Source organism: Oncorhynchus mykiss, chromosome 27 (genome assembly GCF_057628025.1).
Source record: "Oncorhynchus mykiss isolate SJ-2025 chromosome 27, ASM5762802v1, whole genome shotgun sequence".
Lineage (NCBI taxonomy): Eukaryota > Metazoa > Chordata > Actinopteri > Salmoniformes > Salmonidae > Oncorhynchus > Oncorhynchus mykiss.
Window position 1 is genome coordinate 8,355,212 of NC_143048.1, and position 144,179 is coordinate 8,499,390.

The 144,179-nt window shown below is 43.0% G+C and overlaps 6 protein-coding genes and 2 long non-coding RNA genes across 18 annotated transcripts in view; 3 read left to right on the plus strand and 5 right to left on the minus strand.

Annotated features, from left to right (window-relative positions):
- Positions 1-34,529, minus strand: part of LOC110507059 (cell adhesion molecule DSCAML1) — a 156,840-nt gene extending 122,311 nt beyond the window's left edge. For all 4 annotated transcript variants that reach the window (XM_036964925.2, XM_036964924.2, XM_036964923.2 and 1 more), the window contains exons 1-3: positions 34,148-34,529; positions 21,488-21,808; positions 6,063-6,209 (exon numbers count right to left, since the gene is read on the minus strand). In XM_036964925.2, coding sequence (XP_036820820.2) covers positions 6,063-6,209; positions 21,488-21,808; positions 34,148-34,460 — 781 coding nt within the window. In that variant the 5' untranslated portion in view covers positions 34,461-34,529. The remainder of the gene's footprint in view (positions 1-6,062; positions 6,210-21,487; positions 21,809-34,147) is intronic.
- A 25,677-nt stretch (positions 34,530-60,206) lies between these two features.
- On the minus strand, positions 60,207-65,079 carry LOC110507442 (FXYD domain-containing ion transport regulator 6-like). The gene is made up of 5 exons (XM_090223449.1): positions 64,955-65,079; positions 62,131-62,168; positions 61,089-61,124; positions 60,495-60,593; positions 60,207-60,277 (listed from the first exon to the last, which is right to left on the minus strand). The coding sequence occupies exons 1-5, from the start codon at positions 65,062-65,064 to the stop codon at positions 60,207-60,209; spliced, it is 354 nt and encodes a 117-aa protein (XP_090079575.1). The 5' UTR covers positions 65,065-65,079.
- A 408-nt stretch (positions 65,080-65,487) lies between these two features.
- On the minus strand, positions 65,488-91,380 carry fxyd6 (FXYD domain containing ion transport regulator 6). Of its 4 annotated transcripts, none has more exons than XM_021587440.3 (8): positions 90,789-91,380; positions 71,072-71,125; positions 67,878-67,898; positions 67,682-67,723; positions 67,485-67,577; positions 67,356-67,398; positions 67,188-67,237; positions 65,488-66,972 (listed from the first exon to the last, which is right to left on the minus strand). In XM_021587440.3, the coding sequence occupies exons 2-8, from the start codon at positions 71,118-71,120 to the stop codon at positions 66,929-66,931; spliced, it is 342 nt and encodes a 113-aa protein (XP_021443115.2). In that variant the 5' UTR covers positions 71,121-71,125; positions 90,789-91,380; the 3' UTR covers positions 65,488-66,928. The 4 variants fall into 4 exon arrangements, with proteins under 4 accessions (XP_021443115.2, XP_021443117.2, XP_021443114.2 ...); XM_021587442.3 differs by having other exon boundaries at positions 67,503-67,577; positions 67,878-67,901; positions 90,789-91,375; XM_021587439.3 differs by having other exon boundaries at positions 67,878-67,901; positions 90,789-91,363.
- A 40-nt stretch (positions 91,381-91,420) lies between these two features.
- On the minus strand, positions 91,421-106,774 carry LOC110507060 (transmembrane protease serine 13). 2 transcript variants are annotated; one of them, XM_036965050.2, is made up of 13 exons: positions 106,108-106,774; positions 102,440-102,614; positions 101,543-101,656; positions 101,022-101,198; positions 100,325-100,451; positions 99,760-99,855; positions 99,398-99,441; positions 99,138-99,300; positions 98,287-98,465; positions 97,983-98,081; positions 97,373-97,515; positions 95,569-95,724; positions 91,421-94,237 (listed from the first exon to the last, which is right to left on the minus strand). In XM_036965050.2, exons 1-13 carry the CDS (start codon positions 106,123-106,125, stop codon positions 94,223-94,225), a joined length of 1,506 nt encoding a protein of 501 aa, XP_036820945.2. In that variant the 5' UTR covers positions 106,126-106,774; the 3' UTR covers positions 91,421-94,222. The 2 variants fall into 2 exon arrangements, with proteins under 2 accessions (XP_036820945.2, XP_090080450.1); XM_090224324.1 differs by lacking the exon at positions 106,108-106,774 and adding an exon at positions 104,575-104,753.
- An 8,307-nt stretch (positions 106,775-115,081) lies between these two features.
- LOC149971217 (uncharacterized) lies at positions 115,082-116,146 on the plus strand. Its single transcript, XR_016492436.1, has 2 exons — positions 115,082-115,437; positions 115,618-116,146. It is a non-coding gene; the product is annotated as an uncharacterized LOC149971217 (long non-coding RNA).
- Positions 116,147-122,253: 6,107 nt separating this feature from the next.
- LOC110507445 (uncharacterized) lies at positions 122,254-127,238 on the plus strand. 2 transcript variants are annotated; one of them, XM_021587444.3, is made up of 7 exons: positions 122,254-122,533; positions 123,441-123,561; positions 123,779-123,954; positions 124,085-124,230; positions 124,356-124,524; positions 124,643-124,755; positions 125,267-127,238. In XM_021587444.3, exons 1-7 carry the CDS (start codon positions 122,473-122,475, stop codon positions 126,224-126,226), a joined length of 1,746 nt encoding a protein of 581 aa, XP_021443119.3. In that variant the 5' UTR covers positions 122,254-122,472; the 3' UTR covers positions 126,227-127,238. The 2 variants fall into 2 exon arrangements, with proteins under 2 accessions (XP_021443119.3, XP_021443120.3); XM_021587445.3 differs by having other exon boundaries at positions 122,257-122,533; positions 124,377-124,524.
- Positions 127,239-130,226: 2,988 nt separating this feature from the next.
- LOC149971218 (uncharacterized) lies at positions 130,227-134,967 on the minus strand. The gene is made up of 4 exons (XR_016492630.1): positions 134,311-134,967; positions 133,410-133,544; positions 133,007-133,034; positions 130,227-132,866 (listed from the first exon to the last, which is right to left on the minus strand). It is a non-coding gene; the product is annotated as an uncharacterized LOC149971218 (long non-coding RNA).
- A 3,983-nt stretch (positions 134,968-138,950) lies between these two features.
- Positions 138,951-144,179, plus strand: part of LOC110507446 (transmembrane protease serine 4) — a 16,598-nt gene continuing 11,369 nt past the window's right edge. Inside the window, exon 1 of one of the 3 annotated variants that reach the window (XM_036964695.2) lies at positions 138,951-139,155. Coding sequence is in view for 1 of the 3 variants with exons in the window: in XM_036964692.2 (XP_036820587.2) it covers positions 141,768-141,773 (6 nt within the window). In the remaining 2 variants the exon portion in view is untranslated. Of the gene's footprint in view, positions 139,156-141,119; positions 141,774-144,137 lie in introns of those variants that run through there. The other 2 variants (XM_036964692.2, XM_036964696.2) reach the window with 2 other exon arrangements.

Consider the following 144,179-nt stretch of genomic DNA (forward strand, 5'->3'; position numbering starts at 1 on the left):
AATGAGAGCATACAAACAACTCCTGAGGAGTTGAGCCAAAACTACTAATATACAATGAGAGCATACAAACAACTCCTGAGGAGTTGAGCCAAAACTACTAATATACAATGAGAGCATACAAACAACCCCTGAGGAGTTGAGCCAAAACTACTAATATACAATGAGAGCATACAAACAACCCCGGAGGAGTTGAGCCAAAACTACTAATATACAATGAGAGCATACAAACAACCCCTGAGGAGTTGAGCCGAAACTACCCATATACAATGAGAGCATACAAACAACCCCGGAGGAGTTGAGCCAAAACTACTAATATACAATGAGAGCATACAAACAACTCCTGAGGAGTTGAGCCGAAACTACTCATATACAATGAGAGCATACAAACAACCCCTGAGGCGTTGAGCCAAAACTACTAATATACAATGAGAGCATACAAACAACCCCGGAGGAGTTGAGCCAAAACTACTAATATACAATGAGAGCATACAAACAACCCCTGAGGAGTTGAGCCGAAACTACCCATATACAATGAGAGCATACAAACAACCCCGGAGGAGTTGAGCCAAAACTACTAATATACAATGAGAGCATACAAACAACTCCTGCGCAACAAAAAAAAGAAAAGCATATGGAAATAAAACATGATCAAATTGCCTGAGGCCATTGATCAAAATTAATTCTGGGAATTATACAACGACAACAAAAAACTCTTAACTTATTGCAAATTAAACACATAAATATCTTATTCACACCCCTGAGTCAAAACTCTGTAGAAGCCGATTGGCGGCGATTACAGTTGTGAGTGTTTATAAGTTAGTCTTTAAGATCATGGCACACCTGGATTGTACAATACTTGCCTATAATTATTTTTTAAATTCTTCAAGCTCTGCCAAGTTGGTTGTTGATCATTGCTAGACAGCCATTTCCAAGTCTTGCCATAGATCTTCAAACTGGTTTCGGTCAAAACTGTAACTAGGCCACTCAGGAACATTAAATGTCATCTTGGTAAGCAACTTCAGTTTAGATTTGGCCTCGTGTTTAAGGTTATTGTCCTGCTGAAAGACTCCCAGTGACTGTTGGAAAGCAGACTGAACCAGGATTTCCGCTATGATTTTGCCTGTGCTTATAGTTGTGTTCTGTTTCTTTTAATCCTAAAAAAACAATGACAAGCATACCCATAACATGATGCAGCCACCACCATGCTTGAAAATATGAAGAGTGGTACTAATTGATGTGTTGTGTTGGACTTACCCCAAACATAACTCTTTGTATTCAGGACAAAAAGTGTATTTCTTTGCCACATTTTTTTTGCAGTATTACTTAAGTGCCTAGTTGCAAACAGGATGTGTGTGTTAAAATATGTCTATTCTGTACAAGCTTCCTTCTTTTCACTTTGTCATGTAGGTTAGTGTTGTGGAGTAACTACAATTCTCAGTTATCTCATATCACAGCCATTGTCTTTGTAACTGTTTTCCCTAAGCGGTTTCCTTCCTTTCGGCAAGTGAATTGGAAGGATGCCTGTATGTTGTTGTAGTGGCTGGGTGTATTGATACACCATCCAAAGTGTAATTAATAACTTCACCATCCTCAAAGGGATATTCAGCGTCTTCTTTTTATTTTTTGTACACTTCTACCAATCAGTGTTCTTCTTTGCGAGGCATTGAACTTGTGGCTGAATCTTAGCTTGAAATTCATTACTCAATTGAGGGACCTTACAGATAATTGTGTATGCGGGGTACAGAGATGGAGTAGTCGTTCAAAAATCTTTTTCATTTAATCACCATTATTGTTGCACACAGAGTGAGTCCACGCAACGTATTATGTGATTTGTGTAGCACCATTTTACTCCTGAACTTTTTTAGGCTTGCCATAACAAAGAGGTTGAATACTTATTCATTTAAAAAATTTCAGCTTCTCAATTTGAATTCATTTGTCAATGTCTGAAATCAAACTTTTTCCGCTTTGAAATGATGGCTTATTGTGTGTGGGCCAGTGACACAAACTCTCGTTTGAATCCATTTTAAATGCAGGCTGTAACACAACAGAATGTGGACATAGTCAAGGGGTGTGAATACTTTCTGAAGGCACTGTAAATGACACACAGACTTGGTAGAGCCTGTTGTATGCTGACAACTTAGTTTTGTTGTCACCCACAGAACAAGGATTACAATAGAGCTTATCCCTTGTAGAGCAGTACCGCCAAAGATCGGCACCAACAGTAAACCTAGAAAATACTTCAATCGTGGTCTTTCAGAAGTAAGTCAGATCCCAGTGAAACAGCTACCAGTTTACCTAAAGTGGAACTACACTAAAGCACAGTACCAGCTATAATTACCGGGGCCTGGAGAGAAGCTCACTAGGGAGCTTGAGCCTGGCTACAAAGGCTCTTAGTGAAAAAAAATAGAAAAGCATTCTATGATATTAAATACAAATTCAGCAAAACAAATACCCTTATAAAAATGTGGTTAAAATGGTCAATTTCATTCTGACCCCGGTAATACTGTATGGTCGCGAAGTATGGGGACCCATCTCTCAACTTCGGCAAATGGGAAAAAGGCCCCATTGAGAAATTTCAGTTCAAGTTTTCTAAAGTATTTCCGGTGTCCACCGAAATACTCAAAAGAGCGCCTGTAGGTCAGAACTGTGACTTTTCCCTCTACACATTCAAGTGCAGAAAAGAGCATTTACATTCTGTCAGAAACATACAGACTGAGAGACTTGAGTCTAGGAATTGACAGAAGAAGACACCTTACATCTTGGCTTCTAAAGAGATCTGAGAATATGTAGGTATTGTGATTTACAGGAAGTACAAACTGAGATTCACTTCCTGTGTTCCTTCCTAAAATATGACAACATAAGGGAAACATATTTCCCAGTTTTTGAAAAATAGATACCACACTTTAGACAGATTCCTGATGTACATAAACTCCCCATTCTGCAACAGTCAACTAAGCTGGCAGCTAAATGTGTCACCATGTGCCACAACCACAGAGAAATGGGACAGACTTTGCGGTTCTAAGTGTTTTGTTTCATTGTGTTATGTTTTTGTTCTTTTTTGATTTGATAAATGATTGGATTCTTTTTTAAATAATTGAACTCAATGTAAATACGTACAACACCTCATGTATACACTCTAAATACACATGAAATGATACATAAAAAAACATGTCATACACTAATCCACACACTCCTACATGTACACACACACCCATACAATACCATGTGCACAAATCAGAATGTGTGTGTGTGTGTGTGTGCTTGCAGATGTATGTGTGCACACACTCACAAACACACACACACACACACACACACACACACACACACACACACACACACACACACACACACACACACACACACACACACACACACACACACACACACAACTGACACCTGCAAGCACGTCTGCATTCCATAGATGATCTCATTGTATCTCATTGTTCCTAATCAATGTTGATGCATGCACGCACTGCATAGTCTCATTGTATTGATATACACTGAGTGCACAAAACAATAGGAACATTTCCATGACATAGACTGACCAAGTGAATTCAGGTGAACGCTATGAACCTTTATTGATGTCCCCTGTTAAATCCACTTCAATAAGAGTAGATGAAGGGGAGGAGACAGGTTAAAGAAGGATTTTTAAGCCTTGAGACAATTGAGACATGGATTGTGTATGTGTGACACACAGAGTGTTGGGCAAGACTAAAGATTTAAGTGCCTTTGAAGGGGGTATGGTAGTACAGTAGGTGCCAGGCGCACCGGTTTGAGTGTGCCAAGAACTGCAACGCTACAGTTTCCCATGTGTGTCAAGAATGGTCCACCACCCAAAGTACTTCCAGCCAACTTGACACAACTGTAAGAAGTATTGGAATCAGCATGGGCCAGCATCCCTGTGGAACGCTTTTGACCACCTTGTAGGGCTTATCTGAATCTGAAAAAGAGAGAGAGAGAGAGAGAGAGAGAGAGAGAGAGAGAGAGAGAGAGAGAGAGAGAGAGAGAGAACAAGACAGAGAGAGAGAGAGAGAGAGCGAGAGAGAGAACCACCATATCCTTTCAGCTTTATCCAATTACCTATAATAGTAGTCGAAGACTTCAGAATGGGGATCTAGTCAGCTATGGAGGGCAGAGGTTCTATTGCCTTCCACTGCCATGTGACTCAGTCAGTTCAGCATTGATGATCTGCCCTCCCCCATGCTCAGTGGGGCAGAGAGTCACCTCGCCCTAATTCCGTGGGTGTGAAGTGAACTGGTGTTATAGTCTATAGCAGTACAACCATCTGCTAAACCAACACCAGCATGTCCCTGTATGTGCACAAAGCCATGGTATGGAGATTTGAATCATTAGAGGACATACAAGGCCTGACAGCTAATACATATGTTAATGAAATACACACACATAGGCAGGCAGGCACACACACATCCATCCATCTCTCCATCCATCACTCACACAGACGACTGGGTCTCACCACTCACACTGAGGGTATCCGTGACAAGGGAGAGGGGAATCCGACAGCAAGCTTTATCGATTCAGCCCCCCCTCCCCCCTCCCTCGGGCCCTGTTCACACACATACAAAACGCAGCTGCACTGGATCAATGAGTGCTCCCGTGTGAAGGACAGAGCCACACGCACACAAACGTAGACACACACACAACAACATTGAGAGAGGTGAAAGGGGAGTATCAGAAGGTGGTGAGAGCTGGAGCGAGGCGAGCGACCTGTGTGTCATCTGACCTGAGCAGTCTTCTCTGACACCCCTTCATTTATTACTGGACCGCAGAGCGACCTTTAGCACTATAGGCATCTACACACAGTGCAACACACACACACACACACACACACACACACACACACACACACACACACATATATCCACATTCTGTAACAGCATGTTAGCAGTTATAACACAGACGCAAATAGAAACCTAGATATTTTAATATTGCAGGAAAATTGACAGCACATCCCTACAAATGTAGGACAAAGATAGTGACATAGGCAGAATATAAAGACAGTTTGTGTGTCATGGCTTGTTTTCTATGGTCTGAATGTGATCAATGGGTAAACAGGTCCACTCCATCAATCCAATGAGTTACAATGAGGCAATTGAATTGCAGCCTCTTCACACACACACACACACACACACGCACACGCACACACACACACGTGGGTGCGCAGGCACACACTCAGACACACACGCTCACACCCACAAGCTCACACCCACGCAAACACACACATTCGTCAGCTCTAATGTCTGATTTATCCCCCTCACACTGCTATTAAAAACGGCAATGAGTGACGAGCCACAGATCACCCCATGAGAGGCCATTTCATGAGACTCCATTTTGAATCATTTGACACTTTGGTCCAGGTAAAATGGGACACGGCACTAAAACCACAAAACAGATTAGTGCTGATAAACAGAACTCCAAGCGACCTCAACAGGGGTCTGAGGGTCTAACCAGCAATATCGGAAAAAAAACAGGGTGTGATATTCATTTAAATCAGGAGCCCAAAATCAACATTCAAAAACCATTATGCTCACACACAACAATCCAGTGGGTGGTACAGTCCAGAGTCTGTTCGCTGTGACTTTTTATGGAATGCGTTTTTATTTCCCTGCGTGAATGTGTTTGCAAATGAATGTTCATCCCACAGTCAATGTACAGAAATAACAGTTGTTTAACACTTTCATCCTTTGGGCCAAAATCTGACATGTTTGTCATGTTCATTCTCATGTAATCAACCAATCAATCAGCCAATCAATTAAGCAATCAGCCAATCAACTAAGCAATCAGCCAATCAACTAAGCATATCAGCCAATCAACTAAGCAATCCCATTCACATGCATTGGTGATTGGTTGTGAAGTTTCTTTTCAAAGTGCGAATGTGTTTGTTGATGGATGTCTATCCCGCGTTGGAAATAACAGTTGTACTTTTTTGGGGCCCAAAAATATTGCCATCTTCATGCTCATATAACCAATCAACCAACCAGCCAACCAGACAGCCCATTTTCTCCATTTCCATTAATTCAGGTCTAAATCTGAGATGCTCCTACCTGGCACCATGGAGACAGTGTCTTTCTCCCAGGACACCACGCTGACGTACTCCTGCACTGCCGAGGGGATGAGGCACTTGAACACGGCCACGTTGCCCCGCATGGACCGCTGGTCTGCCACCCGAACCGTATAGGGCTCCCTGAACACTGGAGACGCGAGACAGAGGAGAGGGGTGGTTAGAGTGGAACAAAGTTGGTTATTCTGATCTAAAGCTAATGCATTAGTCCGGAAAGCTAACACAAGCCTTTCGGTTAAAGTTAAGGTTGCTTATCATACAAGCCACATGCAAGACATGGCCTAGCTTGTGCCCCACATTATTACTCGATGTAAAACAAGGACCTCTTTTACTGATATACAAGAGCTGACATTGTTCCTGGCCTATAATTCACCGAGAGGCGCTAAGAGTAGCCCACATGTAAACTTGGTTGGTGGACTGTTAAACAACATCAAGTCAATGTCGTTTTCGCTTTAATCCTGCAATGGAGAAACTGATTGTAAAAATAAGTGACACCCAGTTGCGTTGAGACGGAGCTGGTGCGAATGGCGATTACCCTTTTAAAGAAAGACCTAGGCAATTCTAAGAGACGGCGCGGGAATGACTGGGTGCGGGCAGTCACGAAAAGGGGTGCCCTTTGCACCTGACGCACAGGAACCTGGACATTGCACAGATATATATATATATATATATATATATACAAATGAGAAATGGCAACACTAAGGGTACATTGTGGATTGGATTGAAATTGGCCTACAGTTTACGGCAACATGACAAGACGATAGCAGAGCTGGTGTGAATGAAATGTAATTGTATATTAATTTCTAGCGTAATAACAGTGTAATCTCAAAAAATGTATTAGCTACTAACACAAGACAAAAGCATGGGCGTTTGGCATTTCCAACATGTCGATGCAAATGGGATTACAATGTCGACAAAAATCAGCTGGAAAACAACGTGGCGAGGGGACTCCGTGGCACCGCAATCTAATCACAGCTAATTCTATGAGGCTTCTCTCATACCAATCAGGGAAATAATTGTTTAACCACGTGAAGTCGACAGCACACACACACACTCACACACGCGTACACACGTACTCACGCACACACACACCTTGACTGCATGTGCTCTTTCTCTACAAGTTCTCTAGCGATACAATTAATGCCTAGCCTGGAGGTGAATTTCCTTGGTCATTAATAATGCTTAATGCCAGCCGCCAGTGTCACCCACTGAAACCAGAGCCAATGTCCTTGTCAGAATACTGAAGTCGTTAACCTTAACGTTGTGGTGTGGGCCTACCCCAAACGTAATGTAACCACAAGACACGCTTCGAGCAACCCTAGCCAAGCCCTATAACTATTTGGCCTTTGCACTCAGTGGCCTAATATATTATGGAGACTAATTTTGTAAGAAATCGAAAAAAGGCCAAACAATTCCAATCAGGTCTTCCTTCCAGTTCTTCATTTAAATGCTCCCTTTTATTATCACAGCCGACCATCTCTGGATCAATGGGCTGAATCGATTAAGTAGCCCCTTTCGCAGCCTAGCCAATACGTTCAATCATTTATTTACCCCTTGACTGACCCTGTGTCTCATCACGCAGAGCTAAATTGCCCCATGACCATTGAACCTCTATGAGACTGTTTGAAGCCACAACAACTGACAGCAAACATCACTGATTCTTTTCACTTACATACTCGATAAAGGCTTAAACCAGAAGTAGACTAACAATTGTGACAGCATTGTAATATTACACGTTCCAGTTTCGAGGCGAGAGGTGCAGAAAATGCCACATTTGTTTCATTAAGCCCTTGCAAGTGCATGCAAATGGTAGCCCAGTGTTAATGCATAAATTGCACTCTCCTCGCATGCACACCGTCATTAGGACGTTACTGATGCCTGACTATATCCACCCCGTTGCCTAGGAACGGGCTAAAACATGGCTCTGGCGCTCTCTCCGCGCACTGGGAGGAGAGGCCTGTATCACCGCTGCCTAAATAATTAACTACAGGGAAATCAAATACACTATTTACTTATTTATGAAGCAGCATAAAGAGAGAAGAAAATAACGAAACGTAGGGACAACTGAATGGATGTACTGTATTGTGCACGTTAATGAATGAACGGGAGTAAACAACACCTTGCTAGCAGGTTCCATCTGTGGCAAAAGATCTACAAAGCCAGAGATACAAAGGAGGGGCGGCCAGGCCGGGGTGCGTACCGGGCAGCAGTGGACCTGCTCTCCCAGTCCATTGTGCTCAGTCTTAACTCTGTGTGTTTGTGTTGGTAGAAAGGGGAGCTGAGGTGAGCTCACGGAACAGCTGATCCCAGTTCACTCTAGATCTACCCTGTTTTGTGTAACCCTATTGCCATGTGATGAAGGGGTAGGACATAGCCATCGGCCTAGCATTGATTACACGATGTCCCCCTGAAATAGTCATGTGACCTTGACAAAGGTCACAGAGACCATCAGAGTGGAATGGCAAAAAAATGTATTTCTGGGACTTGCATATGTTTTTCTTGTTTTTACGGAGTATACCCTCTCTGGTCCAATGTTGAGAGACCGGAAATTGACGCTTACTCAGACTGTCAGGCAAAAATAAATAAAAAGTTATCCAATAGTCTCCCACGCCATCAGTCGTCTGTGCAGTGTGCGTTTGCGTGTGTGTTGTGCGTGCGTGTTGCGTGCATGCATGTGTGTGGGAGAGGACAGCAGGCATTTGACAGGTGTGAGGAGCGCTGAGCAGGCAGCCAGAGCCCAAATGAGATGCGCTCCATCATCACTTGATCTCAATGAGCACACAGGCAGGAAGTCCTCATTACCAGAGCTTGAATAAGAATAGGCTCCAAACTGCAGGCAGGCAGTGGGACCAGACAAGGTCTGCCTGCAAAGCACTCCAACATGATTGACTGCTCTACAGCAGCGGCTATGTCCCAATTCTGTTGACTGACTTTGTTTTTCTCCTTTCTTTTCGGGTCTTTGTCTCTACTGTGGAATGGCTTGCATTATCTTGTCTCTCTCCCCTGATGGCCACTGAGAGGTGGAAGGATAAGCTAGGTCTCAAGTGTGATGCTCACACCGGTAATTCATTCAGACTGTGTTTCGAGAGGTCAGAAACTCTGTCTGGGTCCAATATTTACTTAGTAGAGCATCACATCCAATAGCTAGATTTCCATCCAATTCGTGACAGATTTCCATGTGAATATTCTAAAATCTGCATAAATAAAACATACACCAGAGATGTGTTTAGATCAAATTGACCTGTTGTGGATAAAAGTCTGTGCGTGGTGACATAGTGCACATAAAAATACGTTTTGCGGTTAAATTCCCAGGTACCGAAAAATACAATACAAGTTAAATGGTCCTTTAACAGTCAATCTAATTGACATAATGAAAAAATCCTCATCAAAATCCGACAGTTTAGAGAGCTAAACTCAAAAAAAGAAATGTCCTCTCACTGTCAACTGCGTTTATTTGTGTAAATATTTGTATGAACATAACAAGATTCAACAACTGAGACATAAACTGAACAAGTTCCACAGACGTGACTAACAGAAATTTAAAAATGTGTCCCTGAACAAAGGGGGGTCAAAATCAAAGGTAACCGTCAGTATCTGGTGTGGCCACCAGCTGCATTAAGTACTGCAGTGCATCTCCTCCTCATGGACAACACCGGATTTGCCAGTTCTGCTGTGAGATCTTACCGCACTCTTCCACTAAGGCACCTGCACGTTCGCGGACATTTCTGGGGGGAACGGCCCTAACCGTCACACTCCCATCCAACAGGTCCTAGTGGTGCTCAGTGGGATTGAGATCCGGGATCTTCGCTGGTCATGGGAGAACACTGACATTCCTGTCTTGCAGGAAATCACGCACAAAACAAGCAGTATGGCTGGTGGCATTGTCATGCTGGAGGGTCATGTCAGGATGAGCCTGCAGGAAGGGTACCACATGAGGGAGAAGGATGTCTTCCCTGTAACACATAGCGCCCCAGACCATGACGGACCCTCCACCTCCAAATAGAACCCGCTCCAGAGTACAGGCCTCGGTGTAACGCTCATTCCTTCGATGATAAACGCGAATCCGACCATCACCCCTGGTGAGACAAAACCACGACTTGTCAGTGAAGAGCACTTTTTTTCAGTCCTATCTGGTCCAGCGACTGTGGGTTTGTACCCATAGGCGACATTGTTGCCGGCGATGTCTGGTGAGGACCTGCCTTACAACAGGCTTACAAGCCCTCAGTTCAGCCTCCTTACAGCATGCCTAAGGCACGTTCACGCAGATGAGCAGGGACCCTGGGTATCTTTCTTTTGGTGTTTTTCAGAGTCAGTAGAAAGGCCTCTTTAGTGTCCTAAGTTTTCATAACTGTGACCTTAATTGCCTACCGTCTGTAAGCTGTTAGTGTCTTAAAACCTCTTTGGGATTGGGGGCAGCATTTTCACTTTTGGATAAATAGTGTGCCCAATTTCAACTTCCTGCTACTCATGCCAAGAATATAAGACATGCATATTATAGTATATTATGTGTGATTTAATGAAAGTTTGATGTTTATATAATTTTATTTGCATTTTCCCTGGCTTTTGGCCAAGTGAGACACAACTGTCCTCCTATTTTATTTTTATTTATTTTACCTTTATTTAACCAGGCAAGTCAGTTAAGAACAAATTCTTATTTTCAATGACGGCCTAGGAACAGTGCCTGAACTGCCTGTTCAGGGGGAGAACGACAGATTTGTACCATGTCAGCTCGGGGGTTTGAACTTGCAACCTTCCGGTTACTAGTCCAACGCTCTAACCACTAGGCTACCCTGCCGCCCCTATCCTAAAGAGGAATTATTAACTACCGTTCCACAGGTGCATGTTCATTAATTGTTCATGGTTCATTGAACAAGCATGGGAAACAATGTTTAAAAACTTCTTGGTGACAGGTGGGCAGTATTGAGTAGCTTGGATGAATACGGTGCCCAGAGTAAACTGTCTGCTACTCTGTCCCAGATGCTAAAATATGCATATTATTAGTAGTATTGGATAGAAAACACTCTGAAGTTTCTAAAACTGTTTGAATGATGTCTGTGAGTATAACATAACTAATATGGCAGGCGAAAACCTGAGAAAATCCAAACAGGAAGTGGGAAATCTGAGGCTTGTAGTTTTTTAACTCAGCCCCTATTGTAGATACAGTGGGATATTGGTTATGTTGCACGTCCTAAGGCTTCCACTAGATGTCAACAGTCTTTAAAACGTTGTTTGAGGCTTCTACTGTGAAGTGGGACCGAATGAGAGAGGAATGAGTCAGGTGTCTGGCAGATTGCCACAGGCTCTGTGGTGCGGTCAAGAGAGAGTTAGCTCTCGTTCCATTGCTTTTCTACAGACATAGGAATTCTCCGGTTGGAAAATTATTGAAGATTTATGATAGAAACATCCTAAATATTGATTCTATACTTAGTTTGACAAGTTCCTGCGGGCTGTAACGGAAATTTTTGAACTTTTCGTCCTACGTTCGGCTGGAATTGAACGTGCTTTTAGATTTGTTTACCAAACACACTAACAAAAGAAGCTATTTTGACATAACTGATGGACATTATCGAACAAAACAAACATGTGTTGTGGAACTGCGTGTAACGGTCGTCGTTGCATGAAGGATTGGACCAGAGCGCAGTGTGGTAAGTGTTCATGATTTTTATTAACACTGAACACTAGAACAAAATAACAAAGAGAGAAACGAAACCGAAACAGTCCTGTCAGGTGCAGAACACTAGAACACTAATACCCACAAAACACAGGTGGGAAAAAGCTGCCTAAGTATGATTCTCAATCAGAGACAACGATAGACAGCTGCCTCTGATTGAGAACCACACCCGGCCAAAACAAAGAAATACAAAACATAGAAATAAAGAAACTAGAATGCCCACCCTAGTCACACCCTGGCCTAACCAAAATAGAGAATAAAAACCTTTCTATGGCCAGGGCGTGACACTGCCATTCCTGGGAGTGCATTCTGATGAAGATCATCAAATGTAAGTGAACATTTATAATGCTATTTATGACTAATGTTGACTACCCAACATGGCGGATATCTTTTTGGCTGCTTTGATGTCTTAACGCTGTACTCAGATTATTGCATGGTTTGCTTTTTCCGTAAGGTTTTTTGAAATCTGACACAGTGGTTGCATTAAGGAGAAGTATATCTCTAATTCCATGTATAACACTTGTATTTTCATCAACATTTATGATGAGTATTTCTGTAAATAGATGTGGCTCTCTGCACAATCACGGCATGTTTTAGAACTACTGAACGTAATGCGCCAATGTAAAATGAAATGTTTTGATATAAATATGCACTTTATTGAACAAAACATACATGTATTGTGTAACATGAAGTCCTATGAGTGTCATCTGATGAAGATCATCAAATGTTAGTGATTCATTTTATCTATATTTGTGCTTTTTGTGATTCCTCTCTTTGGCTGCAAAAATGGCTGTGTTTTTCTGTGAGTTGGTGGTGACCTAACATAATCATTGTGGTGCTTTCGCTGTAAAGCATTTTTGAAATCGGACACTGTGGCTGGATTAACGAGCATTTTATCTTTAAAATTGTGTATATTACTTGTATACTTGAGGAATGTTAATTATGAGATTTTTGTTGTTTTGAATTTGGCGCCCTGCACTTTCACTGGCTGTTGGCGAGGTGGGACGCTACCGTCCCACATATCCCAGGGAGGTTTTAAACCCTTTACAATGAAGATATGTGAGGTTATTTGGATTTTTACGAATGATCTTTGAAAGACAGGGTCCTGAAAAAGGGACGTTTCTTTTATTGCTGAGTTTATATCCCCCCACTAGAATCCCCAAACCTGGGTCTCTGTGCTGAACCCCTAAAACAATACAGAAATACACTATGGAAAAATAAGGAGCAGCAAGTCAGAAATGAGCTCAATGTACTGTAATTGAAGAATCCCGACTAGCCACTTCTGGGAAAATTGGAAAACACTTAACAAACAACAACACAAATAATGATCTATCCAAAATGGAGATGTATGGGTAAATCACTTCTCCAATCTTTTTGGCTCTATAACAAAGAACAAACAGTAAAAACATATACAGTGGCTTGCAAAAGCACCCCCTCTGCATTTTTCCTATTTTGTTGCCTTACAACATGGAATTAAAATGCAATTTTTGGGGGGTTTGTATCATTTGATTTACAGAACATGCCACAACATGGGTTCCGCTGGTGTACAGCAATCTTTAAGTCATACCACAGATTCTCAATTGGATTGAGTTCTGGGCTATGACTAGGCCATTCAAAGATGTTTAAATGTTTCCCCTTAAACCACTTGAGTGTTGCTTTAGCAGTATGCTTAGGGTCATTGTCCTCCTGGAAGGTGAACCTCCGTCCCAGCCTCAAATCTCTGGAAGACTGAAATAGGTCTCCCTCAAGATTTTCCCTGTATTTAGTGCCATCCATCATTCCTTCAATTCTGACCAGTTTCCCAGTCCCTACCAATGAAAAACATCCCCACTGCTGCCACCACCATGCTTCATTGTGGGGATGGTGTTCTCGGGGTGATGAGAGGTGTTGGGTTTGAACCAGACATAGCGTTTTCCTTCATGGCCAAAAGTTTTTTTTTTGTCTCATCTGACCAGAGTACCTTCTTCCATATGTTTGGGGAGTCTCCCAAATGACTTTGGCGAACACCAAATGTGTTTGCAAATTTTTTCTTTAAAACCTGTTAGGCCTAGGCAGAATAATGCCCCCTTTGGAGGAATTGCGTGCCCATAGTAAACTGAAAAAAATCTGTCTAAAATTGCTAATATATGCATATAATAATTATTATTGGATAGAAAACACTCTAAAGCTTCTAAAACCGTTGGAATTATGTCTGTAAGTATAGCAGAACTCACAGGGCAGGCATTCTTCCAAACTAGTTTTGGGATCATGAAAGTTGGGGCAACTTTGACGTGATCGCCCCCACCCTTCCCAACCAGCTATGGATCTGGGGACACTTTCTATGTCTTCCACTAGATGTCCTCATTCAGTAGAGCGTTTAATCGTTCAAATCCCGCGAGTTTTGGCACTATGGGAGTGAATTGAGTGAGTGTCGCGAGAAAATACCTGTGCGTTAGGGCGCGAATTGGTCCCATCCATTCCTTTGTTCCAGCTCTCGGGAGGAGAAGTAACAATGACCGGTTGAATTGAGAATTGTTTTGTATGTTTAGGACATCCTAAAGCTTGATTCTGCACTTAGTTTGACCTGTTTAGTCGACATGTAATATGTAATTTTGAAGTTTTGATGCGCAACGTTTCGGGACCAGAGGAAATTTTGGGTGCATTTCAGCTGACATTGCTAGCAGATGCTAATACAAAGACACAAGACTTGAAACCAAACAATGTTTTGGGTAAGTATGAACCCTTCCAGTACATTCTGAACGAAGACCATCAAAGGTAAGGGAATATTTCTGTTGTAAATTTGGGTTTCTGTTGACTCCAACATAGCGGAGAAATATTGCTTATGTCTGAGCGCCGTCTCAGATGATTGAATAGTGAGCAATTTCTGTAACGTTAAAAAGAAATGTGACAAAGCGATTGCATTAAGAAGCAGTGTATCTTTCTAACTATATGTAGAACATGTATATTTAGTCAAAGTTTATGATGTCTATTTATGTTATCGTGCGGCGCTATCTATAAGTAATTTTTTTTATTTCACCTCACCAATTTGGACTATTTTGTGTATGTCCATTAAATTAAATCCAAATAAAAATCAATTTAAAATACAGGTTGTAATGCAACAAAATAAGAAAAAAACAAGGGGTTGAAAACTTTTGCAAGGCACTGTAAATGATCAAATACAAATTTTAGAATCAACTATTAAAGACTACCATATCCCACTGGATTCTCCAATTACCTTGAATGAACTACAGGACAAGATAAAAACCCTGCAACCCAAAAATTCCTGTGGTGTTGATGGTATCCTCAATGAAATTATAAAATATACAGACAACAAATTCCAATTGGCTATACTAAAACTCTTTAACATCATCCTTAGCTCTGGCATCTTCCCCAATATTTGGAACCAAGGATTGATCACCCCAATCCACAAAAGTGGAGACAAATTTGACCCCAATAACTACCGTGGGATATGCGTCAACAGTAACGTTTGAGAAAATCCTCTACATTATCATTAACAGTGGACTCGTACATTTCCTCAGTGAAAATAATGTCCTGAGCAAATGTCAAATTGGCTTTTTAACAAATGACCGTACGACAGACCACGTATTCACCCTGCACACTCTAATTTGCAAACAAACATTGGCAAAGTCTTCTCATGCTTTGTTGATTTCCAAAAAATATTTTGACTCAATTTGGCATTAGGGACTGCTATACAAATGAATGGAAAGTAATGTTGGGGGAAAAACATACGACATTATAAAATCCATGTACACAAACTACAAGTGTGCTGTTAAAATTGGCAAAAAACACAAACTTTTCTTCCCACAGGGCCGTGGGACGAATTCGGGGGGGGGGGGGGGGGCACGAGAACAGTCTGCAGCACTCGGCCTCACCCATCTAGAATCTGAAGTCAAATGTCTACTGTTTACTGATGATCTGGTGCTTCCGTCACCAACCAAGAAGGGCCTACAGCAGCATCTAGATATTCTGCACAGATTCTGCCAGACCTGGGCCCTGACAGTAAATCTCAGTAAGACCAAAATAATGGTGTTTCAAAAAAGGTCCAGTCGCCAGAACCACAAATACAAATTCCATCTAGACACTGTTGCCCTAGAGCAAAGAAAAACTATACATACCTTGGTCTAAACATCAGCGCCACAGGTAACTTCCACAAAGCTGTGAACGATCTGAGAGACAAGGCAAGAAGGGCATTCTAACCCATTGCCCTTTATGGTAATAAGAATTCACAAAATGGGACAAACACCAAATTGAGACTCTGCATGCAGAATTCTGCAAAATATCCTCAATGTACAACATAAAACACGTGTGTGGCCTCCACGTGCCTGTATGACCTCTCTACAATGCCTGGGCATGCTTCTGATGAGGTGGCGGATGGTCTCCTGAGGGATCTCCTCCCAGACCTGGAGTAAAGCATCCGCCAACTCCTGGACAGTCTGTGGTGCATGATGTCCCAAATGTGCTCAATTGGATTCAGGTCTGGGGAACGGACGGGCCAGTCCATAGCATCAATGCCTTCCTCTTGCAGAAACTGCTGACACACTCCAGACACATGAGGTCTAGCATTGTCTTGCATTAGGAGGAACCCAGGGCCAACCGCACCAGCATATGGTCTCACAAGGGGTCTGAGGATCTCATCTCGGTACCTAATGGCAGTCAGGCTACCTCTGGCGAGCACATGGAGGGCTGCGTGGCCCCCCAAAGAAATGCCACTCCACACCATGACTGACCCACCGCCAAACCGATCATGCTGGAGGATGTTGCAAGCAGCAGAACGTTCTCCACGGCGTCTCCAGACTCTGTCACATCTGTCACGTGCTCAGTGTGAACCTGCTTTCATCTGTGAAGAGCACAGGGTGCCAGTGGCGAATTTGTCACTCTTGGTGTTCTCTGGCAAATGCCAAACGTCCTGCACGGTGTTGGGCTGTAAGCACAACCCCCACCTGTGGACGTCGGGCCCCCATACCACCCTAATGGAGTCTGTTTCTGACCATTTGAGCAGACACATGCACATTTGTGGCCTGCTGGAGGTCATTTTGCAGGGCTCTGGCAGTGCTCCTCCTGCTCCTCCTTGCACAAAGGCGGAGGTAGCGGTCCTGCTGCTGGGTTGTTGCCCTCCTACGGCCTCCTCCACGTCTCCTGATGTACTGGCCTGTCTCCTGGTAGCGCCTCCATGCTCTGGACACTACGCTGACAGACACAGCACACCTTCTTGCCACATCTCGCATTGATGTGCCATCCTGGATGAGCTGCACTACCTGAGCCACATGTGTGGGTGGTAGACTCCGTTTCATGCTACCACTAGAGTGAAAGCACCACCAGCATTCAAAAGTGACCAAAACATTAGCCAGTTTGATTTCACAGAAGTGTGATTGACTTGGAGTTACATTGTGTTGTTTAAGTGTTCCCTTTATTTTTTTGAGCAGTGTATATATAGGGGTCTTAAGGCTTAGATTTTTAGAGGTTTAAAAAATCTTAGGGATAGCCCCCTTTTTTTCAATTTTTGACTAAATGACATACCCAAATCTAAGCTGCTTGTAGCTCAGGCCCTGAAGCAAGGATATGCATAGTCTTCGTACCATTTGAAAGGAAACACGTTGAAGTTTGTGGAAATGTGAATTGAATGTAGGAGAATATAACACAATAGATCTGGTAGAAGAAAATAGTTCTAGCCATCTACCACCGTCTTTGAAATGCAAGAGAAAGGTCCCAGTTCTAGCCATTACTCTGGTTGTAATTCCAATCGTGTCCACAAGATGGCAGCAGTGTATGTGCAAAGTTTCAGATAGATAACTTGAAGAATGAGTGAGTCCCAAGGTACAATTGGGCAAATCGTGAAGGAGACATTCACATTCATATTACATTTTTCTGCAAGAATACCGTCAAATCTGTACACTTGGACTTTAATTTAGCTTTCCAAGTATTAGTAGTCATATTATAAGTTCAACCAGTTTTCATAACTTCATAGCTCTGAATATCCTTGTAATTTTTGTCCAAAATGAAAAGGCATGCTGTCATATAGGATTTACTACTCCCCTAATTATATAGTGAAGTCTTGTTACCTTCTAGGATCATTGAGGAATACATATGAACGTGATTTGACTCGTTGAAACAACATTTATGGTGAGATTTTCACAGATTCCTTTCAATGCAAATTGAACGAGTGGAAATACAAAATTGATCGTGCATGCTATATGGACCTTTTTAGGACATGAAAAAAACGATTTACTCTAACAAAACAACACTTCATGTTATCTCTGGGACCCTTTGGATGATAAATCAGAGCAAGATTTCAGAACGTAAGTACACATTTCACCTTCAGAGGTGAATTTATCAAACCTATCGCGGTGAAAAAAAGTGTATCGTTGTTAGTCGCTCTCCTCAAACAATAGCACAGCATTTTTTTCTCAGTAATAGCTACTGCAAATTGGACAGTGAGGTTACATTAACAAGAATTTAAGCTTTCAGCCAATGAAAGACACGTATATGTACCGACATTTGTTGTTTCTCTAAAATCTGCGATCTTGACATAACAATCTGCATGATTAACAACTGTCCCGTTGACGGGACGCCGATCCTTAAGAAGTTGGGTTTCCATCGCATTTTCATCTCTACTGATGGTTTAGGCACGAAACAATATTGCATTATGTAGTAAATGTACCCACTCTGGTAATGGCACTTGAGCTCTAGCCAACAGCTCGCAGATACAGTGCGGGTATAGCCTACATAATCAGATTATTATGGACAAAAGAGCGAGATTATTTGAATTTGTCAAAAGGCAGCCAAGCATCTACTGTATCATCATGTGGCCAGAATAAGGCCCTCGACATTTATTGGAATGGAGCATCAAGCTCATCACCGTGCACTTTCACCACCCTGTGAAGTTCATCATCCTTTATTTCATCTGTATCCTAATGAACTGCATGCTTTCCCGAGTCATAGTGGGAGGACCACATATGTCATTGCGTGACTCCAAGTTTACGTTAATATGATTGTTATTATATCAACATTTCCACATACAAGTGTCTCCACCACCATATCTCCCTATATTCATTTAACCGGCACAAAAATATCCCACCTTGTCTGGCGTACTTTGTTTTTGGTCGACATTTGCTATTACCACCAGACCTGTCGTGACCTTTTTTTACCTGACATGTACTTATCTCGCGTAAAAAGGTCGGATGGAAACCTGGTTAATGACACTTATCAATGCCAACTGTCATATGATGGCTAAGCCTAATGTTCATGTTTTGTCATGTTATTCGGTGTGTCTATTCACTGTTCATGGGGCGAGGAGAGGACAAGGAGGGGCGGAGAGCAGCAGAGGAGCAAATGTGTAACGAGGAAAGAGAGGACGTTTTAAAGCAGAATAGGGATGCGCTACATGACTAGCGATGGATGGGAAGGCCTCCTATGAGAGCCAATGGAAGCATCTATTTAAAAAAAAATGTCTTCCCAATTTCGTGGTATCCAATTGTTTTAGTAGCTCCTATCTTGTCTCATCGCTACAACTCCCATACGGGCTCGGGAGAGACGAAGGTTAAAAGTTATGCGTCCTCCGATACACAACCCAACCAAGCCGCACTGCTTCTTAACACAGCGCCATCCAACCCGGAAGCCAGCCGCACCAATGTGTCGGAGGAAACACCGTGCACCTGGCAGCACTGGTTAGCGCGCACTGCGCCAGGCCCGCCACAGGACTCGCTGGTGCGCGATGAGACAAGGATTTCCCTACTAGCCAAACCCTCCCTAACCCGGGCGACGCTAGGCCAATTGTGCGCCGCCCCACGGACCTCCCGGTCGCGGCTGGTTACGACAGAGCCTGGGTGCGAACCCAGAGTCTCTGGTGGCACAGCTGGCGCTGCAGTACAGCGCCCTTAACCACTGATGGAAGCATCTTCAGTATCATTAGATATGTCTGTCAAATGCCAATGATGAAAATATGTGAGAGACTGGCTTTGACAAGGGATATGGGGTCAGGACTTTGACGATAAGAGAGGGAGGGAGAAACAAGAGAAAGAAAACAAACAGCGATTTTCATGAATGGACAGCGATCCACACAGATACCAGTGCTTTTATTGGCACAGAATCAGCATGCACGGGAGGGGAGGGGGAATTGGAGGGGGGGGTGGAGAGATGAAGGGAGGGAGGGTGTCACACTGTGAGCTGTCAGCTGTCATCAGTCTCCGACGCCACCTGAGACGGGACGCACCACACCCTGCCGCTCACGCCCTGCCCGTCGCCCATGGCAACTGCAGTATGTGAATGTGAATGTGAATGTGAATGTGAATGTGAGTGTGTGTGTCTGTGTGTGTGTGTGTGTGTGTGTGTGTGTCTGTGTGTGTCTGTGTGTGTGTGTGTATTTGTGTGTGTGCGTTCTGTGAAGGTGTGTGGCAGTAGTGGCAGAATACACAGGCGACTCCTGAGTGCTGCAGTTGAGGTGCTGCAGAGTTGGGTGTGGGCGTGACGGTTGGTGGTTGTTCACAGACTCAGCACTTATTTGATTAATTGGGGTAATTATTTTGCAGGGAAGGTTGCCCTACACAGACGCTGGTTGGTAGGTCACTCTACAGCCGATGGGACGAGGGTCCTTCTGGGCAGAAATACCATAAGGGGTGTGGTGTGGGGAGGGAGGGAGGTTTGTCTTCATTTGGCCATGAATTTGGCAAGCAAACTGTTAAAAACTGAATCGCTATTGGATATGTTTGATTTGATCTCATACATCTTTTAATGGCTGTTGTTCTGATTTTCAAGACGCAGATTGTTCATTGAATATGACGCTGAACGTGAGCTAAAACACCGACAATATTTCACCTCGAGTGCAACTCTGTTCAATCCCTCATGTTTAAACTCATTCCCATTCCAGCTACAGTAAAAGCCCTGGCACAGCTACCCAGAAGAGCTAGCTTGACAAAAACGGTGTGTGTGTGTGTGTGTGTGTGTGTGTGTGTGTGTGTGTGTGTAGTTGGGGGACTTTCCAGTCCATGGACAGATGGAGAGACTGGGAGACAGGAGGCCTGCTGGCATAAGCAGGGGACAGGCTGGTGTGTGTGTGGTGTGTGTGTGTGTGTGTGTGTGTGTGTGTGTGTGTGTGTGTGTGTGTGTGTGTGTGTGTGTGTGTGTGTGTGTGTGTGTGTGTGTGTGCGTGCGGGTGCGTATGTGTGAAATCTCCCATTGCAGCGGGGCCAGCCCCACAGACCAGCAGTGACCTTGGCACAGGGCACTGGAGTCACTCTGCCAATTGTCTGTGCCGCTGTGCGTGTGTCTGCCAGTGGCATTTTAAAGAAGCAGGGTCAAGGCTTTGGGACGCTCGCCCCCCCACTGAGTCTTACTGTTATTTAGGGTACCATTATGGACGCCGTTGGGTTTACCGTTTGCTACAGCTGTTTTTGTTGTTAGTGTTATTTGTGTGTCTTTTATTAATAGTGTTTGGGGAGTGGGTTCTCTTAGAATAGTGCTGAGAGTACAGCGTCAACCCATATGAGAAAGCATTTTCTTTTTGTTTCCCAACCTCTTCCCGGGCAGCCTTTCTCTTATGCTCATCCTCCTCTCATTCTTTGTGAAGACGCTGTGTTTCTGTTTGCCCCCAGAACAGTGTTCAGTTGGGTTGTACAGGTGAAGCTGTGTCTCCTTGTCTGGTCCTATCTAAGGCTCCCCTAGAAGTGTGTACTGTATGTCTGTATGTCTGTCTGTCTAAGGCTCCCCTGGAAGAGGCTGCTTCTGTTCAGTCTGAGTCTGACCTGCTTTGATGCGGATGCTGGGGCTGCGGATCTTGCCGGCCTGGTTCTCTGCGGTGCAGAAGTAGTCGTTGTCATGGATGTAGCTGTTGAAGGCGGAGGGCGAGAAAGGGTAGAGCTGGAGGGTGCCGTTGGCGTGCACGTGGCGGATGTGGGGCACATCGTAGATGTCGTCGCCGGTGGCCAGGTACCAGCGCAGGACGGCATGGGGTGCGCCGCCCGCCGGGCAGGGCAGGGACACCCCGACCGAGCTGGAGAAGGTCACCCGCTGCAGGGAGGCGTTTACAAAGTACAGCCGCGTCGAGACCACATCCTCACTGTTCACTGTGATAGGGAGAGAGAGACACGGTCAGGATAATACACACACACAAAGGAAAGCTGTATCTGGGCCACATCCACACACACATACACACACACCCACACAGCCAACGTGTGGGCAGCCACCTGCCAATCTCCAAACTAGGTTATCTTCTAGAGATTTCCATCAGGTCAGCACAGCAGTTCCCAAAAATAGAATCAATTACTATTTCTCCATTAGGCAAATGACCTGACGTAATATATTCATCATTTATTTTCATCTACATGTAACTCCGTTATGATAAGCTGGAGTGAAGCCACACAGTTAGACGCTCTGCTATAGGCTGATGAACACAGTCCACTTGATTTGGCAAGTTGCTCTGTACAATAACTCAAATTAACCTGGGCATCGACTTTGATCAGGGTGACTGACACGTGACTCGCACGCACGTGTTTGTGTTCGTGTGACTCAAGTGTGCCTCTCCGATCCACCTTAAAACGAAACGGGCGACCTGACTGCCAAACAGTAGTGAACAATCCTCTGCAAAGCATTAACATAATATCAGTCGTCTAAGATGAGCCCAAAGAGAGCCCTTCCTTAAACCGGCGTCTGATTTGGAGGTGAAATGGGTCAAAACGAAGAAGCCATGAGGCTGTTAGAACAATACCTAGTCTGCCAGTTCCACCCATCTCACGTCTATATCATCACAGAGAAACCTTCAGCATATCTCCAACCACAACCCTGGAGGGCTGCTTTGCAACCACTATGGCTTTCACAAGCCGCCGCTTCAATTAATCGTCTTAGGGGAGCTACATCCCTAAAACATCCCCCCCTGGCAGTGTCTCCTGGGAAGCAGCTAGACGTCTTTTTAGAGTTTGGGGGGGGGGTTTAGGGATAATTTCTTCTGAGTCAATGATATATAATTAATCCTCTTCCCCAGTTTGTGTCGACAATGGCCGGATTAGCCCCATCTTTTTCACTCTGAATGGCCCGGGACGAATAGCAGTGAATGGAAGTGGCGGCTAGAAGCCTCATCAAGGTAGATTTAGGAGGGGATCTACAGCACAGCAGATAACCTTACAGCTAGGCCTGTGCATTGATGTTGAACCAAATTAGCATTAGGAAAATCATTAAAAGAGCTATGGGGGGGGGGGGGGGGGGGGGAATTCAAGGGGTTTACTTAACATTTTGACACAATACAAATGTTACAGATCACATCAAATTAATTTCACAGATTCATTGGAAAGCGATGAATTGATGTGTAACAGTTAAGCCTAGTATGTTTATGGACCTCTCCTATATACACTACATGACTCAGAGTACAGCAGTGACCTTGGCATAGGGCACAGGGCAACTGTTTGTGCTGCTGTGTGTGTCTGCCAGTGGCTTTTTAAAAGAGCGGGGCCAAGGCTTTGGGACGCTCGCCCACCATTAAGTCTCATTGTTAGTGAAGGGACCAGGATGGATGTTTGGTTTTCCGTTTGTTACAGATGTTTTTGTTGTTATTGTTGTTTGCGTGTCTTCATTGTGTTCGGAGAGTGGTTCTCTTAGAATGGTGCGACGTGGACAGCATCAAATCATGCACTACCTGGCCAAAAGTATGTGGACACGTGCTCATCGAACATCTCATTTCAAAATCATGGGCATTAATATGGAGTTGGTCCACCCTTTCCTGCTATAACAGCCTCCACTCTTCTGGGAAGGCTTTCCACTAGATGTTGAAACATTGCTGCGGGGCATGCTTCCATTCAGCCACAAGAGCATTAGTGAGGTTGGGCACTGATGTTGGGCAGTGATGTTGGGCAATTAGGCCTGGCTCGCAGCCAGCACCCAAATTTATCCCAAATGTGTTCAGTGGGGTTGAGGTCAGGGTTCTGTACAGGCCAGTCAAGTTCTTCCACACCGATCTCGACAAACCATTTCTGTATGGACCTTGCTTTGTGCATGGGGCATTGTCATGCTGAAATAGGACCTTACCCAAACTGTTGCCACAAAGTTGGAAGCAAAGAATAATCTAGAATATCATTGTATACTCTAGTGTTAAGATTTCCCTTCACTGGAGCTAAGGGGCCTATCATGAAAAATGACCCCAGACCATTATTCCTGCTCCACCAAGCTTTACAGTTGGCACTATGCATTGGGGCTGGTAGCGTTCTCCTGCCATCCTCCAAACTCAGATTTGTCCATCAGACTGCCAGATGGTGAAGCATGATTCATCACTCCAGGGAACGTGTTTCCACTGCTCCAGAGTCCAATGGCGGCGAGCTTTCCACCACACCAGCCGACGCTTAGCATTGCACATGGTTATCTTAGGCTTGTGTGCAGCTGCTCGGCCTGGAAACCCATTTCATGAAGCTCCCGATAAACAGTTATTGTTCTGACGTTGCTTCTAGAGGTAGTTTGGAACTCGGCAGTTAGTGTTGCAACTGAGGACAGATGAATTTTATGGCCCTGTTCTGTGAGCTTGTGTGGCCTACCACTTCACGGCTGAGCTGTTGTTGCTCCAAGATGTTTCCACTTCTCAATAACAAATCAAATTCAAATCAAATCAAATGTATTTATATAGCCCTTCTTACATCAGCTGATATCTCAAAGTGCTGTACAGAAACCCAGTCTAAAACCCCAAACAGCAAGCAATGCAGGTGTAGAAGCACGGTGGCTAGGAAAAAACCCTCTAGAAAGGCCAAAACCTAGGATGAAACCTAGAGAGGAACCAGGCAATGAGGGGTGGCCAGACCTCTTCTGGCTGTGCCGGGTGGAGATTATAACAGAACATGGCCAAGATGTTCAAATGTTAATAAATTACCAGCATGGTCAAATAATAATAATCACAGTAGTTGTCGAGGGTGCAGCAAGTCAGCACCTCAGGAGCAAATGTCAGTTGGCTTTTCATAGCTTTTCCTAGCCGATCATTAGGAGTATAATAACAGCACTTACAGTTGTTTGGGGCAGCTCTAGCAGGGTAGAAATTTGATGAACTGACTTGACAGTGCCACGTTGAAAGTCACTGAGCTCTCCAGGAAGGCCATTCTACTGCCAATGTTTGTCTATGGAGATTGCATGGCTGCGTGCTCTATTGTATACACCTATCAGCAACAGGTGTGGCTGAACTAGCCAAATCCACAAATTTGAAGGGGTGGTCGTATACTTTTGCATATATAGTGTAAATATTAACAAACAAAAGCCAAGTGACCTCTGGTACAGCACAAACAGAATGAAAAACTTGACACACGTGATGGGAGGGTATTGAAAGGCTGAGATAGGGATACAGCCCTCACTACAGTGCCTTTGGAAAGTATTCAGACCCATTGACTTTTCCCACATTTTGTTAAATTACTGCCTTGTTCTAAAATTGATGAAATATTTTTTTCCCTCATCAATCTACACACAATACCCCATAATGACAAAGCAAAAACAGGTTTTTAGAAATGTTTGCAAATGTATTAAAATAGAGAACAGAAAAACCAAATTTACATAACTATTCAAACCCTTTGCTATGAGACTCGAAATTGAGCTCAGGTGCATCCTATTCCCATCCTTGAGATGTTTCTACAACTTGATTGGAATCCACTTGTGGTAAATTCAATTGATTGGATATGAATTGGAAAAGCACACACCTGTCTATATAAGGTCCCACAGTTGACAGTGCACGTCAGTTCAAAAACCAAGCCATGAGGTTGAAGGAATTGTCCGCAGAGCTCCGAGACAGGATTGTGTCGAGGCACAGATCTGGGGAAGGGTACCAAAACATTTCTGCAGCATTGATGGTCCCCAAGAACACAATGGCCTCCATCGTTCTTAAATGTGAGAAGTTTGGAACCACCAAGACTCTTCCTAGAGCTGGCCGCCCAGCCAAACTGAGCAATCGGTAGAGAAGGGCCATGGTCAGGGAGGTGACCAAGAACCGGATGGTCACTCTGACAGAGCTCTAGACTTACTCTGTGGAGATAGGAGAAACTTTCAGAAGGACAACCATCTCTGCAGCACTCCAGCAATCAGGGCTTCATGGTAGAGTGGCCCGACGGAAGCCTCTCTTCTGTAAAAGGCAAATGACACCCAGCTTGAAGTTTGTCAGAAGAAACCTAAAGGACTCAGACCATGAGAAACAAGATTCTCTGGTCTGATTAAACCAATATTGAACACTTTGGCCTGAATGCCAAGGATCACGTCTGGAGGAAACCTGGCACCATCCCTATGGTGAAGCATGGTGGTGGCATCATGCTGTGGGGATGTTTTTTAGCGGCAGGGACTTGGAAGGATTGAGGCAAAAATGAACGGAGCAAAGTACAGAGAGATCCTTTACGGAAACCTGCCACAGAGCACTCATGACCTCAGACTGAGGTGGAGGTTCACCTTCCAACAGGACAATCACCCTAAGCACACAGCCAAGACAAAGCTGGAGAGGCTTTTATTACCAAAGAAAGTCTCTGAATGTCCTTGAGTGGCCCAGCCAGAGCCCAGACTTGGACCCGATTGAACATCTCTGGAGAGACCTGAAAGTAGCTGTGCAGCAATGCTCCCCATCCAACCTGACAGAGCTTGAGAGGATCTGCAGAGAAAATGGGAGAAACTCCCCAAATACAGGTGTGCCAAGCTTGTAGCGTCATACCCAAGAAGACTCAAGTCTGTAATCGCTGCAAAGGTGCTTCCACAGAGTACTGAGTGAAGGGTCTGAATGCTTTCGTACATTTTATATTTCCATTTGGAATTGTTTTTAAATAGCAAAAAAAATGAAAAAAATATGTTTGCTTTGTCATTATGGGGTAGTGTGTGTAGATCCATGAGGGGAAAAACATATATATTTTTTTTACATTTTAAAATAAGGCTGTAACCTAACAAAATGTGGGAAAAGTCAAAGGGTCTGAATACTTTCCAAAGACACTGTAGGTAAGGGTGGCTCTCTCTCTCCATTCATTCATCCCTCTCCCCCTTCTCTTCCTCCTCTCATTTTTTGCAACATCTTTGTTCTCTCCCTTCCTCACTCTCAATATCTTTCATCTCTCCTTCTTTTTTCTCTCCCCACCACTCTCAATCCATCCTACCCTGTGTCTCATCCTTTCTCTCTCTCTCTCCCCTATTATAGTCCTCCAGTACATGGCAGGATAGGTTGTGTGATTTGAATTTGCATGCCAGACGCAGAGAGTTAAATCCATATAATCTCTTTTCGCATTTAACACACACACAGTCTCTCCGCCCTGGTAATCGAACTACCATGGAAGGCCTCTTTCCCACTCCCCTGGTGTGTGTATGTGTGTGGGTCAGCTTAAATCAGGGCCAGGGAAGGGTTAAGGGGCACTACTAACAGAGTACAGGGGGGTCACTGTGTGTGTGTGTGTGTGTGTGTGTGTGTGTGTGTGTGTGTGTGTGTGTGTGTGTGTGTGTGTGTGTGTGTGTGTGTGTGTGTGTGTGTGTGTGTGTGTGCTGGGGGGGGGGGCAGTGTTAAGGCTAACTGGTATTTAAGGTCAAGCTTTATGCTGGAAGTGTGTTGGGTCAGTGATGAGGGGTGTGAGGTGTATGAGGAGAGGTGACAGCGTGCGAGTGTGTACATGTGCTTGCGTGCACATAAGTGCATGTGTGTGTGAATGTGTATGTGAGGTCCCTCTCCTATCCAAAATGGAGCAGTTCCTCTGTGTCTAAAAGGTGTAATTTAGGTTGAGTGCAATTTGGCCCATATCATGTGCCATATAAAAACACAAAAAAAAAAACACTGCTCATGTTCTGAGCGATAGACCATTTCAGCACCATGGACAGGGCCACACTGGCTTTTCAGTCTCACATTTACATTTTAGTCATTTAGCAGACACTCCTATCCAGAACAATTAGGGTTATGTGCCTTGCTCAAGGGCACATTGACAGATTTGTCACCTAGCCAGCTCGGGGATTTGAACCAGCGAGCTTTCGGTTACTAGCCCAAAGCTGTTTTACAACAACAAAGAAAAAGCCCAAAATGGTTAAGAAATGAATCCTTGAATCATCATTGAGCATCACTGTAATCTTAATGTTAAAAGCTAACAGAAAGACTTTCCACAAATAAACAACAGTGAACGCCTGCTGTGACATCATAAAAAAATGGTGGCCGCCGAGCAACATCAAAACAAGTAGGAGGCATTCCCAGATAGAACTAATTGGGAAGGAAGCAAACAGGCTACTGTGGATGAAGCGGCTGTTGTGCTGCTGTCCTATTGGCGAATCCAGGTCAGTCAGTTGAGCACAGTACAACACAGAGAGGGCAGTACAGTGGTGGACTGGACTCCCATCATGCAGCACAGATTGTGGCCTCCAGCAGAAAGGCCCAAATAAGACGGTCATAATATAATCCCACAGTTGGGGTCTGGCAGAGAGAGAGCCAGGGGGTGTCTCACCAGACTGACAGGGTCTGTCAGCACAACTGCAAAGAGAAGAGAGAGACCAAAGAAAGAAAAGACACCACCCCACCCTAAAAGTGGATATAGAAGCCCCGTACCCAATCCCAAATCAAGCCCCTGAAAGATGGATGAATGTAAACAAGATGGCAGAAAATCCATCATACCTTCCAGAGGGCTACGTGAGATGATACAATGTTGCCTTCACCAGGAGGAAGTCAAGACATGCCTAGGGGGAGAGGTAGAGGCTAGGGCTTGATTTGGGATTTGAGGATTGGAGCAAGGGGCCAGTCTGTACCCCATCCAACAGGGAGTAATGGTGGAAATAAGGAGAGGGAGAGAGGACTGAAATAACCCGAATTCTCCCTTTCTTTGTTCTGAGACGTCCAACGCGACGTCTAACTCACAGTTCTCCATGCCCTCAGGCTGCCCGCCCTTTTCCCTGGCATGGGCAGAAAGGGAGCAGAGGAGGAGAGGAGCGAGAGAGGGAGCTAGGCACACTCATCCATTTCAGAGGCATATTTTCCTTCCTTCTTCAAGCCTGAATGCATTGATTACAACAGGAGAAGGTCATTGTCATTTGGGTGAGTTCCCTAAAACATCACTCCTGTTGGGCGAAGCCTCTTCACTCCGTCTCCTGCTCTTATTCTGTTGCTGTGACAGATTTGACTCAAGCCTCTCCTCCCTCCACACACAGACACATTTGCACATTTCCTATGCCCCCCCCCCCCCCCCCCTTTTGCGGGCAGTATGAAAATGGCGTATGAATATGTATGCCACAGAGGCAGGGATATTGCCTATGGTGAACCGCTATGCATAATGCAGCTCTTTCTGTCTCATCCACACACACACGCACACACACGTCTCTGAGATTGATACCATCCCATGCACACAGGTCAATAAATCTCTCTCACACACACAATAACGTACACACGCGTATACACGTAGACATTCTCAGAGGCAAGCGAGAATACGCCCAACGTTCCTGTTAAGGGTCTGGTGAATCATACAGAATACAATACTCGATATGTTCAGGCAACATAACTCTAATGTCATTGCGGTCAGTTACAACACCGCAATAACGTAGTAATGATGTTGTACAACCCAGTATGGGAGAGCAAGAAGAAGTTATATTATTGTGAATGTTATTTGATATCCATTTTACACACAAAGACACTGAAAAGGATAATGCATTGGCATCACACTGAAATTACCTTGCCGTACTCATGCACGTGCGCACGCACGCACGCACACCCACCCCTTCTCCATATTATGCAGTGTCAGTGGAATATTAGGAACCATTTCAGCATTTGAGGATCCACACTCTCCCTCTTCAAAGGAATGACTTTCACAGTTGTGGAGGGAGTGTCAGATTTTGGGGTGTGATTCATCCTCTACCCTTCAGCCTCTATCCTTCCTTCTCTGTCAGAGATAAGCAGAGTGATAGTAAGCAAGGTGGCTAGAGAAAAGAGGGATGCAAAGGAGGGAAAAGAAAAGTTGGCCACGTCACTTTAAAGCAGATTATCCTCCACATGACCCAACTCCTCTCCTCTCAACCCATCTACCCCCTCTACCCCTTCTCCTCTCGACCCTCTCTCCTATTCTCCCCCCTTCTCCTCTCCTTTCATCTCCTCTCCTGGTGCAACAGATCTTATGAAAGTGGAGACAGGAGAGAATACCTGTTGAGTTATCAAACTCAATTGGACAATCAGAGTCATCAAACTCAATTGGACAGTCAAGTGTAAATAGGTCAAATCGTTTTTTACTTCATAAAATGAGCGTTCGTTTGTGTTCATATTTGTGTGTGTGTGTTTTTTTTTTAAAGGCATTGGTGAGTTACCCATTGTAGGAGCAGAGGAGAGAGGCAGCATTTTCTATCTGTGTCATTTTTTTCAGTTTTCCCCCATATGGTTAAGTTAGCCCAGGCCTACATTATGCATGAATGTGAGGAATAGGCTCCGTGGCTTTTCTGTTCACCGGCCAAGTCACCAGCACAAACACTCAAAGGTAAAAACAGCTGTTGCTTGCCAGAGCAAGAGGAGGGGATGCGAGTTAACACGAGTGTGGTATCATTGTGGCCGTGCTTCTCATAGACAAACAACAAGTTCATAGGTAAGGTGTTATTTAGGAGAATAGATGTGTATAACCGCAGAGATCGACTACTGTTGCTCAATTATATTCAGCGAGAGAGAGACCTTAAATTGTAATGTAATTGAGAGAGAGGGGGGTGTTCAGACGACTCGTTGCGGGATAACTCATGGCTAAGGAGAGGCCAGGTAAGGTCGAGTCCACATCATTGGATTCAACATGAGAAACTTCATTGAAAAACGTATATTCAATTACATAAGTTGGCGTCAGATAATAATACCGTGAGGAAATGGGCACACGTGGCGACGTAGTAGCCTAGCCTATCACCAGGACGCAGACGCAACACCCCTCGACGCAGTGCAGTGGTCTACATTAAATTCGAGGCAGTCTATTTCTGAATCTGGCTCATAAGACAATTACTACGCGCCCATGCTGCCGTCTCACCTCTCAGTTTGTGTGTATTTTATTTGATTCCAAAATGACACTGCCGCCGGAGCGGGCCTTGGTGGTAAATCAGACGAGTGCCATACGTTATGTGGAGAGCAGAGAGCAACACGCCGTTGATGGCAGATGATGGCAAGAAACGGCTATCCCATCAAACATAACACAAATGAGGAGGGAGAAGTGCAGTCCTCTAGTCAATGGACTGGTTTACTTTTGCAAATCAGTTGAAAATCCGGCTTTGGTTTCAGTTTAAACCAAAGCCTACTAATTACGCAGCTGGGAAGGGATGGTCATTTGGGTAAAACAATTTTTCAAATTGCATCCGGTAAGGGGACTGAGTAGAGGGAAAGAGGTGTGTGAGAGGGACATTACAGAGATTAGAAAATGGCCTCAAAATGCAGCATAAAGAATGCAATTATTTAAACACACAAATTAATAAACACTGATAAAACGAATAATAATAATTATCATTATTCAGATTTTTTTTTTTACAATAATAATATCCACAATAATAATATAGAAGGTGTTTAATTTAGGCAAATCTTCAGAAAATCTGGCGCAGGCAAGATAATATCGCAGCCACCACATACATCACATCGTCTATTTGACTAGTGCTTATCCTTAAAATAAAGATTGCTGCCCCCCCCCCCCCCCCTCCCATAAGGTAAGGGTAACGAAATATGCATGCGTAAAACCCTACTGTTTAGATTTGTTTGACTAATCTATTTATATCCTACATTCATCCTATATCAATTGTAATTGTACAGTCATTCAATATTCGGTTTAAAATCGACTGGAGGCCTGTCAGCCTGAACTGGAGGAAAGCGGAATCAGCAATGAATTGATAAAATAACTAGAGTATCTCTCCCTCATTATTTTACAAACCGTAGTCTTGATCAGAATATTGGGTGATTTGAATTTGTGTAGTCATAATAATGATAAAACTGTAGGCTTTAATTATCGCAAATAATTGTTTAACGTTAATACATTGCAACAAATATGTACAATAATTGCCATCACCAATAGGCCTGATTGTTCCAGATGAATAGATGGCACGGATAGCATCTTTCCCTGCTGATTTCTTTTGTGTCTCAACACATTTCCATAAAATGACAAGCGACCCTCCAGATCATGACAAAGAAGAACGAGCGCAACCCCCCCCCCCCCCCACCCCTTCCAACCAGCGGTTGATGTGTGCTGGTATGGCCGAGACGCATCAATTAAGGGACATCTGGTTATTCATATTGCACTACAATGACTAATTAGCCTACTGGAAACCAACTACAACGAAAACGTATATGTCTGAGAACACCAAATCATGCAAGAATGTTAGGAAGCGATATCCATCAAATTTAACACAGGGTGTTGTGTGCTGTTCCACGAAAGTGAGAACCATCATGGAGGCGCGGCCGACTCAGGAAAATACGCAGTCCTAATGCATATGCATGTGAGATTATTGGTTAAAATGTCTCTCTGATCAAATCTTATCTTTAAAATCAAAACACAAATACGAGTTACGTTAAATCGCATAGTCAGTCAATACAAAATTGATTGTTGACAAAAAATAAATGAATAAAGGAAAAAACGATGCTAAATGGAAGTTGGTTATCTACATCTCTTGCCTCCACTCTTTCCGCTCCACTTTCCGCTCCCTCCCTCCTTTCACCACACACACACACACACACACACACACACACACACAGTACATCTTGTTCAGTCACGGGACAAGGCGATGTGCAGTACATCATCTTAAAAGACCCTGTAATCCAATTAAACACAACAAAAACACCACAAAAAGCCCTAGTCACAACAGCAGCACCACGCACACACACACACCACACCATCCCCGACTGTTGGCCTGCAAGGCTATAGGCCATGTATTTCTGATGTCTAAAAGAACATCCACTCATGGACACACAAAAAAATGAACAGAATAGCGTTAGGGCCTATCTGCATGTGGTCCTAGACCTAATTACGTTTTTTGTTTGTTTGTTTTTTTTACAATTATTTATGTATTTATTTATTTGAACATATCTTGGGGTTTATGACTGAATTGTATCGACTAGATTAAGTTCAAGTTGTTGAAATGGTTGACAAGCGTTCAATCTGAAGCAAGTATTTAATCAAAACCATATTCAACCTTCCTCTCGATCTGCAGTATTTTTCCATCCAATCAGTATGTAGAATCTGGGGCCATAGAAAAATGGAGGATGCATAGTTACACTACTGATAATAACATCCGAGTGTGTCTGCATGCGCTGACCCGTGTCATTCTAGAAAGTGAAGCAAATTGCCAACAGTGGAGACATTATCTGCCTAAAATCCCAGCGTTCAATATCCCCAGCATCAGTTTACACATCTCCTATCCATTTTTTTGTTGCCCTTATTGTGCGCTCATTTACAGACACATTAAAAGGTACGCTCATTTACAGACACACTAAAAGGTACGCTCATTTACAGACACACTGAAAGGTACGCTCATTTACAGACACACTAAAAGGTACGCTCATTTACAGACACACCAAAAGGTAAAGTCTTTCACAGACACTAAAAGGTACGCTCATTTACAGACACACTAAATGTTACGCTCATTTACAGACACACTAAATGTTACGCTCATTTACAGACACACTAAAAGGTGCGCTCATTTACAGACACACTATAAGGTGCGCTCATTTACAGACACACTAAAAGGTGCGCTCATTTACAGACACACTATAAGGTGCGCTCATTTACAGACACACTCAAGTGTACGATCGTTTACAGACACGCACTAATTTGGTACGCCAAAGAAGCCATATTAACAAATCACACATAAGCCTGACACATTCTGTTATTTGTTATGGGGCAGAGGAAAGAGAGCAAACACATGTACACTCGACAGCCCTTCTACTTTTCTGGTAAAAGTCCTACAGCTCAGAGACGCAGTTGGAGTATGTAGCAGCATGCAGCTCGCAATCTTTGCGCCTGCATGTCTTCCTCTCCATTGTTGTGTCTCCATATTCATGACAACTCGAGATGTGCATAAATGCAAATGGTGTTACCTCCCCTATCGTAACTGCCACAGACGGCGTATAGGGGGATATGGACCACACTGCTAATCTGTCTGTTACTTCTCGAAATAAAGTCAACATATTTACGCAGCTGCATAATGTCTCCTTGGTTTTATCAATACATCTGAAAGGAGGGATGGTGGCTGAAAAGTGCTTCCAATTGTCATCCTCCGTCCTAAGTGGGCTTAAAGAAATGAAGGCCATCCAAATCAAGCTTTTTTATTCAAGTGAAGATAGGCCATTGACTTGAACTGACATTTTTTTTTTTAAATGGGAATTTAAAGTTGTGACTTTTGTAAATTAGCGCATTCCAACCCGACCTCATGTATTGAAGCACAACTAAACACACATAGACTATATGCACCACAACTTCAACGTTGCATTGGAGAGAGAAAAAGTTTGCGTGTCTTTCACGTACCTTCTTGGAAAGAGTACAGCAGGAATAAAGTTACCAGCCACATGCCATAAATACCAGGTATATTTCTCAGGAATGTTGTGCAATCCCGACGAGTGCACGGCGCAGTGTTCGGCCAGACGAGGCTCGGTGCTGGAGTGGTGACGATGCTCACCGGCGATCTCTCCAGCCCTAGTCCCAGACTCGCCAGCGCCGTGGAACGGCCACTGATCTGGTCCCGCCTCCCGCACCCTCCCCTAGCCGGGACTGTCATCCGAGAGGGCCCCTCCCCTGCTATTCTAATGATGCGCGGTGATGGAGAAGTGAGGCAGTGCATCTACTGTACGATGATCACAAGCACGGAGAGCCCGGGAGAGGGGCTTGGCGTGGCAGAGAGCTATGGAATATGGAGCGCTTCTTTTGCGCGGGTGGGGGGTGGTTTGTGTATGATTCTGCAGCGGTGGGTGTTTGTTTATGGGGGCTCAGGTGTGTGGTTCTTGAGGTGTGATAGAATAGGTTTGCTATTTATCTGTAAAGGTCCATGGACGCGCGCACCTGTGGACTTTTGGGGTCTTCACTTCACATCCGTCTTCACTTTGCGCACAACGGAGTTCACTCATTCAGTGACTGTGTCAGCTTGGCAGAATGGATATAGATACATTTACGTTTGGTAGGCTACTTTAAGGATAAAGGTGTTATTATTTTTGCGTGCTATTTTTTGTTGCTTGGGTAGCCTAATATATGCAGAATTGAGAGACTCAAGAAACATTTTTTTTTGTCAGATCGATATGAAGCGCAAACAATGAATCTCTCTCTCTCTCTCTCTCTCTATTTCACTCTCGCTCGATCTGGCACAGACGCGGAGCCACACACGGCTCAGCGCGTCCTTAGAGACTGTGGGCAACATTCTGCCGCACTCTCACCAAACACACAATTCAGTCCCATTTAAAATCCAATTTTACCTAACCCCTAAACCTAACCCTAATCCGTACTCTTACCCTTACCATAACCTTAACCCTAACCTTAATCCAAAAACCTAACCTTAACCCTATACCTAACCCTAGCTCCTAACCTTAACCCTTAACGTAATTCTAACCCTAAAACTAATTCTAACCTAAACCATAAATCCCTTAGAAATAGCATTTGACCTCGTGGAACTAACAAAACAGCCCCAGTTGGTCAAATATGTGTTAATTTACTATTCTTGTGGGGCCTCCTGGTCCCCACAAGAATAGTTAAACATGTCCACACACACACACACACACACACACACACACACACACACACACACACACACACACACACACACACACACACACACACACACACACACACACGTATTACATATATTCTGTTATTGTTTTATTACCACAGTCTACACATTTTCAACAAAAAGTAAGGTATAATAATGAATAATGAAATCAGACAAGCTGTTTCATAGTTTTTGTCAAAGTATAACTTTTAAAAAATGACATTGATTTACTGTAATTTCATTTGTAAGATGATGATGAATAGCTTCATAAAGAATGATTGTTGCAGTCGTGGAATGTCATTTTTTGAGCCAGTTACAACAATACATAGGATCTGTCCAAAATGGCACTCCATTCCCTATACAGTGCCCTACTTTCGGCCAGGGCCCCTATTAGGGACACTGGTCAAAAGAAGTGCACTACAAATGGAATAGGGTGCCATTTGGGAGGCCGTTCTAGAGAGAAACCCAGCTATACCTCAGTGGTTCCACTGTAGCCTTCTGCATTGGTCCCCTCAGTTCCTCCGCAGTGGGCACTATCCACGCCACTTCACATCTCGCCTGTAATTATCGAATAGCTACACGAACTGTAATGTTATTGATTATAGGGTATACGAGGCACAGTCACCAGAAACAAATTAATCCTGATATCTGTCAACCCTCATCCTCCTTCCCCACATACTGAAGCCTAAAATACAGAACAAACCAAATTAACCAAGCTCCAAAACACAGGACCACGCCTAGGGACTGTATATGAAAGGACAGGCTAGAAATCTTCAGACTACAATGTCACCTACACTGCCTTCGGAAAGTATTCACACCCCTTGACTTTTCCCACATTTGTTACGTTACAGCTTCATTCTAAAATTGATTAAACATTTAACGTTTCTCAGCGATCTACACACAATACATTTTTGGAGATGTATTAAATATAAAAATAAGATTGAACTAATTTGGAAAGGCACACACCTGTCTATATAATGTCCCACAGTTGACAGTGCATATCAGAGCAAAAACCAAGCCATGAGATCGAAGGAATAGTCCGTAGAGCTCCGAGACAGGATTGTGTTGAGGCACAGATCTGGGGAAGGGTACCCAAAAATATCTGTAGCATTGAAGGTCCCCAAGAGCACAGTGGCCTCCATCATTCTTAAATGGAAGAAGTTTGGAACCGCCAAGACTGGCTGCCCGGCCAGTCCGGCCAAACTGTGCAATCGGTGGAGAAGGGCCTTGATCAGGGAGGTGACCAAGAACCCAATGGTCACTTTGACAGAACTCTAGAGTTCCTCTGTGGAGATGGGATAACCTTCCAGAAGGACAACCATTTCTGCAGTGCTCCACCAATCAGGCCTTTACGATAAGGTGTCCAGACAGAAGCCACTCCTCAGTAAAAGGCACATGACACCATAGTGCTTTCAAAGCTCATCACTAAGCTAAGGACCCTGAGACTAAACACCTCCCTCTGCAACTGGATCCTGGACTTCCTGACGGGCCACCCCCAGGTGGTAAGGGTAGGTAACACTATCACGCTGATCCTCAATACGAAGGCCCCTCAGGGGTGTGTGCTCAGTCCCCTCCTGTACTCCATGTTCACTTATGACTGAATGGCCAGGTACAACTTCAACAACATCATTATGTTTTCAGGGGACACAACAGTGGTAGGCCTGATCACCGACAAAGATGAGACAACCTACAGTATAAGGAGGAGGTCAGAGACCTGGCCGTGTGGTGCCAGGATAGCAACCTCTCCCTCAACGTGATCAAGACAAAGGAGATGATTGTGGACTACAGGAAAAGGAGGACCAAACACGTCCCCATTCTCATCGACGGGGCTGTAGTGGAGCAGGTTGTGAGCTTCAAGTTCCTTTGTGTCAACATCACATCATGGTCCAAACACACCAAGACAGTTGTGAAGAGGGCACGGCAAAGCCTATTCCCCCGCAGGAGACTGGAAAGATTTGGCATGGTCCTTAGATCCTCAATACGTTCTACAAGCTGCACCATCGAGAGCATCCTGCCTGACTGGTTGCGTCATTGCCTGGTATGGCAACTGATCAGCCTCCAACTGCAAGGCACTACAGAGGGTATTGCGTACGATTCAGTACATCACTGGGACCAAGCTTCCTGCCATCCAGGACCTCTATACCAGGCAGTGTCAGAGGAAGGCCCTAAAATTGTCAAAGACTCCATGCCACCCTAGTTATAGACAAAAGGCTTCTTAACAGCTTCTACCACCAAGTCATAAGACTCCTGGACAGCTGCTGCTACTCTGTTTATTATCTATGCATAGTCACTTTAACACTACCTACATGTACACTACCGGTCAAAAGTTTTAGAACACCTACTCATTCAAGGGTTTTTCCTTTATTTTTACTATGTTTTACATTGTAGGATAATAGTGAACTATGAAATAACACATATGGAATCATGTAGTAAACAAAAAAGTGTTAAACAAATCAAAATATATTTTCTATTTGAGAATCTTCAAATAATCACCATTTGCCTTGATGACAGCTTTGCACACTCTTGGCGTTCTCTCAACCAGCTTAATGAGGTAGTGACCTGTAATGCATTTCAATTAACAGGTGTGCCTTGTTGAATGTTAATTTGTGGAATGTCTTTCCTTCTTAATGCGTTTGAGCCAATCAGTTGTGTTGTGATTAGGTAGGGGGTATACAGAAGATAGTCCTATTTGGAGAAAGACCAAGTCCATGTAATGCAAAGAACAGCTTAAATAAGCAAAGAGAAATGACAGTCCATCATTACTTTAAGACAGGAATGTCAGACAATATGGAAAATTCTTCAAGTGCAGTTGCAAAAACCATCAAGTGCTATGAATAAACTGGCTCTCATCAGGACCACCACAGGAATGGAAGACTCAGAGTTACCTCTGCTGCAGAGGATAAGTTCATTACAGTTACCGGCCTCGGAAATTGCAGCTAAAATATATGCTTCACAAAGTTCAAGTAACAGTCACATCTCAACATCAACTGTTTACAGGAGACTGTATGAATGAGGCCTTCCTAGTCAAATTGCTGCAAAGAAACCACTACGAAAGGACACCAATAAAAAGAAGAGACTTGCTTGGGCCTAGAAACACGAGCAAATGTGAGATTTTTGGTTCCAACCGCCGTGTCTGTGTGAGACGCGGTGTGGGTGAAGTGATGGTCTCCACATGTGTATTTCCCTCCGTAAACTTACTTAACACTTATCTTCCTTAAAATCTGTTGTTCGTTAAGGGCTTGTAAGGTCTCCACCTATTTTATTCCGGCTAATGTGACAAATAACATTTTATTTGATTTGTTGTGAAAGCCTTCTTGGAGTTTGCCAAAAGGCACCTAAAGAGTCTCAGACCATGAGAAACAAGATTTTCTCACCTGATGAAACCAAGATTGACATCTTTGGCCTGAATGCCAAGCGTCACGTCAGGAGGAAACCTGATACCATCCCTACGGTGAAGCATGGTGGTGGCAGCATCATGCTGTGGGGATGTTTTTCAGCGGCAGGGACTAGGAGGCTAGTCAGGATTGAGGGAAAGATGAACGGAGCAAAGTAGTGAACCTGACTTGAACCTGGTCGAACATCACTGGAGAGACCTGAAAATAGCTGTGCAGCAACACTCCCTACCCAAACTGACAGAGCTTGAGAGGATCTACATAGAAGAATGGCAGAAACTAACCAAATACAGGTGTGCCAAGCTTGTAGCGTCATACCCAAGAAGACTCGAGGCTGTAATAGCTGCTAAAGGTGCTTCAACAAAGTACTGAGTAAAGGGTCTGAATACTTATGTAAATGTGATGTTTCAGTTTTTTTTATATATATACATTTGCTAAAATGTCTAAAAAACATTTTTTTATTTTTCATTATGGGGTATTGTGTGTAGATTGACGAGGGGAAGAAAATATGTATACATTTTAGAATAAGGCTGTAACGTAACAAAATGTGGAAAAAGTCAAGGGGTCTGAAAACTTTCCGAATGCACTGTAAGTGTCATCTTGAAAATATTTTCTGTCTTCAGGTCAGCATAGATCAGACCCAGAGACTTCAGCATCATCACTATTTGAGACAAGGATTTGCAGCCATGGAGGTGAAGGCTTTTGCAGTGGCCATCGCCACAACAGTCACAGAAGAGTAACCAGGCTCTTAGTCAATCTACATGTAAGCTTGACTCAGTGGGAGAAATAGGAAAGGATAGTTGTTAGATTGAACTAAATGTGAGCTTACACTAGCTGTGGTCTGTCGCTTCCACAGAACATCTCCTGTAGCGTAGCAAACGAGCAACTGTGCCTCCTCTCTCCATTATGTAACAAGTGGAGAGAGAGAGAGAGACGCTGTTCACCACCTAACTACTCCCACATACAGATTAGTGAGAGCGCGTGCGCGCGCGCGCACACACACACACACACACACACACACACACACACACACACACACACACACACACACACACACAAGCACACTCTGTGTCCATGGTCAACTAAATACTACAAAATAAAATGCATGAGTGGGATTGGAGAAATGTAACCCAGTGGAAATGTACTGTTTGGGTTTCAAATCATCTGACTTGTACAGGAGACTGGTCTGTCTCCTTCCCTCACCTCTCAACCGGCCTATTACAACTTCACTGACTCACTTCTAGAACCAGTTGTATCTACCCATCAACCCACAGTAGTCATGGACTTCACAATAACCAGATCCAGCTCCATTCACAGAAATAGCCAACCTGCTGTGGGCAGTGAGTGACATATAGGCTATGTTACCACACGGAAAGGCTGCAATCCTCTCTACTTAGGTCTGATCTGACCCTTTCTGACAGCACAAAGCAGGTTATAGTGTACTTCAAGTGGTGATCATCATGTGATGTGACAATCCAGTAAAATGGCAAGCTCCCAGCCAGCAATGGATATCGCTTTGGACAAGAGTCAAGCCGTCCACGGCGCACCACATGATTCATCTGCATCCCCTCTTTCTCCCTCTTCATTTGTTGCCTGGAGATACACAGGCTGAGTGAGGAAAAGAGAGAGGGAGGCAGAGAGAAAGAGGGTAAAAGGAAAACAAGGATAGAGAGAGCAGCTGAGACAGAGTAAAAAAAAAATGTTTATTGAACCTTTATTTAACCAGGCAAGTCAGTTAAGAACAAATTCTTATTTACAATGACGGCCTCCACCATGGCCAAACCCGGACGACGCTGGGCCAATTGTGCGCTCCCCTATGGGACTCCTAATCACGGGCCGGTTGTGATACAGCCTGGATTTGAACCAGGGTGTCTGTAGTGACACCTACTGGAGCTGAGATGCAGTGCCTTAGACTGCTGCGCCACTCGTGAGCCCAAGTAAGCGAGCAGCTATGGAGAAGCTGGTGGAAAGATAGAAAGAAAGAGAGAAATGTCTGAAAGAGAGGAAAAAAGAGAGCTTGTGAGAGGAAGAGAGGCTGGGAGTGAAAGAGAGGCTGGGAGAGAAAGAGAGAATGTGAGGGAAAGAGAGGCTGTGAAAGAAAGAGAGGCTGTGAGAGAAAGAGAGGATGTGAGAGAAAGAGAGAATGTGAGAGAAAGAGAGGATGTGAGAGAAAGAGAGGATGTGAGAGAAAGAGAGAATGTGAGGGAAAGAGAGGCTGTGAGAGAAAGAGAGCATGTGAGGGAAAGAGAGGCTGTGAGAGAAAGAGAGGCTGTGAGAGAAGGAGAAGCTGAGAGCGAGAGCGAGAGAGAGAGAGAGAGTGATGAGGCAGGTGGGTTAATGTGAATGTTAATGCTAATGCTAATGCTAAAACTCAGCCAATCAGAGGGCCCCTCAGGCTATGACTACATGCTAGGATCATATTAGTGCTAATGTATCTGGAATTAATGCACAGCCCCAGCCCCCGTGGAGTACGCAAGGTCACCGCTGGTGGGGGGAAAGGGGGATAGGTGGAGGGGAACACACCACATCACTGGTCCACTGGGTCAGTTAGGCCTGAGGGTTGGGATGGGGGAAGGTAACGACATGGGCACTGGATAATCAAATGTTGTGGAGGGACCACTTTCATTAACACGAATGTCCATTTGGACTCTACAATGATACAATAACAAAAATGTTGACTATTGTGAACAGGTAGTAGGAATGCCTAGTGCACTTCCCCATCTCTACCACCTCCCGGCTCCAGCCAGGCTCCAGCTCAGCTCCCCCCAGTCAGTGTTTCTGCCAGACTGCCTGCCGCAGATCTCTCCATGCTCCAGTGAGTGGAACGCCTTGCCGCTGCGTCGTGTGCTGGATTAGATTCATCTGCATTAGGCTAATATGAATCTCAGAACTGTGCCTCTTTTGCCGCAACACGTTCAAGGAAGGCACCATGTGCGTATGCATTTAACCAAGTTTTTTTTTTAGATATAAAAGAGCGTGTATGTTCGCACTCTGCGTGTGTATGCAGGAGCACAGAGGAGTGGAGAATATTTCTAGTGCCTCTCAGTCCCTACAGCCCAATGTGAGGGGTGTGGTGGTGGGGTTGCTTAAGCGAGAAGTCAGGGGGTGTTAATATATTCAAATGAGCCAGGGAGGATAAAAAGAGGAGGGGTATTGAGGAAGAGGGGGGGGCTACCTCGTCCTGTACGATGCGCATCTCTCTCTTAATTTCTCTCTCGCTCTCTCTTCTCCCTCCCTTGTTTTTCTGCATGTATATATACATTAGAGAATCTCTGCATGAGACAGAGGGAAAGAGGGAAGGAGGGAAGGGAGATGGGGGGTAGGGGGGGTTGAGATGATGAGATTAAAAAAGGAAGCAGGAAAAAGAGATGGCGACTGACGCAAATGATTAGCAGTCCCTGAGGCTAACAACAGCTCACAGACAAAAACACAATGTTCAGGTACTGTCCAAACCACATGCAATATGGCCGCCATTTAAGCCAATCTCTGTAGGTCCAATATAGATCCAGTCCAGTGCATCAGACTGCAATGAATGACATCCTAGAAATACACTTCACAACATATCTATTAGAATCCTCAAATGTGTATAAGATATGGGAATTCTACATATACTCTCTGATAAAGATAGAGAAAATATGGACAGGAAGATGGGCACTGGAGATATGTGCCTCTATAACGGCCCAGTTAGAGATATGGATCAGAGATATCTGGTGACACCTAGTGGTGATATATCTTACTGGCGACAGTGGATCTGACCCAAGCAAATTGTGATGGTCATCATTGGTCACATCTGGACATGGACACAGCCTCATCTTCATGCCAGGTCACAAAACACAATGACCCAGTTCAATATCGGCCCATAACCCCATCCCCGAAGACCTACCAGTTCTAAATTGTGGAGCTCCGCCCCAACAGAGGCACCTTCGCCTTTCTCTGACAGCCATCAAAGAAGCTGATAAAACGCCCCTTCTGAATGCTCCCATCTCGGACAACAGCCTCTTTGGAGTCGCTGTCGTGGAGGCCAAGGAGTGCTTCAATAAGTCGGGGGGGAAGAGAGCTATTAAAGCACCCTTCCTCTTAGAAGAGCAGCATTCTGGCACTGAGACTCAGGCCCCCCCATGCTTCCACTTCTTCTCGGGGCTACTCGGAGCGTCGGGAGGCCGTCGTGCCCGCCGACAGGTGACCACCAGAGACACACCTCCGCTCCTGCACCGGAGCCACCCAAGGGGCGGCGGTCAGTGGTGGAGGGGGCCATGGAGGACTACAGACATGTCCTACTGAATGCTCATTGGCTATGCGCTTCCCGCTCTCAGAGCATTATTGGGAATGGCGTCAAAGCTGTACTCTGTCCACCTGGTTAGACCAGACGTTGAGACGGGGTTACGCCATTCAATTTTACTGACCCCCTCCACCCTTTATGGGGATTGTGGAGAAGGTTGAAGCTCTAAACAAAGAGACTGCAGAATTGCTCGTGAAGTAGGCTTTACTCGCCTTACTTTCTCGTACCAAAGAAGACGGGGGCGTGAGGCCGATTCTGGATTTGCGGACTTTAAACAAGTCTGTAGCCAAACGGACTTTTCGCATGCAGACAAAATGTCTGTTGGAATGTATCCATATGAATGACTTATGCACGAGCATCGACCTGAGGGACCCGTACTTTCATGTGCAGGTGCTTCCGTGTCACAGGAAGTTTCTACGTTTCGATTTTCAAGGAATGGGGTACGAGTACACAAGAATGCCATTTGTGTATGCCTTAGCTCCTCGAACCTTTCACAAATGTGCGGAGGCTGCGTTGAAGCCGCTGCGTCAGCAGGGAGTCAGGATTCTGGCTTGGATACTTGGATGACCTGCTGGTTCTCGCTTCGTCAGCAGAACTGGTGATCAAATCAAATCAAATCAAATCAAATCAAATTTTATTTGTCACATACACATGGTTAGCAGATGTTAATGCGAGTGTAGCGAAATGCTTGTGCTTCTAGTTCCGACAATGCAGTAATAACAAGTAATCTAACTAACAATTCCAAAACTACTGTCTTGTACACAGTGTAAGGGGATAAAGAATATGTACATAAGGATATATGAATGAGTGATGGTACAGAGCAGCATAGGCAAGATACAGTAGATGGTATCGGGTACAGTATGTACAAATGAGATGAGTATGTAAACAAAGTGGCATAGTATAGTATAAAGTGGCTAGTGATACATGTATTACATAAGGATACCGTCGATGATATAGAGTACAGTATATACGTATGCATATGAGATGAATAATGTAGGGTAAGTAAAATTTATATAAGGTAGCATTGTTTAAAGTGGCTAGTGATATATTTACATCATTTCCCATCAATTCCCATTATTAAAGTGGCTGGAGTTGAGTCAGTGTCAGTGTGTTGGCAGCAGCCACTCAGTGTTAGTGGTGGCTGTTTAACAGTCTGATGGCCTTGAGATAGAAGCTGTTTTTCAGTCTCTCGGTCCCAGCTTTGATGCACCTGTACTGACCTCGCCTTCTGGATGATAGCGGGGTGAACAGGCAGTGGCTCGGGTGGTTGATGTCCTTGATGATCTTTATGGCCTTCCTGTGACATCGGGTGGTGTAGGTGTCCTGGAGGGCAGGTAGTTTGCCCCCGGTGATGCGTTGTGCAGACCTCACTACCCTCTGGAGAGCCTTACGGTTGAGGGCGGTGCAGTTGCCATACCAGGCGGTGATACAGCCCGCCAGGATGCTCTCGATTGTGCATCTGTAGAAGTTTGTGAGTGCTTTTGGTGACAAGCCAAATTTCTTCAGCCTCCTGAGGTTGAAGAGGCGCTGCTGCGCCTTCTTCACGACGCTGTCCGTGTGAGTGGACCAATTCAGTTTGTCTGTGATGTGTATGCCGAGGAACTTAAAACTTGCTACCCTCTCCACTACTGTTCCATCGATGTGGATAGGGGGGTGTTCCCTCTGCTGTTTCCTGAAGTCCACAATCATCTCCTTAGTTTTGTTGACGTTGAGTGTGAGGTTGTTTTCCTGACACCACACTCCGAGGGCCCTCACCTCCTCCCTGTAGGCCGTCTCATCGTTGTTGGTAATCAAGCCTACCACTGTTGTGTCGTCCGCAAACTTGATGATTGAGTTGGAGGCGTGCGTGGCCACGCAGTCGTGGGTGAACAGGGAGTACAGGAGAGGGCTCAGAACGCAACCTTGTGGGGCCCCAGTGTTGAGGATCAGCGGGGAGGAGATGTTGTTGCCTACCCTCACCACCTGGGGGCGGCCCGTCAGGAAGTCCAGTACCCAGTTGCACAGGGCGGGGTCGAGACCCAGGGTCTCGAGCTTGATGACGAGCTTGGAGGGTACTATGGTGTTGATCACACACATGGCCCGACTGGTGATTCACCTCACGCGTCTTGGGTTTGCAGTGAAATGGAAAAAGAGCACGCCTTGGCCGAGTCAGCGGATTGTCTACCTGGGTCTACAGCTAGACACCGCGACTATGACAACCTGGCTTTTGGAGCCACAGAAGTCTGCGATCTTATCGACCCTCAACTGGTTACATCCAATGTGCATGGTAATGATGCACTCTGTCATGTCTCTTCTGGGTCTCATGTCAGAGGCCCACACAATGGTCCCTCTGGTGTTTCTGTGTAGAACGGAATCATTGGAAAGACCCACATGTTCTGACGTGCTGTGTTCCCATGGGCAGAATGTCCTCGCACATCCCAGTCTTTACTGATCCATCTCTGATGGGATGGGGTGGGTAGTGTCAAGCTCTGGCAGTGGGGGGGTGTGTGGTCTACAACAGAATGTCACCTCAAGCTCTTGGAGCTGGAAACGGTGTTACTGCACTTCACACCCATGCTCCAAGGACGCAATTTGTTGGTGTTGCCAGACAACCGGACCACAGTGGCTTACGTAAACCGCCAAGGGGGGTGAGATTTCCTGCTTTTCACACCCTGGCGTTGTGTGAACCACCGTTGGAGCCTTTGTTTCAGGTTTCTTTGAGGATCTTATTTTTAAAGACAGCATTGTTACTTGTCGTGACCTCTGCCAAGGGCGGTGTTGCAGTCCTAATCCGGCGCTCATGCTTAAGATTAGTAAGAGCTCATACAGATCTCGGTTCCTTGAGGTGTGGGCCTTCTCTCCTCCTCATCCTTGGGAGAGAGAGAGGAACGGCACCATTGTCTGTGTCCTGTCCGCGCTTTGGCGCGTTACGTGGAACATATGACAATGGTTAGGTCATCACCCAAAATGTTTGTGTGCTATGGTGCTGCAGCCATCGGTTGGCCACTCTTAAATCAGCCATTGTCTGACTGTCTCTGCAATGGCATTGCTTTGGCCTATAAGACTAAGGGGTGATTAACCACACTTTATGAAATGTTACAGCATATACACTATACAGTGGGGCAAAAAAGTATTTAGTCAGCCACCAATTGTGCAAGTTCTCCCACTTAAAAAGATGAGAGAGGCCTGTAATTTTCATCATAGGTACACTTCAACTATGACAGACTAAATTAGAAACAAACATCCAGAAATTCACATTGTAGGATTTTTTATGAATTTATTTGCAAATTATGTTGGAAAATAAGTATTTGGTCAATAACAAAAGTTTATCTCAAAACTTTGTTATATACCCTTTGTTGGCAATGACAGAGGTCAAACGTTTTCTGTAAGTCTTCACAAGATTTTCACACACTGTTGCTGGTATTTTGGCCCATTCCTCCATGCAGATCTCCTCTAGAACAGTGATGTTTTGGGGCTGTTGGTGGGCAACGAACTTTCAACTCCCTCCAAAGATTTTCTATGGGGTTGAGATCTGGAGACTGGCTAGGCCACTCCAGGACCTTGAAATGCTTCTTACGAAGCCACTCCTTCGTTGCCCGGGCGGTGTGTTTGGGATCATTGTCATGCTGAAGGACCCAGCCACGTTTCATCTTCAATGCCCTTGCTGATGGAAGGAGGTTTTCACTCAAAATCTCACGATACATGGCCCCATTCATTCTTTCCTTTACACGGATCAGTCGTCCTGGTCACTTTGCAGAAAAACAGCCCCAAAGCATGATGTTTCCACCCCCATGCTTCACAGTAGGTATGGTGTTCTTTGGATGCAACTCAGCATTCTTTGTCCTCCAAACACTACGAGTTGAGTTTTACCAAAAAAGTTATATTTGTTTTCATCTGACCATTTGACATTCTCCCAATCTTCTTCTGGATCATCCAAATGCTCTCTAGCAAACTTCAGACGGGCCTGGACATGTACTGGCTTAAGCAGGGGGACACGTCTGGCACTGCAGGATTTGAGTCCCTGGCGGCGTAGTGTGTTACTGATGGTAGGCTTTGCTACTTTGGTCCCAGCTCTCTGCAGGTCATTCACTAGGTCCCCCCGTGTGGTTCTGGGATTTTTGCTCACCATTCTTGTGATCATTTTGACACCACAGGGTGAGATCTTGCGTGGAGCCCCAGATCGAGGGAGATTATCAGTGGTCTTGTATGTCTTCCATTTCCTAATAATTGCTCCCACAGTTGATTTCTTCAAACCAAGCTGCTTACCTATTGCAGATTAAGTCTTCCCTCATTCGCATCAAACACCTTTGGGATGAATTGGAACGCCGACTGCGAGCCAGGTCTAATCGCCCAACATCAGTGCCTGACCTCACTAATGCTCTTGTGGCTGAATGGAAGCAAGTCCCCGCAGCAATGTTCCAACATCTCATGGAAAGCCTTCCTAGAAGAGTGGAGGCTGTTATATAGTAGCAGAAAAAGGGGGACCAACTCCATATGCCAATGATTTTGGAATGAGACACATACTGTACTTTTGGCCGTGTAGTGTATGTCCCCTACACTTCAGGACACATGTGTAGTCGTGATTACTGTCTGAGTTCAGTTCAGTACATGATTTCTCTTGCCCAACAGTCTTTGAACAGGTGTTGAGTTGACTGAGGACACAGTAGTTAGTCCTTTGGTCTACACTCTGTCATACTTGGTCACAGACACAGCTGGGCCGGATCTTTTTTTTCATTTTCTCGCCCTAAAACCAATAGGAGCGAAGCCCCCCTATGGGTCTCCTCTCTACAATATAGAACGATAGTTGCTGGGTATGTAACTCCAGTTCTATCATTGGAGTGGAGCCCCATAGGAAATTGGCAATTGGCTGCCAAGGCAGTGGGGTAAACCAAAAGGAGCGCCCCTATGGGGCTCCACTCCACTCATAGAACTGGAGTTACATACCCAGCAACTGTCGTTCTATGTCATCAGATCTGAAAGGACTGGACGGGGAAACACTATGTGATGACCCGAACTAACTAGCCTTTCACAAGGGTATTTGGGTCCTGCCATATTGCTTACACCTATAGGTATGATGTCCTTTCAGATCTTTCAGATCTGTTCATATCAGGACAGAATGAGTGAGGGAAAGGGGTTTGGGCCTAAAGGCCCTGAATGGAACCTGTGTGGTTAACTTTGTGGGCTACTGTGTCAGTTTTCCTACCCCTCTCTTTATCCATGTGTGTGTGTGTGTGTGTGTGTGTGTGTGTGTGTGTGTGTGTGTGTGTGTGTGTGTGTGTGTGTGTGTGTGTGTGTGTGTGTGTGTGTGTGTGTGTGTGTGTGTATGTGTGTGTGTGTGTGAGAGAGAGAAAGAGAGCGTGAGAGGGCACGCAGAGCATTGCTGAGCGAAGACTTTCCATCTTGACCCCCATGCTCAGATCTTATCACTTTCCCACGCTTCACACTCCCCCTGCCACACCAACACTCACACACGGTAAATAAGGAGCTTCATCACCTTGACAGGTTAAACCAGCATTGCCCTGAGCATTTAACTGGCATTAAATAGTGGAAACAACACACTCCTTATCTCCGCATGTTTCCGATTCTAACAAGCTCTCACAAGCCTCACTGCAAATTTCTAAGTTGCTCCAAATGTTTTTATTGCTATTTTTTTCATTATTATTATTATTATTATTATTCCTCGTGCAGCTCTGTATTGTTCAATTTCTCCAAGAGTCTAATTTTGAAGTTAAGTGTTAGGTTAAGGCACTCATTCAAAATGGTAAAGGTAATGGTTAAGGTTTGGGATAGGGTTACAACATTAAGTGTAGGCACTCATTCCGAATGGTTAAGTTATGGTTTGGGATGAGTTAAAAATATATGTATATTTTTTTTAAATGGTTCCCACGACTAGGGGTCGTGAAACATGAAACTTTCTAATCCAGAGTCATGGTATTAACAGTGTCATGAGAACAGGCCCATTCACCACCCCCATCCACAATGACCTAGCAGAACCCAAGCCTATCAACTCAGCAAAAAAAGAAACGTCCCTTTTTCAGGACCATGTCTTTCAAAGATAATTCAGAAAAATCCAAATATCTTCACAGATCTTCATTGTTAAGGATTTAAATTTTGTTTCCCATGCTTGCTCAATGAACCATAAACAATTGATGAACATGCACCTGGGGAACAGTCATTAAGACACTAACAGCTTACAGACGGTAGGCAATTAAGGTCACAGTTATGAAAACTTAGGACACTAAAGAGGCCTTTCTACTGACTCTGAAAAACACCAAAAGAAACATGCCCAGGGTCCCTGCTCATCTGCGTGATCATGCCTTAGGCATGGGGCAAGGAGGCATGATGACTGCAAATGTGGCCAGGGCAATAAATTGCAATGTCCGTACTGTGAGACGCCTAAGACAGCGCTACAGGGAGACAGGACGGACAGTTTATCATCCTCGCAGTGTTAGGCCACGTGTAACAACACCTGCACAGGATCGGGACATCCGTACATCACACCTGCGGGACAGGTACAGGATGGCAACAACAACTTCCCAAGTTACACCAGCAACGCACAATCCCTCCATCAGTGCTCAGATTGTCCGCAATAGGCTGAGAGAGGCTGGGCTGAGGGCTTGTAGACCTGTTGTAAGGCAGGTCCTCACCAGACATCACCGGCAACAACATCGCCTATGGGCACAAACCCACAGTCGCTGGACCAGACAGAACTCGCAAAAAGTGCGTTTCACTGACGAGACGCGGTTTTGTCTCACCAGGGGTGATGGTCGGATTCGCGTTTATCGTCAAAGGAATGAGCATTACACCGAGGCCTGTACTCTGGAGCGGGATCGATTTGGAGGTGGAGGGTCCGTCATGGTCTTGGGCGGTGTGTCACAGCACCATCGATCTGAGCTTGTTGTCATTGCAGGCAATCTCAACGCTGTGCGTTACATCCTCCTACCTCATGTGGTACCCTTCTTGCAGGCTCATCCTGACATGACCCTCCAGCATGACAATGCCACCAGCCATACTGCTCGTTCTGTGCGTGATTTCCTGCAAGACAGGAATATCAGTGTTCTCCCATGGCCAGTGTAGAGACCGGATCTCAATCCCATTGAGCACGTCTGGGACCTGTTGGATGGGAGGGTGAGGGCTAGGGCCATTCCCCCCCAGAAATGTCCCGGAACTTGCAGGTGCCTTGGTGGAGGTGTGGGGTAACATCTCACAGCAAGAACTGACAAGTCTGGAGCAGTCCATGAGGAGACACACTGCAGTACTTAATGCAGCTGGTGGCCACACCAGATACTGACTGTTACTTTTGACTTTTGACAAATTATTCAATTTCTGTCAGTGGAACTTGTTCAGTTTATGTCTCGGTTGTTGAATCTTGTTATGTTCATGCAAATATTTACACATGTTAACATTGCTGAAAATAAACGCAGTTGACAGTGAGAAGACGTTTCTTTTTTTGCTGAGTATATGACGGTAACAGAGCTCACTGTTGCCCCTAGTGGCCGGCTTTGAAGGCATTTACCGGCACCATCAGGTAATGGACAGATGTCCGATTTTTGAAAGATCTTTCTGCTGATTCGTCAGACCTGTAAATTAGATTAGAGCTTTTTTGACAGTTCAACGTTTGACATTTGATTTAGCTGTTCTGATTTTGTTGTTCTACCTCAGTTTCACCCCAATGCTTTGCGCTATAACCGGTTTTGCGCTATAACCAATTCAACTGCAAACTTGTTGACATTGTCATAACCTGACATGTGCAGTACACACAGAGGCTGGCAATTAGGCTACCTACCTTACCTGTGGACACAATAACTGACCTGCCTTCTCACATACCCCAGCACCTGTCCATTGTGTTTTCAAGTCCGTGAGCACACACACAGTACTAAAGATATTATCAGGACAGGGAACAGTCTGATAAATGGCCTCTCATTCTTAACTTAAGTGAAGTCTTCGTGCAAAGCAAGGCAGGTGTGGGAGGGAGAGCCCACCTGTCAAAGCAGCCCATGTACAGTATTCACCATGCTGATCCAGCAAGTTGCCTTGGTGGGAGATTGATGCTGTTTCCACACGCTGAAACTTTTTGGGGTGTTTGTGGTTCTATAATAGGCCAGTTAACAGGAAATTCAGCACCTCTTAGAGGACAGGGATAATTGATAAAGGTGCTTCAGCAAAACAAACGCGTTTCGGCCTTGTCGGAGTTATAGGTGGAAAACACAGGAGGCTGCTTAGGGGAAAACGGCTCATAATAACGGCTGTAATGCAGCACATGGAAACCATGTGTTTGATGTATTGGATACCATTCCACTAATTCCACTCCAGTCATTACCACACGCCCGTTCTCCCCAATTAAGGTGCCACCAACCTCCTGTGGTGGAATAATTTAAGGACACTTTTATATATTTCGAAAGGCCTACGACAGGTTCAGAGACCAATCAGGTGCCAATCACAATGGAAATTCAACAAAAAAAATGTGATTGGACTGGTTATTGAGAAAAAAAAATTGCTAGTAATTTAACAATCACAATGTTTGAATTCCTTTCTGCACCTGTAACTCCGACAAGGCCGAAACGCATTTGTTTTTACCGAAGCTCTTATCAGCTTTCACTGCCCTCCGAGAGCTGCTGAATTCCCTCTTCACATCACCGCTTACTCCTCAATTCATGCACCTTATTGAGCAAGGTATATAGGCCTAATATTCCCTCTAGGTGGTGGGCCGACACAGAAAAATTTGAAGTTGATCTATCCCTGTCGAGGGAGGAGATTATTTTTTTGTATATGACAGTAAAACATTCTTATGACGACCGTGAAATTTGTTGGCACCTTCAATTCTTGCAATATTTTTTTTTTTTTAAGTATATTTCAACACTGTCTGCTCAGGCAAATTTGCTGAACTGCTAAACTAGGAACCAATCAGAACTCCCGTACATATCCCTTGTCATGAAGACAGCCAATGGCATGCTTCTATCTAATATGTAAACAGCCTCATGTGAAAACGCAAGCCGCTGTCTGTCTGTGTGTGATGAAGAGGAACATATACAGATGTCGGGTCTTTATTTGATCACTCTTTTGTGGCGGAGAATTTTCCTGATGCATCAGGAAATTCAAATGAGCCTTGTGAGTGGCTGAAATTGAACAGTTCTCTTTCTCTCCATGCGGGGGCAGCCGAGTCAATGGGACCAGGGCTTGCAATCAAAATGATGTTCTCTCTCACTCGCTCAAACCCTAGGCCTAGGTCCTATTACTGCATAATTCAAATGCACAAAAATGTATCTGAAATGCAGCCGTACACATCATCAACCGTCATTTTATATACAGTACCAGTTTGGACACACCTACTCATTCAAGGGTTCTTCAAAGTAGCCACCCTTTGCCTTGATGACAGCTTTGCACACACTTGGCATTCTCTCAACGAGGTAGTCTTCATGAGGTCACCTGTAATGCATTTCAATTAGCAGGTGTGCCTTGTTAAAAGTTCATTTGTGGAATTTCTTTCCTTCTTAATGCGTCTAACACATGAAGGCCAGTCAATCCGGAAAAGTGGCTTTCAGATAGCACTGTAATAATGCAATATCTTAGTAAATTGAAGAAGTAAACGGTGGAATTGAGCCCTGGGACTGATATGAAATTAGAGGCTGCCATCTGGTGTTTGGGTTAAAGATAAGCTCCTGGTGGACCAACAGATTGGCTGCCGGTGAAAGTGAGTTATACTTGTTGAACTCAGGCTGTAAGGGACACAGGTACGAATCATTGAATAAGATACGTTTTTGACGTTTATAATACGTTTATTATTTCTTAATTCGATAGTTTCAATAACACCAGTGAATTAAATGGTAAGGTAATGTCATCTAAAAAACAATCATCTCTTTCCATTGTGTGAAACACTGTCCAGAATTGGAGTAGATCCAATTAAATGTTTTAGGACTGAATATTGAGCTGATAAGTCAACACCAACTTTTTGAAGGCACTAGCAGATTTGTTAAACAACAGGTTTTATATTTTGACTAGTTTATGTCCCAGGAACAGTTAGTACAGAACAGGTCAATGCAACCCGATTGTGGTAAGAGCTATGGAAACAATGGTTAAACCTTGAGAGATGTATTTACCTCTGGGTCTAAAGATCCCTTGTGTATCTGTATGTATTTTAGATTGTACAACCCAGAGTGAAGGGTTTGAAAGGATAACGGGTCTGGTTTTATGTGTTGATTTTGCTTACTTTGATAGAAGTATAGGACATCCTATGATAGTTTAAGCCATAATATAATGCTTACCTTAAAATGAAACAATAATTATCACAGTGGTAAAAGGAGGGTATGTGAGGGAAAATGTTGTCTAAAGAGATGTGAACTCGTGAACCAATTGGAACATCTCAGTTTTAGTATTTGAGAGTAGAAGCCTATTTTTTTTTAAAACAATTTACTTAACTAGGGAAGTCAGTTAAGAACAAATTCTTATTTTCAATGACGGCCTAGGAACAGTGAGTAAACTGCCTTGTTCAGGGGCAGAATGACAGATTTTTATCTTGTCAGCTCTGGGATTTGATCTAGCAACCTTTTGGTTACTAGTTCAATGCTCTCACCACCTGCCGCCCCACATGCAGGAGCAAAGTTAATAATTAATAATGTAAATCATGCTGACATGACTTGTTTGTGTAACATTATATTAGAACTGAAAGGGAATGCCCTTTTCAGAGTTTACATCAAATTTGGATTGAGTTTGTGTACCTCTCTGGCTGTGATAATAAAGATTGATTCATGCACATTGAGTTTGAGTCCATAGTGGTGAATTTCCACGACAGTCATACCAAGGATAATTTAGCTATTTGATTTAGAATTTTAAGCCTCCTTAAAGTATCCAAAAATTATATCAACATATTATTTGCTCTGTTTTTTGGGGGGGCCTTACTAGCCCATACAAATGCCTTGAATTACAGATTCACTACATGGAACAACAGATAGTCCCAAAAAATAAGTTAGTTCTGAAGTGTTTCTCCTATATCTGAGATAAATATATATATTTCTTTACATGTATTTAACACCATACTTTTGGCACTAAACATGTACTGATTTTGCATGTATTTAACCCCATATTTTTGGCATTAAACATGCACTGTCAACTGTGAGACCTAATATAGACAGTTGTGTCTATATTGTCATGTCCAGTCAATTGAATTTACCACAGATGGACTCCAATCAAGTTGTCGAAACATCTCAAGGATGACTGGGTATTGTGTGTAGATTTATGAGGGGAAGAAATAATTAAATCCATTTTAGAATAAGGCTGTGATGTATCAAAATGTGGAAAACAAAAAAAGGGATCTGAATACTTTCCGAATGCACTGTATACAGTACCACCATTCGTTTTTTTCCAACTGGTACCGGGGGTACTTGAGACGAGTCTTGTGAGGCCTGTGGGCGTTCTAGAGCAAAACCACTGACATTTACCTCTGTTTTGCACAGAGGGATTATATTAGTGTGTAGCCCAAAAGGTTTGGATGCTACAGACAGAAGTTGCCAAATCAGGGAGCAAAAAAAACACCATTGTGTTTGAGAGAGTCTCGTCTTTCCATAGAGGGCCTATCCTTATTTACTAGCGAAGAGGAGGCGAGGTGTGTTACTGCCCAGATAATCAGTTTGTCTGCCTCTACGAATGAGATATCCTGCTCTTAATCTGAGCGAGGAATTTAACTTGGATATTATGATGAATAATTCTCTCTCTTTTTCTGCGGAGAAACTGTTCTGCCGTTGACGAGTTAGTAAGGATAGAGTGGACTCCAGTTTTCTTTCGGTTGAGACTTGTTCAAACCAGAAGCAAACGCCATTGCATTGTTCATAATGAACCCTTGAATGGCATCCCACAGGAATATCTTGTCATTCACAGACTCTTTGTTGCGGAGGATAAATTCATGTAAATCAGTGTGTGTGATTAAATCTCCACCTTGTGGCACGATTTGGAGCATTGGTTGTAGGCAATTTGCATACATTTGCATTATGATCAGGCATAGACACATGTACAATTTTCACCTTCTGAACTAGCTGCACTAACTGTGATGAAAGTGATGTGTAATCTATCCTTGAAAATGATCAGTCTAGCGAAGTAAAAAGTATATTCTTCAGCTGTGGGTTATGTTATATATCTGCTAGTGTAAAATCAGAGACCATATTTCACAATGCTATGGTGGGAGGAGGTGCAGTACCCAATTTGTTAGATTTATCCATTGTCAGGATGAGTGTTGTGTTCATGTCATCACCCAGGACCACATGGAAATCAGATAATCCAGCAAGTATTTTGAAAAAAGAAACAAAAACCATATGCAAAAATATATATTTTTTAAGCAAATTTAAGTCATGACTGAGACTGGACCAAAAGACTGAGGTGGGTTTTCCTTTGACTTCCTCTAACTAGGCCCTGCTCCTTTCATATTTATTTTTGATCCAGCGAAACTCTCTAGTCCCTGTCAGTGACAAGCATACCAATAACATGATTCTGCTACCACAACACTTGAAAATACAGAGGATTTTACTCTGTGTTGTATTGTATTTGACCCAAGCCTGTAGTTTTTTAATTTAGGCCAAAAACGTTCATTTATTTGCCGTGCCGTCTTGCAGTATTACTTACTGGCCTTGTTGAAAACAGAATGGATGATTTGTTGAACACAAGCTTCCTTCTTTTCTCTTTGTCATACAGAACAGTAATTTGGAAGGAAAGCAATGCTGTTCCTCTGTATTTTCAAGTATTGTGGTGGCAGCATCATGTTATGGGTATGATTGTCATCGACAGAACCAATGAACCAAGCTGCAAGGAAAAGCATACAGGCAGGGTGCTCCGCATCCTACTCCAACTAGGCCTATTGACATGGAGTATGTTGCATTTCCTATTTGTCAGTTTGAATGAAATGAGTGAGTCCTGCCCTGATGACTGTATTAGGTTTACAATACTACTTTTTTTTAGTCTTACATTTTTACTTGGAATAGTGATAGCTTAATCTCTCTGTCCCGGAATGGAATGCTCGTTATAAAGCCATCTGCTCCTGCTAGTTAGTAACAGGTCTACTTCTTGTAGCTAGCTATCTACGTTGCTAAGGTTGTGCGTTTTACGTAAAGTTGGGAGTTAATTTACAACTTTCATTGATGGTAGTATGTTTCTATTACTAAATAGATTACAAATATTTAAAAAAAAACTTTACCTATAGCAGTTTGCCAGACTGAGATCTCTCTCAAGTTGTCACCAGCGGTGTTTAAGTGCCTTAGGTACGGAGAATGTGATTGGCCGACGTGATCAGCGTAGTTTTGATTTGTTTTCTGTTTAGTACTTGGCAGTGTTTGCCTGTAAAGCTAGTGAACATAAAAGTCAGTACACGACACGACCAGAAGTATGTGGACACCTGCTCGTCAAACGTCTCATTCCAAAATCATGGGCATGGAATTGGTCCCCCCCTTTGCTGCTATAACAGCCTCCTCTCTTCTGGGAAGGCTTTCCACTAGATGTTGGACATTGCTGCGGGAACTTGCTTCCGTTCAGCCACAAGAGCTTTAATGAGGTCAGGCACTGATGTTGGAAGATTAGGCCTGGCTCACAGTCAGAGTTCCAATTCATCCCAAAGGTGTTCGATGGGGTTGTGGTCAGGGCTCTGTGCAGGAAAGGGCCTTCCCCAAACTGTTGCCTCAAAGTTGGAAGCGCAGAATCATTTAGAATGTCGTTGTATTCTGTAGCATTAAGATTTTCAATCACTGGAACTAAGGGGCCTACCACGAACCATGAAAAATAGCCCAACACTGTTATTCCTCCAACACCAAACTTTACATTTGGCACAATGCATTCAGGCAGGTAGCATTTTCCTGGCATCCACCAAACCCAAATTTGTCCTTTGAACTGCCAGATGGTGAAGCGTGATTCATCACTCCAGAGAATGCATTTCTACTGGTCCGGAATCCAATGGCGGCAAACTTTACACCCCTCCAGCTGGCGCATGGTGATCTTAGGCTTGTGTGCGGCTGCTCGGCCATGGAAACTCATTTCATGAAGCTCCCTACAAATAGTTATTGCGCTGACGTTGCTTCCAGAGGCAGTTTGGAACTCGGTAGTGAGTGTTGCAACCGAGGACAGACGGTCTTGTTCTGTGAGCTTGTGTTGCCTAACATTTCGCGGCTGAGCCATTGTTGCTCCTAGATGTTTCCAGTACAGAATAACAGCACTTACAGATGACCGGGCAGCTCTAGCAGCGCATACATTTGATGACCTGACTTGTTGGAAAGGTGCCATCCTATGATGCGGCCACGTTGAAAGTCACTGAACTCTTAAGGAAGGCCATTCTACTGTCAATGTTTGTCAATGGAGATTGCATGGCGGTGTGCTCGATTTTATACACCTGTCCGCAACGGGTGTGGGTGAATTTGCCAAATCCACTATTTTGAAGAGGTTTCCACATACTTTTGTATATATAGTGTATTTTGAAAAGAGTTAGTTAAAATTGACATCGCCAACGAATGGGAATGTGCTCAGGATAAATTAATATGTCAAAAACCGCTCCTCCCAATCATTTCGAAAACTAAAGCAGAGACGATGCTTCGACTCACTGCCTTTTCCTCTTTGTTGTTATAGAAGTCTGAAACAAAGATTGAGATGGAGGAATATATTATGCAGTTGCCTAAGCTAAATAACCTTGTTTCAGGGAGGAAGGTGTTTGCCGTCATGGTGTTGTGGACTTTCCACTGACAGCTACTGTCCCTGGCTGTAACAACTTATTTATTCTGGAATAATTAGCGCGGCCCTGGCGCCATGATTAATGCACTTTGTCATCGTCAGCACGATATAATCATCCAACGCTGCCTGTAGCCTATAGCAAGATGATGCACTTCAAAACGAGTTCAATATCTCAGCAAAAACAACAGCATGTGGCGCGTACAGTCATATACTGTATACAGTCATTGGGTGCAACCCATTTCACGTAGCTTAGGCCTCGTCTGTAGCCTAGGCATGGCCTACGGTCAGTTACATTGAAAACTGTACGATAACATCCATTCTCTTAGCTTAGGCTAATAATTATGTGACTATAAAATAGGGTCAAATTAAATATAGGTAGAGGTGGTCACTGCCTAGGCTATTTTTAGGCCTACCTGTGACAAGGTTGCAAGATCATGAGAATTCGTGGAAAGGATAACACATTGAAGATGGGATGATTGTTGATAGTTCAGAGAACTACAAGCCAAAAAATCTTGGCTATTTTCGTTAAATGTCCATAGGATATTCACCCATTTAGCCTATAGGTAGGTGTGTGAGTGTGTTCCTGCCTGCGTGCATGCGTGTGCGTGTGTGTGAGAGAGAGAGATGGTGATCAAGGAAATGTAAAAGAGTGAGAAAGATTATGATCACAACGGGATGATGATAGGTAAATTAGTCTCTGTGTATGTGTGCATGTGTGTGCATTCACACCCTAACACAGTGTGGCTGTTGTGGGGGTGGAGGACGGTGTTTACAGAAGGACACTGCTGAGCCCCTTTGACCTAGAGGAGGTCCTGCAGGAGCTGCACAAAAGAGACAAAGAGAGAGGTGTGTAGACTAAGCCTACTGGTCTACAACGGCAACCGTTTGCTCCGAACGCCCTTCAACGTTTCGTAAAAGCTGTTGAGTGCTTAAAAATGAAAGTTGTAAGTTCATTTTTAAATGTATGGTTTCCACTCATTGCCATTCCAATCCGAATAGTCTGCGAAGTGTTTGGCACAAGCTGCACACATGTATAAATGAACAATTCTTCCATGCTCCAAAGTGGAATGAAGTCTGCGGGGTTCAATCCAACTTCTTCCACCTGCATATTTTTTTTTAAGAGGGACTTGACTGAACTACAATTTCCATTTAAGAACTAAACAGAACTCAACAGCTTTTGGATTAAACAGACAACATTTTGCAACGTAATCCAACTAATGAGTACACCCTTGGATGTTTTTCAGGTTTGCTCATAGCATAAGACAAGTCTATGGTCATGGCCAAACAATGTTTTGCCTCCATCTCGTGGCCACATACGGTATTAATTCACTACTGAAACGATTGAGAGCGGACAGCAGGGCTTGAACCATCACATTTACGGTTACTGGGCACTTAACTTTCTGAGCCATTAATATCCAGACCTCTTGGCAGTGGTTCATTTTAGGCTTCTGCTAACATAGAGGCTACAGTACTACTTGGCAAAGTAAAGGCCTAATACCACAGAATTACATGATCTCAGTGACTCATTTACATTTTAGCAGATGCTCTTATCCAGAGCGACTTACCGAAGCCATTAGGGTTAAGTGCCTTGCTCAAGAGCACATGGACAGATTTGTCCCCTCTGGGATTCAAACTTGTGACCTTTCGGTAACTAATAGGCTATCTGCAACCCAGTATAACACTTTGTCAAATTTACACAGGTTAATTTTCAACTTACTTTGTATTAAACACAGGACAGCTACAGTGGGTCTAGAGTTTATCAATAAAAAAGGAACGCAGTCTCACACAATACAGTCAACAACATACAAGAGCCCAGCCGTCCTACGGTAGGTGAACCTCTTCAATCGTTCTTTGCTGGAACACACATAGCAGAAGGGCAGGATATTAACAATAGAATTCACAGAATATTCTCTTGTTAAAAAATAGTGACTTGTAAAATAGTGACCGTTACAATGCCATTTATATATTCCTCCCTTCGGGTGTAGTAGATAGATGTAACAGTCAAGAATTGAACTAATGGATTTTGGTATGAATGTGAATGAAAGCCTAAATTACTCGTACTATTACGTCTAGTAATATGTACAACTGATTCATTAGAACTATGTACATTGTGGGCCATCATTCATCCGTCATGAATAATCTCGCATTATTCCAGTACCCAAGAAACACTTGGAAGTGTTCAGGCAGACAGTATTTAGAGCTGCCACAACTGGTGTTGACCTGGAAAAACTTGGCCCAAACCGAGTGAGATTGGATGGCATTCATTAACGGCCTACGCTCCTTATAGGAGTGCTTCAGTCAAGTAAGTCTTCCAGACCCCTTACTCTATGTCTCAAAATGCAAACCAGCAGATGTCACTTAAATACTGCTTTCCCCGAGAGCAACTTGCTCAATGGGTCACTGTGGTATCAACAACACCACATGTTCATTTCTTGACCAATGACAGATGGATGTGGACTGCCTCTCATTCAAGATGTAGCCTGTATCTCATCTTTGTGTTCCATTGTCTGATATCAGGACACTCACCCGGGGCTTTCCACACTGGCGGATTTTGTTGCCTAGGGGATGAGAGAAAGACAATCAGTGAGTACTGATGATACAGTCTATTACAGCACTCCCCATTCCCCTAATAGACAGCAAGGCAATAGAGAACACTATCATTAAATTGGTTTAAAATGGGGTTGTTAGATGTATGTCAGGTTGGAGAGTGCACACACGCACACACACACACACACACACACACACACACATAGACATATACACACACACACACACACAGAGTCTGGTCTGGGGACTCACTGGCCAGCAGGAGAACAGACAGGATCATGATGACCGCAACAAAAGTCAGACCTCCAATACGAAGAGTCTGGTAGTCTACAACACAGAGGACACACCCATCATTAGTTCACCTATGGCAACATCTCTATCTGTCTCTCTCTCTCTCTCTCTCTGTCTCTGTCTCTCTCTGTCACTGTCTCAATTTCAATTCAATTCAATTTAAGAGCTTTATTGGCATGGGAAACTTGTTTACATTGCCAAAGCAAGTGAAATAGATAAGAAACAAAACTGTTTTACAGTAAACATTACACTCACAAAAAGTTCAAAAAAAAGGTAATATTATGTGCACATAGTTAAAGTACAAAAGGGAAAATAAATAAAAATATATATGGTTTGTATTTACAATGGTGTTTGTTCTTCACTGGTTGCACTTTTCTTGTGGCAACAGCTCGCTCTCGCTCTCTCTCGTTCTTGCTCTCGTTCTCGCTCTCTAGCTCACTCACTCTTTCCTTGCCATTAGGCGTTATCAAATTACCAAATGACTGTCTGTCAGATAATTATTTCCTGCAGTACCATTTTGTTGTCTCTTACCATACACAAATTCTGCATCAGGGTTGTACTCGGGAGCTGAGGAGAGAGCAGAGAACACGAGGTAAGTTCCAAGAGGATATACACACTCTACAGGCCGACACACACAGGGGTGACAGAAATAGAGTAGGCAAAGAAACATACTGTTGTCCCATGAGAGGGGTAGACTCATAAAGAAGTGGTCCCCTCTGATCCTCTACCTACATGGATCTGGGTAAGCGTCAATGGCTGCCTACGCAGGAGGCTCCTGTCTATGTTTATGGTTGTGGATTTCCTGTGCGCCCGATTTCAAATGCCGTATGCAGTTTAATGATCCCCATGCAATGTACATACACAAACATACACCATCTTGTCTAATAGACAGTACCATGGTTTTCAGCCAATCAGCATCCAGGGCTCAAATGTCCCGGTTTCTAATAATACATGACTGGCTCAAAAGTAAACCTGACCCACAGGAAGTCAATGTAAATCTCCCAGAGCAGGTCATGCCAATATGTTTCGATGTTCCATGGTACCTGGTTTGTTTGACCGCTCCATAGATAAGGAGCAGGCTAACATGTTGTGTCTCACTCAGTCAACGGGAAGTAGTGGCGACTGAGAGTGGTTTGCTTGACTACGTGAAGGTGCTTTAGGATTTGTACTGTATGTCTCGCAGTGCACCGCGAAGCTAGCTAGCTCGTGTCGGGTCTCTATAGCTGTAAGCATAGCAAATCAATGTTTACTATGTAGCTAGAGCAACGAGCTAGAACAACGAGCTAGCACATGGTTCCCTGTGGCTTTCTGCCCATTACCTGACTGGCTAATGATGTACATGAAACATGATCAGGTCACAGGTTGTGCCTCTTGCCTGATAAACCCATAGTATAAGAGAGAACTGGGACTAGAGGGGACACCTATGGGCATGATCTCCATGAAAATAAAAAAAAATGAAATGTATTATGGTCAATCACCATGAACTAGAATACAACATAGTGAGTCAAAACATTAAACCTCTGGGCAAAAAAAAACAAGCTATTAGTGTCTATGACCGGTAATTGAAACGTACCTCCAGCGATGGACATGATGGCCGGTCTGTGTGTCTGTCTGTCCGGATGAAGGAAATGAGTAAGAGATATACAAAAGCTGCATCCGTGTCTAGATTAACATTTGTTGGCTCCCTAGTCATTCATTGTAGCGTGGCATGCTTTTTGGTTTGACACCGGTGTTGCTGACAGGGCAAACAAAAATGGTTAAAATGTAACATATTTTTAGTTTGTTTAGTTAGCAAATCATTTATCTCAGTAGCACTACCAATGAAAACAGGCATTCTGTTAGTTCTGAAAGCCATTGTCTCGCGTGGTTATGGATTCAGACGGATTACATTTCAATAATCTGTTTTGAATCAATCTGAGGAATGGTTTTTAATGTTTTTATCCAGTTTTTATGAAAGTCCGTTGACAGGATAAGGAACATTAGATGTCCAAACAAATTGCTTCAGCTGGTTCTTAATCTTCATGTATCTGACTAATTCCTAGAGACGGTAGTAGAGATATTGATTTACACATGCACATGCACGCACACGCAAACACACACACACAATCAGTACTCTGTTCTGTTCTTTTGATCTAAATCTCTATGCCTTTAATCATTAATTGCATGGATTGTGCGATTAAAACGTCCCGGAGTCAATTTTGTTCGGCTAGTCTCACGTGTGTGTAAGTACGAGCTGTGAAAGTTGTGAGAGTGTGTTTGCCTGTGTGTAGACATACAGTACCAGTCAAAAGGTTTGGACACACCTACTCATTCAAGGTTATTTTATTTTATTTGTACTATTTCCTACATTGTAGAATAATAGTGAAGACATTAAAACGATGAAATACAGTGCCTTGCGAAAGTATTCGGCCCCCTTGAACTTTGCGACCTTTTGCCACATTTCAGGCTTCAAACAAAGATATAAAACTGTATTTTTTGTGAAGAATCAACAACAAGTGGGACACAATCATGAAGTGGAACGACATTTATTGGATATTTCAAACTTTTTTAACAAATCAAAAACTAAAAATTGGGCGTGCAAAATTATTCAGCCCCTTTACTTTCAGTGCAGCAAACTCTCTCCAGAAGTTCAGTGAGGATCTCTGAATGATCCAATGTTGACCTAAATGACTAATGATGATAAATACAATGCACCTGTGTGTAATCAAGTCTCCGTATAAATGCACCTGCACTGTGATAGTCTCAGAGGTCCGTTAAAAGCGCAGAGAGCATCATGAAGAACAAGGAACACACCAGGCAGGTCCGAGATACTGTTGTGAAGAAGTTTAAAGCCGGATTTGGATACAAAAAGATTTCCCAAGCTTTAAACATCCCAAGGAGCACTGTGCAAGCGATAATATTGAAATGGAAGGAGTATCAGACCACTGCAAATCTACCAAGACCTGGCCGTCCCTCTAAACTTTCAGCTCATACAAGGAGAAGACTGATCAGAGCTGCAGCCAAGAGGCCCATGATCACTCTGGATGAACTGCAGAGATCTACAGCTGAGGTGGGAGACTCTGTCCATAGGACAACAATCAGTTGTGTATTGCACAAATCTGGCCTTTATGGAAGAGTGGCAAGAAGAAAGCCATTTCTTAAAGATATCCATAAAAAGTGTTGTTTAAAGTTTGCCACATGTTTGGTGTGTCTGTGAGACACACCAAACATGTGGAAGAAGGTGCTCTGGTCAGATGAAACCAAAATTGAACTTTTTGGCAACAATGCAAGACGTTATGTTTGGCGTAAAAGCAACACAGCTGAACACACCACCCCCACTGTCAAACATGGTGGTGGCAGCATCATGGTTTGGGCCTGCTTTTCTTCAGCAGGGACAGGGAAGATGGTTAAAATTTATGGGAAGATGGATGGAGCCAAATACAGGACCATTCTGGAAGAACCTGATGGAGTCTGCAAAAGACCTGAGACTGGGACGGAGATTTGTCTTCCAACAAGACAATGATCCAAAACATAAAGCAAAATCTACAATGGAATGGTTCAAAAATAAACATATCCAGGTGTTAGAATGGCCAAGTCAAAGTCCAGACCTGAATCCAATCGAGAATCTGTGGAAAGAACTGAAAACTGCTGTTCACAAATGCTCTCCATCCAACCTCACTGAGCTCGAGCTGTTTTGCAAGGAGGAATGGGAAAAAATGTCAGTCTCTCGATGTGCAAAACTGATAGAGACATACCCCAAGCGACTTACAGCTGTAATCACAGCAAAAGGTGGCGCTACAAAGTATTAACTTAAGGGGCTGAATAATTTTGCACGCCCAATTTTTCAGTTTTTGATTTGTTAAAAAAGTTTGAAATATCCAATAAATGTCGTTCCACTTCATGATTGTGTCCTACTTGTTGTTGATTCTTCACAAAAAAATACAGTTTTATATATTTATGTTTGAAGCCTGAAATGTGGCAAAAGGTTGCAAAGTTCAAGGGGGCCGAATACTTTCGCAAAGTCAAATTATACGTGATTTGTAGAACATCCTGAGAAAGTCAACATCAATAAAGGCTTATTGCTAGTTCGATAGTATTATTCAATGTAATTATAGACCAGTAGTTTTCCCTTTCACTGATCAATATGTATGTATAGAAGAGTAACACACCATGTTATTGACATTATAAAGATTGGGGATCAAAATCTGATGATTTATGAAAAGCTGGCCCTTTCCCCAACTACACAGTGTTTCCCAAACTATACATGATTCGCTGGCTGCGATTGCTTATGAGTTGCTCGAGTTAAGTAAGCAATAATTCAACAACGTTCATCCGACGAGTGCTCCTATTACGTATTTGAAGTACCAATGGTCTATCAATCTCTAGTCATAGGTTTGGTAGAACCAGGTTGGACTCACCTATGGTGCTGGAGGGCTCCTCTGGCTGTGTGAGATCCTCTCAGGTGTGTCTCTGCAGTCAGCTGCACTCCAGTCACCTCCTGCCCCGTCAACCCCATTCCCTCCCCCATAATTCAGCCTGCCCGGCTTGCCCTGCCCCCAATCAGCCAGTCATTTACATGTTTACAGGCCTATAAAACTTGGCCTTCAGACCCGATAAATAGTGTGAGATGGTAACCTTTGGAATCATTTGAGGCGCAGTGTTCACATTACTGTGATTAACCTAGCAGGAAATGCACGCCATTTTGTACCTTACCTTTGAAGTAGCACTCACACAACCTTGAGTGACTTTGAGTTCGGGAATTGGCAGGTTCATTGCATTGCCATTGTGTTGTAGTTCTTGGTCGTGTGACTTTGTAGCTTACCACAATTATGACCAGAATCACAGGTGAGCAGTGGTTGGTGGCTATTTTTCTCCATATAAGCCAACCAAACAAGTAAACCACAACATAACGTTACAATTAAAACTGCATAAATGAACAAATAAGTGAAGGTTATTGGTGAGAGACACTTTATTTCTATGCTACAAGCACAACATGCAGCTATTACAATACAACCTCATGCACAGAACGAACAGAGTTAGTTACTTATTGTCGTGACAGTGTGTCTTTTGTTTGTTGTTGTAACAATGATACTCCGCATGAGACTCCATATATCGTACTGCGTAACAAGCTTTACCTGACATCTGATACAGAGCAAATTATATTTTCCTTTTGTTTTCTTCCACCTAATTTGGCGTCTAAAACTATGACTCTGGCACACTTAGCATCGACACACACTCTCGATCACTCACACACAGGCCCGCGCTCTCATTAGCTAAATGCATAACCAATCATACAATACAAAACAGCGAAACGCCATTGGTTGAGAGACTGATTTTGCAATCAGCTACTGTTGCTTCTCAAATAAACGATAGAGGACACAGATTTGCGGCACTGGTGTGGGAACCGGCCAATCCTAGCCTGCCTCTGAGGGCGGTATCGCCCCGGCTCAGCCAATGGCAGAGGAGGAGACTAGATTGGACATTTTTTTTCTTCTAGGACAAGGCAGTGATACAGCTGATGTAGGAGCTCACTTTACTACAGTAAGTACTGTTGGTGAGCTCCTAGTTAACTCTGATGCATTCTTGTGCTTGGTCAGCAAACTGTGGCAGTTGGATTCTCGTGTGTAAGGCGCAACACAGTCAAAAACACACAACCTCTCAGACACACACACACATACACATACACACACACCACCCAAACTCATGTACCCACACAGGCACACATATATTTCAATATATATAGCTATAACTGTGTATAGACTATTTATACTAATATGTATGCATGTATACATAGTATAGAATCTACTACGTGAAAAACAGCATTGAGGACAAGTGTTACAAGTGTGATGGTGATAACAGCAACAACAAAAATATAGCAAACAGTAACCTCTAGAATCTAAAGACGATAGAAACACAGAATTTAAGCTAAACACAAACAAGAAGAACATTTCTTGACAAATCTCTTACTTATTAAGAACTGGGGTAAAGACGATCTGTAAAAAGGTGTCACTGGCTAAGACAACAAACTGGAGACAGAGTGTCGCAGAAAGGCACAGGTACACACGAGATCACTGAGACACATACACGGGCACAGAGCACGGAACAATAGGTTAGAGGTCTATTTACATCTGCATTATCCCCCCCACCCCCGTCTACACACTCCTATCCTCTACCCAGCCCCACAGCCCCATAACAACAGAGCACAGTATTCCTTTTGCATCATCTTCATTCTTCATTATCATCTTCGTTCATCATCATTATTTTTGCCCAGCATCATCACCTTTTGTTGCCGTCGTCATCATCGTCATGGTTGTTGTGTTGGTCGTTAGGTAGTGGTTCAGTGGCAGATGTGGTTGATTCGGTCAGGTGGGGGTCAGTCTGGTTGGGCTGACTCAGTTCTCAGCCTTAGCTTCAGGCTCTGGCTCTGGCTCCTTAGCTGTGATTGGATAGAAGAGGAGGAATCAAGGAAACTCACATGACTTCATGAAAAGCCAGTGAGGCTGGGGTAGTCATTTCAAACAGTGGCCGTAACATGTGGGGGCATCAACTACGAAAAATCATTCCCAAAGGTTGACCTCGACCATGGACTGGTGTCAAGGGTGTTCGAAGGGGTGTGTGTGAGGGGTGAGTGGGGAGTGACAGTTCTCTCACCCTTGGACACGATCAGGGTCTCTGCCGTAGCCTCTTCGTCTCCAGGGGCCCTGCAACAGAACCAAGGGGACAGATGTTGGTTGTCATGGTGACCAGAGACGGAGAACACAGCCCCATAACAACAGAGCAGAAATGTAATCGACCAATCAGGCACAAATGCTGACTTACTTGGGCTTCTTCTCCTGATTGGAACTGCAGCGACATTTTCGGCCTAGAACCGACAACAAATCATCAACCCGATCTTAAAATCAACAATCGAAGGCCCATAAAGTACATGTGCTGCGTAGGTAGACTTACTGAAGTATGAAGACTTACTGAGGATGAGGAGGATGCCCAGCGCGAAGAGTACCACGCCAAAGACCAGTCCACAGATCCGCAGGCTATGATAGTCTACACAGAGACACAGACGTCTACTTAAGAAACTCTCTTGGCTATCGTAACACTGTCAGTTGATGGGGAAGAGCATCAAGATGCACTAACAGTGGTCTACTTACCATAGACAAATGGGTCCACCTCTTTCTTCTCCTTTTTACCATCTGAAAATACAGGCACAGGAAAAGGCAAGGCAATGAGATACTAGCCATATCGCACATCTAACAATCATAGCAGTTTTCAATGCTGTACATACCAAAAAGTATAACGGGGCTGGGGTTAACATGGCTAAACACATTGTACACACAGGTTACTCACCCTCTGCACTTGGGTCTGCTACTGCTGAGAGAGAGACAGAGAGAGGCAGAGAGAGCGAGAGAAAGAGAGACAGAGAGAGAGAGACAGAGCGAGAGAGAAAGAGAGACAGAGAGAGGGAGACAGAGAGAGAGAGGGACAGAGAGAGACAGAGAGACAGAGAGAGGGAGACAGAGAGAGAGACAGAGACACAGAGAGAGACAGAGAGACAGAGACAGACAGAGACAGACAGAGACAGACAGAGAGAGAGAGAGAGAGAAATATACTTATTAATGTCACTGAGGGAGATTATGTCAGGATACATTATTGTTAGCCATCAGGGATCATATGGAAGGGATCCTCTGGGAGGAGAAGAGACACCGTCTGGTACCAATAACCATGACAGCCTTTAGTTGGGGAAGAGTGAGCACTTTGGGTTAGAGGTCAGGTTAGATGAAGTGGGGAACAACAGAGGTTCTTTCTAGCAACAGAGATGCATTGGCTGTTCAGATGTGGAGGAAACAGCATAGGAGAAGGGTTAAATCAGTGCTTGTGTGAATATGTGTTCGTCGATTCAGCTGTTCGATCCTTTGGGAAGAATAAACTTGGTTGAAGCGTTCACCGTGTCCGTCAAGTTCTTACTCTAATAATTAGAACCCAACACTTAGAACATACAGTGCATTTGGAAAGTATTCAGACTCCTTGACTTTTTCCACATTTTGTTACATTACAGCCTTATTCTAAAATGGATTACATAAATGTTTCCCTCAATCTACACACAATACCCCATAATGACAGCAAAAACCGGTTTTCAGAAAAAAAGATACCTTGTTTACAGAAGGATTCAGACCTTTTGCTATGAGACTCGAAATTGAGCTCTGGTGCATTATTTTTCCATTGATCATCCTTGAGATGTTTCTACAACTTAATTGGAGTCCACCTGTGGTAAACTCAATTGATTGGATGTGTTTCGAATGGTCCCACAGTTGTCAGAGCAAAAACCAAGATATGAGGTTGAAGGAATTGTCCGTAGAGCTCCGAGACAGGATTGTTTTGATGCACAGATCTGGAGAAGGGTACCAAAAACATTTTGCAGCATTGAAGGTCCTCAAGAACACAGTGGCATCCATCATTCTTAAAAGGAGTAAGTTTGGAACCACCAAGACTCTTCCTAGAGTTGGCCGCCCGGCCAAACTGAGCAATCGAGGAGAAGGGCCTTGGTCAGGGAGCTGACCAAGAACCCGATGGTCACTCTGACAGAGCTCCAGAGTTTGTGGAGATGGGAGAACCTTCCAGAAGGACAACCATCTCTGAAACACTCTACCAATCAAAAGGCACATGACAGCCCGCTTGGAGTTTACCAAAAGGCACCTAAAGGACTCTCAGACCATGAGAAAAAAGATTCTCTGGTCTGATGACACCAAGATTGAACTCTTTGGCCTGAATGCCAAGCGTCATGTCTGAAGAAACCTGGCACCCACCCTACGGTGAAGCATTGTGGTGGCAGCATCATGCTGTGGGGATGTTTTTCAGCGGCAAGGACTGGGAGACTAGTCGGGATCAAGGGAAAGATGAACAGATCAAAGTACAGCAAGATCCTTGATGACAACCTGCTCCAGAGCACTCAGGACCTCAGACTGGGGTGAAGGTTCACCTTCCAACAAGACAATGACAAGTCTCTGAATATCTCGAGGCTGCCAAAGCTGTAATCGCTGCCAAAGGTGCTTCAAGTACTGAGTAAAGGGTCTGAATACTTATGTAAATGTAATATTTCAGTTTGTAATTTTTAATACATTTGCGGTAGTGTGTGTAGATTGTTGAGAAAAACAAAACAATTGAATGCATTTTCGAATAAGGCTGTAGCGTTAGAAGTCAAGGGGTCTGAATACTTTCCGAATGCACTGTAATTCAGAATTCTTATTGGCTCATATTTGAACGACAGTATGTCACATCAGAGCTTGGATAGGACTCTTGACAGGCTGCAGTATTCACATCCAGTTGTGCAATGGCACTGGCCTTGTGGATTATTAGTTGAATGGATCGCCTCAGTTATCTCCCGTCCTCCTCCTCCCCTACTCTATTCTTCCAACCCTCACTCACTGTGTCAATTAATTTCCTAAATTCCCATCAGCAAACACTGTTCGGCCCATTGCACAAACCCCAGACCTTCTTTCTGCTCCACTCCCCCATTGTGTGTGTGTGTGTGGACGTGTTTAACTATTCTTGTGGGGACCAAGAGAAACAACATTTGACCAACTGGGGATGTTTTGTTAGTCCCCACAAGGTCAAATGCTATTTCTAGGGGGTTTAGGGTTAAGGTTGGAATTAGTGTTAGGGTTAGAATTACATTAAGTGTTAGGAGCTTAGGGTTAGGGTTAGAGTTAAGGTTAGGTTTTTGGGTTAAGGTTAGGGTAAGGGTAAGACTACAGGCTAGGGTTAGGTTTAGGGACAATTTTGAATGGGACTGAATTGTGTGTCGCCAGAAGGTTAGTTGTACAAGACTGTGTGTGTGTGTGTGTGTGTGTGCACTCTACTCAGCATGTGTATTCATATCAACAGACAGGGAGTCACACAGCATGGGGAGTGTGTGTGTATGAAAAACACTGAATTATAGTGGGAGGGAGATTGATAGAGAAACATGTACATCTGGAGATGGAGAAAGGGAAGAGGGAAAAGGAGAGATGTTTAATCTGGAGACAAAAGAAGAAAGGGAGAGAGAAAGAGAAACCAGAACAGAATGTGAACTGAAGAGAGGTGGGAAAATACCAAAGCGATAGAATGTGGAAGGTTAGTCTGATTGACAGACGAGAAAGAGTGAGAGGCAAACAGTATGGATAACACCAGTCTTCTATAGAAGAATACATAACATGGATGGCTCAGTTGCTCTCTCAACTGATGTATAGAACCTATGATCTGCAGCAGAGTTAAACAGTTCCTGTATGTGTGTCATGGCCTAAATATACTTGTATACAGTATATATACAGTATATTACATTATACTTGGGATATACATAACACACACACACTGTACTATGCATGCAAAGGAAGGAAGCCTCAGGCTCCAGAATAAGTCAATCCACTAATGCTCAGTCAAAACCCCATGCCTGCCATGTCATGCCACGGCCCTCCCCTGTGTCTCCTGCCTCCCTGTGGATAGTGTGGTCGTCGTGCTGGTGTTAGTGGTGTTGGTAGTGGCTGAGGGGAGGAGGGGGCACTTACCAGCCACATACACCAGGAGTGAAAAGAGGAAGAACATAATAGTTTCCATGGTAACTGCAGAAAGAGAGAGAGAGACGTGTTAGTGGGTAACATGCCACACACATACACACCAAGACACACATGTTCACACAGACAAATACAGTAGGTAAGATTAGAAATTACTCCAAATGGGTGCTCTGCAGAGGAATGTTTTATTTATATTGGCGTGAAACATCCACTGGTAGATAGATAATGACATTAATCAGGCAGCTGTGATACCTGCAGAAAGAGTGATAAAAAAATGAATGGATCAATACCAATCAAGTGTCTCATTTTCAGTTACATACTCAAAGCAGTACTACACAGACATCTTGATGGGAATAGAAACTAGATGTAAAAGTTGCCAAGCTGCCAGATAAATTAGAGTAATGGGTTGAAGATGAGATAATTACAGACAAAAGACAGGTTACAATACTAAAGTAGATTACTTGGATTCAGGCTTTTCATGGAAATACATTTGCCCTCGAGGCAAAAGAGATGACAACAATCCCTCCATTGCTTCTCCTCTCCTCTCCCAGATTGAGTCTCTCTATCCATCTATCTCCTCCAAGTTATGTGCCCCACTTCCCATGGAGCAAATCCTTTACTGATACCAAAATGCAGATTGTGGGGGAGAGAATACATTTGGCTAGACAGGACCTAAGTCATTAGCATAGTCGCTTAGCACCACAGTCCAGATGCTGTTTGTGTGCTGTGAAAGAATACCATGTTATTGTTTGAGGAGAGTGCACAGTTATGAACTTGATAATGTATTAATAAACCAATTAGGCAAATTTGGGCAGTCTTGATACATAATTTTGAACGAAAATGCAATGGTTCATTGGATCAGTCTAAAACTTGGCACATGCATTGCTTCCATCTAATGGCCAAAATCTAAATTGTGCCTAACCTGGAATAGTACATTATGGCCTATCTCTTGCATTTCAAAGACTATGAAAAGAAAATGCATGTTTCTTTTCTTTGTGTTGTTATCTTTTACCAGATCTAATGTGTTATATTCTCCTACATTAATTTCACATTTCCACAAACTTCAAAGTGTTTCCTTTCAAATGGTATCAAGAATATGCATTTCCTTGCTTCAGGTCCTGAGCTACAAGCAGTTAGATTTGTCAATATGTCATTTTAGGAGAAAATTGAAAAAAAAGGGACCGATCCTTAAGGATAAGAGGTGTGACCTTGCCCTTGAAACAGCTCTAGGTGGCGAGCCCAGCCTCATGGCCACACATTGAAGTTTCTTAGGATGAATCATGTTCAGGAGGCAGGTAATTTGCTCGATGATAGGGCACCTGATAGTAATTGAGCAACAAATGGCCTAATTGAACTGGGAGAGTGGCCTCACAGCACACATTATGTTGTCATGTTGAATCCAGGCAAATATTCACAGAGCTACACATTTTACATGTCATTCATGGCATTAAGAACATTGCATGTAAAAGCCAAACTGACCTCTCAGTCTAGCACAGAAAGTCTCTGTACACAATTATGTGGATGCATTTTTGTCTGTAAACTGGCTGCATGTTTTACCTGGTTGCATGTTATCACTATTCTACCCGGTAACAGTATGTCTGCTTTATATGCCTGCTTTTGTCTATATCCAGACAGGTTCTGGGTTATGACTGGGCCAATAGCACTCAACCGCCAGTCACTATGGAGCAGACATAAGTGGGTTGTTAAGTCTGGCTCTGTGATGTTGCGTCTACTCCCACCACCCTCCCCAGCTGCACTAAATAGGACAGTGTTGTACTCACGATCCTCTCATTCAGTCAGTCACCGCCCATCCCGACCCTATAGCCCTGGGCTATTAATTAGCAGGAGATACACAGGCAGGGAGGACGTCTACAGTGGTGGATGACGATGTGTTGTGAAGGCTAATAGACATCTACAGATGTGGCCAGAGAGTCTTCTGAGAGAGAGGAAAGGGTTAATCTGCGTGGCGATTGAGTCTTAACAGCTGCTGCAACCTCAATAAAGACGATCCTGACACGGTTGAAGCTCCGCTCTGTGACTTTTGGCTGTGAACGTTACATCCCATCGTTGTTCAATACAGCATTCTTATCCTCTTCCTTATTCAATCATCATATCCTGTCCTTTTTACCCATCTGGTATATATATATATAGAGAGAGTTATAGAGGGATGTATGGATAGATGGAGGTGTACAGATATAAAGAGAGAGAGAGAGGAAGAGGAGCCCACTTAGAACTCTTACACATAGCTACCTTGTTAATGGTACTGATAGCTCATTAACACAGCGACGGTAAGTGACACCTTGGATGACCTCTACTAGTCTACACTACAGTGCATTCACAAAGTATTCAGACCCCTTTGACTTTTTTTCACGTTTTGTTATGGCCTTATTATAAAATTTATGAATTTAGTTGTTTTTTTTTCAATCTACACACAATACCCCAAAATGACAAATCAAAACAGGTTGACATTTTCTTTGCAAATTAAAACTTCTTGGTGACAGGGGGGCAGTATTGAGTAGCTTGGATGAATAAGGTGCCCAGAGTAAACTGCCTGCTACTCTGTCCCAGATGCTAATATATGCATATTATTAGTAGTATTGGATAGAAAACACTCTGAAGTTTCTAAAACTGTTTGAATGATGTCTGTGAGTATAACAGAACTCATATGGCAGTCAAAAACCTGAGACAAATCCAACCAGGAAGTGGGAAATCTGAGGTTTGTAGTTTCTTTTAAGTGATTGCCTATCCAATATGCTGTGTCTTTGGGGCCAGATTGCACTTCCCAAGGCTTCCAGCAGATGTCAACAGTCTTTAGAAAGTTGTTTAAGGCTTCTATTGTAGAAGGGGATCGAATAAGAGCTGTTTCAACAAGTGGACAGGCTGTGGCCAATCAGTTGTTTACTGCGCGGTCACGCGGGCGCGCCGTTCCTTCTTTTTCCTCTGTAATGAATACGCTATTGTCGGTTTGGAATATTATATATTATAAAAAGACCCTAAGGATTGATTGTAAACATCGTTTGACATGTTTCTACAAACTGTAATGGAACTCTTTTGACTTTTCGTGTGGATTTTGTGCTCGCGCATTGTGCCTTTGGAATAGTGAACTAAACACGTGAACAAAACGGAGGTATTTGGACATAAATATGGACGTAATCAAACTAAACAAACTTTTCTTGTGGAAGTGGGAGTCCTGGGAGTGCATTCCGACGAAGATCAGCGAAGGTAAGTGAAGATTTATAATGCTATTTATGACTTTTGTTGACTCCACAACTTGGCGGGTAACTGTATGGCTTGCTTTTGTGGCTGAATGCTGTTCTCAGATTATTGAATATTGTGCTTTTGACGTAAAGCATTTTTCAAATCTGACACAGCGGGTGCATTAAGAACAAGTTTATCTTTAATTCTATGTAAAACATGTATCTTTCATCAAAGTTTATGATGAGTATTTCTGTTATTTGATGTGGCTCTGCAATTTCTCTGGATGTTTTGGAGGCATTTCTGAACATGGCGCCAATGTAACCTGAGGTTTTTGGATATAAATATGAACTTGATCGAACAAAACATGTATTGTGTAACATTGAGTCCTGGAGGTGTCATCTGATGAAGATCGTCAAAGGTTAGTGATTAATTTGATCTATATTTCTGCTTTTTATGACACCTCTCTTTGGTTGGAAAATGGCTGAATGCTTTCTTTGACTAGTTGCTGACCTAACATAATGATATGTTCTACTTTCGCCGAAAAGCCTTTTTGAAATCGGACACTGTGGTTGGATTAACGAGAAGTGTATCCCAGAGAGGTTAATAAATATAAAAAAACTGAAATAACATTTACATAACTATTCAAACCCTTTACTCAGTACTTTGTTGAAGCACCTTTGGCAGCGATTACAGCCTCAAGCCTTCTTGGGTATGATGCTACAAGCTTGGCACACCTGTATTTGGGGAGTTACTCCCATTATTTTCTGCAGATCCTCTCAAGCTCTGTCAGGTTGCATGGGAAGCATCGCTACACAGCTTTTTTCAGGTCTCTCCAAAGATGTTCGATCTGGTTCAAGACCGGGCTCCTGCTGGGCCACTCAAGGACATTCAGAGACTTGTCCCAAAGCCACTCCTGCGTTGTCTTGGCTGTGTGCCTAGGGTCTTTGCCTAATTTTAAAAAAGAATAATAATTGTCCTGTTGGAAGGTGAACCTTCACCCCCAGTCTGAGGTCTTGAGCGCTCTGGAGGAGGTTTTCATCAAGGATCTCTCTGTGCTGTTCATCTTTGCCTTGATCCCAGTCCCTGTCGCTGAAAAACATCCCCACAGCATGATGCTGCCACCACCATGCTTCACCATAGGGATGGTGACAGGTTTCCTCCAGACGTGACGGTTGGCATTCAGGCCAAAGAGTTCAATCTTGGTTTCATCAGACCAGAGAATCTTGTTTCTCATGGTCTGAGAGTCTTTTTTGTGTGTTTTATTTAAAAATATTTTATAGGACATATAAAGAAATACAAAATACAAATTGAACAGATATATCCTTTTACCCCTATACTTATTGAACCACCCTCCCTTTAACAACAAAAGCGGCATACACACAAAAAATAAAACGCATTTACGAATGGAAATAATATATAAATATGCACACAAGTACACATACACAAAAATATAAAATATCACAACATACTATCCTTTCCTTCCCACACCCTCCCGTATCCCGTTGGCCAAAATTCTTACTCCTGATCAATAGAAGGCAACTGTTCAAAAAAGGAAATTAAAGGCTGCCATCTCAAGAAAAAGTTACCAGTACATCCTCTCAGAGTGTATTACATGTTTTCTAAGTGTAGAAAAGACATTAGATCTTTCAAACATGATGATGCAGTGGGAGGTTTGAAGGATATCCAGTTAAACCAGTTGAGTCTATGGGGGCGCTACTTCATTATTGGATAAAAAACGTTCCCGTTTTAAGCGCAATATTTTGTCACGAAAAGATGCTCGACTATGCATATTATTGACAGTTTTGGAAAGAAAACACTCCGAAGTTTCAGAATCTGCAAAGATATTGGCTGTGAGTGCCCCAGAACTCATTCTACAGGCGAAACCAAGATGAAACGTCAAACAGAAAATGAGCAGAATTTCTGAAGCTCTGTTTTCTAATGTCTCATTATATGGCTGTGAATGCGACAGGAATAAGCTTAGACCTTCTGCCGTTCCCCCAAGATGTCGGCAGCATTGTGACGTATTTGTAGGCATATCATTGGAAGATTGACCATAAGAGACTACATTTTCCAAGTGTCCGCCTGGTGTCCTGCGTCGAAATTGGTGCGTTGCGCCAGGTGCAAGTATTTTTCCATTTGATAGAGAGGAGAAACCAGGCTTCCACGAACGATATATCATCGAAGAGATATGTGAAAAACACCTTGAGGATTGATTCTAAACTACGTTTGCCATGTTTTCAGTCGATATTATGGAGTTAATTTGGAAAAAAGTTCGCGTTTTGAGGACTGAATTTTCGGGTTTTTTTGGTAGCCAAATGTGATGTACAAAACGGAGCTATTTCTAATACACAAAGAATCTTTTTGGAAAAACTGAGCATTTGCTATCTAACAGAGTCTCCTCATTGAAAACATCCGAAGTTCTTCAAAGGTAAATTATTTTATTTGAAGGCTTTTCTTGTTTTTTGTTGAAATGTTGCCCGCTGGATGCTAAGGCTAATGCTAACGCTAAATGCTACGCTAGCTAGCTACTGTTACACAAATGATTGTTTTCCTATGGTTGAGAAGCATATTTTGACAATCTGAGATGACAGTGTTGTTTACAAAAGGCTAAGCTTGAGAGATGGCATATTTATTTCATTTCATTTGCGATTTTCATGAATAGTTAACGTTGCGTTATGGTAATGAGCTTGAGTCTGTATTCACGATCCCGGATCCGGGATGGCTAAGTGCTAGAGGTTAAGTAAGATCTGCTGACGGGCTATGAGGGAGGCAAACGCTACAACGTCATCTTCACTTTTAATGAGACTATGCAACAAAGATGGAACTCCAAATATAGCTATTAGAGGACAAGGCTGCAGGTCAATATCTAGAATTTTAGTATTTAGTATTAAAAAAGGATGACCAATACTCAGACAGCTTAGAACACAAATAACACACATGGGTGTGGTCTGCCAGAGTGAATGAACATCTATCACGTGTCATTCGTGTCTGGGAGGAATTAATTGACAAAGTTTTTCTTTGGTGTAGTGAATTCTCTGCAAGACTTTGAACTGAATTAAACTTAACCGAGCACACGAGGATGTGCAGTTAACCCGAAGGTCCTCCTCCCACCAGTCATCTGCAAGGTCAAGTTCACTACCCCAGTCTGTCTTGATTTTGTTTATTGGAGAGGGTTTAGAGGTCAGCATAATGTCATATAATCTAGAAATCAGACTTGCGATTCCACAGGAGGGACAGAATCTCCTCTAGCAAAGTCTTGGGAAGTAGTTGAGGAAAGGTGGGAAAATGAGAGCGAACAAAGTTACGGGCTCAAAAAAAAGCACAAAAGATTAGAATGAGCTAGAATAGATTTAGCTACGAGATCATTAAAGCTGACAAACTTCCCATCTAAAAATACATCTTTGAAACAAACCAAACATATCTCATGCCACAAAACAAAACCCTGGTGGAGTTTGGAGGGTACAAATAGGTGGTCGATACTGATAGGGCTAGAAGAGAAGAGGCAGAAAGTCTAAAATGTTGACGAAATTGTCCACAGCTTCAAAGTAGAGCGCACAATGGGGTTTCCCGTATACTCTGAAGGACACAAGGACAGTGGGGCAGAAAGGGAGGATGATTGGCAGGATTTCACCTCTATTGAGCACCAGTTGGAAGCTGGAGCATGACACTAGACCACGATCTTTTGAATAACGGCTGCCCAATAGTAAAGCAGTAAATTTGGAAGTGCCAATCCTCCATCTTGTCTCCTTCTTTGAAGTATTGCTCAACGTATCCTAGGTGATTTGTTCCCAGATAAAATGATTGATGAGCCTATCCAACTTGGCAAAAAATGATTTCGGCAGAAAGATCGGAAGACATTGAAAAAGGTATAGAACCTATAGAACCTAGGTAAAATATGAATTTGAATAGATTTAAGATTTAATGGATTCTGCCAGCTAATAAGAAAGGCTTGCAAAGTTACTTTTATGGAGGGTAGCCAGGGACTGTATTATATTCACACCCAAATAGGGAAAGCCAGAGGGCGACAGACGGAAAGGCAGGGCTCCAAGGGGAATTTGCTTGGCAGCAGGGTTGATCGGAAAACATGAACTTTTCTGAATGTTCAATTTGTGACCTGAAAATTATCCAAACGTGTTTAAAATATGCATTATGTTATCAACAGAGCTCACAGGGTTAGAGATATATAATAGTAGATAATCTGTATACAGTGACACTTTGTGTTCTTCACCAGCGAATGATTCCAGTGAATGATGATGATAATTTTAAGGCCAAGGAAAGTGGTTCTATCGCAAGAGCAAAAAGGAGTGGGGACATAGGGCACCCTTGACGGGTCCCTCTGGAGAGGGGGAAGTATTTTGAATATTGAGAGTTGGTGTGTACGCTAGCCGTCGGAGCAGAATAGAGCAGATATATTTGTTGGATTTGTAGAGGTTAGAATAAAATGACACGAAAGTTGAATTAATATTAGAGAGATCACTTGTAAGATTATGGAGGAGTCATATACCTGAGAGATAAGATGAAATGCTGACTGGCGTTTAAGTTGGTGTGCCAAAAGGTGGCTGGTCTTGTCACCATATTCGTAGTACGAAGTTCGTTGCAACAGAAACTCTGCTTCATCAGTGGAAAGCGGATTAAATTGAGTTTGACGTTTCAGCCTCTGTGGTTAATTCAGGGGATGGTGAAGTTGAATATTGCCGGTCTATTGCCCGAATTGAGTCCACCAGTTCCTGATGTTTCAGTTCTTTGTTTGACATAATGAGCTTTGTAAGAAATTATCTTTCCCCGTAATACAGCTTTGAAAGTCTCCCAAAGAAGAGAAGTTGGTTGAAATAAAGTCACAGAATTCTTTCTTAGACAATAGGGCCGTGTTAAATCTATAATTCAACTGTTGTTTTTTTTGCATTCAGAGTAAGTGCTAAATCAAGAATGTGGGGGGAATGGTCCAAAATCACTATCACAGAATATTCTGTAGCTTTAACTGAGGGGAGAAGGGCTCTAAAACATTTTAAAAGTAGTCTATGCGCGAGTAGGCTTTATGAACATGAGAAAAGTAGAGGAAGTCTTTTGTGACCAGCTGGAGGAAGCGCCATGGATCAACACAACCCATTTGGGTCATGAATTTAGAAAGAGCTTTTGCCATTCCGGAAGGAGGAAGTGTTCTGGGATTAGACCGGTCAAATCTTGGTTCAATAACACAGTTAAGGTCCCCGCTGAAGATGAGGTGGTGGGTGTCAAGATTAGGGAGAGGCTAAAAGAGATGTCATAAATCTAGTGTCATCCCAGTTAGGGGCGTAAACATTCGCAAGTACTACAGGGGTTTGGAAGAGGGTGCCACTAACTATTGTATAACATCCTCCAAGATCTGAACTGATCTGTGAGGGTGAAAACTGTACCCGTTTGTGAATCACTATTGCTGTTCCCCTGGCTTTGCCGTTAAAATTAGAATGAAAAACCTGTTCAACCCATGCTTTACGCAATCTAGTATGGTCGTTAACACGTAGGTGTGTTTCTTGAATAAATGCGATATCAGTATTCAGATGTGAAAATACTCTGGAGCACTTAATTTTCCCCCCACAATCGCGAATGTTCCATGTCACCAGTCTGTCTGGAAGCCCTAAAGTACAATCATGACTTGTTGTTGAACTAGACATTAATCCTTATAAGAGGAGAAGTCAAATGAAAAAGAAAGAGGAAAAAGAGAGATTGAGAGAGGAGCAGCATGAGCAAAACATCTGAATAAAAAATGTATAAAATCCCCCCCCCCCCCCCCCCAAAAAAAAAGCAGAGCACAAGAATCTTTGGATAATGCCAACGTAACCCCCAGCACCACCCCCAACATACACCAAAATAAAAATGATAGTACAACACCCTTCAAAGAAAAAAGAAAAAATACAAATCCTAAACTCGTCATTATGAATAAGACGAGCAGCAGGAATTCTCTCTTACTCAGCATCCGTTGATTAGCCGACATGTGCAGTGAGGTCAAACCGACCTAGGAAAGAAGTTACATACGTCATTGAAATTAAAAAATAAAATATGTCAATAAGCAAGTGTACATTTTAACCTTTACCTTCAGTTATTAAAATGTTAACAGCGATTGGTGGCATTTCAATGACCATAAAATGAGTGTAGTCCACTAGGTGTCGCCACAGGGCTGAGTAATGAGAAACGTTTGAAATGAACCAGTAGGCTATGAAAAGAGTCAATCCCTGTTTTGGTAAATTGTTAAACATTGTTAGGAGGGAATAATTCAATAAAAGTATACAAAAGGACAATTAGAATTTTGGATATGTACAATTACGCAAATTAACCGTGGGCCTAAACTCTTCTGCTAGTGCAACAATTAATCAAGAGTACAATTGGAAGAGAGGAGTGATGGTATTAGACTCCAATGTCGTAGTGGAGTCCAAGATAAAGTGAATGTAACTGAGGACCATCAGTAACCAACCTCACCAATCATGGCCAAAGTAAACCACGGTAGTTCAGAGTGTTCATAAAAATAAAGAGTAAAAATTACATTTAAAAAAATGGAGATGCAGATCCCAATGAAAAATGTAAATACACAAATATTGGTGGACAGGATCTGTGTCTAACTAGCAAGTCTCCAAAATGACCTAAAGGCTGCCAAACTGCAATGTAGGTTATAGATTGCCATTAGTGGAGCAGCAAGTTCAAAGCCTTAGTAAAATGAAAGAAACCTAAATGCTGCGCTTTTACCAGCGATTGTCTTTGATTAAGAAACTAAACCAGATCAAATGGAAGTTGAAAGAGCAGTGAGACGGTATAGTATGTCATTGTCAACAACAGAAAGGAGTTGTGTGCTGCTTCAAACATACCTACTGTAGCCAACAAGCTTTAGCATAGGATTGTTTCACGAGAAACGGATCGATAGATGGTCATAGATATATGTAGCCTATTGTCCCCACAGTCACTAGAACTAACGTTACTCACATAATACAGGCAGGAGAGAAATCATCCCAATTCAGGCAATGTATTTCAGGCATTCAATGTATGTGCTGTCGGTAGAAGTACTTCTTCCGGATTTAAAAAAAAATAGATCTCGCCGTTAAAGGTGACACGGAGTTGGGCAGGATAAATCAGCCCAATCGGATTCCCTTCTTGTACAGAGTGGACTTGATGTCGTTGAATGCGGAAACCATTTCTTTGCCAGGCTAGAACTGAAATCCTGGTAGAACTTGATCTTGTGGCCTTGGAAAGTGGTGTCGCTATTTTCCCTTGCCCATGGAAGGACAAGCTCCCTTTCTTTGTATCGATGCACCCGCACTATGATAGGACGCGGTCGGCCACCTGGGCGAGCTTTCGGTGCAAGGCTGCGGTGGGCTCTATCAAGTTCAGGGAGATTGGGAAAAGCCTCATCATCCAAAACGTCCTTGAACAGCTCCGCAATGAACTGGGTTGGATATCCTGTCTCGGAGTCCTCTGGCAGTCCAAACACACGGATATTCTGGCGTTTTGAACGTGAAATCAAATCTTCCACTTGTAGCTTCAGAGACTTGTTGGCAGTGGCCACATCGTCAAGCCTGGTTTCCAGCATAGTGAGTTTGTCACTGTGGCTGGAGAGCCCAGACTCAACTTCGACCAGTTTGGTAGTGTGAGATTCCACAGAACCCCGGGTGGTTTCCACAGTTGCCTGAATTGGAGCCAGTGCAGCCACCAGTTTTAGCTGAGGTTGATTTGTTGGAATGTGTAGTTTTTTCTGTCGATTTTCCAAACCATGTGACCATGTGTGGTTTGCTAATGCTAATTTAGGTACACCCTATTACTGGGTAATTAAAATTAGGCTTTTGAGGTTATGAAAAGTATGAATTTAGGCAAAATTTATGATTATTTACAAAAGTTGTCGGAGAATAAACCTAGTGCGACTTCTTTCTACATTGCTCAGCTGTCAGCCCGTCTGAGCGTCTTTAGCCTTCTTAAGGCTAGGGGGCAGTATTCAGAAGTTCAGATGACTGATGTGCCGAAAGTAAACTGCCTGTTGCTCAGGCCCAGAAGCTAGGATATGCATATATCGGTAGCATTGGATGGAAAACATTGGTAGCATTGGATGGAAAACACTCTGAAGTTTCTAAAACTGTTAAAATAATGTCTGTGGGTATAACAGAACTGATATGGCAGGCGAAAATCAGAGGAGAATCCATCCGGAATTTTTTTGTTTGTTGAGGTCACCACCCATTGAAATGCTCGTCTATGGGATATTCAAAGGAAATCCTCCCAGATTGCAGCTCCTATGGCTTCCACTAGATGTCAACAGTCTTTAGAAAGGATTTCAGGCTTGTTTTTTGAAAAATTAGTTAGTAGTAGATTTTCAAGATGGCTCTCATTTTGAACTGTAGTCTTGTGGCGCGCGTGAATGAGGGAGCACACTACATTCACACTACATTCTGTCTTAAATTGTATAGTTTATTTACATATTAGGATACCTGAGGATTGATTAGAAACATTGTTTGACTTGTTGGGACAAAGTTTATTGGTAACTTTTGAGATTCTTTTGTATGCATGTTGAACGAGTGGAACGGGTGGATTACTGAATCAAACGCGCCAACTAAACTGACTTTTTTGGGATATAAAGAAGGACTTTAATCGAACAATACAACCATTTGTTGTGTAGCTGGAACCCTTGGGATTGCAAACAGAGGAAGATCTTCAAAGGTAAGTGATTTATTTTAGCGCTATTTCTGACTTTTGTGACGCCTCTGCTGGTTTGGAAAATGTTTTTAATGCTTTTGTTTTGCGGGGCGCTGTCCTCAGATAATCGCATGGTATGTTTTCGCCGTAAAGTCTGGATTAACAAGAAGTTAAGCTTTTAAATGATGTATGACACTTGTATTTTCATGAATGTTTAATATTACGATTTTTGTATTTTGAATTTCGCACTCTGCAATTTCTCTGCAATCACTGGATGTTGTCGAGATGGGGTGCTAGCGTCCCACCTAGCCCAAAAAGGTTTTTAATGAGGAGTGGCTTCAGTCTGGCCACTCTATCATAAAGGCCTGATTGGTGGAGTGCTGCAGAGATGATTACACTTCTGGAAGGTTCTCCCATCTCCACAGAGGAACTCCGGAGCTCTGTCAGAGTGACCATCAGGTTCTTGGTCACATCCCTGACTAAGGACCTTCTCCCCTGATTGCTCAGTTTGGCCGGGCGGCCAGCTCTAGGAAGAGTCTTGGTGGTTCCAAACTTCTTCCATTTAAGAATAATGGAGGCCACTGTGTTCTTGGGGACCTTCAATGCTGCAGAACTTTTTTGGTACCCTTCCCCAGATCTGTGCCTAGACACATGGCTTGGTTATTGCTATGAGATACACTGCGAACTGTCCAATCAATTGAATTAACCACAGGTAGACTCCAATCAAGTTGTAGAAACAACTCAAGGATGATCAATGGAAACAGGATACACTTGAGCTCAATTTCGAGTCTCAAAGAAAAGGGTCGGAATACTTATGTAAATAAGGTTTTACATTATTATTTTTTAGATTTGCCAAAACTTAAAAAAAACTATTTTAGCTTTGTCATTGTGGGGAATTGTGTGTAGATTGATGAGAATGTTGTTATTTTATCCATTTTAGAGTAAGGCTGTAATGTAACAAAATGTGGAAAATGTCAAGGGGTCTGAATACTTTCCGAATGCATTATATATTAGACATAAAAAAAACACAGGAAAGAGGAGTACAGTACAAGCTTTAACGTTTTCCATTTAACAAGCTGAAAACGGAGGGCTAGGAAAAGGATGAAAGCGAATTGGGCGAGGGAGGAGGCTGGGGCATGATAGCAAATACAACCCACGAGGTCCATTCCGTAGTGTTTACCTCAGAGTAGTATCTTTATACTGACAGTAGGGCTCTGTGATAAGGCCAAAAAAATCATACCTCCATTTTTTATGGCCGATTCACATTCTACAGTTGGAAGTCGGAAGTTTACAAACAACTTAAACTCAGTTTTTCACAATTCCTGACATTTAATCCTAGTAAAAACGCAATGTCTTAGGTCAGTTAGGATCACCACTTTATTTCAAGAATGTGAAATGTCAGAATAATAGTAGAGAAAATTATTTATTTCAGCTTTTATTTATTTTTTCATCACATTCCCAGTGGGTCAGAAGGTTACATACGTTCAATTAGTATTTGGTAGCATTGCCTTGAAATGGTTTAACTTGGGTCAAACATTTCTGGTAGCCTTCCACAAGCTTCCCACAATAAGTTGGGTGAATTTTGGCCAATTCCTCCAGATAGCGTTGGTGTAACTGAGTCAGGTTTGTAGGCCTCCTTGCTCGCACACGCCTTTTCAGTTTTGCCCACAAATTTTCTATGGGATTGAGGTCAGGGCTTTGGGATGTCCACTCCAATACCTTGACTTTGTTGTCCTTAAACCATTTTGCCACAACTTTGGAAGTATGCTTGGGGTCATTGTCCATTTGGAAGACCCATTTGCAACCAAGCTTTTACTTCCTGACTGATGTCTGAGATGTTGCTTCAATATATCCTCAGAATTTTCCTCCTCATGATGCCATCTATTTTGTGAAGTGCACCAGTCCCTCCTGCAGCAAAGCACCCCCAAAACATGATGCTGCCACCCCCGTGCTTCACGGTTGGGATGGTATTCTTCGGCTTGCCAGCCTCCCCCTTTTTCCTCCAAACATAACGATGGTCATTATGGCCAAACAGTTCTCGTTTTGTTTCATCAGACCAGCGGACATTTCTCCAAAAAGTACCATCTTTGTCCCCATGTGCAGTTGCAAACCATAGTCTGCCTTTTTTATGGTGTTTTTGGAGCAGTGGCTTCTTGCTGAGCGGCCTTTCAGGTTATGTCAACTTGTTTTACTGTGGATATAGATACTTTTGTACCTGTTTCCTCCAGCATCTTCACAAGATCCTTTGCTGTTGTTCTGGGATTGATTTGCACTTTTCACACAAAAGTACGTTCATCTCTAGGAGACAGAACGCGTCTCCTTCCTGAGTGGTATGACGGCTGTGTGGTCCCTTGGTGTTTATATTTGCGTACTATTGTTTGTACAGATGAATGTGGTACCTTCAGGCATTTGGAAATTGCTCCCAAGGATGAACCAGACTTGTGGAGTTCTACAATTTTTGGCTTGGCTGATTTCTTTTAATTTTCCCATGATGTCAAGCAAAGAGGCACTGAGTTTGAAGGTAGGCATTGAAATACATCCACAGGTACACCTCCAATTGACTGAAATGATGTCAATTAGCCTATCAGAAGCTTCTAAAGCCATGACATAATTTTCTGGAATATTCTAAGCTGTTTAAAGGCACAGTCAATTTAGTGCATGTAAACGTCTGACCCACTGGAATTGTGATACAGTGAAATAAGTTGTTGGGAAAATGTACTTGTGTCATGCACAAAGTATATGTCCTAACGGACTTTCCAAAACTATAGTTTGTTAACAAGAAATCTGTGGAGTGGTTGAAAAACAAGTTTTAATGACTCCAAACTAAGTGTATGTAAACTTCCAACTTCAACTGTATATCTCGTTTTTAAAAATGTTTTCTCTAAATAAACATTGTTTCACAATTCAAGGTCAAATACACTGCATTTCAAATAGTCAGCAATAATTGAATGAATTCAGGGCTTTTGAAATTATACTTACATGCTGACTAAACCGGGCGCACACGTGCCTCAGCAAGCACATGTTGATTTTGTCCATCCACATGAGACGCAATCAGTACACGCAAGTGGAAATATCAAAACAAAATATAAACCAACTATATTAATTTGGGGACAGGTTGAAAAGCATTAAACATTTATGATAATTTAGCTAGCTAGCCTGCTGTTGCTAGGTCATTTGTCCTGGGATATAAACATTGGGTTGTTATTTTACCTGAAATGCACAAGGTCCTCTACTCCGACAATTAATCCACAGATAAAAGAGTAAATTGAGTAATCTAGTAATCTCTCCTCCGTCATTCTTCTCCTTTGGACTTTATATGGTGGTTGGAAAACAACTTTAAGGTGCATTACCACCACCAACTGGACTGGAGTGTGGACCTCAGTTTCAATCACCCACGTGGGTAAAACCAATGAGGAGATGGGAGAGGAAGGACTTGCAGCATGCTAAGCATCACAAATAGAACCAAGTTCTATTTTAGTGCCTGGCTACGCAGACGCTAGTTGACTAACATGTGAAAATGTATTTTGCAATGCTCTGTGCATGTAACCCGAGCAGTGTGGACAACATGTTAGGCTACATTTACCCGAATCAATGTTCATTGATACTCCTATTTCAGTAGTCTGCTCTGCGCGCAATTTGTGGAGTTGAGACATAAAAAGGGTCTCATTAGAAAGATTATCTTCTCCTATATTACAGTAAAATATTGTCTCAATGTGTTTTGGTGTCCATATGACCGGTTCTGTTGGACCAAACCTCAAATGCAAATAACGAGTTGAAACTGCTGGTCAGAGAGGAAGAAGTAATCTCTCATCTTCGTTGGTGTGAGTAGCAAGGGGAGGGGCTTAGTGCCTGTGTACATGGGAAGGTGCACACAACACAGAAGGAGAAAAGGAGATAAGACCAAAAAGACAACATGTGAACAAGCGGACATAAAAACTCATACATATATATATATATATTTTTAATTACGTGATTCTTGCGATACAGGCATTTGGAATTGCGCTAAAACATGAATTACAATTCATTGAATGAATTCTATAGATCGCCTAGCCCTAGCTGACAGAGTGAGGATTGACCGGCTGTCTACCGTCTAACAACCAGGACCAGTGGGCAAGAAAAACAATGTCAATAGTCTGAAATTCCACGCAGTGGAAAAGTGCAATGCAACCAGTTCAACCTCTCAGATCAGAGGTTGCCAAGTTGGCCGTATCTCTCCGAATCCCGTGGGAAAGCTGCTGTTGGGGAGTGGCACTGCTAGCCAGGCCAGTGCTAGTGACACAGACCCTCAAGTTCACCTCCCTCGCTAGAAATGAGAAGTGCCACCCGCTGCACTGGCCTCTATGCCTCTCCTTAAACCACGTTTGTCACCCCGTTGTTTGTCGGTGCCGTGTTTCCGTCCCATGGTGCTGCCAGCACTTCCCTTTGTCTGAGGGAGAAGGGGAAGGGCAGGCAGAAAATGAGGTAGAAGCAGCGGTACCCTCTGTCGAAGCAACAAACCCAGGGACGGAGCTATGACTCAAGCCCAAGACATGAATTATGAATTAAGCATATGGGAGAAGACAGAAATAAACATCATAGTGGAAATGCTGTTGTGAGTTGTGACCCGTTGGTTTTCTTCCTTCTCTGTGTGAGTGTGAATCTTTTCACACCTGAACACTCACACCTTTGTTTGCGAGTGTCTAGGCCATGATCAAACCAACACCCAAAAAGGGTTATACAGCTATCCCTATAGGAGAACCCTTTCTGGTCACAGATAGAATCCTTTTGGGTTACATGTAGAACCCTCTGGGTTAAGGGTTCTATCTGGGACTCAAAAGGATTCTACACGAGGACCAAAACATTTTCTGTGTGTAGATATGGTTATGTGAAATGATATCTGGGAGTGTTGAGATCTGATCGGTGGAGCTTGTTTTCTCTCTTGATCTTACCCATTATGGATATTGCAGTGTCAATTTGACACTAACCTTCATCTCTCTGGGACACCCAAGCTCATGTAAAAGCTCCCATATCTAGGTGTTTAGGAGGTAGGTCAGGTGTTGATTGGCATTTGGAGAGTGCAGAATGAGAATCTATTTACCCCATCACGCTGTCTCGCTGACTCTGAGAACAAAAACAGCAGCTATTACCTGTGACAAACCCCACTATTACTGACAATATGATTTTAGAGTGCCTCTCTGCTGATGAAAGATACATGTAACTGAGGAAATAAAGGAAACACCATCATAAAGTGCCTAAATAGGGTGGTGGGCTACCATGGCCCCCTAGAACAGCTTCAATGCGCCTTGGTATAGATTCTACAAATCATCCTGGAAGAGACCCCCCATCAAGATAGAAATGTTTCACCATAGGTTGAAAGTGGTAACCCAAAATGGATGTGTGTTTATTGATGTTTGCCGTGCGCTTCTAAGGGGTTGAGAGGACCTAAATCATGCCGGGAAAAAGCACCCCACACCATAACAGAGCTGCCAGAACCGTCATTTGCTCAAGTGTTTCCTTCATTTTGGCAGTTACCTGTAGCTCTTCATAATGAAAATGCCTCTGATTAGCTCTCAGATGTGTGTGTGTGTGTGTGTCTCATCTATCACTTTATTACAACTTGCTCAAACAGAACAAGCAAATCATGAATTAAGACAAAATACAGGTCATCAAGGTCCTTTCTGGAGCAAGACTCATGCCTTAACATCTTTGCCATCATGATGATGGTACATCTCCATGACAACAAGACATTGGACGTGCCTCCTGTCACGGTGCCGGGGTATTGCTATGGCAACTGTTTCCATCAGGTGACTCCTATTAGAAGTACCAAATACTGTCGGTGAGGAATGTGTGCCGAGGGGAGGGAGGTGGGCTACAGGGGAGGGAGGTGGGCTGGAAATGGTAGCGTCAAGAAACACTAGTACGTGAGGAGAGGAGAAAGAGGTAGTGCACAGTGATGAGATTCAAAATGTTCATTCATGCGTGTTCACGCTGAACATAAACCTTTATACAACATGGTCGTTCAACTAAAAGAGTGTCGTTTCATATTTTCAGTAGAAATTGTGCACCAATATTTAATTTGAAAAATCTATTATATTAAGTGCGCTTTAATTAATACAGACCACACGGAAAATTCTATAAATCTGTTCCTTGGTGCACCTTCTGACTTCTAGGGAGATTTTAACCCACTTAACTCTAAAATTTCTCCAAGTCTTCCCCATCATTGTAAAGCCCTAGTTATTTTGTTGCTTTGACAAAGTCATTTCTGAAGATTATAATTTACTTAATGTGATTAGTGATCCATCCAATCTCATGAAATGTTCGTCCTTTATTTTAAGATCTAACCTGCTACGTGAACTGAACTCTCGTTTTAATATGGTGAAACTATTCCTTTTTAAAACATTTTTTCAAAATAAAAACATTGAACATCTAATAGTCAAATCATAGGGTTAAAGCAGGTGATCTGGTTCTACTCCCTTTAGCCATTTTCTGGTGTTTTGTGGTGGGAAAGTATGCGGGTCGATCATAACAAATTAACCCGATTACCCAGAAAGAACGGCTAAAATGAACGTTTTTGTGAAGCTTGCATTCAACTGCCCCTCCCTGTTGCACACAACAAGCTTCCATTCCCCCTGTGACAAGGGGATTTATGGTTTATTTAAGATGAAATCATCAAGCCCTTTACAGTCAACCCTAATATGGTCAATCCTGTTGGCACTTAATAGGCACTTACTATAGTCATTTTTCAATTTAACTTCTTGAGATGCTGAAACATTTTTATTAAATCGAACGTGTTATTCAGAAAAGAACGTTAAAATAAGGTGAAAAAAAATGTATACTATGTTACACTACCCAAAAGGTACTCATTTGGTGGAATGACCCAACAGCTCATGACAACCAGATTAACACAAGTGCCTCCGTTTTATAATTGCAGCCTACTTTCTGTACCACATCCATCATTTGCAGATAAGCTTTTTTCGCGCACCCGACCGCTGTCTGTCACTGGCCAAATGGAGACACGGAGGGACAATAACTCCCGAATAATTGTATTGGTTGGTAAATTATAATATTGTCTAGTATGTCTCTGGTGTTACCTAAATTACGACATAGCCTTAGTTTGCTTAACTGTGCATTAATATGTTTTAGAATGTGCATAGCCGAGAAAATCTAGCTCATATCATATACACTGTCTGGCGCGAGCTCCGCGAGTCTGCCACTTTCTCTGATCTTAACCTGTGGCTTTACCACTAGACTTGCCAGTATTGTGGAAGACAGAGGAGTATTCAAGTGCTTCAAATAATTCGTTCTACATACCATTTAGATCTATTTAGCCTGGGACTAATTATACAAACTGTTGAATGTGTTGTGTCTGCTATGCAGCACTGCACGGGGCGATTTGGCTAATCTAACATCATTCACTGCCACTGAAAAGGACACACCCTCATGGCACTAAAATAGATGGAATCCATAAACAACTCTCGACACCACATAGTTGAGGCCTATTTGAAAAAGATATGATGCTCGTACAGACGTTATTGTTGCGAAATAAAATGAGTGAATATATATTTTTTTATATCCATCATGCAATTTATATTAGGCATGCATAGGCCTATACACATTGCGAGAAGTTTACGTTTTCTTAATAAATGATTCACATCAATATTTCAGGAAATTGAATGTTGCCTATATTATTGATTAGCAAATACACCCTACTCACAGTAAAACTCACATCTAAGAAACAATGCATTTTCCCCCTAGCACTCGTTTTGACCAGAAACCACATTCCAAAAATGTAGCTCCAACTAGGCAGACAATAACACACTGTAGATATAAGAACGCACACGCCCCTTTAGAATTATGTCGAAAAATAAACATGCCCAATTTATCTTACCTGTTTCTATTATCTTGACTTTAAGATACAAATTGACTGACCACAATCCAATCAACGACAATGATCAGCTTCTTCTCGCAAAGCGTTATTATTGTTCCAATGTGTATATCTGTGCCTTCTCACTGTTCAATTGCAGTTCACGAAGGGTTCTTGGTCGAGTCGCGCTCTTAGAATGCAAAACATGAACGTAGTTTGCCAAAGTCTTTGTTGATGAATCTCAATGTTTCTTTTGTTTTTATTGATTCCAAATTGTCTCTTGATGTCTATCACTTGATGTCTATCACTTGATGTCTATCACTTGATGTCTATCACTTGATGTCTGTCTGTCTCTCACTCTCTCTGCCTCACACACACGACCACTGATGATGTTCGTGAGCATCTAGCCATCTACCCGTAGCTTTGCGCGCGGCTCCACGTCGGTGAATGGTGTACCCAACCGGTTACAAATATACACTGATTGTGTTTTAGATGTAGTATACCGTGTATTCGGTGTTAAACCATCAATATTTGGAGACTGGAGAGAGACAGAGAGATTTACATTAGGAAGCAGTGGAAATGTACACAATTGTTACCTGGAAGAAAATGGGGGAGGGTCATGCTTTTTCAATTTCACTCAGGGGGAGGGTTTCGTATTTTTATTTTTTTTAGTCAAGGGGAGGGTTGTGTAATTTGTAATTGATTAAATATCATATTGCTCGGGGTTTGATGAGACAGACAGACAGAGACAGAGATTTACATTAGGGAGCAGTCTAAATGTACACAATTGTTCCCTAGAGGACAATGAGGGAGGGTCATGTTTATTCAATTTAAATCAGGGGGAGGGCTTAGTATTTGTTGTATTTAGTCCGGGGGAGGGTCATGTGATTTGTAATACAATAAATGTGGTATTGCTCAGGGTTTGAGAATTAGTTGCTTATTATAGTATTTCAATGTCTGCCCGATGATGCCCCTCATCCCTGATTCTTTGCTGGGTGTGCAATATCAAGTGTGCCTAGTGTGTTCTCAATAAAATGATCCATAGCCTATACTATAGGCCAGATGAAGAGCGTGCTCAGAGAAGCACAGGACAAAGTTATATTTCTAAGAAAATGTACTTCCTGAGTTTTTGCACTCTTGGGATGGTGTATATAGAACTAAGCTACCCTGCATTACACATGGCAATGGACTGGACTTTCCAATCATGAGCCCCAGCCTGCCCTGCTCTTACTGATGGAACAACAAGGTCTCACAGTTTCACATCAGCCATTAGACGTTAATCCATGCTTCTCAAACGTCACATTGTGAAGTTGTTCCAAACGTTACATTTCCAAGTGATTAAGGTTACGTTTAGGCACTAACTCCACATTTTTAAGGTTAGGGTTAAAATATCGGCATTTATTCCAAAATCTTAAAAGTTGGGCATTAACCCCTGAATGGTTAAAGTAAGGGTTAAGGTTTGGAATAGGCTTCAAACAAAGATCTAAAAAAAAACTTTTTAATCGCTGGATTAGAACATGCAACCTTTGGCACCAGAGGCAGATACTTACCTACTTGAAGGTAACACCGCTTACTGTTAGCCATAGTGTCCAGTTTCCATGTCATCTCCTGACATCCTCAGACATGGATGAATGTCGAATACTGACTTCTATCACCAGTGACCTAGCTGGATCTGAACCCTTTTGTTCTGCCTAACCAATGACTGTGCTGTGTATGGTGGCACTTCAGGAGTTGAGTCAAAGGCTACGAGAAGTCCTAATTCATTTCAACAGTCTTCATTTGAATTGGACTTTAAGGCTACTAACAACAATGTAGCTTTGTGTTGGCGCCTATTTCTTCCTATTCAAAGAACAAGAGGTAGGCCTACCTGTTTGACAGACAAAATTATAGTCTACTATGAATATATTTGGATTCTGTCAGCCAATTTCTTCAGTCACCATGCACTCCTTAATAAATATCCCAGTGTCAGTGAAGATCGTGGTGTGTTAAGTTAAAACCAGGGCTCGAATTTGAGGGGGTTTGAGAGGGTAATTTGGCTTTCCATGAGGAGGAGATGCACTGCAGTACTTAATGTAGCTGGTGGCCACACCAGATACTGACTGTTACTTTTGATTTTGACCCCCCTTTGTTCAGGGACACATTATTCCATTTCTGTCACATGTCTGTGGAACTTGTCTGTTGTTGAATCTTGTTATGTTCATACAAATATTTACACGCGTTAAGTTTGCTGAAAATCAACGCAGTTGACCGTGAGAGGACGTTTCTTTTTTTTGCTGAGTTTATATTCCTATGCCAGAGTCAACACAAATCTATTCCGTAACAACAATACCGTGTTACAAGTGTTTATAGGCCATACCTGATGATATGCGGCTGCTGTGTTATACCTCAAATGTACTTCTCTTGAATTCATTGCTGATCAGATACAACTGAAGTATCTGGTTCTGTTGTTTTTACAGTTGATAGACAACTTTGGCACTGTTTCAAACTTAGACTATCCTCTTTTTTTTTTAACAATAGCCCGTATAGAAATCAAAACGTCTCCGGTGCTGCAGCATGCGCTCATTCGTTGTCACGCTCTGTTGTGGTATTAAATAAAAGTCACCTCTTGTCTCCAGTCATTCATTATTATTTTGGGTATAAGGGGAGGGTCACTTGTTTTTTTTTTTCAAGCGTTCAGGGAGGGTCGGGTAAACATATATTTTTACTAAAGGGAGGGCCATCCATCTTGCTTTCCCGAGAGGTCTGGTTTTCTTCAGGTATCCCTCATTATAAACAATGTACAGTCCCTTGCAGTAGTTATACTCCTTTCTTTCCTATGAGTTTCACATAACTAACACTAAATCATTTCTGGAGATGAATCACAAAGCACTCTACATTCCTTATAGATGAAACAGAAATAAGCGTGCAGTCTCCCCCAAAATATTAGATTAAAAAAAATACAAATATAACATAGGAGAGATGGGAGGCGTGAGTGGATATGAGGGTTGCATATACTTAGAAAAGAGAAAGGCCAGCCATCTTAGACCCTCCTATCTCAGGTAAATATCCTTACCGTAAGATTAGAAAAACAGATGGGATTTCTAATCATTCAAACACAACACTGGAATCAGAGCCCAGAATGGATTGGCCTACATTCACATATTTTACATAGTGTAGCAGCCATTGGGCATAACTACAGTAGACACAATGCATTCTGTGATTTTAGAAGGTACAGTAAAGGAACAGATTAACACAAGAACCATGGTCCTGTGTTAAAGTGCAATATGCCTTTCCTGCTACTCCCTTAGCTAGCGGCCATCTTTTCATCTGTCCACCCATCGATCTATCCATCTTGATCTGTCAATCTAGCATCATTCTGAGAGGACTTCATGGTGCGGTGTTCAGAGAGGAAGGACAAAGAAGGCCGCCAGCGGTCTTTAGGGACAGGATGCGGCGAGGTCGCTGGAAAGGAAGTGGCATCACGGACTTTCCAGCTGCAGAGGGAACAATGAGAGTTAACATACGCTATACATACAAACGTACAGTATGTGGACACCGCTTCAAATGAGTGGATTTGGCTATTTCAGCCACACCCGTTTCTGACGGGTGTATATAATCGAGCACACAGCCATAGACAAACATTGGCAGTAGAATGGCCTTACTGAAGAGCTCAGTGACGTTCAACGTTGCACCGTCATAGGATGCCACCCTTCTAACAAGTCAGTTCGTCAAATTTCTAAACTGCTATAGATGCCCCGGTCAACTGTAAGTGCTGTTACTGTGAAGTGGAAACTTCTCGGAGCAACAACGACTCAGCCGCGAAGTGGTAGGCCACACAAGCTCACAGAACGGGACCGGTGAGTTCTGAAGCCCGTTGGCGCGTAAAATCGCCTGTCCTCGGTTGCAACACTCACTATAGTTCCAAACTGCCTCTGGAAGCAACGTCAGCACAATAACTATTAGTCAGGAGCGTCATGAAATGGGTTTCCATGGCCGAGCAGGCGCACACAAGACTAAGATCACCATGCGCAATCCCAAGCGTCGGCTGGAGTGGTGTTAAGCTCGCCGCCATTGGACTCCGGAGCAGTGGGAACGCATTCTATGGAGTGATGAATTATGCTGCACCAAAATGGTCTGGGGCTGTTTTTCATAGTTCGAGCTAGATCCCTTAGTTGGGGCGGCAGGTAGCCTGGCGGGTAGAAGTGTTGGACCAGTAAACAAAAGGTCGCTGGATCGAATCCCTGAGCTGACAAGGTAAAAATCTGTAATTTTGTCCCTGAGCAAGGCAGTTAACCCACTGTTCCAGGGCTATTCTGTGCTTCCAACTTTGTGGCAACAGTTTGGGGAAGGCCCTTTCCTGTTTCAGCATGACAATGCTAGCGTGAACAACGTGAGGTCCTTACAGAAATGGTTTGTCGAGATTGGTGTGGAAGAACTTGACTGGCCTGCACAGAGCCCTGACCTCTAGCCCATCAAACACCTTTGGGATGAATTGGAATGCCGACTGCGAGCCAGGCCTAATCGCCCAACATTAGTGCCTGACCTCACTAACGCTTGTGACTGAATGGAAGCAAGTCCCCGAAGCAATGTTCCAACATCTATTAGAAAGCCTTCACAGAAGAATGGAGGCTCTTATAGCAGCAGAGGAGGGACAAACTCCATATTAATGCCCATGACTTTGGAATGAGGTGTTCGACAAGCAGGTGTCCACATACTTTTGGTCAAGTAGTGTAAGTCAATGGAAGGTGAGCTGTGTATTAGGTGTGTATTGCATGGTGTGGTTTGATGGAACACAGGCAATCCAGGTAGTTTCTCTTCATCTCACCTGCATCTTGCTGTAGATCCAGGGCAGTAGGCTGGACACCTTGGTGTAGACTCCCGGCCTGTTACTCTGCCCACAGCCGGTGCCCCAGCTGGTCACGCCCACCAGCTGCCAAAGGTTGTCACTGGCTTGGCACACCAGAGGACCACCACTGTCTCCCTGTGAGAGAAGAGGAGAGAATGGATGAATGAACAGTTGAAGTGAGGGGCCAAGGTGTGGAAAGCACCTGCTACAACATACTGTATGTTTTCATGTCGTGGATAGCAGATGAGGTAGAAGGGAATTTGAGTAGAGGGAGAGACGATTTCCTCAGCCCAAAGGCGTCTAAGATGAGGACAAGAGTTGGTGAGTAGCAGGAGAGGACAGCTGTGGATTAACGAAATTCCAAATTTTAACGAGTAATGTTGGCACCAAACGTTCTAAGACAGTAAGTTAGACTCTGGGAAGAATTTAGAATTTTGCTGTCATGGAACATCTGGTGTCCTTACGGAGGTCAGTTTGACAAACTCTGCATCTATGGCTCTGTAAAGAAGAAAAAAATAAGCATATTTGTTTTGTATGTTAATGGAATAGGGAGAGATAAGAGGTGAAAGGTCGGAGAAAGAGTGCTGAAAGAGTCGTCGGCCAAAATGGAACCCATGCTGACAGCGGCACACTGTACACGTGCTCCAGAGGCAGCGGCTTAAACCTCTAGAGCACCCCAGGGGCCTCATTTCTAACCGTTGCGTAAATTTCACACTAGAAATAGATTTAGAACGTTTCCCGTTCTAAATCAGACTTGACGTAAAACTGCGCGTGTGAACAAGCATTTATAACTCAGCCTGGAAAACACCCTCCATTCAACTTTTATGGTAACACTAAAGCCTTCTATTTTCCGTACAACTTGGAACTATTGGAATTGGGCCACGACAGTTTCTAAAAGAAAGAGCAATTGCGATGTTTTTGGAGGTGTTGGCAAAGGACTGGGACAGTTTCTGAAAGAGAAAACAATGGCTAATTGTTGTGGACCTGCCGTCAGAACATTTTAGTTCCACAATGTTTTGCATTGACTTTCCCCCCCCAACCTAAATATGCCGGACTGCGAATTCTGAAACATTGTCTGGGCGACTCAAAACATTTTAAATTACAGTCGGCTACTCACAGTAGTTGCATACATGATGCAATGTAAAATATCAACTGTAATGTTCACCTGTTAAATTCAACTGTCTGTTCGCCTGATAAATTCAACTGTACGTGCTGCCTATGGGATCGCATAGGCGACAGCAGAACTTGAAATACACAGCCGATCTATTTACTAGGCTACTAGGCCCAATTAAATGAGATGTGCTTGGTATTTTTTTTTTTAACATGGCTACTTCGTGAATGCATCACGGCCCAAAAACAAGGTGAGGGATTTATTCTGCAATGGTTATAATAATAAAATCAAATAGGGAATAGATGTGTCTAATTATTTTAGATTCCAAAAACCCCCAAAACATTTTCGCTCTTCTCACTAGTGGCAAATGGCTACATCTTGTTTTCCTTTTTTAAATTGCACGTCATCCTATCCCCTTTTTGCACAAAATACTTACTTGCCTGCTTGCAATACAATACTTCAAGCACTAGAAAATGTGTTTAGGCATGGTCTGACGTTTGCGTGGAGGTAAGCATATTCTCACGCCGAGTTCAGTTTGTATAAATGCCAACTTTTGCGGTAAAACTCCAGCACGCATGTTTTTGGGGTATATTTTGTACGTACGCAATGTTTACAAAATGAGTCCCAAGCCCTGTAAATAGAATAATTCAACTACAATATGTGGACATGTACCTGACAGGAGTCCCTGCCCCCGTTGAGATCTCCGGCACACAGCATGTTGTTGGAAACACTGCCGGAGTATACCTTGGAGCTGTTACACACACGCACGTCGATGATGTCAACGGCCACCTCCATCAGGTCTTTGGAGGGTTTCGCTGTGAAGGGACACATACAGTACCCGGTCATTCTCCAAACACACACACACTTCAGCTAGCGACACTATGGCTAGTTGCACTATGCGAACTGTAGCTCTACTGTATATAGCATGTGTTTTCTGCAATGACAGGACATTGAGATTGGATGAATGACGCAGGTGTAGCCTCCTTTCTCCACATCACTCTCTTTATATCACAGAGACAGACAGGCCATATGGCAATTCTGGGAAATGCCAGATGGGCTGGTTCATTTTTAACCCAGTGGGCCTGTCTAAATTGTTGTTGTTTCTTGTGGAAAATGATTTTAAAAAAGGGCTGGTGTGGGGGCCTTGAGGATAGAAATGGGCCGGTGTGTGAGAAATACCCGGTCCGAATTCTGGTCCCAGTCTGTCCCTGTTGTTTCACTCTAGATAAGCATGATTGAATTTAGTATAGTCCATTTCTCACTCCCTTGTCTGTCTTCCTACCTGCCCCCTCATCTGTTGTTCCGAATCCCGAGGTCCAGCATTTTGTTCCATGGGGGAATGTCTGGTCAAAGGCTGGCAAACAGGCAGGCTGAACTGCATCTGAATAAAAAAACACAAAGTTAAGTTAGATTAACAGAGTGGGCATTCTGACCTCAGACACATACGTAACACACAGTTACAAAAATGACACACACCATGCATCCCAGACATTTAGAGCTGAAAAGGGCAAACATTTTTACAGTGCTGTACCAACATTGATGCTAGCGTTTCCCTAGCATTTTCGAAGGAATAGAGCCGGACTCACTAGTGAAGTCCACTGGTGAGGCCAGCTTCAGTATGGCGATGTCCTGGTCGTTGGTTACATTGTTGTAGTTCTCATTCACGATGATCTTCTTGACGAGGTAGGGAGGAGGAAGCTGGTCTTGTGACACCACTCCTCCATACACACGCCACCTACTGGCATCAAGAACCGGGTGGAACGACCTTCAATGGGCACGGGGAAAAAATACAATAAAATATATATTCATTTACTTCTCAAACCAAGGCTGTAGCTCATGACACAGATGATGTTATTAGTATGGTAATAAGGTGTATAATTGAGTTGAGATTGGTTGTCACGGTGAGGGTTGTTGAGGGGTTGTCATGCTGCTTATTCTTGAGTCATGCTGAGCAAGTTTCTGCACAGATTTACTACTAGTCTGTTATTTATATGGATAAGTGTAAGTGAAAGGACTGACAATCTCCTGAGGCAAATGGCGCGTTTATGACCCTGTCAGAAACATGGAAATACAAGCTTCAGAGAGGGGGGGGGGGGGGGTATCCATTTGAATTGTCCTCTAATTAGCCATTAAAAGTCAGAATCCCTAGCATCATCTGAGTACTCCTTGTATTTTTGGACATGCTAAACTCTGACTAAGGAAATTGCTTAGACAACAGCATTTTTGGCCTTTAACACTGTTTACGAGCAATATAGCTGTACTTTCAGTTTATGGTCGGAGCAGCTAGCTTGCCGTTAGTCAATTGGCATTCTCAGCGAGTTCAAAACAATTCGGATTTCACTCCGACTTGTCATGAACGCAGATCTACATAGCGTGTCTAGAATTAGAACCAAGGGATCCGTTTGGAACTGAGCATTGTTGTCCTCTAGTCACTGACCTGGGGAAGCAGTGGGCAGCTGTCACCACAAAGTCAGGGGACACCAGGATCCCTCCACAGATGTGTGATCCACCAAAGTGGAGAGAGAGTTGCCAGGGCCATTGGCCCAGCTTGGCAACACTGCCCCCTATAATCCGGGAGGACAACTGTTGACGTCCACAATCTTGGAAAAGGGGAAGATGTTTGTATCTAATTATAACTAGAAGTCAGATTTCAAATAGAAGGTTGATATAGACCTGCCTGGTGAAATATGAACATACCAATACACTTCAGAGAGACAGTATTCTGGTCTGGGCAGGACGAGCTACACAGCAACACAAGCACAACCATGTCAGGAACTTAGGACCTAACATTAAAATCATTAAAATCTTTATTTATACTAGGTAAGTCAGTTAAGAACAAATTCTTATTTTCAATGACGGCCTAGTGTGTTAGCTGCCTGTTCAGGGGCAGAATGACAAATTTGCACCTTGTCAGCTCGGGGATTTGAACTTGCAACCTTCTGGTTACTAGTCCAACGCTCTAACCACTAGGCTACCCTGCCGCCATCACTCCCTCAACATTACTGGGACTAAAATGAGTCAATACATATGTGCTAAGGTTTGTAGAGGGGTTCTCTCACCTGACATTGACCTGGCCCTGGATGGGTAAAGACGATCTGTTGTTCAGGGTTAGCCCAATTGACTGCTGGGACTTCACTGCCTTGGTTGCAAAGGACCTGCACGGTCAACACACACAAATACATTTGGATTCTGTCTGCCAAAGCAATACGAGAATCAATTCCCCTCCCATGAAGCATTCCCAGAAAGTCAATTTGCCACAGGCACACCAACCCCAGAGAGAGAGAGGAGCGCAGAGATTCAATCTGAGAGTAAATACTGAAAATGGCAGCAGTGAAATTAGACGTCACCAAGCAAATGTCTGTGAGAGAAAGTAGTTGCTTTGAGAGGTAGCGTATACAAAAAAGGCTATTGTGAGAGAAAGTGATTGCTCTCTAAAGGTAGCTTATGAAATGGCTGTTGTGAGAGAAAGTGATTGCTCTCTAAAGGTAGCTTATGAAATGGTTGTTGTGAGAGAAAGTGATTGCTCTCTAAAGGTAGCTTATGAAATGGCTGCTGTGAGAGAAAGTGATTGCTCTCTAAAGGTAGCTTATGAAATGGCTGTTGTGAAATAAGGTGATGTCTTACTTTCTGAAGCCCAGTTGGGCACAGGTTCGGTTGGCGTAGCTCTGGTCCCATCCCTGGTAACACACTGGGAGAAAACGACCATCCTGAGACGTTCTGACCTGAAGAGCACCGTCAGCTCCAAACCTCACTGGAGAGAGAGGGAGAGGAGGGGATAGAATAACAAGATACGAAAAGGGCTATGTTTCTCTGCTTGTCATACCGCGAGTGTACATCTACCTGTCCACCTGGCTTTCATCTCTGTACATCTACCTGTCCACCTGGCTTTCATCTCTGTACACCTACCTGTCCACCTGGCTTTCATCTCTGTACACCTACCTGTCCACCTGGCTTTCATCTCTGTACACCTACCTGTCCACCTGTCTTTCATCTCTGTACACCTACCTGTCCACCTGGCTTTCATCTCTGTACACCTACCTGTCCACCTGGCTTTCATCTCTGTACACCTACCTGTCCACCTGGCTTTCATCTCTGTACACCTACCTGTCCACCTGGCTTTCATCTCTGTACATCTACCTGTCCACCTGGCTTTCATCTCTGTACATCTACCTGTCCACCTGGCTTTCATCTCTGTACATCTACCTGTCCACCTGGCTTTCATCTCTGTACATCTACCTGTCCACCTGGCTTTCATCTCTGTACACCTACCTGCAAGCGCGTATGTCTGTCTGTTGTGTTGTGCGTGTGAGAGTGTGCTTACCACAGCTGGACTCGTCCGTGCCCAGTTGGCAGTCCCGCAGAGCGTCACATTGGACGGTGGAGTTGGAGCAGGTGTCGTGAGCGGGCACGCTCAACTGCTTCTCAGGGTGCCCCTCATCCTCACTGTCATGGTGGTCGAGGATGGCAGCCGTAGTTGCCAACCTGGTACCGTAATGCACTACACACAGGGAGGGAGGGAGAGAGGGAGAGGGAGAGAGGGAGAGAGATGGGGGCACGGAGAACAGGTAAGGGTGGGGAAAGGGTGGGGTGAAGAGGAGAGACGGAGGAAGTGGTAGCAGAGGAAGACTGTCAATGTCTGTACAAATACAGAAAGGAAAGGGAAAGGGGAGGGGGATACCTAGTCAGTTGCACAACTGAATTGCATTCAACCGAAATGTGTCTCCCGCATTTAACCCGGCCCCTCCTGAATCAGAGAGTAGCTTCCAAATGAATGAGTAAACAGGCACACATATACACGAGCAACAACAACGTGAGTAAATATGACGACAGCCCTGGCCTTACCTCCGAGCCAGATGGCAATGGCCAGGAGGAGCAGCAGAACGGTGCCTCCTGAGCCACCAAAGCACTTGGCACTATGCTGGCAGCATTTGTGTTTCCTCTTGTTGTCAGGAAGAGCTGGAACAACACACAACGTACACGTCAAAACAGATGTATCTTCCCCAGGAGACCATATACAAAAGCGTACACTGAGTGTGCAAGAAAATTAAGAACACCTTCCTAATATTGAGTCGCACTCCCGTTTGCCTTCAACATTGGGTCATGGACTCTACATGGTGTCGAAAGCGCTCCACAGAGATACTGGCCAATGTTGACTCCGATGCTTCCCATAGTTATGTCAGGTTGGCTGGATGTCCTTTGGGTGGTGGACCATTCTTGAAACCCACGGGAAACTGTTGAGCGTGGAAAAAAATCCAGCAGGATTGCAGTTTCTTTACACACTTAACCCAGTGTGCCTGGCACCTACTGTCTTGCCCATTCACCCTCCGAATGGCACACATACACAATCTGTGTCTCAATTGTCTCAAGGCTTAAAAATCCTTTTTTAACCGGTCTCCCCCCCTTCATCTACACTGATTTGAAGTGGATTTAACGAGTGAAATCAAATCAGATGTCACAGCTTTCACCTGGACTCACCTGGTCAGTCTATGTCACGGACAGAGCAGGTGCTCCTAATGTTCTGTGCACTCAGTGTATAGACACCACATAATGCAGAACACATAACTCGGGAGTTAAAATCCTATTTCTTTCTCAAGGATGTTTTTTGTATTGCTACCACTTCTGTTGAAACTTGTATCATTTTACACACATTGTCGTCCCCTGAAAGCAAATAAGGAATGGAGGGAACTAGACTGGGACAGAACTGGGATAGTCAGGCACTAGATAGAGAGTACGACTCACATATACTGGGCTGGCAGATGTGTTGCGCAACCACTGGTGGGGGGTGCTGGGGGATGTAGTATAGCTGGTTGGGAGGAGTGGGCCTTGGACCCGCTCCATAGACTGCCTCTTCATAGGACTGGAGGGGCGGGAGGGTGTGCACCTCAACAGAGTAGTATGGAGGAGGGAGCTCGTTCTGCAGGGGAGAACGCAGAGGAAAAGGCAAAAGGTTAAGCAGTCGGTCATTCAAAAAAAATATACGCATCAAAAAGCTCATCTGGCGACTTAAAGTCCCAGTGTTTTGTATCATATTGTATATATTTAACACTGTAAAAGTGTAAAAAATAAAAAAGGTGATCAGTTTTATTTCCTGATAGTTCCTGGTTGATAATACAATCTACACAGGACCTTCAAAATGACGTCGCTAGACGGTATCGGTTTAAGGCCCAGCACAGTCAAAACCGTGATTTTCCTGTGTTTTATATAATAATACTTTGAAATTGTACAAAATATGATAATGCCCTTTTAATTGTAAGAGCTGTTGGAAAAGAGAGTCTGGAATGTCATTGTTTTGTTGGGGTGGTGTTTTGGGCTGCTTGGTGACATCACTAGGTGGTAAATTAGTTAATAGACCAATAAGAAAGAGGGTTAACAAACCTCTCTACCAATAACAGCTTAGGAAAATTCTTGCTTGAGAAATTGCTCTTTGCTAAAAAGCTATTTTAATTGAGAACAATCACAGTAAGGTACTTAATTATTAGCCAGAAATGATTTTATATTGAGATAAAAATGTAGATTGGACATTTAACAGCCCAATAACAGAATTCAAAACCGTTCTGCCAATAACAGCTAGTTTTCAGTTTTCTCTGCTCCACTCAGTTCACTCCTAGACAATCTTAGCAAAATGATTTTTTGAGAAAGTTTTTTTGCTAAAAAAGCTATTTTTGTTTCTTTTTTACTAATTGAATGGAAAAATATTACAGAAAGGCACTGATTTGTTTGCCAGAAATGATTTGATATTGAGATAAAAAAAAATTAGCGGCTGCATTGAGCCTTTAATAATCCCCAGTAAAACAACTTCCATGCAGGAACCCCGATTCATCCATAAACAGGGTATGGGGTGCTGCCTAGAGGACACATGCTGATTGCGAACAGGGCTTACAGATGGTTGACGGCAGGTGAAAAACAACCACATTCTAGTATCTACAGGTTAGATATCACTCATTGTCGGCCATAATCATATCATCCTCATGGAGCAAGTTTGAGATCCCAACACCTGAATAACCAACTCGGGCACAATGGAAGGTGCCATGTCTCTAGGCAACAATGTGCCGAGCTTCCCAATTGGCCCCTTATTCATTTCCTCCACTCTTTATCGTGCTCTCATTTCTGCTTTATATTCATCTGCTCCCCATAGCGCTATCAAGCATCTCAGACAATAGAGCTAATCAACGTTGCCAAGGACAAGCTCACATTGTCCCCCTCCCAGGAGTCTCTATTGTTGCCACCGAGAAGAAAGGTGGCTGCCATTGAGACAACAGAACAGCAAATTCCAAAAGGAAGTTGTGGTCGACCCCCTGTCCCTGTCCCATCCCTGGCTGGCTGCTGCCAGGTTGTATCACACACGCAGGTGACTTGTGACCCACTTCAAACACAGGTGCAGGTCAGTCAGTGTGATAGTGTGCTCCCCCCCCCCCCCCCCCCCGGGGGGGCTGGACAGACAGCCAGGGTTCAATATTGCCTTTGAGTTCTGTCTCTCTTTTCTCTTTTCCTTGCCGCTAAACGGACACCTTTTCACTTTGCACTGTGTGTGTGTGTGTGTGTGTGGGGGGGGGGGGGGGGTGAATTCCAGTCATGTTGTTTCCTTGTAGGGATGACATTGCTTTTAACTTCCCGAACTCGTTCTGATGTTGGGACTTTGGCTGATCTGCACATGGCAATATTTATGTTGCAATGACCGACATGGAAAGAATCGGCTTCCTGTACAACATTCAGGCACACACACAAATTACCCCCCACGCTGATTCCCACCGTTAGGTTCTAAATAAACAGAATAAAAACTAAACAACTAGATAAAGCTCAAACCAAGTGTATTCACCCACCGGGTCAAACAGCTGCGAAGACAAAGACATGTTTACACGAGCACATATTTATACCTTCGTCCCATACGGAGTCTCCTCCTCGCACATCTGGACAGCCAATACATCTCTGTTGCTAGACAGGACTTTAGTGATTCCTGTTCTCTCACTTCATCTGACCTGACCTCTGCCTAAATTCCTCACTCCTCCCCAAATCACGGCCGTCCTGCCTTATCTGTTGACTGCAACCAGACTGTGGCCCTTCTCCTCCCCTTAGGACACCCGAGACGCAACAATAACATGTTCTTCCTGCACTCCCCTTTCTCACCCAGTAGATTTCCATACCCTCAGTTCTTCCATGGTCACATGAATAAGGCTATTTCCCCATTTCGAGTTCAAGAAGTTAGTACCCAACACCACAACAGATGAGCAGTGTGCTCTGCTCTACACCTACAGTGGATGTGCTATGGATTGGTGGAGATTTACACAACATTGCAAGATTCTTAGGTGGAGTTTTGATTTCAGAGGGCCTAGGCTGTAGTGAATGATCACAAGGATCATTAGAGCCTATAGGTCTACAGCAGACGTGGATCATATTGAAGTGTCTGTCTGGTTGAGGATGAAGAGCACAACACAAAAACAAAGATGGGACTTACTGTTGTCTGTCTCGGTGACAGAGAGAAGACTCCAGGGCTCAGTCAGTAATAATACCAGTTTATAACCTCAACTTTCTCTTTGGTAAACAGCTCCAGTTTCATGACCATAGGCACCAGACTCCCAACACAAACAAACCAGAATGCTGCCCCAAGTGGATATTCAGTTGGTGGAAGAGCCGGCTTGCCTGAATTCCCAACTGAATCGACATGAACAATGTCTATTGACCTCAGGTTTTAGTTACATTTCAAAGGGAAGACCGTACTTCTAAACAATGAAGTTGTTAAATACTGTAACTTTGAACTTCAATTCCAAAGAGTACCTTTGAGCTCAATAGCAGATGTGTAGGTAGCCCACATTGATTGTTGATTCATTAATCGAGACAGATAAATCCTCTCTGTCACAGACGGAACGCAACAGTAGCAGGGTAGAGTGGCCCTATTGGCCTCATTTCCACCAAAAGCCTTAGTTCACAATCTGCCCCCGTATTTTGGTACCACAAACTGGGTGAATAAGACTGGTTTGAGACATAAAACCACTATCCATTTCGATGAAGAACCCCGGCTTTTCAACACAATATTTTCCGCATGGGAGTATTCAACATCATTTCAACACACCATGCGAAGCAACACGGTATAGAGACCGGAGACAGAGGCCACCGCAATGAGATCATACAGGGCTCCAGCTACACACCAGCTTGACCCTGTGCCTCGGTCTCCTGGTAAACATATCAACACAAACTGGTTCACATATCCTGCAATCTGTCCATGACGTGGCAAAAAGTACTTCTAGTCAAATGACCCACCCCGACAGAGGGAAAGTGAGAGCACGAGTACAGCATGGTCAGTGTGTGAGAAAGACAAGTGTCTTGCTTTGGAAGCTGGTGACAGAAGTCAGCCCAGGGGAAACAGGTAGAGAAGCAGAGAACAAGGAGGAGAGGATAAAGGAAGAACTTACAGGGTCATGCTTTGCCATCGGACGCTGGGGGAGCAGTGAGGAGAGTGGAGGTGAGACCTGGTAGGAGAGGCTTTTCACAGGGCCACTCAAACAGTCCCAGAACAGTGATCAGAGCATGCTGACGCCACATTTGACACTCCTTCTTTCCTCTCGCTGTCTGTCCCTGAACCCCTCCACCCAGGCCACACAGGTGGGACTGCCCCCTCCCCCCCATCCAACCCCTCCCTCTCTCATCTCCTCTTCACTGAAAGTGGTGTGTCCCAGTGCGCTACTTTCCCACCCGCCAGACCGGTTTCAAGGTAGCCAAGGAGAGACAAAGATTGATTCACACCGTGTGGCCTGCTCCATTCCGGCTCAGGTGACACCAGCTGGGCAATCAGAGCCAGGGACCAAAATGGCGTCCTCTCAGACAGACACATTTTTATTTATGTGGCAGATCTTTTTCGCAGGACCTCCGGTTGAAAAAGTCTGTCTGCCTGTATATCACTCGTGTGATGTAGAGTCGTTCCAAATACATAGCAGTTAATCCAGTACCAATATGTATACATTATATTGAGTTTAAATAATTTTCAAACTCAAATAAATGTTAGTGAAATGAACCGTCCTTAGGGAAACAAATAGAATGGCGCCGTGTCAACACAGTTGACGAACTTTCGATATCTTACTCAATATGCCTTTGAGAGCCCACAGTATTTATAGAAAGTGCTTTGTCATAAAAACAAGAGCTTCCTTATGGGAAGAATGTGTTTAATATGTAAGGTGTGTGTGTGTGTGTGTGTGTGTGTGTGTCCCACCCACCACCTTGTGTAACTGTTTTTGTGTGCATCCTTGGGTAAAGGTAGAACATATTTCATTTGTGATGTCACGGTGTACAAAAAGGAGCCTAGACTGCATTCCTTCTACTAGAGAAAGCACATGCATGCAGACAAGCATCCGTAATCACACACACACACGCGCGCACACACACATTTTAAAGTCAAATGATCTTAGTTTTATTATTGAAAGCCTCAATAGAATGTTTCTTATTTTCATTAGCTCAAACGCTTCTTCCTCCCAGTGGTGTAAAGTACTTAAGTAAAAACACTTTAAAGTACGACATAAGTTGTTTTTTGGGGTTTCTGTAATTTACTATCTATATTTTTGACAACTTGTACTTTTACTTCACTACATTCCTTTAGAAAATATTGTACTTTTTACTCCATACAAAAGTACTCGTTACATTTTGAATGCCTAGCAAGACAGGAAAATGGTCCAATTAATGCACTTATCAACAGAACACCATGGTCATCCCTACTGCCTCTGATCTGGTGGACTCACTAAACACACATTCTTTGTTTGTAAATGATGTCTGAATGTTGGAGTGTGCCCCTGGCTGTAGATTTGTACATTTGTAAATCTGTAAATAAAAAAAAAATGGAAAATGGTGCCATCTGGTTTGCTTAATATAAGGAATTTGAAATGATTTATACTTTTACTTTTGATACTTAAGTATATTTGAGCAATTACATTTACTTTTGATACAAGAATATTTTAAACTAAATAGTTTAAGACTTTTACTCAAGTGAAATTTTACTGGGAGACTTTTACTTTCGCTTGAGTCATTTTCTATTAAGGGATCTTTACTTTTACTCAAGTATGAAAATTGGGTACTTTTTTCATCACTGCTTCCTCCTAAACTTTGGACACTAGGAAAATTAACAAAAAGGAAGGAGCTACCGACAATCATCTATGGTCAAGTTTACCATAACAAAAGATGCCGCCTTCAGCAGAATATGACGCAGACTTTAAAAACTGAAATCAGCATTTACAGAGGCAATGTAATGGTACATATGTTAACTCAAAGCAATGAACACAGACCTTGAGGGTGGGTAACGGTTGGCTAATGTAATCATCATAAAAGGTGAAAATATGTTAATTTATGCTATTTGTTCACCAGACATAGACGTATCAGGATTCGTACATGCTTCCAGGAGAGTGCATCTTAAAAAGCATATCAAAAGATTGGGAAGGTGACACCTCAGCTTGACAATTAAGTTGCATTAACCACTTATCACCACCAGGGGGAGATAGACACCAGATTCGATGTACCATGCGCTATCTACTGCTCTCAACTAGATGTCATCGTTATGGACCACCAAACCACGATTGTCTCAACTCAACTCAGCTGCATTTGTGTGGTGGTGTCCATTTTCAGAAGAGAAACCAACAGAGACATAGATCGAAAGAGAAATAGTACTGATGTTGAATTACTAGAAAAAGGAAGTGGACAGGAGACAAAAGCGAGAGACAGTAGCTAAAATAATCCAATTAAATTACATTTTATTTGTCACATGCTTTGTAAACATCCGGTGTAGGCTAACAGTAAAATGCTTACTTACGGGTCCTGGGAAGACAAAAAAACAATAACACAATACACTACACAGTGTAATAATGTGTTTGTGTACGTGATTGACTCTACATACATTAGTGAGAGAAAATGGATTGGGGTGCTCACAGTGCTTGGAGGGGAAACATTCAATGTGCCAGTGGATGAGAGGGCACATGAGACGTGGCTTCAGTTCATGTCAGGAGAGAGATAACAATGGTAGTGGAGTGGACGTCACCTCGTAATCAGGGAACAGGAGGGGACTTAGCTGTAAATACAAACAGCAGAGACATTCCATTACAACTGCGCCATCGTAGGTTAGGACAACAAGTTTCTCCATGAAGTTAAACTCAGACATCTCAGAATTCACCAAGGTCAAACACAGACTGCGCATCTCACCCACTTGACACATCAAAGTAGCTCAAGAAACGTTCCTGAATAAAGCCCTGATCATCCACATAGCTGACGATAACTGACAACTGCAAGCAGACTGGTGGCACCATAGCTCCCAGAGTGGTGGGGCAATTTAAACCTCCTAGGGCCTGGAGTTTTTCCTTATTGGTTAACCTAACCAGGAAAACTCTGGACCCTACGAGGTATGACAGTGATTAATCAGTTGTAAAAAGGTTTTATACAGGCTATGATGGGACCAGTTTTTCCTAATCAGGTCAAATGTTGTTGTTTTTTAACCCTGAAAAAAAAACTGCTGGCCTAGAGGTGTGAAAACCCTGTCAAACTGCAGCAACTTTATACTTGTTCATATGAATTATATTTAGACTAGACTAACAGGGGGGTTTCCTCTACCCAGACAGAGACAACAACTGATAGAAGATAGAATTCCCTGGGCTGAGCTTGCTTTTATGCATGTTTGCATCACGCAGGCCTATGCAACTGTAGGCCTAATAACAAATGTACTGTCTTCACTATTTTGTTGATTGATTCATTCCAGTTAATCATGTTGGATATTAAACGCCTAGTCAGCCCAAGTTTTAATATACACAACATTTGATCACATTCACATATTCTCCTGACACACAAATGGACTATAAATACATAACGTTACCAATTTGTTGCACATAGGCTGTATGCAGCTGCTAGTATTAGTAGCCTACAGTTGATCAGAATGGAAAAATTGTCTCGTTTTCATCCCATACAGCAAGTCAGATATCCGATGTTTAGGTGTGGCCTAGGCTGCTGCAACATTTTAGTAATGAGTTTTTGCTTGTGTCTGTCCGGTGTGATGTGTTATCACGTTTGCTAAATAAATTCAGAAGGAAAGTGGAAAGCCTACGTGAGCGCCCGAAAAAATGCGCTCCGTCAACCTCTTTAATCGGATGATGCGATGGAAATTATCAAATCATTCTGAATTGATTTCGACATCCCATAAACCAAAGTCGAAAGTTCCATATGTGCAGCAAGTAAAGCATCTTAACGTGCAATTACCGCTGCAAGCTCCTTGTAGTTGCCCTTGTAGGCAGAACTTTCCCTCTCGTCGTGTACTTTAATAGCCAACTCCTGTATGCCCATGTGTGCACTTAGTGGTGTCGATAAACCGCTTGATAACATACCTGTTTCTTCATACCTTCTCGTTGTGCTGCGCAGTTTGAATAAGCAGCCCTTCGTCCATTACATAACCGATGCGGGTTTTTCCCAGAAGCTTGAATTTGATGGAGATTTACAGTGCATGAGGAAAGTATTCAGACCCCTTGACTTTTTCAATATTTTGTTACGTTACAGCCTAATTCTAAAACGGATTAAATAAAGTAAAATTCCTCAGCAATTTACACACAATAGCCCATAATGACAAAGCAAAAACAGGTTTGTTGAAATTTTAGCAAACAGAAATACCTTATGTACAGTACCAGTCGAAAGTAGGACACACCTACACATTCCAGGGTTGTTCTTTATTTTTTAATAGTTTTTTTTTACATTGGAGAATAATAGTGAATATATCAAAACTGATGTAACACATATGGAATCATGTAGCAACCAATGAGGTGTTTAACAAATCTAAATATATTTTATATTTGAGATTCTTCAAAGTAAACACCCTTTGCCTTGATGACTGCTTTGCACACTCTTAGCATTTTCTCAACCAGCTTCACCTGGAATGCTTCTCCAACAGTCTTGAAGGAGTTCCCACATATGCTGAGCACTGTTTTTGCTTTGTCATTATGGGTTATTGTGTGTAGATTGACGGGGGGGACGACAATTTAATCTATTTTAGAATAATGCTGTAACCTAACAAAATGTGGAAAAAGTCAAGGGGTCTGAATACTTTCCGAAGGCACTATATATGCTCCCTGCTTTTGTTATGCCTTTTAATTGAATGATCAATGTTCTTCAGGTCACTGTACCCACCTTTCACCCAAGACTCAGACTTTCCAAAAGCAGGCAAGGCCAGCAATACAGGTGACTTGATGGCAGGCTGGCTCCCCTCAGCTATACTTTGATACCAATTGGTGTTGAACGCTCTCACCTTTTCATCTTTTTAATGAAACTGATCTCAGGCAGAGGTCGACCTTCAGTTTTATTTTGCAAAGTGTCAGTGCAGGTTGTCCGGGTGGCCATTTGATTAGCTATTTAGTAGTCTTGTTTAGCAGTCTTATGGCTTGGGGTGGAAGCTGTTCAGGGTCCTGTTGGTTTCAGACTTGGTGCACTGGTACCGCTTTGCCGTGCAGTAGCAGAAAGAACAGTCTATGTCTTGGGTGGCTGGAGTTCAACCATTTTTGGGGCCTTCCTCTTACACCGCCTGGTATAGAGGTCCTGGATGGCAGGGAGCTCGGCCCCAATGATGTAGTGCATGCACAGTACACACAACCAGTGGTGGAAAAAGTACCCAATTGTCATACTTAAGTAAAAGTAAAAATACCTTAAAAGACAATTGCTCAAGTAAAAGTCACCCAGTAAAATACTACTTGAGTAAAATTCTAAAAGTTTTTGGTTGTAAATGTAAATGTATCAAAAGTAAATGTATAAATAATTAAACATTTGTTATATTAAGCAAAACAGAGGACAATATATATATATATTTTTTTTTTAAATGTATGGATAGCCAGGGGCACAGTTCAACACTCAGACATAATTTACAAACAAAGCATTTGTGCTTAGTGAGTCTGCCAGATCAGAGGCAGTAGGGATGACCAGGCATGTTTTCTTGACAAGTGCGTGAATGTCTTGCTAAGCATTCAAAATGTAACGAGTACTTTTGGGTGTCAGAGAAAATGTAAGGAGTAAAAAGCACATTATTTTCTTTAGGAATGTAGTGGAGTATAAGTAAAAGTTGTTAAAAATATAAATAGTAAAGTAAAGTACAGATACCCCCAAAAAACAACTTAAGTAGTACTTAAGTAAAAATACTTTTAAGTACTTTACACCACTGCACACTACCTTCTGTTGCACCTTGCAATCAGATGTCGATCAGTTGCCACACCAAGCAGTGATGCAGCCAGTCAAGCTGCTCTCAATGGTTCCGTTTTAGAACTTTGAGGATCTGAGGGCCCATGCCAAATCTTAGCCAGGATCTAGGTGCAGAGTGAAGAGTTCAGTTCCAGGGTCTTGAGGTTGGTGACGAGCGTGGAGGGGACTATGGTGTTGAGTGCTGGGTTGTAGCAATGAACAGTCTACTTACTTGGTTTTACGTTGTTCAGGTGGGAGATTGCAATATAGATGGCATCATCTGAATATCTGTTGTGGCGTTATGCATATCGGAGTGGGTCCAGGTAGGGCTGGGCAGGATACCATATTGTATGATATACTGGTATTGAAGCAGGGACCGATTTGGGTTTTTACTTAACCTTCTACGCAAGTATTTGAATGTTTGGTTTGTTAAATGTGATAAGGCATGTGCAATGTCAATTTTTATAGTTTACTTCTCTACTGGAGTCATCTCTCTCCGCTCTTTCTCTCGGTTAAACTTTCCACAGACCTTGCCACCACCCCCGTCACTCAAGGAGCGCATTTAATGTTCCTCAATCACGAGACACTTGCTTTCAGTCTGCATGGTCAATGCAGCACATGCAACAATGTTGATGACAACAATGCTGTTTCCAATTTGCTTCTTAATATAAATCCACTAGCGTTCTATAATTACACTATTAGTTTGTGTTTCTTACATCAGCAAACAGTTTATTTTCTTATCAAGTTGCCCTAAATCTTGTGAGACGCTAATTGTTAGCCGCGAATGCTAATACATGTACTGAGTAAGAGCAATCGTAGCAAGCTAATACAGCCTGATCATAACCAGTGATGGTGTAAACCTAAATCAGCATGTTGTATGTGCAACAAACAGTATCTTCTAAATCAACGAGGAGTGTGCAAAGCAAGAATATTTGAGCTACATTAAGTAGCTAAGAGAGAACCTTGCAATGTAGCCAACGCTTATATGGTCCCAAAGGAAACACTTCACAACACTTTAGTTCCTACCCCGTAGTGATGGGTTGTTCGCGAACGAGTAGGAGCAGGCTCGCAAATCAGAAGAGCCGAATCTATTTATAAAAAATATAAAAAAATTATCAAAATATGTAAATAAATAGAATTAACCAATTCAAATAACGAAAAAATTAATAAAATAGTATATGCCTAAAGGCTCAATCCACACACATTCGTTCTGACTGTCTGCTCAGACTAACAGCCTCAACTGTTGTTCCTGTCAATCAGACACGCAGTGTCAACCAATGAACCAAAGATGCGTGAGGGAGGGCCGAGCCAACTCACTCACAGTCACACACTTAGCAGCCGAGCAGTGATGCCAATTTAGCAATTGTGTTGCTAGATTTAGCAACTTTTCAGAGTACCCTGGCAACTTTTTTTCGAACAGCACCTAGCAACAAATTGATCTACTTTTAAAAATGTATTTGGAACTTTTAGCAACTTTTGAAAAGTGACTCAAACGCTAAAATGCACGCATTTTCCCTCTAAATGACACAAAAACGATTTTCTCTGTCACACACTCAGTCACAACACACGTGCCTAGCTGCAAAAGTGCATTGGAAGTGACGTAGCAGGCGCTCCGCTCGTGCACAGGCAGCAGCAGGCCAGTAGCAATTTCAGCAAATTGAAAATCGTTGTTGGCTGACTGCAGCAGCAGTAGTATGCATTTGATCTTGAACAGAACTTACAACATCAATCAACATGTCTCAATCAAAATTGTACAGCCAGAAGTACAGAAAGGAGTGGGAGTCTGTACCTGAATTTAAAGGGTGGCTGAAGCCAGTAATTGGGGATGATTGTCGGGCATACTGTGCGTACTGACATCAAAAAAACATTGTTCTACAGCAAAGCATATAAATAAATCAAAACCGTACAAGGCAGTCTACATTACCACAGTTGGTTAAAAAATGGAAGAACTGAACTCCACTTTGAGTTGACCAAGGCCAGTGAGCATTGCTACATTGTGGATGTGCTCCACGCCATGTACATGGACATGACCAACTATGTCTACCTGACATTCTTGAAATCAATCCTGTCCGACGTACAAGTTGCAGTGAAGTCATTTGAGGGAGAGCAAACAGATCCTGTCAAGCTTTTGGACAATCTGGTACACCTCTTAACATCAATTTGCAGCAGAGTAGTCAACCCTATGGCAAAAATTGATGCCCTGAAGGATGCCCTTGATGGACGTCTCAGTCCATCACCTACCTTCGGTACCTTTTCGAGAGCACGGTGTACCAACTCAGTCTTGCGCCAGAGGACAAAAAGGTAATTCGGAGACAGTGCATCAACTACATTGTTGCTTTAAGCAAGGAGCTGCAAGCAAGGCTCCCATACAATTGTGAAGCCTTGCGAAACATGGCCTTGTTCAGTGTTAAGGAAACGCTAAATCACAATAAAGGCTACTGGGATACCAGCCCCAAACAATTGATACAATTGTTTCCCAATGGAGAAACATCCATCTGTTTAGGTGGGACTCAACTGAAAATACAGTTGAGTTTTGGAGTGAAGTCAGTGACTAGACGGAATCTTCCGGGTCAAATCCATTTGAAGAACTGTGCAAAGCTGCACTCGCTGCCCTCTCCTTGCCACACTCAAATGCGGAGGTTGAACGGCTGTTCAGCCAAATGAGTGTGGTCAAGTCAAAGTTAAGAAATAGAATGTCACTGCACACTCTCCACTCCATACTCCTGGTTCGGTATGGACTGAAGTTGGCTGGTGATACCTATTACCATTATAAACTACCAAGTGAAGTTCTACAGCAGTTTGGCACCACAGCAGCATACACCTTTTTGGGATAGGGGGCAGCATTTTCACTTTTGGATGAATAGCGTGCCCAGAGTGAACTGCCTCCTACTCTGTCCCAGATGCTAATATATGCATATTATTATTAGTATTGGATAGAAAACACTCTGAAGTTTCTAAAACTGTTTGAATGATGTCTGCGAGTATAACAGAACTCGCATGGCAGGCGAAAACCTGAGAAAAATCCAACCAGGAAGTGGGAAATCTGAGGTTTGTAGTTTTTCAAAGCTTGGCCTACCGAATACACAGTGTCTATGGGGTCAAGTTGCACTTCCTAAGGCTTCCACTAGTCAACTGTCTTTAGAAACCTGTTTCAGGCTTCTGCTATAAAGGAGGGGGGAATGGGAGCTGAATGAGTCATGGGTCTGGCAGAGTGTCTCAGGCTCGTGACGCGCGGTCCAGACAGAGTTAGCTCTCGTTCCAGTGCTTTTCTTCAGACAATGGAATTCTCCGGTTGGAACCTTATTGATGATTTATGTTAAAAACATCCTAAAGATTGATTTCATACATCGTTTGACTTGTTTTTACGACCTGTAACGGAACCTTTCAAGTTTTTGTCTGGACGTAGTGCTCACGCCTTATGAAGATGGATTACTTGGCTGAACATGCTAACAACAAGTGGCTATTTGGACATGAATTATGGACTTTATGGAACTTTATGGAACAAATCAGTAATTTATTGTCAAACTGGGATTCCTGGGAGTGCATTCTGATGAAGATCATCAAAGGTAGGTGAATATTTATAATGTTATTTCTAACTTCTGCTGAATCCAACACGGCAGATATTTCTTTGGCTGGATTGGGCTGTGAGCGCCGTACTCAGATTATGCTTTTTCCATAAAGTTTTTTTTTAAAACCTGACACAGCGGTTGCATTAAGGCCACTCCATTCTCTACTGCTGGTTCCAGCTCCGTGACATTGCAGTTGGACATTGAAGATGAAGAGGATTTCCTTGCCAATCTATGATTCATCATATTTACAGTACGTATGCAAGGAGTGGACTTTCTGGAACTGGCGGAGACACACAGCTGATGGTGGCAGTGTGTACTGCAGTGTGTGCGAGAACAGTGGCAAAATCTGGAGTAAACCATTGAGCAGCTAGCCAGCCAAGCAGCACAACAACCTGGAGAGAGATGCCTAGCGCATACATCATTATTTGAGTTAAGTTGCTAGTTCAATAAGATAGCATACATACCTTGTTATTAGCCTGTACCTATAATTGTTGATCAGTTAGGTAGCATGTTAACTAACTACCAATACACTGCTTAAAACTATAATTGTTCAGAATGTGTAGGGTTACTAAAGAAAAGAAAATGTAATTGTTCAATAATTCAATGTGTTGTGTTTAAAAATGTGATCATATAAAATGTGTTGTGTTTATATTACTTTTACAAATAAAAATATATGATAATAAACAAACAAATCTAAACTAACAAATGTCAAATCATATTTTTCGTCGAGATGGCCAGTCAATTTGAGTAACGTTATTGTGTATTCTACGTACTGACGTCATCACACAATGACATCACAACGTAATTTACAGTGCCTTGCGAAAGTATTCGGCCCTCTTGAACTTTGCGACCTTTTGCCACATTTCAGGCTTCAAACATAAAGATATAAAACTGTATTTTTTTGTGAAGAATCAACAACAAGTGGGACACAATCATGAAGTGGAACGACATTTATTGGATATTTCAAACTTTTTTAACAAATCAAAAACTGAAAAATTGGGCGTGCAAAATTATTCAGCCCCCTTAAGTTAATACTTTGTAGCGCCACCTTTTGCTGCGATTACAGCTGTAAGTCGCTTGGGGTATGTCTCTATCAGTTTTGCACATCGAGAGACTGAAATTTTTTCCCATTCCTCCTTGCAAAACAGCTCGAGCTCAGTGAGGTTGGATAGAGAGCATTTGTGAACAGCAGTTTTCAGTTCTTTCCACAGATTCTCGATTGGATTCAGGTCTGGACTTTGACTTGGCCATTCTAACACCTGGATATGTTTATTTTTGAACCATTCCATTGTAGATTTTGCTTTATGTTTTGGATATTTGTCTTGTTGGAAGACAAATCTCCGTCCCAGTCTCAGGTCTTTTGCAGACTCCATCAGGTTCTTACAGAATGGTCCTGTATTTGGCTCCATCCATCTTCCCATCAATTTTAACCATCTTCCCTGTCCCTGCTGAAGAAAAGCAGGCCCAAACCATGATGCTGCCACCACCATGTTTGACAGTTGGGATGGTGTGTTCAGGGTGATGAGCTGTGTTGCTTTTACGCCAAACATAACGTTTTGCATTGTTGCCAAAAAGTTCAATTTTGGTTTCATCTGACCAGAGCACCTTCTTCCACATGTTTGGTGTGTCTCCCAGGTGGCTTGTGGCAAACTTTAAACAACACTTTTTATGGATATCTTTAAGAAATGGCTTTCTTCTTGCCACTCTTCCATAAAGGCCAGATTTGTGCAATATACTGATTGTTGATTGTTGTCCTATGGACAGAGTCTCCCACCTCAGCTGTAGATCTCTGCAGTTCATCCAGAGTGATCATGGGCCTCTTGGCTGCATCTCTGATCAGTCTTCTCCTTGTATGAGCTGAAAGTTTAGAGGGACGGCCAGGTTTTGGTAGATTTGCAGTGGTCTGATACTCCTTCCATTTCAATATTATCGCTTGCACAGTGCTCCTTGGGATGTTTAAAGCTTGGGAAATCTTTTTGTATCCAAATCCGGCTTTAAACTTCTTCAGAACAGTATCTCGGACCTGCCTGGTGTGTTCCTTGTTCTTCATGACGCTCTCTGCTCTTTTAACGGACCTCTGAGACTATCACAGTGCAGGTGCATTTATACGGAGACTTGATTACACACAGGTGGATTGTATTTATCATCATTAGTCATTTAGGTCAACATTGGATCATTCAGAGATCCTCACTGAACTTCTGGAGAGAGTTTGCTGCACTGAAAGTAAAGGGGCTGAATAATTTTGCACGCCCAATTTTTCAGTTTTTGATTTGTTAAAAAAGTTTGAAATATCCAATAAATGTCGTTCCACTTCATGATTGTGTCCCACTTGTTGTTGATTCTTCACAAAAAAATACAGTTTTATATCTTTATGTTTGAAGCCTGAAATGTGGCAAAAGGTCGCAAAGTTCAAGGGGGCCGAATACTTTCGCAAGGCACTGTATATACATTAAAACGTTATACTTTAAATGTAAATGTTTAATAGCATTCTTTTTCATAACAAACTCTCGCAAACCGTTTGACTTGAAAAATAATAATTTTTTAGAGAGCCGTTTGGGAACCGAAAGAACCGGCTCTTTTTGGTGAGCTAAGCCAAATGAGCCAGCTCACTGAAAAGAGCCGGAATGCCCATCATTGCTACCCTGTCACAATAACTCCTCCTTGGCATTTTAATTAATTGTCATCTCAAACAACACTGTATTCAAAGAACCCACTCTATTCTAACTATAAAATTAGAATAGTCATTATTCTTCCACGATTCCGACAGTTTTGCTCTAATTCGCAAGTCAAATCGCAATTGCAACATTTGGTTAAAAATAAGTCCTAGATTATTTGCCCATATCGTGCAGGCCTATGAGGCAGTGTGAAAATTCTCATTTGAGCATTGGTGTGAAGTGCTTAAGTAAAAATACTTTCAAGTACTACTTAAGTCATTTTTTTTTGGTATCTGTACTTTGCTATTTTTATTTTTGATAACTTTTACTTCACTACATTCCTAAAGAAAATACTGTACTTTTTACCCCATACATTTTCCCTTGGCACCTAAAATTACTCATTACATTTGGAATACTTAGCAGGACAGGAAAATGGTCCCATTCACGCACTTGTCAAGAGATCATCCCTGGTCATCTTCTATCTCTGATCTGGAGGACTCACTAAACACAAATGCTTTGTTTGTAAATTATGTCTGAGTGTTGGAGTGTGCCCCTGGCTATCTGTAATAAAAAAATAAAAAAAATTAAAAAATGGTGCCATCTGGTTTGCTAAGGAATTTGAAATGATTTATACTTTTACTTTTACTTTTGATGCTGAAGTACATTTTATCAATTACGTTTACTAGAGTCATTCTCTATTAACGTATCTTTACTTTTACTCAAAATGACAATTGGGTATTTTTTCCACCACTGCAATTGAGTGCAGGAAATGTAGAAATTCTAAAAGTGCTGAAATTGGTTTTTGTTGAAGTTGAATTGAACAGTATAAAACCATCAGAATTGAGAAAGACTCATTGAAATCACTCAGATTGTATGTGTTGCCACCCTAGGATCACTCACTAGTCATAAAGCAAATGTACAACATTTATTATTCAAAAACTAAAAATACCATCAAATAGCATCAAATACCATCAAATACCGTCAAATACCATCAATTCTTTTTTAAATACAGTGATATAATATTTTGGCCATATTGCCCTGCCCTAGGTCCAGGGTGCCTGGAATGAAGGTGAGTCATGATGTGAGCCATGACCAACCTTTTGAAAGTATTTCATGGCTATAGATGTCAGTGCTACGGGGTGATAGTCATTTAGGCAGGTTACCTTGGCGTTCTTGCGTACGGGGACTATGGTGGTCTGCTTGAAACAAGTTTGCATTACAGACTGGGTCAGGGATAGGTTGAAAATGTCAGTCAAGACACCCACCAGCTGGTCAGCACTTGCTCTGAGTATGTGTACTGGTATTTCGTCTGGCCATGCGGCCTTGCATGTTTTACTCACATCGGCTACGGAGATCGAGATCACACAGGATATTGTCAGAGAGAGGATTTACGGTCTGTGTTTTCTCATAATGTACAGAATAGAGAAACTGTTTTCTCAGAATCAAAAACATGACTAGAAAACAGAAGTGATAAAGGTTAGCATGTAGAAACTAAACCCCCCTGAAAGGAAGTAAAAGCACAATGGTGTGAAACTAACTCTTATAAGCATTTTGGTGTATGACTCTGCATGCAGCAGTGCTGTTGGGGTGCGGAGTGGATAGATCTAGGGACAGTTTGGGCCCCTTGAGGGGAGACCGCTCAAAGAGCGGTAGGTGGGTTAGATCAGGTGGGTTAGATCAAACCCAGGCTGATTTTTACTTGTTCAAATGCATCAGGTACAGTTTTAATGCATTCGGGCCCAACTATGTGGACTTAGAGAGAGCGTCATCATCCCAAGTAGCAACTCTCAAATTGCCTTGAATGGAAATGCACAGAGCTGTGGTCATGTTCTTTGTCCTGAGATTAAGGGCCAGAGAGGGCATGACTACCCAAACAGGCTTGATGAGACCCATTTTATGCATAATGGACACACTGCTTCCCTAATATAGGAAACATTTTATTTCATTTATTCCACAACCTCGAATTGATATTGTGTCCTGTGGATATCTATGACGAGTGCCAGTTGATGTAGACTCTCCTTTTGAATCACAGCGATCCTTCTGCGTACTTCTGCAGTATTGAGATGGACAGTCATGGAACAGACAGATATATTTCTGTCAGCTCCTTTCTAAATGAATTATTCTAGTGATTGAGAAAGAAACTGGGTGTGCATTGTTCATGACTAACACTTGCTAAAACAATTTCACATATTTCACAGGAGTTAAACATTGAGACATACTGCAAATATGTATATTTCCATTTGAAACCCTATGTTATGTTACAGTGGTAAAGTAAGACAAGTGAAACACACGCACCTGATCAGATCAATCTGAGGAAATAAATATCTCTGCAATAAGTATCTACAGTTGAATTCAGATGTTTACATACTCCTTAGCCAAATACATTTAAACTCAGTATTCCACAATTCCTGACATTTAATCCTAGTAAAAAGTCTCTATTTTAGGTCAGTTAGGGTCACCACTTTATTTTAAGAATGTGAAATGTCAGAATAATAGTAGAGTGAATGATTTATTTCAGCTTTTATTTTTTTCATCACATTCCCAGTGGGTCAAAAGATTACAAACTCAATTAGTATTTGGTAGCATTGCCTTTAAATAGTTTAACTTGGGTCAAAAGTTTCAGGAAGCCTTCCACAATAAGTTGAGTGAATTTTGGCCCATTTCTCCTGACAGAGCTGGTTTAACCGAGTCAGGTTTCTAAGCCTCCTTGCTCGCACATGCTTTTTCAGTTCTCCCCACAAATATTCTATAGGATTGAGGTCAGGGTGATGGCCACTCCAATACCTAACTTTGTTGTCCTTAAGCCATTTTGCCACAACTTTGGAAGTATGCTTGGGGTCATTGTCCATTTGGAAGACCCATTTGTGACCAAGCTTTAACTTCCTGACTGATGTCTTGAGATGTTGCTTCAATATATCCACATAATTTCTCCTCCTCATGATGCCATCTATTTTGTGAAGTGGACCAGTCCCTCCTGCAGCAAAGCACCCCCACAACATGATGCTGCCACCCCCGTGCTTCACGGTTGGGATGGTGTTCTTCGGCTTGCCAGCCTCCCCCTTTGTCCTTCGAACATAATGATGGTCATTATGGCCAAACAGTTCTATTTTTGTTTCATCAGACTCAAGGACATTTCTCCAAAAAGTATGATCTTTGTCTCCATGGGCATTTGCATACCGTAGTCTGGCTTTTTTATGGCGGTTTTGGAGCAGTGGCTTCTTTTTTGCTGAGCGGACCCTCAGGTTATGTCGATATAGGACTCGGTTTACTGTGGATATAGATACTTTTGTACCTGTTTCCTCCAGCATCTTCACAAGGTCCTTTGCTGTTGTTCTGGGATTGATTTGCACTTTTCGCACCAAAGTACATTAATCTCTAGGAGACAGAACACCTTTCCTTCCTGAGCGGTATGGCGGCTGCGTGGTCCCATGGTGTTTATACTGTACTTGCGTACTATTGTTTGTACAGATGAACGTGGTACCTTCAGGCATTTGAAAATTGCTCCCAAGGATGAACCAGGCTTGTGGAGGTCTATAATTGTTTTTCTGAGGTCTTGGCTGATTTTTTTTGACTTTCCCATGATGTCAAGCAAAGAAGCACTGAGTTTGAAGGTAGGCATTGAAATACATCCACATGTACACCTCCAATTGACTGAAATGATGTCAATTAGCCTATCAGAAGCTTCTAAAGCCATGACATAATTTTCTGGAATTTTCCAAGCTGCTTAAAGGCACAGTCAACTTAGTGTATGTAAACTTCTGACCCACTGGAATTGTGATACATTGAATTAGAAGTGAAATACTCTGTCTGTAAACAATTGTTGGAAAAACTTACTTGTGTCATGAACAAAGTAGATGTCCTAACTGACTTGCCAAAACAATAGTTTGTTTACAAGAAATTTGTGGAGTGGTTGAAAAACTAGTTTTAATGACTCCAACCTAAGTGTATGTAAACCCCCTTGGTCTATGAGGAAAGATGGAAAGTGAAAGGAGGAGGAAGGGAGAGACACATGTGGGTGAAGTATGGGGTGAAGAGTGAGAAGAGGGAAGCGCTATGCTACAGTCAGAACAGGAAGCCCGTTGTCAGCAGAGCGAGAGAGCGAGAGAGAGAGAGAGAGAGAGAGAGAGAGAGAGAGAGAGAGATAAAGGGGTGTGAGGTCATATGGGGAAATAAACACACAGCCTCCTCACACTGTCACACAAATCAAACGGAACTGTGAGAGTCATGTCAACTATTGACTGTAACTGAGTAAAGTCTCCTATATCACAACAGAGGAGTCTAGCTGAGCTATCCTGTACTATCCTGTACGCCAGAAGTGTGTGGACAATATCTACAGTATGATGCTGATTATCTAAGGATCAGAGAATATATATTGGACATGGATTGGACCTTGTGGATTTCCATTCTTGCCCTCCTGATCACCTCGGACTATGTGTCAGGTAATGAAAGCCTTAATAATTTATTCAAAATGGCTGGTTATTGCTGTTTAGTTCTCACAATAGTCTCTCTAAATGTAAGAACATTATATATACAGCATATGCTGTAAATATAATGTTCTTACATTTAGAGAGACTTGTGAGACTATTCTATATATAAAAATAATGTCTCTACTTTATTTCTTATTGTCATTGACTGTTTTTTTTATTGTTACTTAGTACAAAGAGCACTTAGAAATGTTCATAGTGGCTTAGCTTTCAAAAGGGTTTGTGGTAGCATATTGTACATTTCTCAGTGTGTATGTGCCCTTCCTATCAAAATGGAACACGTTTCAAGACCCACATCGATCTAAAAATGTAATGCCCGTATACATAAAAAAAGAAACTAAGTGCTGATTGTTATTGATATTTAAATGATTAGTCTATGTTAAACATTGAATCTAGTTAATATGAGTCAACAGAGAAAAGATGTGGTTCAGTCGACTTCCTATGATATAGTTATAATTTGAGGATGTATCAATAATAACCAGAGACAATTCACAGTGAATAATTGGAATTTGAGCAAATATTGTCATGAGTCAACTGTAAACATTGTGTCATTTCGTAGCGAAACTGGTTTAGAAACCCCCTGATGAAACGTAGTCCCCTTTAGGAAATCCACCAACTACTTCAATCAATCAATCAAATGTTTTTTATAAAGCCCTTTTTAACATCAGCCGATGTCACAAAGTGCTGTACAGAAACCCCGCCTAAAACCCCAAACAGCAAGCAATGCAGATGTAGAAGCACGGTGGCTAGGAAAAACTCCTTACTTATTGATTTTCTGGCTCCCTATGAATTATTTGTACTTTGAAAATCTCAGAAAAATGCAGAGAAATTCTTTAACATTGGAATGTTATAATTGTGACAGGTAAAGACCTACTGAAGCCAGTCAATCTGACGGTGGACATATGGGACGGGGAGGTGACGTTGCTCTGGGACTCCCCTGAAGGGGCCCCGCCACTGGCTCAGTACCAGGTGCAGATGGCCAGGTATACCCCACACTAATTACGTCAGCCTAATTCACCCATCCCTTCGTTCTCCGACATGTCACTTAGCTACCGCACTTAGCTACCGCATCCATTTCAGAGTCCTCCCTGCCCACTCTATCCCCTTTACCCTCTTCAATCATTCTTCCATACCACCCTCTCCTCATCTTTGAAGAAAGTATTCTAATTAATCTAGCTACTTTCACGTGTCTTTCCTCAGGTATGTCAATAGTAATTGGACCAACGTGACCAGCTGTGACAGGACCCAGCTGACATATTGTGACCTGTCCTACCTTATCGGTGACTTCTTCATGGTCTACAAGGTCCGGGTTCGACTGGTCACTGAGAACAGCATCTCCGCATGGTCACGGGGGAAGAGGTTCAACCCCAGAGAAAGTAAGTCAAGTACAGCTAAGTTTTAGTGGCCGAGTTGAATAGGTTTTGCTCATTTCTTTCTAGTTCATAGTGACACAATGCCAAACGCTTGTCCATTACTTACCTTTCTCCACTACCCCTGTTCTCCCAGGTAAACTGCAGCATCCCTCCAGTACACTGTTGGCCACCTCCAGTTCAGTAACAGTCCGTGTTCACAGGAAGCCATTACTAAAAAAGATCTTCCCATTTGGCCTGACTTATACTATCTACCTACAGGGAAGAGGGCAGGACAACAAGGTACTGATCAGACGTGGTTTAAAAGCAGTACGTCTAATGTAATAAAATAAATAATAACGTGTGGTTCATCCAAGTTCATATTCAGGTTAATGTATTGACTGACATTTTCATGTATTGACTTGCAGACCGTTGTCATTCAATTGAAGGATGTAGACAACGAGGATAAGGCGGAGTTTCGGTTTACGTCTCTTCATTGGGGACAGGAGTACTGTGTCTGCCTCAAAGTTGCAGGCAACGGAGGACAATTCACCAGTGAGGTCTCCCCTAAACAGTGCCTCCTGCTGCCAGAGCGAGGTAATACAACTCAGACTACACAGCTCTATGTGGCCATATTCCGATATGTCATATACCTAATGTCTACTGTCTTATTAACTAAAATCATTCGGCTAAACACAAGTTCTGTTCTCACCAGAGTGGTATATCCTTGCTGTGGTGTCCTTCTCCACCCTAAGCGTGATGGGGGTCCTGGTCATGCTGGCCCTTTGCTGCTTCCTGAGGCGCCCTGAGAAAATGCCTGTTGCACTGGTATGTTTCTTTGAACAGTTTCACTAATGCAGAACTGACTATGTCAATCACTTCAGGGAAAGGACACTTCAGAGAAAGGACAAAAACGCTGTATTCTAAAAGTGCAAAACAAGAGGTAGAAGTTTCAGGTTTTATTAATTTGTCCATATGTATGGGATACGCATGGTATACATCGTCCAATGAAATTCTTACTTGCAGGTTCCTTCTCGACAATTAAACAACAATAAGAAATAATACAATATAAGGAGTACGAAAATAAAGTAAATGGCTCAGTAGAGGAAACAAGTGGTGCTCTGTTCTACAACACACATATACATTCATTTCCTGCAACTTCACAGATAGGGAAGCACCAGGCTTTTAAGAAGTCTTTATATAAACTCTCTGTTTAACTCTTGATTATCTTAATCAAATCTAAAGGCCTATTCTATTTCCCGTTATTGATCACTTCCTCATTCAAGGAGTTGTTTGTTTATGGATTAATGTTCTCTAATGTTGTCCTCTTTTACCTCAGAAATCCACAGGCAGTGGCTGGCAGCCTCTCTGTGTGGGAGATGTCCCAGTGGAGATCATCACAGACAAAGGCTGGTTCATGAGCACCGCCAGAACTGATGTCATGGTCTGGTTGGCCGACGAAAGGACTACTCTAGCAGGCAAGGGAGAGCAGGAAGAAGGAGAGGACAGAAGGACGAGTCTGGGCAGTGGGGATTGCACTAAATCACACATTTCTGGGAATGGAAACGAAAGGAGTCCGGAAAAGCAAGAAGACAGTGGCTGTGGAAGCCTGGGAGCACCAGAGAGTGCCATCAGCAGCAGGAGTGGAACTGGAGAGCCCCCCCTGCTGGATAGGAGGAATAACATAAACATCAGCCTGAAAGAGGACAGTGGGGTGGGGCTGGGCTGCCAGTTAGGGTGTGCTGGGAGTCTACAGGGGGACGACTGTGGAATCTTGCCTGGGATGGTAATGGTCACAGGGGATGGCTACCGGAGCCAGAGTCCCTCTTCGGTGGACTCTCATTTTACTGAGACAGAGCAGAGTTTTCAACAAATCTCATGCGAAACAGTTATGGCTGATCCTGTTTTGGGATACAGGTCAGGTCACATGGCATGTGTTTGTTTAGGGGCAAGACAATGTGTTTGGTGCCAGACAAGAAGACACTGTGAGGGGAGTGTCGGTGGACAGTCTGTAGCCCTGTTTAGTTTGACAGAGGAGCAGCTAAACTGCAGCAGTCTCACAGGAGACATATGTGAGATGGAATCTCCGTGCTCCAGCTATAAAACGAACAATCTCCACATAGAAACGGTGGTGAACTTGGAGGACTCAGTAACCTTTTCCCACCTGCCTACATGCATCGTTGAATCCTTTCCACTTCTGACGGCTTTATCAGAGTTGCCCCCACCGGAGGGAGGACTGAACTGCAGCGTGAACACTATGCTTCCTTCTCTGGGTGATTTGGAAGTGACATTTGGTTGACATGGTCCACAAACGGAGGACACTGTGTGATACACAGAAGAGTTGGTTTAGCAATGCAGATTGTGGGGAGTCATGCGATATGTCTACAAGCCCTTTGTATGCCATTTCAAGTAAACAGTCCTTTTCCTAACTGAAAAAAGAAATCAGCAACCATAATTCTATTTGTAGCTATTTAAATATTTTCGGAGCCTTTTTTGTTACCTTTTGTGAATAAATTACCATGTTTCTTCACTTTAGTTAACTCCGAGGAGTCACTTAAAGCAGTCACTGACATTGTCAACTGTTATTGAACAAAGAAAACTTAGGTTGAGCTTATTTTCAAAACAGCACACAGCTGTTGGCTGCCGCTATTTGGTGGGTCTTTAGAGATTTGAGCAGGAGATGGGAAACCCCCCTTCTGACACCCCTTCACCCATTTCAACTGACAAGAAGCATTTCACCAGAAGTGAAACAAGTGTGGGAGGAAAAAGGAGGGAAACGGTTTTGACTCGGTAGATGGGGCGACAGGGTGGATTATAACAGCATTGCAAAGGTCATCATCATGAAGGATTCTACAAGCTCTCTGTGAAAACAAGTTTTACAAGTTACAATGTTGAGATATTTATCAATGTTGGTCAGACTCATCTGGTGAGTTTTCCACAGAAAATGCTCACATTTGACCACATAACCCCAACTATAGGTAGCTACAGCGTAGAAAAGGGGAGCCAACACTGCGTGCACCACAACCCGAGAGATCATTTGATCAATTTACAAAGAAAACAACCATATCTCTTTCTATCGTGAGGTTTATAGGTCAATTATTACTAATAACTGCAGCTACTGAAAGTCAAACAGAATGTAATTTGGATCTAGTCCGCTGACGATAGCTGTGAAAATGTTTTAACTGACTACCCCATATGTGACTGGGTTTTCCTATATTTACTGGCCTTTGGACTTCCCAATCCTGTGTTCATTACACGTTCTACATATTTACACAAATAATGTATTTATGAACTGTGTTCATCTGAAGTCACGTTGTATTTTGTCTTGTGTTATTTTTCTGAGTAAGGATCTGATAGTTTCTGTTTATTCATCTCAGTATGTAAAGAGCATACATACAGTGGTTGAACGGGGTTAAACAGACATACAGTATGTGAATGGGGTTAACCAGACATACAGTATGTGAACGGGGTTAAACAGACATACAGCATGTGAACGGGGTTAAACAGACATACAGCATGTGAACGGGGTTAAACAGACACACAGCATGTGAATGGGGTTAAACAGACATACAGCATGTGAATGGGGTTAAACAGATACACAGTATGTGAATGGGGTTAAACAGACATACAGTATGTGAATGGGGTTAAACAGACATACAGAATGTGAATGGGGTTAAACAGACATACAGTATGTGAATGGGGTTAAAAGACATACAGAATGTGAATAGGGTTACACAGATACACAGTATGTGAATGGGGTTAAACAGACATACAGTATGTGAATGGGGTTAAACAGACATACAGCATGTGAATGGGGTTAAACAGACATACAGTATGTGAATGGGGTTAAACAGACATACAGTATGTGAATGGGGTTAAACAGACATACAGTATGTGAATGGGGTTAAACAGACATACAGTATGTGAATGGGGTTAAACAGACATACAGTATGTGAATGGGGTTAAACAGACATACAGTATGTGAACGGGGTTAAAAGACATACAGAATGTGAACAGGGTTAAACAGACATACAGTGCGTGAACGGGGTTAAACAGACATACAGTATGTGAATGGGGTTAAACAGACATACAGCATGTGAATGGGGTTAAACAGACATACAGCATGTGAATGGGGTTAAACAGACATACAGTGCGTGAATGGGGTTAAACAGACATACAGTATGTGAATGGGGTTAAACAGACATACAGTATGTGAATGGGGTTAAACAGACATACAGTATGTGAATGGGGTTAAACAGACATACAGTATGTGAATGGGGTTAAACAGACATACAGTATGTGAATGGGGTTAAACAGACATACAGTATGTGAATGGGGTTAAACAGACATACAGTATGTGAATGGGGTTAAACAGACATACAGTATGTGAATGGGGTTAAACAGACATACAGTATGTGAATGGGGTTAAACAGACATACAGCATGTGAATGGGGTTAAACAGACATACAGCATGTGAATGGGGTTAAACAGACATACAGTGCGTGAACGGGGTTAAACAGACATACAGTATGTGAATGGGGTTAAACAGACATACAGCATGTGAATGGGGTTAAACAGACATACAGTATGTGAATGGGGTTAAACAGACATACAGTATGTGAATGGGGTTAAACAGACATACAGTATGTGAACGGGGTTAAACAGACATACAGTATGTGAATGGGGTTAAACAGACATACAGTATGTGAATGGGGTTAAACAGACATACAGTATGTGAATGGGGTTAAACAGACATACAGTATGTGAATGGGGTTAAACAGACATACAGTATGTGAACGGGGTTAAACAGACATACAGTATGTGAATGGGGTTAAACAGACATACAGTATGTGAATGGGGTTAAACAGACATACAGTATGTACACTATGTGAAGTAGCACTCAATATCTGTATAATATACAGCGGAGCGAAAGTGTGAGTCAGTCAAAATGATGAAAAAGGACAGAGTGGGACTGACGATGAAACCTCCTCCAGCATGACATGGCATATCACAGAGATACAGGAGGAATTCCACATATGCAAAAATAATGATACTGGGGAAATTCTGAATTCGATGAGCGGTTTTCCAAATTAGATTCTCAACTAGATCAGCGGTTGCACAGAATAGATAGACACTTCCTCTTTCGGTCTCCCCTGAAGTCTCTAACACTACTCATAATGCTTTTATCAGGGGAACACCTTATCAAATGACAAGCAGACAACTCCAACTATATTAATTCGCCAACATACAACACCCTTTACACATTATATCCTAGTTTTATTGAAATAGAAAAGATCAGAATTGAGTACAGGTATTTGGAACATACATTTCAGTTGATGGCATTCAGTTGTACAACTGACTAGGTATCCCCCTTTCCTATTTGCACTTTCTCACTAAAATCAAGAAGACACTTTGACATTACCACTTGACATTACCAGAATGAATGTAGTCCTCACATGCTGAATTTTAACTGTCATTTCACATGTATCAAACATATGGAATACAATTTCTACATACTGTGACACATCGCCCTGGTGGTACGCCTATAGGCCCTATCTGTGACCTGTAGAGCAGCCATGAGGGTGAGGAGCTATTGTCTGCCCTAAAAGGGAGAAGAGATTTTTTATTTTTTTTTCATCTCCTCCTTAGATTACCTGGTATATCACCCACAGGGCAGTGTCACCTGTTATGGTAAACACACCGCCTTAAACTCTCACCATCACAAGAATAACACTCCAACTCGCTCAACCACAGATAAAAAAAAAAAAGCCTAAGTTTTCTTTTCAACGTCTTATTAAGGTTCTTTGAAACTCCCACAACACCTCTGCCAGGTTTCCAAAATTGCCATGGGTTTCACAGAAAACAGCAGGGTCGAAGGGGGAAATGGGCAGATGAAAATACATCATGCTGTATGTATGGCATTGGGACGGACCATTAGTATGTAAACGTACTGGTGACACGTACAGTAGTGCAACATTTCCCAAGAAAAGCTGCTGTATATCAGAGACCCTCTCCCTCGTCGGAGCAAACTGATGATCTGCCTACTGTGAATATATATTAACCCTGATTATCAACATAGATCCAGTGTTCTATGCAGTTCTGTACATGTAATGCGCTCGTCGATCTCCGTTCTGTCACACACACAGGGGAAAGGCCACCAGGTCTTAGAGGAAGATAGCCAGTCAATATCAGAAAGGGAAATATTTTCAATAAAAATGTCAACTACACCATACTGTATAAGAAAACCAAGGCTTCAACGAAATATGATCCACTTTTTTAAAAAAATGACTTTACCCACACACAGTCACACATTTATTTACAAAAGAGCATTATCTGTCATTAACAGATACACTTGATACCAGAACAGAACGGGTATGGAAACATATGAGAGAGATACGTGTGACAAAGACAAAAAAATATGATGTTTACACGATCAAACTGACCTAAAATTAGACTTTTAGAGGAACTTTACCTCCAGCTTATGAGAAAGATGATGTGCGAGTTTCTGTGGTTAGCTTGTTGACTAGCCGCCAAGGCGCCATTCTCCTTTTCGTCATCAGTACTCTTTCCTCCACAACAATCCTCTCTCACACTTCTCCGTGTTTTCCGCAATCTATAGAGACACCCTAACCCGCCATTCGTTCTTCATCCAGAGAAGACAAACCGTGACAGTTGAATAGTGGTTACATTTCTTATTTTATTTTCTATTATGAAAGAAACCAAATGTGGTATTACAACAAAGTTCAAATCAACTCCCCTGTCTGTATTACCTCATGTTTAAACGTGGGCCGGAAGAGAGAGTGAGTTGTTTGAGGTTTGTGTGGTGAGATATGAGTAAGAGAGAGAGAGCATTAGAAACGTTGAAATAACTGATATGCTCCGTCTTATGTGAGCGTACCAGAGCCATACTTTAAAACACACGCTCCTCCATTACTCTGCATCAGCCTACAGTGACATACTCATGGGACACAAAGATACATTTTATTGGTCCACACGAGATAGACATTTGGGTCTCCCGGTCGCGGCCTGCTGCGACACAGCCCGGGATCAAACCCGGACTTGTAGTGACGCCTCTAGCACTGCGATGTAGTGTCTTAGACCGCTGCACCACTCGGGAGGCTAGACCTCTTGACTTTTTTTTTATAGCCTTATTCTAAAATGTATTTTTTTTTTAAAATTAAATCCTCAGCAAAATAAAAATCAGAAATACCTTCTTTACATAAGTATTCAGACCCTTTGCTATGAGTCTCGAAATTGAGCTCAGGTGCATCCTGTTTCCATTGATCATCATTGAGTTGTTGAGGATAGAAGTCGACCTGTGGTAAATTCAATTGATTGGACATGATTTGGAAAGGCTCACACCTGTCTATATAAGGTCCCACAGTTGACAGTGCATGTCAGAGCAAAAACCAAGCCATGAGGTCGAAGGAATTGTCCGTAGATCTCCGAGACAGGATGGTGTCAATGCACAGATCTGGGGAAGGGTACCAAAAAATGTCTGCAGCATTGAAGGTCCCCAAGAACACAGTGGCCTCCGACATTCTTAAATGGAAGAAGTTGGTAACCACCAAGACTCTTCCTAGAGCTGGCAGCCCGACCAAACTGAGCAATCGAGGGAGAAGGGCCATGGTCAGGGAGGTGACCAAGAACCCAATGGTCACTCTGACAGAACTCTAGAGTTCCTCTGTGGAGATGGGAGAATCTTCCAGATGGACAACCGTCTCTGCAGCACTCCACCAATCAGGCCTTTATGGTAGACTGGCCAGACGGAAACCACATGACAGTCCGCTTAAGACTCTCAGACCATGAGAAACAAGATTATCTGGTCTGATGAAACCAGGATTGAGCTCTTTGGCCTGAATGCCAAGCATCACGTTTGAAGGAAACCTGGCACCATCCCTATGGTGAAGCATGGTGATGCAGCATCATGCTGTGGGGATGTTTTACAGCAGCAGGGACTAGGGGACTAGTCAGGATCGAGGCAAAGATTAACAGAGAAAAGTACAGCGAGATCCTTGATGAAAACCTGCTCCAGACCGCTCAGGATCTCAGACTGGGGCAAAGGTTCACCTTCCAATAGGACAATGACTCTAAGCACACAGCCAATACAATGCAGGAGTGGCATCGGACAAGTCTCCGAATGTCCTTGAGTGGCCCAGCAAGAGCCCAGAGTTGAACCAGATCGAAACATCTCTGGAGAGACCTGAAAAAATGCATCAACGCTCCCCCATCCAACCTGACAGAGCTTGAGAGGATCTGCAAAGAAGAATGGGAGAAGCTCTCCAAATACAGGTGTCCCAAACTTGTAGCATTATACCAAAGAAGACTCGATGCTGTAATTGCTGCCGAAGGTGCTTCAACAAAGTATTGTGTAAAGGATCTGAAATCTTATGTAAATGTGATATTTCAGGTTTTTATTTGTAATTAAAAAAAAGATTCCCATAAAAACCTGTTTTTGCTTTGTCATTATGGGGCGTTGTGTGTAGATTGAGGAGTAAACAAACTAATTAATACATTTTTGGATAAGGCTGTAATGTAACAAAATGTGGAGAGTCAAGTGGTCTGAATACTTTAAGTCATTGTATATACACACGGTTGGAGAGGCTGGAGGAAAGGGCACCGGCAGTGCATAGCCCAAAATAACAGTTTAGGGGGTTAAGTTCCAAAGGAACATTAGCAGTATGTGGCAGCCCTCCGGTTGTTGCTGGCCCGCTTCTATAACTTCTATAACCCCCTCTACAGAGACATACTGCGCTATATTCACAGGAGACAGAGTATTACGTTCAAATACATGACTGTTAGATCCATATCAGAGAGCAAGAGAGGGAGAAAGAAAGAGAACGTAATCAACAGAGATGTTCTCCTGTGTGTTGCAGGTCCTCTACTTCAAACAGCCACTGATGGAGAAGGGAGGGGGAGACTTCTTTTGGCCAAACTTCCTGTAGACACACACATCAGATAATTTAATAAACAACACATCTCTCACACACAGCTCACACAGAGGGAGTGCAATTCTGTAGAGGAACGATTTACCACCATTACCATCCCCATTTAGTTAACTGGTTGTCAACACACTCACGTAAGCACTTTTTCTTTCAGTGATGCCTCTGGAGAGAGAGAGCGCGAGAGAGAGAGAGAGAGGTGATTATTTTGGGCAGTCAATCATGGCCAGCTAGCCAGCCAAGAACTGGCCTTTGTATGTGATATTACAGGTACACACAGGAACAATAGATTCACACTGGATTGCTACATGACAGGTGTGTGAGGTCACCAGACAATGCCCAGACAGTGTGGCAGGCAGTTGTCATAGAGGTGATCTCTTTTAAAAAGGGCAGGTGTGTGAGGTCACCAGACAATGCCCAGACAGTGTGGCAGGCAGTTGTCATAGAGGTGATCTCTTTTAAAAAGGGCAGGTGTCTTGGGTGCATGACAGAGTTCCCAGGTAAAGCTCAGGTACAGCCCGGTGAGTGACGCAGACGTACCATTTCTCTTGCAGCGTTTCCTGCATTTCTTGCAGGATCGATTGCAGCAGAACTGCACAATGCCGATGACGATGAGGAGAGCAAGGAAGGTGCATCCCACAGCCACCCCGATCGCCACAGAGCTGACTTTGGCCTCTGTAACACGGCCAGAAGAAACATTAGGGCCACAGTGAGGCAGTGAGGTCACAGCCAGTACCGCAACCCCAAGGTCAGGAGGATGTGGTGAATCCCACATGGTTATGACATGCTTGTGGAGACGGTCAGAGCCAAAGAGTCTCATGGAGGATGTTCAAGTTACAGTCAATAATAAGTGTATTATTGACTGCTCACACAGTACTGATCGCAAGCTCAATTCAAGGTCATGGATCATTTTTTCCCCCTGGCCATCCAAATCGTCACCTGCTGTCTTACTGATTCAGTATTAGCTGTCTGAGGAAGTTGCGTTGGAAAATCAAATAATTTGCAATGTGTTGAGCAGACACATGCGTGCACACACACGCGTCACAGACACAATAGCAGCAGCTCAACTAATGGCTGTGTAGTCCCGGAGACCTGGCAAACACAGGTAAAGCTTCTGTGCTCCAGCGATAAAGAACAATTAGCCAACAATCTGAATCTCATTAAAAGTGCAAAAACGTGTGCGCGGTGGAAGTTCTCTCTGCCGCTCTACAGGCATTACTAAACATGAGTAAAGTTGACAATTCAAAAGCAGTAAATCACCAACAGTATCCAACGGTCTTAGAAAACAATGAGCTCAACGTTTTAAGAGTGGCAAAGCTAATGTTAATATATATTGGGCACTTTAGGCTACATACTGCAGCAAAGGAAGTGAACACACACCACAGTCAACATTGAAACCATTACGTTCCTTTAGTAGAAGCAGCGGTTTAGTGTTTCTTACCCTCCATCGCTGAATTGCCGGACTTTAATCCTGGATGTCCGCCTCTCTCCTCTCCCCCTTTCCGTGAATGTTCTGTCAGTCACTTGATTCGTGTTGGCGTGTCTGTCCTTTCTTAATGCATTGTCTTTAGATGTTTGCCACCAGAAACGTCTCCACTCTCGCTAATGTTCTATCTTTCGATATCTTCCCAGCTCTGCATAGCTAGGATTCCTCTAGAAACTGGTCCATCTTCATTCTTGTAGCTGTTTATTCTCTGTGAGGTTTACAGCCTACGTACCCTCCATGTCTTTCTTTAGCACCACACTCAGACGTTCTCTCTTCCACTCTCTTTATTTGACGTCTTCTCGCAGTGAATGGGTAAGCAATGGCTACGGCCGTCATTACCACGCTGTAGAAGTTCAGTTCACTTTTCTCGGTCCTTTACACACATTTCACTTTTATTTCTTGAGCACCACAAATTCACGTCACAGATCATCGCTGAAACAGAAGTATTGACACGGCAAGAGCCTTGCAGCCATCTTAGAGCCTTGAGTAGCCTTCAGACATAGGCCAGAAGCACCCTACCTACTCTAATTTGAACATTACACTTGTGCCTTGAAAATTCCCTATGCATGTATTCTCTCAACATAGTGACATCCTCTTCACATATACTATTTTGTCTTAAGCAGGGGCGCAACTTTGGTTTTAGAAGGTGGGGGGGGGGGAATAATTATATATATATATATATTTTTTATCCAGTCGATAAACACTTCAAACAGCCTACCCAATCGTTTTGTATCACATTCCAATGATAAAACTGGGGGGGGGTGAAATGTTGCCTCCGTTCCCAGTGAAAGTTGTGCCCCTGGTCTTAAGGGCAGAGCAGAATTATGTGTCGTTCATTGCCCACTCTGTTGACAACAGGCTTCAATGGTCGGCCTGACACTCAGCTCTATACCTTCCACCGGTAAGTGGGGGACTCCCAGTCTGCTGATAGTGAAACTGCGTGTTGTGCACGTTCATCTGTGATTTGATGCTGGAATTTCCATGATGGCATCCCAATAATCTCTCCTTTCTCCTGAAGTGTGCAATTGTTCACTACGCCCCACAAAGTTAAAAGCATTGCATAGACGTAAGCCTGGGCTAAAGGGAGTTTCCATATACCTGTCATTTCCTGTCAAACCCACGAAGGGGAGAAATGATAGATTATTGGAACGTACGTATGTATGAGGGTTTTCCCAAGGAGGAGAGGGTTTTAGGTTCCAATGCTGAACAGACACACACAGGCATTTTGGGCCTCCCAAATACATTTCATACATGTGTTCATGAGCTTGGTTTTTACCTAAGATGTTGTTTTTTAACTCTGAGTTATGTCTTCACAGAAACTTTGTGTCACAAACCCCGACTCACCAAACCCATTAAGCTCTTGAGAATCAGCCTCTATGCTGTGTAATCATCACCTTTTTCCTTCTGCATGTGAATCACTACTCACAAACAGACACGGCCCAAATGATTGAGTAATCCTTGCACAACATCATGGGAAAGAGTTGGAAAAAAGTCATTCATATGATTTTATGTTTATTGCCTTTGTGTATCTGTATTATCCATTACAATCACTGCGTGTAACAGCTGTCTCTACCAATATGAGCTGCTTAGTCGGGCACAGTAGGAGCATAGATGTAGAAAAGAGGGATGGAAGGGTGAAGAGATGAGCTTGAGAACGAGGGAAGAGTTCCCCTCAGGAAGAAGCTTAGGCTACATGTTAATCGTCAGAGCATTTCCCCTTCTGCCTCATTTCTGGGTAAGGCTGCCAGTAAGGGACAATAGGGGTTTACATCACACCAGGAAGGAAAAGTTTTGGTAAGACGTACAATAATAATGGAGAAAGGTGGGTTGAAAGACACATGAAACCTAGGTTGTATGATGAATGATTTCTATGAACTGGTTCCCGTCAACAATTAAAGAAATGTAAGTTAAGAAAAGACACACAACATACAGTGCATTTGGAAAGTATTCAGATCTTTTTCCACATTTTGTTACGTTACAGCCTTATTCTAAAATGAATTAAATAGTCCCCCCACCCCTCATCAGTCTACACACAATACCCCATAATGAAAAATCAAAAACAGGTTTGTAGAAATGTTTGCAAATTTTTAAAAATAAAAAAATGAAATATGACATTTACATAAGTATTGACCCTTTACTCAGTACTTTGTTGAAGCATTTTTGGCAGCGATTACATCCTCAAGTCTTCTTGGGTATGACGATACAAGCTTGGCACACCTGTATTTGGTTAGTTTCTCAACACTGGGGCCCCTCAGGGGTGTGTACTTAATCCCCTCCTGTACTCCCTGTTCACCCAAGACTGCGTGGCCAAGAACAACTCCAACACCATCATTAAGTTTGCTGGCAACACAACAGTGGTAGGCCTGATCACCAACAACGATGAGACAGCCTATAGGGAAGGAGTTCAGAGAACTGGCAGTGTCGTGCCAGGACAACAACCTCTCCCTCAATGTGAGCAAGACAAAGGAGATGATCGTGGACTAAAAAGGCAGGCCGGACAGACCCCCATTAACATCAACAGGGCTGTAGTGCAGCGGGTTGAGAGTTTCAAGTTCCTTTGAGTTTGAGAATTATCATGGTCCAAACACACCAAGACAGTCGTGAAGAGGGCACGACAAAACCTTTTCCCCCTCAGGAGACTAAAGATTTGGCATGGCTCCCCGGGTCCTCAAAACATTCTACAGCTGCTCCATCGAGGGCATCCTGACCGGTTGCATCACCGTCTGGTATTTCAACAGCTCAACATCTGACCGTAAGGCGCTACAGAGGGTAGTGCGTACGGCCCAGTACGTCACTGGGGCCAAGCTTCCTGCCATCCAGGACCTATATAGTAGGCGGCGTCAGAGGAAAGCCCATAAAATCGTCAGAGACTCCAGTCACCCAAGTCATAGACTGTTTTCTTTGCTATCACATGGCAAGCGGTACCAGAGCGTCTAGGACCAGAAAGCTACTTAACAGCGTCTACACCCAACCAATAAGAATGCTGAACAATTAATTAAACGGCCACTGGACTACTTACATTGATCCCCCCCATTTGTTTTGTACACTGCTGCTACCCGTTGTTTATTATCTAGAAATAATCACTTCATCCCTACCTACCAATTATCTCAACTAACCTGTACCCCCGCACACTGACTCGGTACCGGCACCCCTTGTATATAGCCTCGTTATTGTTATGTTATTGTGTTACTTTTTATTACAATTTTTTACTTTAGTCTATTTGGTAAATGTTTTCTTAACTCTTCTTGAACTCCACTGTTGGTTAAGGGCTTGTAAGAAAGCATTTCACAGTAAGCTCTACCTACACTTGTTGTATTCGGCGCATGTGACAAATTTTGATTTGATTTGATTTCTCCCATTCTTCTCTGCAGATCCTTTCAAGCTCTGTAAGGTTGGATGAAAAGCGTCACTGCGCAGCTATTTTCAAGTCTCTCCAGAGATATTCGAAAGGGTTCAAGTCCGGCCTCTGGCTGGGCCATTCAAGGACATTCAGAGACTTGTCCCAAAGCCACTCCTGCATTGTCTTAGGTGTGTGCTTAGGGTCATTGCCCTGTTGGAAGGTGAACCTTCACCCCAGTCTGAGGTCCTGAGCACTCTGGAGCAGGTTTTCATGAAGGATCTCTCTGTATATTGCTCCATTCATCTTTCCCTCGATCCTGACTAGTCTCCCAGTCCCTGAAAAACATCCCCACATCATGATGCTGCCACCACCATGCTTCACCGTAGGGACGGTGCCAGGTTTCCTTCAGACGTCGCTCTTGGAATTCAGGCCAAATAGTTCAATCTTGGCTTCATCAGACCAGAGAATCTTGTTTCTCATGGACTGAGAGTCATTTAGGTGCCTTTTGGCAGACTCCAGTGTGCTGTCATGTGACATAATCCTGTCTCAACCTCATGGCTTGGTTTTGCTCTGACATGCACTGTCAACTGTGGGACCTTATATAGACAGGTGTGTTCCTTTCCAAATCATCCAATCAATTGAATTTACCACAGGTGGACTCCAATCAAGTTGTAGAAACATCTCAAGGACGATCAATGGAAACAGGATGCACCGGAGCTCAGTTTCGAGTCTCATAGCAAAGGGTCTGAATACTTATGTAAATAAGGTGTCTGTTTTTTTTATCTTTAATAAATGTGCAAAAATGTCTAAAAACCTGTTTTCATGTTGTCATTATGGGAAATAGTGTGTAGATTGATGAGAAAAAAAAACTATAATACATTTTTAGAATAAGGCTGTAACGTAACAAAATGTGGAAAAGGGGAAGGGGTCTGAATAGTTTCCGAATGCACCGTATATAACACACAAAGTCCTATGTTATCTATTTTAGCCTTGATGTTAAATAACATGAATAACGAACTGTTCCCTTATATTGAATACCCCTTATATTGAATACCCCTTATATTGAATACCCCTTATATTGAATACCCCTTATATTGAATACCCCTTATATTGAATACCCCTTATATTGAATACCCCTTATATTGAATACCCCTTATATTGAATACCTCTAGCACACAGACACAGGTGGTGGGTAATGTGAGAGTGAGGCGACACAACATACTGACCAGAAACTAGTCTGAATATGTTAATCATTTCCCTGGACTCGTTCTCATTCAACCAAGCCAAAAAAAAAAAAAAACAGAGGGGAGAGAGAGAGAGAAGTGGGATCACATTAAATGAATATTGTGAAGTCTGCTCCCTAGGGAGGCAGGCTTGAGCAACACTTCAAACCGAGAGAGAGGGAAGGAAGCAGGAAGAGAGGCTAGATTCTGGGATTGAAAACGACTGGTTAACCTCATGTAAGTGACACATTTTGGTCATGTTAATGTTGTCACATTGTATTGTTGAGTATGCTAGTGTCACGAAATCACGTGGGGGGCACCATTGCTTGTGCAGACTTGACCTTCTTTCTACATGACAGTCTTGAGATTGAACGAGCTGTTACACAGCATCCAAGGGGTTAAACGGTTGTTGAACCTCATCAAGTTTGGTGTGTCTGTTTAACAGAAGCCAGGCCAGATCGCTAATATTATCCGCAGTAATAGGTTGGTCAATGCCCCCTTTCAAAATGAACTTGCAATGAGATCCAAAATACTGTTTGTGAGATACTCAAGGTTAGGCATTGTGTTTATTGGGATACAACAATAAACAACTCCACAGATTTAACTTGAGCACCGAGGGTAACATTAGTTCAGCTGTATCAGTATGGTTAATATTTAACCCCTCTCAGACAGTCCAGTACAGACTATGCGTACATAGTGTCCTTGAAAAATGCACCCCCAACGCCCCACGAATCAACCTCATGGAAAGTGTGTCTGTTGTGATGGAGAGGAGGGGATTTTTGACAGTGAAAGGAGCTATAGTTTGACAGATTGTGTCATTGCTGTAGTTCAAATCTCTATTTTCTTCCTTCACACGTTTGTTTTACGAATCCCTCACTCACTATCTCGGTCTCCCTCCTTCCACACTCTCTTTTTCAGCGTCTGAACATTTCAGTCACATTGGTGGGTGACAATAACCTGGACAATTAATGGCAATATGTTGATTACACTGTACTGTGTATCACCCATTTGTTATCTATTGCTGACATAGGGCGGCGCACAATTTGACCAGTGTGGTCCGGGTAAGGATTTGGCCCGGGTTAGGCCGTCATTGCAAATAAGAATTTGTTCTTAACTGACTAGTCTAGTTAAATAAAGGTTCAATAAAAATAATATTATGAATGTATTATTCAATAGATATCTTGGCAGGGAGTCAGGCTCATTAAAGGAGGCCATGCCCTAGTGAACTTTAAAACCAATAGAAATCTCGGCAACTGCATCACTTCCTCGTTCTGAAGAGGGAAGAAGTAGCGTGGTGAGACAGTCAGGGGTCATAGCCCTTAACAATTTGGATCATCATAGATTACAATCAGCTTCTGTTCTCAACAGAGGACCAATCTCTTTTATCCTGTCCCCCTTCTCTCTCTCTCTCATATATATATATATAGTGCTCGGACAACACAAAACCACATAGGTTCTGCAAAGTAAACCAGGCAATTTGCACGTGCATAGACTGTTTTTACTGTGTTGACTACTTGACTACATTGTATACCTCCGGTATAACTACTCTATCCTTTTTTAATAAGATTTGCTACAAAGCCACAGATCTTTATTGAAGTAAGAGATCATTTGTTACTAGCTCGAAAATGTCTAGCAATTCAGCATGGTTCAAATCTGGCATATAGGAAAGTAGGTTATTGAGTTATGAATCACTAACAGTATGTCATGGGGCCGTTAGTTGAAATCAAAGAGAAGTGGACCTACTGTATTGTTGACCATTGACTGGAAGGAAAGAAATGTTGAGAATCCAGTACAAGGAAACTGCCCGATCCTTTACTCCACTGGCACAATCCAAACATTTACAGGAATTTCCTCCATGTACCACATATAGCCTGAGGGGTGGGGGGTGGGGTAGTGGGTATTGTAGCAAGCTTTTAGCAATATGACTGTCAAAACCCCTAGTGAGGAGGGTTTCAAAAAAGAGGAGTTACAGTATAGACAGTTTCTGTCCCCAAAATATTATTGTGATCACGTATCCCATTCCTGGGTTAAGAAGCATATGTCCTCTGGCTCAGCGACGCCAGACTGGCGCTCCAACTGATACCAACAAGACAGGACTGGCCCACGACCTGACCTGAATGGTGTGTGTGTGCGAGCGTGCGTGCGTGCGTGTTTGTCAGTCTGTGCTCGTGTGACTGTTCCTGTGTGTGTGTTTTTTTCTCATACATTCATGAACGAGAGGTAGAAGAACTGAAAAGGACAGCGCTAGAGCTACAAGGATCCACCGAATCAGGAAAGGCTGTTTGTGGGAGGAGAGAGAGAGAGAGAGAGAGAGCGAGAGAGAGAGAATGAGACGGAGAGAGAGAATGAGAGAAAGAGAGAGAGAGACAAAGAGAGAGAGAGAAAGTATGCAGGTAGAGAGACCAAGGCATTAGGTGTCCTATTACAGATACTAGTTTGGTGTTGTTTTGTCAGCAGGGGCTGGGTCATCCACAACAAGTCCATGTGGATTTCAGCAGCACGGATACACACAGAAACACACCGGCAGTCATTAATACAGCAGCAGATTTTCACCGCAGCCGGACAAGTTAGGCGGCCTGCATGATAGATTAAGTACCACTGCCTGTGAATTGAGAGACAACGAATAGGGTAGGAGAAGGACGAGAGAGAGAAAGACAGGGAGAGAGAATAACCGTACGGACCGGCACAGAGTTGTGAGAGGTAGAACTTCAGAAGCAGAGGGAGAGAAGGCACAAGGCGAAGGGGAAGGGAGAGACTGTTGAAGGGAGTTCTACTTGCTCCAGAGACCGAAGGGCAGTGCATCCTCTGTACCCTGTGATCTGGGCCAGCTGAGAGGGGACTTCTGCACCATGGATGTGAGTAGAGATGGAGACTACAGTCTGGGGAAAATAGGGGATCAGGCTATTCACTTGTGGAGTAGTATCGGTCACCTGTCACTCAGCTCTTACTGTGGACTCGTACAGCAGTGGTTTACAGGATGACAGTGATGGGACTTTAGGGAAAACATTTGGGATACCATGCCCATGTTTACCTGTGTAATAAATGTACGGTCTGTGTGTTTAGTGAACAATTGTTATACATGCAAATAGTCCCTTGCAAAGCAAGCGATCCTCAAGTGCATTTGAAAGTGTTACCATGTTAGTATTACTGTGTTTCTGCTGACAATATCACATTTTTGTGAGTTCTACACTGCTAGTCAAAGGTTTTATAACACCTTCTCATTCAACGGTTTTACATTGTAGAATAATGGTGAAGACATCAAAACTATGAAATAACACATATGGAATCGTGTAGTAACCAAAATATTGTTAAAAGTTAATTTGTAGAATTACTTTCCTTCTTAAAGCCTTTGAGCCAATCCGTTGTGTTGTGACAAGGTAAGGGGTGGTATACAGAAGATGGCCCTATCTGGTAAAAGACTAAGTCCATATTATGGCACGGACATCTCAAATAAGCAAAGAGAAACAACAGTCCATCATGACTTTAAGACGTGAAGGTCAGTCAATATGGAAAAGGTGATGTTTTGATGTCTTCACTATTATTCTAAAATGTAGAAAATAGCAACAACAAAAAAAGACAAACCCTTGAATGAGTAGGTGTTCTAAAACTTTGGACCGGTAGTGTAAAAGTGGGAAATAGACATAGATTAGGGTTCTTGTGATTGTACACATCTGTCGTTGGTGGCAGAAATGCTAAGTGACCAGTGTTCAGTTTGTGTAGGAAACTGGTGTGCGTTTGTGTGTGTATGTATGCCTGTGTGTGATCATGCAAATATGTGTTGTTGGAGAACCCTGCCTTTGATTATAACTCAAGTGCTTCTCTAAAGGTCTTTCTTGGTTTAAAAAAAAATTATATTTATTTTTGTTGCTTTTACCAGGTAAGTTGACTGAGAACACATTCTCATTTACAGCAACAACCTCAATAGATACTGGGGAGAGGAGTGGGATGAATGAGCCAATTGTAAGCTGGGGATGATTAGGTGACCGTATGAGGGCCAGATTGGGAATTTAGCCAGGATACCTGTTTCACGTCCCATCCAAAAGACAGCCCCCTGCACAGGGCAATGTCCACAATCACTGCCCTGGGGCATTGGGAAATTATTATTTTTTAGACCAGAGGAAAGGGTGCATCCTTCTGGCCCTCCGACACCACTTCCAGCAGCATCTGGTCTCCCATCCAGGGTACAACCAGGACCGACCCTGCTAAGCTTCAGAAGCAAGCCAGCAGTGGTATGTAGGGTGGTAAGCTGCTGGCACTCTAAAATACAATCCACAATGAAGAGAGAGCACCTTTTTATACACTAAAGTGAAACATGTCAATTGATTTTATCGGTTAAACCTTCTGTGAGCCAGTTCTGCCTCCCAAGATGCTTTCTCAATGCAAACTGGGTCTAGTCCCATTGTTTACTATTCTGCATGTGCCAAACGACCTGAACACACCTCTGTCTCGCTCCCTCACACATGCATAGACATTTGCATTCTCTCTCTCTCTCGCTCTCTCTCTCTCTCTCTCTCTCTCTCTCTCTCTCTCTCTCTCTCTCTCTCTCTCTCTCTCTCTCTCTCTCTCTCTCTCTCTCTCTCTCTCTCTCTCTCTCTCTCTCTCTCTCTCTCTCAGTGAATTCTTGCACTGAGGTCATTGAGATGGATTGTGTGATTCAGGTTCGAGTTGTGTCTCTGTAATTATATAATGTTGTTTTTAGATATCTTGTTGCAAAGTAGGCGATCCTCAAATAATATATTTGAGCAAATGAATGTGTGCGGCCTGCAGTTAGTGACCTATAGTTTTTATGTGGTCTACAAATCACTCGGAGTCCCTATTTTCGATAGTTTGCTATGTATTGTATGTATATTGCTGGTCAACTTTGATGAAACATTGCAGGTATTTCGGTTGTGTTTGGTACTGGTCAGTCAGCTGTCAGCTCCGAGATGTGTATAGTCACATTTCAAGTTGAACTGGCTGACCTTCCTCTTCTCCCACCTCTGTACTCTCCCATCCATTCTTTCTTTCTATCCTGCTCATATTGACCTAGATTAGTTGACCTAGATTAGTTCCTACATCTACGTGGAGAGTTCCACCAACCAGCAGCATCTCCATGACTCATGCAAATCATACAGGATCTTTCTTTCCCTCTCTCTCTCTGTGTGTGTGATTCAAATTAACACTTACACACAGTGAGCACTGTTCCCTCTAAATTGCGCGCGTTCGCGGCCGCGAACCTCCTGCAGGACCACCGCACAGAGGAAATGCCATGTAGCGCAGAA

Coding starts and splice junctions, on each gene's coding strand:
- LOC110507060 (XM_090224324.1), bottom strand. CDS start 104,607: ATGTGCGAGGAGGAGACTCCGTATGGGACGAAG. Junction 102,615..104,574: donor AGACTCCGTATGGGACGAAG/GTATAAATATGT, acceptor TCTCCCCTGCAG/AACGAGCTCCCTCCTCCATA. Junction 98,082..98,286: donor CTCACCAGTGGACTTCACTA/GTGAGTCCGGCT, acceptor TTTTTTATTCAG/ATGCAGTTCAGCCTGCCTGT.
- fxyd6 (XM_021587439.3), bottom strand. CDS start 71,120: ATGGAAACTATTATGTTCTTCCTCTTTTCACTCCTGGTGTATGTGGCT. Junction 67,902..71,071: donor ACTCCTGGTGTATGTGGCTG/GTAAGTGCCCCC, acceptor TCTCTCTCTCAG/CAGTAGCAGACCCAAGTGCA. Junction 67,238..67,355: donor AATCAGGAGAAGAAGCCCAA/GTAAGTCAGCAT, acceptor GTTCTGTTGCAG/GGCCCCTGGAGACGAAGAGG.
- LOC110507442 (XM_090223449.1), bottom strand. CDS start 65,064: ATGGGGGAGGGAATGGGGTTGACGGGGCAGGAGGTGACTGGAGTGCAG. Junction 62,169..64,954: donor GGAGCCCTCCAGCACCATAG/GTGAGTCCAACC, acceptor TCATCCGGACAG/ACAGACACACAGACCGGCCA. Junction 60,594..61,088: donor TGATGCAGAATTTGTGTATG/GTAAGAGACAAC, acceptor TCTGTGTTGTAG/ACTACCAGACTCTTCGTATT.
- LOC110507445 (XM_021587444.3), top strand. CDS start 122,473: ATGGATTGGACCTTGTGGATTTCCATTCTTGCCCTCCTGATCACCTCG. Junction 122,534..123,440: donor CACCTCGGACTATGTGTCAG/GTAATGAAAGCC, acceptor TAATTGTGACAG/GTAAAGACCTACTGAAGCCA. Junction 124,231..124,355: donor GAAGAGGGCAGGACAACAAG/GTACTGATCAGA, acceptor ATTGACTTGCAG/ACCGTTGTCATTCAATTGAA.